At 39.2% G+C, this 144,179-nt stretch overlaps 5 protein-coding genes across 11 annotated transcripts; 2 read left to right on the top strand and 3 right to left on the bottom strand.

Moving 5' to 3' along the window:
- Positions 1-24,552: 24,552 nt before the first annotated feature.
- Positions 24,553-49,566, bottom strand: EFHB (EF-hand domain family member B). 2 transcript variants are annotated; one of them, XM_072854002.1, is made up of 13 exons: positions 49,263-49,566; positions 41,132-41,194; positions 40,082-40,225; positions 38,132-38,312; positions 37,320-37,430; positions 35,179-35,308; positions 34,730-34,813; positions 32,891-32,958; positions 31,298-31,452; positions 30,296-30,503; positions 29,717-29,923; positions 29,003-29,184; positions 24,553-26,014 (listed from the first exon to the last, which is right to left on the bottom strand). In XM_072854002.1, the coding sequence occupies exons 1-13, from the start codon at positions 49,509-49,511 to the stop codon at positions 25,850-25,852; spliced, it is 1,947 nt and encodes a 648-aa protein (XP_072710103.1). In that variant the 5' UTR covers positions 49,512-49,566; the 3' UTR covers positions 24,553-25,849. The 2 variants fall into 2 exon arrangements, with proteins under 2 accessions (XP_072710103.1, XP_072710104.1); XM_072854003.1 differs by lacking the exon at positions 49,263-49,566 and adding an exon at positions 41,514-41,633.
- Positions 49,567-49,681: 115 nt separating this feature from the next.
- Positions 49,682-67,586, top strand: RAB5A (RAB5A, member RAS oncogene family). 5 transcript variants are annotated; one of them, XM_072854007.1, is made up of 8 exons: positions 49,682-49,933; positions 50,740-50,822; positions 51,884-52,033; positions 55,946-56,196; positions 59,869-60,020; positions 61,022-61,144; positions 63,003-63,096; positions 66,100-67,586. In XM_072854007.1, exons 4-8 carry the CDS (start codon positions 56,034-56,036, stop codon positions 66,213-66,215), a joined length of 648 nt encoding a protein of 215 aa, XP_072710108.1. In that variant the 5' UTR covers positions 49,682-49,933; positions 50,740-50,822; positions 51,884-52,033; positions 55,946-56,033; the 3' UTR covers positions 66,216-67,586. The 5 variants fall into 5 exon arrangements, with proteins under 5 accessions (XP_072710108.1, XP_072710107.1, XP_072710105.1 ...); XM_072854006.1 differs by lacking the exon at positions 51,884-52,033; XM_072854004.1 differs by lacking the exons at positions 50,740-50,822; positions 51,884-52,033.
- A 188-nt stretch (positions 67,587-67,774) lies between these two features.
- On the bottom strand, positions 67,775-78,245 carry PP2D1 (protein phosphatase 2C like domain containing 1). The gene is given in 4 exon segments (XM_072851614.1): positions 67,775-69,027; positions 72,482-73,506; positions 73,798-73,994; positions 78,237-78,245. Coding segments are annotated over 4 exon segments (2,484 nt in total).
- A 6,930-nt stretch (positions 78,246-85,175) lies between these two features.
- KAT2B (lysine acetyltransferase 2B) lies at positions 85,176-131,154 on the top strand. Its single transcript, XM_072854001.1, has 18 exons — positions 85,176-85,412; positions 94,072-94,198; positions 98,786-98,931; positions 99,449-99,538; positions 101,296-101,477; positions 103,867-104,058; positions 106,627-106,733; positions 108,475-108,600; positions 110,960-111,096; positions 112,499-112,707; positions 115,787-115,913; positions 119,698-119,808; positions 121,395-121,538; positions 125,031-125,145; positions 125,896-125,932; positions 126,261-126,324; positions 126,422-126,506; positions 129,608-131,154. The coding sequence occupies exons 1-18, from the start codon at positions 85,191-85,193 to the stop codon at positions 129,799-129,801; spliced, it is 2,415 nt and encodes an 804-aa protein (XP_072710102.1). The 5' UTR covers positions 85,176-85,190; the 3' UTR covers positions 129,802-131,154.
- A 1,917-nt stretch (positions 131,155-133,071) lies between these two features.
- On the bottom strand, positions 133,072-138,664 carry SGO1 (shugoshin 1). Of its 2 annotated transcripts, none has more exons than XM_072854000.1 (9): positions 138,529-138,664; positions 137,804-137,946; positions 137,529-137,725; positions 137,068-137,172; positions 136,534-136,598; positions 136,222-136,373; positions 134,786-135,640; positions 134,102-134,273; positions 133,072-133,867 (listed from the first exon to the last, which is right to left on the bottom strand). In XM_072854000.1, exons 2-9 carry the CDS (start codon positions 137,937-137,939, stop codon positions 133,726-133,728), a joined length of 1,824 nt encoding a protein of 607 aa, XP_072710101.1. In that variant the 5' UTR covers positions 137,940-137,946; positions 138,529-138,664; the 3' UTR covers positions 133,072-133,725. The 2 variants fall into 2 exon arrangements, with proteins under 2 accessions (XP_072710101.1, XP_072710100.1); XM_072853999.1 differs by having other exon boundaries at positions 133,073-133,867; positions 138,356-138,652.
- Positions 138,665-144,179: the final 5,515 nt, after the last annotated feature.

Genomic DNA, 144,179 nt, shown 5'->3' with positions numbered 1-144,179 from the left:
TTTATGGCCCTGTATTTAGTATGAGCACATGGAATTTCAACAATCCTTCTTTCCTTTAGAAGTTCCAGAGCCTTTACTCCTCATGACGATATTACTGAGTTAATCTTGGGTAAAAGTGATAGAATTAAAGGTTACCTGTCACAAAAGAAAAAAAAAAACAAGCAGCAAATCTCAGGTTTTTCCTCTCTTTTTACAGACACATGAAACACACACATAATGTCACCCAAATCCTGAGCAGATGAATGTTTAAAGCCATTCTAATGAAAGAAAATAAAAATAAATGTCAGCCAACAGAAAATATCTATTTTGCCTTTTAGGCACACTTGATGCTTTGCTTAATCTTCTGCACAAATTCTGACTAAGCCATCAAATGGCAAGGATTATTGCCTTTAATCACACCAGTTCTTGCCTGTTGGCAGCAGTTCCAATCTACAGGATTTCAGAGAGTTTCTTTTACGCAGGTATGGATTTACTGAGGAAAAAGATAGATCTGCCCCCTTCCCTCACCCCTACTCGGTGGTCCCGCTCGGTGCTGTGCATGGATGCTTCTGTGCCCCAGCCAAACCACAGCCGTCCTCACCTGCCTCATTTCATCTAAAGTCAAAAGCAGCTGTACAGCTTTCACAGAACGACTCACACACCCCACTGGAGGGTAACAGAGCATTACCTCCACATCCTTTACAGCTAAACCTACCCTGGACATCAGAAGCAGTAACTTAACCGATTGCCACAGAGCTCTCACATTTGTCCTTGCAACAGGTTTGGCCTCTGGTATTTGTTTAAGACCTGAGCTGCAAGAACTCCTGTATGTATTTAATCTACCTCAACATCATTTAGGAATGAATCACCTCCTCAATATCTCTTGCTCTTTATGCCCTTTTTATTTTTTTCCTTCTTTCCAAACCTCGCACTGAATATTGTTTGGGGTTTTTTTAAGGAGTGATTTTGGAGAGGCAGCTGACGTTCTGAGGATTTTTCTCAATTAAATAGCTAATACTTGGTTGCATGCAGGAGGGTTTATGGTCCTGTTAACCAATTTCTATGAAGGTTTCCAGTTCAGATTTGCACCACATTTCTGATGTTCACATACAGTAAAACATCATTTAGGTTTGCAGTTAAGTCTAGTTCAGGAAAACGGAGAACAGAGGCCTGATGAAATTGATAATATTTTATCCGTTTCTTGTAAAAAGTGCCCAATCTTGTTATAGCAGTTGAATAAGGCAGAGATTTGCCTTTAATTCAGGGTATGTTTGTTTTGGCCCTTGGTTTGTTGGGGGTTTTTTTGGAAAAGTGACATAGGTCCATTTTCTAGGAAGCTGCATATTAGGGTAGCCCTGTCATCTGCTGCATCCTGCCTGCCAGTTGTCTCTCCTGCCTCACAGAACAGCTGCTCGTGAGTAGCAGCTCCCATTTGGTCCATTGGTTGACTGTCACCCACCACAAACTGTCACCTGTCACTTTGCCATAGCAGTAGCTGGCACTAGTGCCTGGCACCGGTACGTGCTGTATTCTCTCCTACTGCAGGCACAGGTCAGAAGGGGTGCGGCAGGAGAGACAGCGATTGATGCTGCAGCTGCTCTTGCTACCATCTGATGGCCACAGTAGCTTTATAGGTGACAGACCCAGCTAACGAAGCACAGCCTTCCTCACAGCAGTGAAAGGCCTTGGGGTTGTCTTCTTCAGCCAGGTCTTCTCCAGGCAGTACAACCCTTTGCGAGCGTTCAAGTGGTTTCGTGTTGCTCTGACCACTGGTATCAGCAATTTATTTCCACGTAATAGGTTTTATAGCAATACTTCTGGAAATTCTAACTATAGCAGTAATCATAAATAGTTAAACAAAGAAGCATTAAATCAACCACAACCAATAACAGCATTTTCCACATCAGCTGTACTGGGAAAAGATTACAGAAGCAGCTTGTATTTGTTTTCTGTAAAACCAACTATTTAATTTTTGCAGTTTGTCACCTGCACTTTAAATTATAATAAAGCAAGTATTTTCAAGGTAGGTTAAATCATGCCTTGCGATGCTCATATTTTTTTGTAAGCTGTCTATATTTTAAGTTGACTCTTGTGGCTCAGTTGTGTAACCTGGCTCCGTATCTCAGAAATATATAGTTAAACTTCACAGATCTCTGTGAAAGCTTAAAATATCAATGCTCATTTGAAGGTGTTTATGGACATTATATAGTGAATAAATCTGGATATGTATTTATTATCCAAAAGTAACTCATACTTCGCTGAAGTACAAGGTAAAACAATCTTGTTCACCCTTTCTCCTGCAATTTTTGGAAAAGCTTAGCCGTATCGGATCTATTTAAGAGCTGCACAAAAGTTTATTTGTATTGTTTTCAGAAAATAATTCCTACCTCCCTCACACCTCTCTCCAGAGCAAGATGTTTATGTACAGTCATTTCCTTCATGCAGTTGACTCATAAAAAAGAAATACGTACCAGAGCCCAAATTCCTCCATGTTTAGGGAAAGAGACATGCTACAATTTATTTTTCCTTAGTTCCAAGGCTCTTTCCAGACAGCACTTACCCCAAAGGCATTCTCAAATTTTTTTCCGAGGGCCATTTCTACAGCTCTTGTTTGACTGTATACTTTGTTTTCTGCAGCTTCTCTGCATCACTTGTCTTCAAAACAAAACCCGCATGGGTCTGTTTCTGGCCAGGATTTCAGTCCCCTATGTTTGACAATATATTTAGAACAAAGTAACTGAAACCAGTAAAAACAGGTTTAGCAGCTTCTGAAAAGTCACGACACATGCCACCTTTGGTGAGGTTTTACCCAGTCTACAAAGAACCGACAGAGCTGATCCTAAATGCATCAGCTGCCATAGATTTTGAAGAGATTTCTTTCAGGCAGTCCCATTTAGGATACTACCAACCTTTTTCACATGGCTTTTGATGGATTATCTTTATTTGGCAGTCTGCAAGTAATAACCACTCCAAAACCAATTTTGAGACCAGACTGAGAATCTGGAAGAAAATTTTTTTTTAAAAAAAACAAAATCACACTAACAAAAAAACAACCAAACACACAGAGTGGAAGGACTGACAGGTGACCTATAACTGAACTATTTTCCCTCAAACAATGAGTCAACAGTTTCTGTAAGCATGCAGCTTTTCTTTCTCCACAAAGTTATTTTTTGCTCATTCTCTGAAATGGAAAAATGTATCTACTATGGCTTCAATATTTCTGAAAGCTTTTGCACCTCTTTGCATAAATTTAACTATATACATTAAATCTGCAATTTGCCAGCAGCATATATGATTTTTGTTGTTGTTTGACAAAAGTCACAAGAAAATACTGGGTTTTGCTTGTTTCCAAGTATTTCTAAACACTATAACACTTGTTTAGAGAAGTGGTGTTGAATTTTCAGGGGCAGATGAAACACATGGCACAGCTGAAGGTCTTGGAAAGCAAATAACACATGCTTCCTTTCCCATTGCTTCTGCAGGAAGGTAATGCGTGACAATTTCCCAAGCACTGATAAGCTCCAGAGACTGATGGTCCTGTTGAACCTGCAAGGACTGACTGACTCGGGCCATGAGGTTCTGCTCAACCTGTACAAGACCACTAGCACATACTAGCATCAGCAAGGGGCTGTGCATACCAGACCACACAGAGACAAAGCCACAGGGACACCTACACACCTGCTGGAACCAAGGACTCTCCAAGCAGCTGCCTGGAAGGCCCTGGGGCATAAACACACCCCTCCTCATCTGAGTATCCAGCTGGGGTTGGCCCATCAGCTGTGGCTGGACCAAGGGTACTATGAGAGAAAGCATGAGGGAGCTACGTAAGCAAATAAGTACATGCTTTGTTTGAACAGTTACCTGCTAATTACCATCTAATGAATAAAGGCATTCTTAATGATGCTGGTGATCGTGTCTTACACACACTAAGGAAAAGGCAATTCACAACGCATACAGTAATAAAACATTGATGTCTTTATAAGGAGCAAATTTGATCAGATATTTGCCACTGATGCTTTTATAAACACATTTACAGATGTATTTACCTGGAGACCTGTATGCCAGTGTAGCACATGTATTTAGTCTCCAAAAATACTTTATTAAGCAATGATTATTGCTAATACACTGCATCCTAAAACCTCACTGCTTTCAAGTACTCTGCCTCTGCATTTCAGAAGCACACAGTATGAGCTTTTGTCATTTTCTCCCCCCCTTTAAGCCACCAATGATTTTATGCTTACACAACACAACACCCACACACACACAAAAAAAGACCAAGTTCAAATTCAGAGAATTCCATTAGAAAATGTCCACATAACTGGTTACTTCCACATTTACAGTTACTTCTAAGTGCACTGACATCATTCTAATTTGTTTCTTATCTGGTGTCTGCGCGTACATTGTTTTAAGGAAATTCACATTGCATCCAAGCTGCGTGTCATATGTAAATCCAAGTGAAGACAGTCTCATTTCGCACTTCCAATCTAATTCAAAAGAAAATACAACAGACAACCTGCTTTCCATAGCACCATGCTGATTGGCATTAGCTTTGCTAACATTACTGTCTGATTGCATTCCCGTATCAGTCTCAATCACCTTGCCTGGTGTCAGTGTCCAGGCAACCAGCCCAGTTACCTAGGTTATTTTGTCTGTTCTGTTTAAGTGCTGAAGAGACCTTAGCTTTTCTTCCCATTTCCTGGGACTTCCCCAGACTTACAAGATTTTTATTTAAAATAAAATCACAACCAATATTAGGTTTTGTAGTTCTTAGCAGAATTTCTCTGTGAACATTCAGAAAAATTTTAATAATAGTGGTTGAAAAGTTTCCACAGCCCTGTAAAGACCTCTGTTTGATATACATTAACAGGCATCTACCCTTCCCACTGAACAGTAGAAATATGAATATTAGAGATGCAACAAACTGGTAAACATAGTTGTGGTAGTTTATTGTGTTACTATCTGCAGCTGTTCATCCCATACTTCGTTCCTCACAGTTACTGTCCTCACAGCAGGAGTGAAAAACCAGAATAAGCGCTCAGGCCCCAGCTGTCCCAGTTTACAGCATATTGTCTTAGCCAGAGACCCACAGCCAACATCAATTTACACTGAAGTGCAACAGCTGAGTCACAAGTACACAAGTTCCTCATCTTTCACTGGGGAGAGCATGGGCATTGCTAAAGGAATGCACTTTACTATAGCTGCTTACTTTACCAGAAATTTGTAAGAGGTCTAAGTACAGAAAAGGTGCTTTGAAACTACTAGCTGCTAAATATGGTCAAATAGTTTTTTGCCCCCTTTTGCTCCCTGGAAGTTGTCCTATAAGTTGTCATCCGTTCAGAGTTGGATGTTTTGTTCTTTTAGGTTTGTTTTACAGGAAATGTTGCCAGTGAAACACTTTTTTCTATTATGAAATTTAAAGTCTATGTTTTGACTTTAATGATGTATACTTCAAAATATTATGAAAAATTCTGGGATTTTTTTTTTTTTTTTGGTCTTATATTGGCTTAAGGAATTAACACGAGAAAGTCAAAATGCAGAACTCTTATAAGAATCTAGATAACTGTAACACTTAACAAGCTACCTGTGCAAATATAAGTTAGGGTGGAGAAGGGTATACTGAGCTCTTTTGTATCTGCCTCCTCATTAAAAAAAGCAACTACAAACAAAAGTGCCTCCAGTTACTTAAGAAGGGGGCTGTTCGGTAACCGAAGCCTATCACATGAAGAAAAAAAAATATATATTGGCAGCATACTAAAGCAAACAAAGGCAATTGGAATTCTTCAACACCTTACGCAAAGACTTATGGGTGATATCAAAGCGAAAAGGTACTTAAAAGGACAGCAGTTTCATTTCCTATTCTTACTCAAATCATTTAATACAAGTAAAAAATTGGGTAGTTCTATCAGAAACCTCATTTTGCACGAAGACCTCCATACTCAACCTCACCCTGCACAGGTGAACTGTGTATTAAAAAAAACAAACCCAAACACCATTCTTCTGACTTGGAAAAGAGCATCACTAAGCAAATGCTACTGCTTGCACACACTTCAGTTTCAACTGCATTTTTTTGTACAGGCTGCTGAAAGCCCTGGCACAGATTAAATTTTTTTTCCACTTGTAAAAGTTATTTTTCAGTGACAGGTAAGACTGCATGACAGAAAGAGAAAAATGAATATAAACTAGAGATAGACCATCACAGTCTCACTCTAGTATTTTGTGATTTCTAGCACCTGGATTCTCTTGGATGAGCAGTGGACTTGGCATTGTTAAGTTTACGGTTGGACTCAATGATCTTAAAGGTCTTTTCCAACCTAAATGATTCTATGCCTACTTCTCTCCCGAGGCTGCTGAGCAAACCACGAGACTTCTGAAAAATAACTTCTGAATGATATACCTTCTGACCTCCATCCTTACAACACGCTCACAATCCTCAAAGAGCATGCGGGTACCAGTCCACATCACTGACAAGCAGGCACAGCCACCAGAGCATGGCCACCACTTGCTTCTCTCAATATGCTGCAAGCCCTTCAAGGAAGTTCCCTCTTCCAATAGCTGTCTGTAAAGTTCCTAAAGCAATTTGAGGGCCATACAAGTAAACAAAAAAGTACTTTTTGAGCAGACAACCTTTCTAATGTTTGTTTAAAGCATTTAAATTTGTCTTGAGAAATCACTCTAAGTGTTTAAGGCAAAGCAGATATTAGAAGAAATGCAAAATACCACTCTAAATCTCTTTAACATTGCAGCAAATTATTTGTTTCCCCTCCTTTCCTTTCCCCAAGTGCAAAGATTTAAACAGGTTTTGGCTAACATATTCTGGTACTTCAAATCATATACCATGGTGCATGAATCATAAGGATAATTTAGTGGCTTAAGTGTTGATCAAAGTAATATTCTACTGATTTCTGAACTTGTCAGGGGAGGCAAGCTAAGATTATTCAGTTTCTCCTCATTTCCTCAATGGCAGTAGATTATCGCATTGCAGTTGCTCTTTTCTTTGTTAGCAGCTTCAAAGCACAAAACCAATTTGTAACTTGCACCAGATCAGTACATTCTTTTACTGCACCAATCTTTAGACAAAGGGAGGAAAATGGAGAAGAGGAACAATTTCAGTTCCTTGAAGTATTGTTGATCAACCACCTGTTCTGAAAACCCCACACAGAGTTGATAATTTTATTTGAGGTATATAATTTTCAGATAGCAACATGATGCAGTATAGAACGTGGATGTTTCTCAGTATTTTTTTCAGTAGGATTTTAATTACTGCTGCACAGTTCTGGTAAAATTTCCAGGACCGTTTCCACCTTTGAAACATTACGCAGATTTTCTTTCCTGAGTATGAATGTACAAACACTGACCTTTATTTTTAGGACTGTTTCAATACTTATCTTGTCAGTATTCCTCTTTGTCTGCAGAGAGAAGAATAGCTCAGCAACTTGGACTCTGAGCTGTAGTTCAGAAGATCCCAGAATGAACTCCCCGGATTATCACCCACTACTCAATGTCACCTTACACAAGTCACTGGAAGAATGAAGGTCTAGGAAGATTTAGGAGACAGATATCAGCACCTTTGACTCCAGGCTATGAGGACAGGATCAATACCTCAAGGCATGTCAGAAGTTCAGTTAGTATTTTAATAGTGACCATTGAAATATCCAACACATATCTAATTAAAAAAAAAATGCATACCTCGCAATCTTGTTTAAGCAGTGCATTAGTCAGCAACACTGCTTCCCATCTGTACAACCGCCTCCATTTTAGAGGAGCAATGCCTTTCGCTAGCTTTTTATTTAGTAAACTTTGGTTAGTTTTATCAGAGCTAATTTTCTAAGAGACATAAGTATGCATAAGTCCTAGGGAAAAATAAAGTAGTCGCAGTGTTCTCTTCACTGTGTCATTCATGCACGAAATGTTTTTAAAGCATAAGGGTCAGCCCCGAGGCATTGAATTGGGTACAAAGACACAGTCCAGAGGTTTAGGAGCCATCATGCCTAACTAACATCTGTAGAACCTGAAGGGAGGATACAGGGATTATTCCTTGATGGAAAAGGTGCAGCAGCCCCGCCCTTAGAGCAGATTTCTTTGCATGAAACAACTGTCTTTCCTGTGCACCTATGTGCAATGAAAGGGGAATAAGTAATTTCACCCTTCTCTTTTCTGCTTCATGGGACACAAAGGAAGAACTGTCAAATCACAAGTTTTATTTCAGCAGCATGACATCATTTCTCCTCTGAAGCATCAAATAAAAACTAGCAGTAGCCAAAAACTGAGAACAGAATTCAACAAAACAAAATTACAAGACAAGATTTCTAATCTTTTTCTTCTGAGTGGAAAAAAAAAAAAAAGAAAAATAAATCTGAATACAAAATATATAGTTACAGTTGTTCTTTTTAGGAAGCTTATAAGAACAGGTACAACACTTCAGACTGAGTATTTGGGAACCTGTTTCGTTCTTTCCTCCCCCTTTAGGGAGGAGGAAGCATGAAAGAACAAAAAATGACTCTTCTATAATTTTCTTATCTAGAGAAGCCAATAGTAATACTATTTTTTTCCTTTAGACTGAAAGAGGGAAAAATATTCAGTACATGTGGATTTAAAACCTAAGGCAGTTAGTGACACTAGCCAAAACATTTATTCTTGGTGAGAAATGTCTGGTGTTACAAGGACAAAATTAAAATAATTAAGGAACATTCCAGCTGAATTTCTGCAACCTCATCTACAGAATGCCCTGCAATCACCTTTTATTTATGTGTTTACTGTTTCCTCGTCATTACTAGCTAAAAAAAGTCTGAGCACCTTCTGTTCTATATACATTTATTCATAACAAGTTCACTGTTTTCCTGATATGAATGTTTCCAACAGTTTATAAAAGCCAATGTGGCCATTCAGTTCAAGAGTTATAGTCCATTTTCTTAGGATGAATAACCAATACTCAAATCTCCTAAACATATGGGGACTGGACACTAAGCTCATAGGCACTAAATAACAAGCTGTGATGCATCCTCCATCTCTAAGGATAGCACTGAAAATCATAAACAGTCATCGTTCTGTACAGCTGAATTCCTCATCCAGGATACTGAGGACAGCAGTATTGTCTGATTTTGTACCAATCAAGCCATAATCAGCATTTGTACCATGCCTTTCATGCTTTTGTTTTTAGCTAGATTTAAAGATTATCCCTGCTCTCATCTTTCTGACAACTTTCTTAAATCATTTAGCTTAAGATAGTTTACAGCCTGTTTATAACCAGCATCACTGCAAGCAGAACCAAATTCTTGACCGGGACAGCACTGAAGTGCAGAGGATTTGTAACCCAGCAGTTATCACACACCTAAGGTAGATCTCTAATAGCTTACTACCAGCATTACTTTTGCATATCAGAAAGGACAGGGCCAAAAACTTCTAATTTGTTATTAGTTTCTGTCTTCCACCCGCTATATAAGTCTTTCCTAGAGAAGAGATCTGGTGCAGGGGGATGTTGAAGCTACACCACAATGCCTGCACTGCACTTCACTGACAAGTTACTCCTACTGCCCGATACCACCTGGAAAGGTAGCTTGCTTCAATTTCATTTCAACAGAAAGCAGCTACCTTTCAGGTACACACACTAGGAATATCTACATAGGTAATTAAAGCATATTGAAAATCCACATAACCTTAGTGATCTGTAGATAGTAACTGCTTTGGATAAAGAGGGTCCTTCTCTGCGTGGTTCTGAACATCATATAGTAATTCACATCCATGAAAATATAAAGCAGATAAGAAACCCTATGAAATCCAGATGGTAGTGTTTTGTACTGCCACTTGAGGATGTGAGGTTGCAGAGAATGGGTTGCATTGAGAGGAGAGTTTCAGGAACATTGACAGTAAACAAACAAAACTTCTGAGGAGAACAAAGAGAAGCAAGTTTTGATAAAGTCTGTTTTGATGTTTGTTAAGGCAGCTTCTTGGGTCCCAGTGGGAAAGGAGAAACAAAGAAATACACATACTTGAACCTGTAGTTCCAGGCCTTTACCTCACTTGTATATCCCAGTTTCAACAGTTATTTGCCCAATTTGAAAAACTTCATGGAATATTTTCTAAAAATACCACCAATTACTCCTAGGAGTTAGGAAAAATAGCTCCATCCTCTATCTATATAGTAGATTGTAGTAACCCTTTCAAGTATTTCTTTAAAGCCATAAGAATTAGAAAAGCTTTTATTTAAAGAAAAAAATGTCAGAAGTAAAATTTTCATTTATCTCTAGGACTGCAGCTTGAATAAAAGCAAACAAACCACATAGATACCACAGGAATTAACAACACCAAGAAGACCATCACATACCTCTTTTCATTCTGTCTCAACATAAAATCATTGCAGCACTAGCTGGGATCCCACCACAAAATGGCAAAATCAGCAGACCAAGAGAAAGCAGAAGCCTAGTTCTGGCATACCACACAGATTAGGAGTTCTCTACCCTTTTCCCCACAGAAACAGAATACCAGGAGACATTAGTAACAACACCTGAATATTGATCCCAACCTAATTGTGCAGTGGAGAAACAAGGGGGGCATGGGGAGAGAAATTTTTTTTTTTTTTATCTTCTCACCTGGGTGTTATTTTCAGTTAATATGAGCAGCTGTGACTCCTCCCAGGTGAAAGACATTTCACCATATTCCCTTTCAGGCTGAGGGCAGACTATTCAAACTCTGACACAGTGTCCCAGTGCAATTAAAGCACAGGTACCTGGCAGAAAGAACAAACAGACTGGAAGGCAATATGGGGTTTTAGTGAAGAGACAGTAAGATTGGCCTAAAACAGCAGAAATATGCAATAATTTCTATCAGTCAGGCTGGTCGCTTTACAAAAAGACTAAGATATGTTTTGAAAGTTACAAATAACTGCTAAAATACACTAAATAAGCAGTTTTGCTTTCCTTTTAGAGTTCTCATCCACCCAAGCTGGCCTAACACTACCCATTCTTAGTCTTCATTTCCCTAAACATGTACGAGGAAGAGAGATACAGCTAAAATATTTTGTGCTCCTTTCACTGTTGGCTACACTATGGCACAGATAATTTGTGTATGAAAGGGAAGACTGAATCAAGTTTCTCTACTCCTGTATCAATGCTTTCCTTCTTTCCCATTTTACTAATACATTTCATATACAATATAATCTTTCTTTGTATTCCATTACACAGTCACAAGTAACACAATTTTCACTATGGAAAACACTGTTTCATGGGAAAAAAGACAGTGCTCTACCAAATTGTCCTTTGAGTCTAGACAAATTTTATGAGGTTATGTATTTATGAATGTAAAGATATCTTTACCTTGATATAATAAAAACCTAAAAATAAAAATCAGAGTCTTATTACACTGAAAATTACTGATTTCTCTACCTTCTAAATTTCCTATACTTATGAAATTTGAGTAACTAGAACATAAACCCAGTATACCTTAGTATATTTGAAGTACTAAAACTTTTCCATTTACTTTAAAGGTTTTTTTCACCTCTTGGACATGCATCGACCCCAGATATATGGACCAATAAACATATTTTTGTTCAGTCTTTAAAACAATGGGGTAAGTACAGTAAATATAGCTTTGTTTATCATTTAAAATTACATAGATATTTAACATCTGTCTTTAAGAATACAAATAAGCATACTACACCGAAAATATTTCCTGACAATTTCACCTTATCTAGCAATTTTGTGAATGAGTAATTCAAGTACAAAACCATGTTGTATTTTAATTAAAGCATGTAGCTTTGAAGAACAGTGAAAGTAAGTAAGAAGAGTATAGTAAAAATGGAGGTGGCTAGACACAGCATTAAGTATTGTAGCTAGCCCGTAAGTTTATTTAACTATGGATTTCTAAAAGAAACTTAGAAAAAGTTGATTGGGAAGCTGCAGGTAAAGAAGCATCACTGCAGTTACATGTAAAACAAAATGGGGATTAAAGAAATTAAAATACAAATAGCTTCCTAAGGTTGTCTCAGGAACAGCATTTACACCTGTGGATTAATACTAATCTTAGTCCACTGCATCTGTTGACGCTGCTTACTGTGTTTGGGTAGTTAAAACCTAAAGGAAAGGCCGTGCAGAGATCTCAACAGCAGATGTTGCTTAAAAGTATTTTAATGGAGATGAAACAAACAAACAAAAAAATCCAGCAGCTTTCACTGGGTTTCTGGGGTTTCTTTATTTTTTTTCTTTGGGGAAATTAGCCACAAATAATTTTGAAAAATAATCATTTTCTCCCTCATTTTCTTGGGCACAGATGTCTGGCTTATTCACTTTTTATTGTCTGTCAAATTACATACAAAATATACATTAAAGTATTAGACAAAGCAGATACATTCTTCACAAAGCAAGATCAATGAGGGCCTCACATGTCCCATAGTTTAACCACCCTCAAGACAGAGAAGCATCAGTCACTCCAGCAGTCACTACAAAAGCATGAGCTCAATTACTTCATTACTTCATTATTTCGATATCCAGTTCAAGCACACAAATCCAACATATTTTATTCAACTTCATCACTGTGTTTAGTCCAAAAGCCACAGTAAGTAGGGAGAAATGTCAGCTTCAGCACCATCTGCAATTAAGTACCACCTGATTCACATCTAATAACATATACACTTAAAATTATATTTTTTCGGATTTCAGCCCAGTACATTGCCCTTAGTTACACAAATACTTATTTCAGTCTATACATAGGGTCTGTTTCTCCTTGCATTAGTTATCCACTTCTGTATCTATGTGGAGTTTTTTCTGTTTTATACCTACATAAGTGATGTTAGAGTTAGAGGTCAATGCCCAATGGCAGAACTGTCATAGCCCATAGAATCAGTTACTAAAAATGATCCTTAACAAGCTGGCAGAGCTTGATTCAGCATTATCAGAATCAGGATGCCTGGGCAATGAAAGAATCATTTCTGCACTATCCTGCTTCACTTTCAAAGGCTGAAGTAGCTGGAAGCAGCAGGTAACAGAAGTAATGAGAACACATAGCAAAGAGCTTAAATCTTCTTTACCAACCTGCATACACGTGCAAGCACACACAAAAACTCACTGTCCCAAGTAGCAAGGAGAAAATGTTCTGGAATTGTGGAAATTTCAGATCAGTACCCTACTATTATTGTAACTTACAACTGGTATTTATCTTCACTAAATCATATAAAACATCACTCTATTTTGTTCCTTTGTCCTGAAAGTATATACCAGTAGTAATGTCAACACTGGCAAGGAGATAATTATTTCTAATTTTTTTTTTCTTTACAGTAGGATATACACATACATTTCCTAATTTTTGAAGAAATACCTTGCTTCCATGAATGTCCTGTACTTTAAAATTTGTCTAAGGCAAACAGTGCCAGAATTTGCCAACTTTTTCAGGGTTGCAAATCCAATTTAACTTTACTTTTCCAAATTCAACATTAATCATAGAGGTAGATAACAAGAGCTGGAAAATACTGCTTCTTGCAGAAGTGGTTGGCAGCATCTCTCATTTTCCCCTGAATTTGGGCATTTGTGTTTATTGCGAGCTAGGCTTTGGTGTCCCATGTAGCTTACTAGCTGACTGGAAGTCTTTCAGCACTTTCAAAGTAGGCCTCTTGACTCACACTGATTTGGGGTTAAATCCCCAAAAAAGCAGCAAAGTAAACATCTGAGAGGGAGCAACTTCTAGCCTTCTGACCAGCTCTGCTGTATGCAATTCAAAAATCTGCCTGTCCTCATAGTTTTTGCTCCCTGTACTAGTAGTTTTACGTTAAGACAGCGTAGTTCAGATCCCAACCTTTTTCGGAACTGACTTTGTCACTTGACTTTCACCACCATCCGTGTCTATCCACAGAGAAAGGTCCAGTTCCCTCCTCAGGGATCTCACAGGGTACATGACGCACATAGGGCCAGACACAGCCCATGGAGCAGAGGTTTATTTTTAAAGTACTTCAAGTATTTTTAAAACGTTTCACTGCTGAAAAGCAACAGCGTATTTGTATTTTAAGGAAGGAAGGATCTAAGTATAGGGAAGGAATCCATTTGGTACATACTAAGATAGTTTTTGTATCAAAGAGTATGATGGGGAAAGGCATAAAAACAGTAGTGGGAATAGTCACAGCATTAGGCAACAGGCTAACACAAGTAAAGGAAGGAGTAAAGGGAAGCAAGGATCAGAGAGAGGTAAAAAGGGCAAACTACCAGACTGGGTTAGCCTCATTTACAATGAGATACACTCAAACTTCATGGAAAAGATCAAAGCATTTAGAAACATGTCTCTTAGACATGAAAAATAACAATGGGACATTGTTCAGTGTACAATCATTGTACAGTGATTTTATTTGCATCTTTTTAAATGGAACAAAGAGGTGAGGAGATAATATGGTGGAAGATAAAGAAGATTATGTTAAAGCAGTTAGGGAAGAGAGGCTTTAGAATACTTTCAGAGGACAGTATAAAGGAACCTGATGCAAGATGGACTCAAGGAAAGAAGAAAAGTCTTTAATAAGACTAGTGGGTCCAGGAGAGAAAGCAAAGTGAAAGTACAAGAGTAGTTTGAGAGGGAAGGCTTCTAAAGAGAAGCCTTCATCATGAGACCATAGTAGGAACTTTGGGATAGATGTCAGGAATGAGAGTTTGCAGAAAAAAGGAAGAACTAAAATTCAGCATCAATTTGGAGTTCTAAGATTACAGTCAGAGATTAAAGCCTTGGCAGCGAATGCACTCAATAGTAAAAATTAGTGAAAGACATAATTTTGCTAGTTCCAAGAAAATAATTTCCATTTAACCTAATCACTTATACTTAGGAAAGCATCTGAAATAATTTTCAACTACCTTAAGAAAACAGTGGGTAGGTGAATAGCCCTTAATTAAATAATTTCATTTCCCATACAAGCCCACACATTGAACAAAGTACAGAACATGGCTCGAGTGACTTGCACAATGGTCTGACCATGAACCATTTGTCCACAGATTAATATGCCGTGTCAGCCTGTCAGCAACTTCTGTGTCACTATCATCACTTTCTGCAGCACTGCCAGCGGCAAGAGCTCTTGCTAATATGGAGACTTCTTTGCAAGGGCTGCAATGTTTTGCTCTTGGATGGCACTGGAGAGGATCCACTTTTGCAAGCAAAGCACAATTCCCATTCAACCCTAAGGGTAGATTCAAACCAACTCAAAATACTCTTACAGTTGTAGTTGCTCTTTCATCTGAAATTATAGAATTTTCACCAACCTTTAAGAAAATGTTAAGAAAAAAATAAAACATCAGGCAACCTGACAACATCAGGACTAGGACTTAATTTTCCCCTATATCAATCAGAAAAAGTAATATGCAAGTGGAGAATTGAGATGTTGGCTCAATTTCTTTGCCATTAGACAAGAGTGTCATAACCAATTTTGGACTTGCTTCCTATTCACTTCTTTTAAAGCAGAAGTTAAATTCAGGAACCCTGTAACAAAGAGTATGAATCACTGGAGGATTACGGGTAAAGTAATATGAAGACATACTACTTTGCTTGTAATGTCTCCTGCCTGTGAGTACCTACATTTCTAGCTACTCTGTGAGGAACTTTAACTGCCTTTACTTTTAGAAAATGCTGATAGCCTATCCTTTAAAATACCAGAACTCTTAAAAGTAATTCAAGTGGTCCCAGAAAAAAATTGACAACAGGTTAAATCTCCAGTACTTAAAAAGCTAAAAAGATTAGTCCTTTTGAACACAGGAGTTTTTATATTTCCTTCCCCCATCTCTATGACCTTACAGAAAGATGTCTTTTGGCTTAGAGTCTAGGTTTTTATTTGAAAAAGAAATTTGCCAGATGAGGATTTCAGAGAAAAAAAACTATATACTCTCAGGTTTTCCTTAATACAGGAACAATTTCATTGATTTTCAGCTCGATTTGTTTTGATTTCATTTTGCTTTCTACAGAGAAAGACTGATAGGTTTTAATATAGCGCAAACTCAAGAGCTGGAAATGTGACATTCCCCAGCTCTGCTCCCCTGCTCTGCAACAGTTCCTGGGGGCAGATATTTAGAGTGAATCTGTTACTGGGTGAATTGGAGTATATTTTACCATGAAGTAAGTTTAGCATTGAGAGGAAATGAGAATCAAACAGAAAACACATTACCAGTATGTGTTTGAGCAACAGAGTAACTAATTCACTACTGAAAACCCCATACTTAAGCATTACACAGCCAAATGCTTAATTCAAAACATGTTTGTTACCAGGGGTATAAGTAGTAAAATATGAATAGTAATTTAAAATTTTTAAAAGTAATTTTTCCATCCTTTTAGTCCAAGAGTATTTTATATCATCAATGCTTTAAAAAAAAATCAAACAAAAAAACCCAAAAAACTTTTTTGCCTTTTGATTGATGAAAACCTGTATATTAACACCCAGGACATGAATATTTCTCTAATACGTGCACTCACTAATTAATCTTTTCCCATAATTGCTAGGTTATTGTAAATTGTTACTGCAATACTACCATAAAACATCCTGTGGCTTTTGGAGCTCCTTTAAGGTTTTTTCCTTTTTCCCATTTAATTGCCATTCACCATGGCTGCTACATACATCAAATCACAAACTTACCATTAAAGGAATAAGAATTTTTAATATAACTTTCCATTATTGTTTGCATCAATGATAAAATGTGATGTTTCCTGAAGATACCTCAGCTACAAACTAAGGCTACTGTAGATACAAACACGCTAACCCTCACAGACAAAAATATTCCCAGCTTCACCTGCATAAGCATTTGCACGTTGGTTTAATACTTATTGAACTTGACTGAAAATCTGTTACCTGCTTAAATTTGTATGTTGAAATCAAGTCACACAAACACTACAAAAAACATGATTAATAGCACGGATGCGTAGCAGGGGAGAAAGTATGATAAGGTATTTATTAACATGTTACAATAGTCTGGAATTATTGACTTGCGTTTCTCTCAGAGAACAAGGTTATACGGACCAGAATGAACACACAATTAGACATCCCCAAAACTCACGTTCCCCCTTAAAGTGCAATACAGAGAAAGGGGCGTAATCTACCCTATGCTTCAAAGGAAGTGAAACGTATCCCCGGACGTTATCCGCTTTGCAGAGCAGAGCGCTGAGCAACGCCTCGGCCGGCAACAGCCGCTCTGCCCGCGGCGGGGCCACCCTGCGCCCGCGCTGCCCCCCGCCGCGCCCCCCGCCGGGAAATGCTACGGCGCCCCCTGCCGGGCGAGCGGCCGCTCCGCTCAGCCCGCGCTCCGGCTGCCGCGGGGCGCAGCGGGCAAAGCCACCGTTCGACAGGAAAAAACAAACAAACAAACAAACAAAAAACCTCACTTTTTTTTGCCAGACATATTCAATTAAAAAAGCTACAGCAGGGGATAATTAGAGGCTGGATTGGCTGGATTTAAGCTTTTAAATTTTATCTCAGAGACGAGGATTTCTTCCCAGTCTTTCTACTGCCACCTAGTAAAAATAAATAGCTTTAAATCACATGAATCATGAAGAGCAAATGTTGAGCCAACACCGCGCTACAAAGCAAGGCCTTTGGTTAATAAAAACAAACTCACAAGTAAATTAATCTCGAGGAAAACTATTCTATTCCACATGGTAATCTAATGTATGTATACGTGGAAGGCACAAATGAAGGCTAGGGACTGAGGAAGGTAAATTAAGTGCTGGAAACATCCCACCAAGCTCAGGTGCTTAACTGATGCACCAAAGTGGTTCTAAACCTTCCCCTAGTCTTTGAAAAGGGAGAAAAATGTCTGAAAAACGCAACTGCCATACAAGCCCATATCTTTTCTTCTGTTTAATATAAAGGAACCTTTAGGCAAGCTGGTGCTTCAATAAATTGCCTACAGTTAAGTGACAGGCACAGAGATTTTCTGCTTAATACCACCAACTATCCTTTCTCATAAATATATTATCTCAATCACCATATTTATAGTTAAAAGGAAATATATATTCTTGAATGCTGGACGAAAACATTTTGGACAACTCACAATGCCAGAATAACAGTACTGACTTCGGATCCTGGAATTAAGGATGTGAATGACACCTAGAAATTCAAACAAATGGGTTGCTTGTCAGAAATGCGAGGAGCTGTTCCACCTCTCGGTTCTGCCAGGAAAAGAGTTGAAGCAATACAACATATCCTCCCACTTGTATGAAACACCACAGAATATTTAAGGCAAGTATATTTTCCATATCACCCCACCAGCAGTCACTCAGTAAAGTGATAATTACTGACATTTCTACAGTTTCCAGTGAAATTAAAGAGAATAATAAAATACCGTATTTGTATTATATGGCTAACAACTTAGAGAAGAACAATGATTTATGAGCATATTTCTGTAGTCATTCAAAATAAAGAATCAGCAAAATAAATTATTCTAGTTTATAATGAGTGATACATATAAGCACTGTGGGTCTTGTCAGTGTTTCTTCAACATATCAAGAAAAAGAGTACAAATGGAATAAGGAGACAGTCATCATTTTATTGCCTTTACTTGCCTTTTTCTAACTAATTAGGTGACTGACAGAAAGAAATCCCCTCTATGGAAAATTCATATACAATTTAATAAGGGGGGGAAAGAAAAACACATTCTGTAGAAATTTCTTTGCCCCTACTTTTTTTGCTCCTTCCCTCATTTCCTCCACCGTTCTCCACAAAATAATTATTTGCCTAACAGGGAATGTTTCCTCCCACACCTCTTGGGATAATAAAATACTGTCTGAATATCTCATATGCCCTCTGTGTTAGAAATGGGCACTTTCTGTTTGAAAAGGGCTATGCAGAAAATCAGCACTTGCTTTTCAGTTTAAGAGCTGCTGGGTAACTGAAGTTATTTGTTAAAATTATTTCATCATTATATATGCAATAACCCATCCATAACCTCTAGATACATCTAAAATCTGATGTTTGCTTTCTGTTTCACTACAAGAATTTATAAATTGGACTTACTGTCCTAAGAAGTGTAGCTAGATGTGAAACAAATATGATATACGGTATAACCATCCTGTATAAAATTCTTTCCGTAAAAGGTGCTGCAAGGCGCACACATTGTACTGGTTTACCGCTGCTGTACAATCCAATACACAACATTTCTCTCAATGCTTCAAATAATCTTTTAATATTGAAGAATGACTACTACTCTATAGACAGGTGCAATCCATCTTTTCTCACACACCCTCTGCGGTATTTCAAGAAAGGGTCAATGTACTTTCATGCATTTCCCTTTAGAGAATCACAGCTTTCTTCCATGTGGGCTCTTTGGCAGAAATGGATGGAGCTGACTGGAAAGTCGCTTCAGACTTTTGTTCTTCTCATCAAAGAAAAATAAACAAAGTCATTTTGATGCAAGTTTTTCTTCTCTTTGAAAATAAAAAAATGTGTCTTTTCATACGTTACTTATTTCTAATTTCCCCACTTTCTCTTATTTTCTTCTTATTGTGTTTTTTCTACTTTCTTCAGTAAAATAAAAAGAGGAGAGACTGTTCCCCTACCTCCTTTTTTTTTGCACTGAAGAAGGGAATAATCCACAGAAAGTGTGTAACAGCATACAAAACATTAGTTTCTTTTTCTTTCATTCCAAACGGGGTCTTTTTTCCCCACCAATTCTGTTAACTGGTTAACCAGAGGGAGAATTTGACATGACATTTGACATCTTTCAAGCCCCAGGGCTCAAGCTCTTCAATTCATGCAAAGGTCTTTTCAGGATAGCACTCTGCTTGCCTAATTCTCCAACGAAGAAGCAGCAGAAAGGGAAACAATCACCACTCACCTGAACCATGCCTAGTTTTATGAACAAATGCTTGTCATGCAGCATTTTATTCAATAATCTCTCAGTTCTTCTTGTTCTCAAATAATAAGACCAATAATCATGACACTGGAGCATTGTTAGCACATCTCTGACCACCTGCAAACACTATTAGGCTGCTCCTACTATCCTCAATATTATCCCTAAGTAAATAATCTGAACTGAAAAGCTGGAGAACACAATAAATGGTGGGAAATGGCTTGAAGCAAAAAATAAGTCAGTAATGGAGTACTAGCACTTTCTATGACAACATACTCAGGCTACTGCTATTTTTTCCAGCAATTAAAAAACCAAACAACTTTTAAGAAACAATAGCTATTATTCAAGTGAGAAATACTTGTTATGATATCTAAGCTTTTGGTCCCAATCTTATCCCTCTGTTACTGGTATAAGGTTTCATGTCAAAACAATTTTAGAGGTGAACTGTGTACTGTCTTAAGCAAGGATGTATTAAACATTGATGATGGTTTAACAAGGGTTAACTGATAGTTTAACAAGCATTAACTGGTTTACTTAACCACCTGTGTGATTAAATTAGAAAAGAAAACCAGGTCTGTGACAGACAATTATATGCCTGCATGTATGCAGGGACAGTTGCCTGCTGTCTTCAGTAGACAGCCGCACAGCTACAAACGCATTTAACACTTGTCCTAAAAAATGGCAGTATGAGTCTTTGTTTCCCTGCCTGTAGAATAAGGACAAAAGCAGACCAAAAAAAAAAAAAAGGCAAAAAGCCCTATGCATCATGTTACTATTTTAACTGTAATTTAACTCCAGTTCAAATGAGGTAATTAATCATTAGCTTGTTTTTTCCTCAGAAATTCTTCATACTGCTTTCCATTCTAAAGAGGGTGCAAGTCAGGACTTCAAAAGAGATGCTTACTGAGAGATCAGAAGTCTGGAACCCATTCACATGTGGCTTTCAGCAGTACTGTACTTTGAGTGAACCATTCTATGAGTGCTGTTTTGTTACCCATATAAATCCACTGGAATAAGACGACCAGTAAGTACAGAGATAACATTATTCTACACTCCCACTGCAACTGAACAACAAAAAGAACACTGGCAGACAGCATTAGCTTTGGCCCTAGATCAAGAGACCTGGCATTTAAGAAAGCTAACAGACTGAATCTGATCTTTATTTTCACAGGGTTAGTACGAGTTTGTGCACTAATCTAGGCCTATTATAGATGTAAGAGGTAGCTAGATCCCTTTGCTGAATTTATACAGAGAAAGAATTACATCTCAGTATAATAAACATCTCTCACTAGCAGCTTAACAATTTACCTTGCTATATGTACCATGGTGGCATTGAAACAGAGTATTTATCAAAGCAAAACCAGTTTAATCTTAGGCTTCATCTTCCATCCAACACCTGCAAAGCATTTTATAAAAGAAAACAGATAGACTGTCCAGGTGTATAAATGGAACCAAATTCTGTTCTCACAACAACATGCAAACTGGAATCAAGTCCACTTGACACAGTGTATTTACATCAGCAAAGCAGGTCATGGGGAATTATGTTTGCATTAAGCATACAACTATGTATCCCAAGGTTGCTGCACTCAGCAGTGCCTTACTGACTCAGTCTGTGCTAGCTGCCCTATAATTTTACAAAACATCTTTGAAACTACCCCTGCCTCCATGTTTGAAATATAGTAATCATTCCTAATACTGTTATTAGGGGAAATAAACTGACAACACACAGAAAACTCCCATCTGCCACTTTTAAATCCATGTTCACTGTATCTCAGAAAATGTGCTGCAGAATCAGAAAAACTTCAGAGAAAAGTAACATGCCGAAAGAACACTTTGGAATAATTTCTATACAAGCAATAGCTAGGCAAGCAGTCTCTGCCCAGGACTTAGGAGGGATGTGACAAAGGTCTATAAATATCTGTATCACTGACAGTGTCTAGAAATTAATTTGTTTGTTGTGTCTTCAAATAGAGTAATTATCTTACATCATATTAAGCCATCAGAAAGAAGGTTTAAAACAAGCAAAGGAGCTAGTTTTTCTGTTCAGTGTATTGCTAAAGCTATGGAACTCCTTGCCAAAAGATCTTGCAAAGGCTAGAGTATCACAAAATTTCAAGGGCAGACTGGGTAAGTTCATGAAGAGAAATGTGTTTAGGATCACTGAATATAAGGAAAATACATGCTTTTCAGAAAGGTCCTTCTTTCCTTTCAACCACTTCAAGTGGTTGAAGCACTGGGAGACTGCTAGGAAGAAACATCATAATGTTTGCCCTGATCTACTACTTCTCCCTAATCCTGTTTTTGACTACTGTCAGATGGACACTGGGCGAGACAGAACCTTTGGGCTGCCCTGTACAGATACTCTTTACATTCTTATGTTATATTCATTGCTCACTAGCAAAAAATAGCCCTGAACTTTCTTATGCATTCAGCCTTGTCACTCACTGTGGGGACACACTTTTAGTAAAGTATTCCTATGGGATTGCATATGTCTCTATTATCTGTTGAAAACTGCTGAGAAAACAATATCACCCCATGATTAACTGGCACCATTTGGAAACCCTTCTGCTCTTATTTCACTCCTTCGTTCCACCTCAGATTCAAAGAAATACTTGACATTTTCTAGAATCTGCAGAAAATGTCAAGGCTTATAGAAAAGCTATTTCTAAAAGTATGCATTAAGAGGAAGAGATACTTCACAAAAGTCACATGAATAAAATCTGTCAGTGATACTCGGGCCCTTCTCTTTTTTTCAGGTTAGGTCTTGGTTTCGCCATTTTCATTTACATCTAGGCACTGGAATGAAGAGTGAGCTCTGAAAACATGCAGAATACACCAAAGATTTACTATTCAGGTATTATAGAATTTACCACCTGATCTCCTAGAGTATAATTTCAGAACACAGCTGCACATACTTGTGTCCCAAGGAATATACATTTTCCACGGTTATGACATTTGGAAGCCAGGAATGTGTACTCAGGATGCACAAGTTCTCTGTCTACTCCAGCCTGCTCAGAGAGGTCACACACATTTGGCAGAAATCAACAAGCACGTATTTTAGCAAATCAGAACACAGTGAAGACTGTTTTAACTACCTTTCCCTTTGCGGATTAATCCTGATCAAAGATGCCAAAATCTTTTCCACAGGTTTGCATAATATATGTTAGCATTTTCAAAAAATTAATATAGTTTTAAAGAGTAGTAAAGAAATATAGACCCTATCCCAACTACACAACCATGTAGCATTTAGTGGTTCTTTGGCATGCCTAAACTCATACCCATCTGCTAGAAAAGCATTCCGGCCATTCAGCAAGGTGAAACCACACAGGCAGATGGTGCCCAATGATAGACTGTCAAATGCAAGTAACCAGTTTCCAAAAAAATACCTCCCAATGGCAAACACCAACTAATTAGGCTGTATAAGCTATTCCAAAAACATCCTACCTATTTGTATCTGTTGGCAAGATGAAGGCTTAAATCATATTTCTGGGCACTTTGCCCTAATACCTCCTTTTCTGCTTAGACATCCATTTGAAGTATTCTTCTTAGCATAAAGGGTTATTAGCATTCTATTTAGCACCGAAATAATTACATACAGTTGTTTAAAAACCAAAACAACCAACCAAACAAAACTGTCCATTCACTTCCAAGAATGAGTTCCAGGACCAGGAAATTACTTGAGTCAGGTAAATCACTGAAAACCAGCAATTCTTCGTAATTTTTACTGAAAAATTTACTGAAAAAAGAAAATCTAATATTTTTAAGATGTATGTTAAATTTATGTAGTAATAATACCAAGGCAAGGTCTACATTTATTTGTACATACATTTCTATGGAAAACAGTGGGCTGGATCTTCCAGCATCTCAAACACAAGTCAGTGCAGACAAATTTTTCCATTAGACAACAGTAAAAAGAATAACCGAGTCCAACATCTGCTTTTCATAGCACAAGTCACTGTAAAGTAAGTCATATTAGCTGTATGCTTATCTGTGCTAATATTCACATTCTAAAGATTAAGAGCCAGAAATATAGAATGAATAACAAATCATTTTGCACATTCAAATCTTCAGCCTGATCTTTTACAGGTAAGTGTTTTCAGATGTTGAAAGTCAGTATCCCTGGCATGGCTTTTGGGGAGAAAAAAACCCTGGCCTCTACCTCTGTAGAAAGGAAGACTTCCCCATTCTGTCCCTGGAAACCAATATATGTGCTCTAAGATGAGCTTAAGAGGAGTTCAATTCATTTGACAGAACCAATTAAAAATGCATAATTATTAAATACGCTATTCTTTGGAATAATTGTTGTAGTGAAACAGAGATTAATGGATAAATAGTGCACAAATATCTGAACGTGCTGTGTCTTTTATCCAGTGTCTACTTTTATGAAAATTCTATGAAGAAAATTTGGCCCAATATGTCTAGAACTCTCATTTTTACCAAAACATTTACCTTTGTCAGGATTTGCCATTTACTAGTTTTGTCCATAAAGTCTCAGTCAACATATTTACAGTCTCTGTGATTTTGTACTATAACTGTTAACAGAATAAATTCACTCAGGAGCTAAATTTGTATGTTTGCTCTTAGAACATGGCTTTTGAGCTATAGTGAACGTTGTTTTGCTAATCCTTTCTGGAAAACTTTGCCCTGGATACAGCCCACAGGTTAGTGAAAGGTAGTGTGCTGTCCTAGTTAAATCTACTCCATACTTAGATAAAGGCAATCACACTGCAATATAGAAGAAAACAATCTTTTTATTTTCCGTCAATTGGAATATATTAAGGGAAACATAAAAGTTACAAAACACAACTTGCAGCTCTAAAGCCTATCAATATGTCTTTGAATTCATACGTGTTGGGAAGTCAAACAGCACTGACAGGTGACAAAGTGATACCCTTCCTGAAATCCTGTATGTTAAGATTACATTGGGCAAGGATTTTTCTTTTCAATTAATTTGAAAAAGTCTACAAGTAATCATTCTCACTGTCAACACCGAGCAATTTCCATTTGTTTTATACCACACTCAGTACTGTAGGTGAAGAGTGAACATTCCAATTCACAGTTGCAGATTTTAGTATTACTTGCTTTCCACTGTTTATTCTTATTGGACTTCATATATATTCATTGAGATTTCCATAATGATCCTCAAGTGTTTTTCATTTATGAAGATCCCTCTTCCCAAGAAATTGCATTGGTCACAGGTGAACAGTTAGCTCTGAAAGCCCTTCCAAACTTTTCTGACTACCTAGCCTGTATTTTTATGTAATGTGCATATATACCTCTAAATATCCATTCTTTTTTCTTGCTTGTGAAAGCCAAATACTGCTATCTAATAGCCATAAGCTTGCATAAAGAATATGAGCCCTTTGCCACACAACTGGGCATTTATTTTTGCACTTCTTAATCAATTGGTTCTTACGGAGTCTATTTAATGACAACACTTCAGATCACACACACATGACCATGTAGTTTCCTTAGTATCTTACTGTAAAGCACTTTCTCACATGAATTTTTAAACATACCAAATAACTTACCACTACCAGATCTCTGTTAGCTACCATTTTGTTTACAAGAAATTATGGAACATTAGAAGCGAGGCAAGATGCCATTCTATGATAACAATCTTTAAGAGGTCTTGTATATCTGAAACATTTATCTTAAGTACTTTCAAAAGTGTCCTTCTGTTTATGAGAGAAAAAAATAAATTCAGAAGTGCAAAATGTGTCCATGCTCAAAGTATTATTATTTAGACTTAGAAACACTGTGAAAAAGATAAAATAAAGAATATAAGATAAATATTTGAATTCCATTCACAAACATGCTGTATCCTCTTTTATTCCTGTGGATATCAGTTCCTAGTAACTGCAATGATAGCAGAAAGATTCATATATATATATATATATATATATATATATATATATATATATATATATATATATATGGTGAAGCCACTATTCAGAAAGACAATAAACAGTGAATTCCAGTTCTGTAAACACACCTTATTTAAAATGTTTATTGTATTCAGCATCAGACTTATGACTGATGTCAAGTTAAATAAATGTAAATGCAATGCCCAAAGACTAGAATTAGCAACTGTTTTTTGTGTGTGATACATATATTTCATCCAGTACTTTCCTGATGCTTTCTACACAAACCTCTTCTTTCTGATATTTCATACAGGCTTGCTTCCATATCTCTTCAAACCTTTCATCTGAAATGTTCACGCCAATGTTGCGGAGAATTCGTGCAATCTACAAAATAATACAATTCATGTAATTCTGGTCAGCATTTTCTTTAAACTATATAGAGTCTGGCTTTTATATATATTAGCAATCTCTATTTGCCAAAGAATATTTTCCCACTCTTAAATAAAAACTACAGACCACATCCTGCATCCTTAACCAAAGAAGTTCCTATTTAAGTAAATGTGAATCTTATTGGGATGAAAGCGGTGGTGTACAAAATTGTCTTTAGATAATAAAGTAACGATGCAACTTCAACATTGGAAAAAATAAAACACAGAAGATTCAGGGAAAAGTAAAAATTTTTTTAAAGCCCTAAGTCAAGTCCTGTTTATCCATTGTATTTTTACTGTTTGCAGTTATCAACATAAATCAGATTATATTATTGTCTGCATTTCACAGCAATACTACTATATGCAAGATCTTCAATTGGTATAGATAAATGGGTGAAGTGACTAAAATGAAATTGTTCACATCAACTTTGGGTCTTGCTATAGTTTTACACCAAAGTAACTTAGAAGAAATATTTTTTTTCCATATTTTCTCACTTGGATGCTCCCTACTGCACGCCTCATTACACTGACCTGTTGACTCATTAGAGGAAGTGGCTTTAGAAGACTATTGACATGACTCGTGCTTTTTTTAGTATTAGCAAATGTTTGGCTTCTTTCATTGTATCGTGTGTGCGTGTGTGTGTGTTGTATTTATGCTCTGGAGATTTTATGCATGCTTTGATAAAGCAAGACTTTAACACAGTCAAATCAATCTTGTTTGTCATCTTTCTCTAAAACTGTCTTTTGTATAAATATAGGCCTGATCCACAGTACAGCAAATCTGCAGCTTCATCTTAGCCAATAAATCTATGACAGTTTATGCCAGCTGAAATTACAGGAGGAAAACATGGACTAAATTTTTTCTTTAAGCATAGGTGTTGTTTCAGTTAAATCAATAATATTACTCATGAGGAAAACAAACCAGATTTGATCTAATGTATTCAACAAGCTAGTGAAATTTGAAAGTTAAACTATAAGCAATATTCCATTACAGGATGCCACTGCAGGGACCATGAAGGACTACATGCTCTCATAACTCGGTTTCACCATATTAAAATACAACTCTGTCCTGGCTCATCAAAAGCCATAAAATAATCACTGACTAAACCACAGACTAACAAGTGTGCAGACAGGACTAAACTGACCCTTACCTATTATCAACATGATCATGTTGAATATAAATTACACACTATTATTCAGTTACATAATTTCTATTCTTGTCAATAGACTACGATGAATTCCAGGGAAGAAAATAGCAGGCCCTAGATCTATTTTCTTCTTTTGTAACATGAAGTGTCACCTCATGAAACTGCTTTATAGTCAGAATTCACATTCATTTCTACAGGCCTATATAAAAACTGGTAGTATTAAATGACTCTGGGCTTTCATATAATAATTTCATTAGCTATTACATGTTTGAAAATATTAACGCTCCATATCAAAATAAATCAAAGACCATCACTAAAATATTGAAACAGTCCATTTCATGAGTATAGGATGATTTAACACACCCAGAGGTGGTTCTGTACTGAACTCTGTATACACTACAATGAAGTATGACATCTCAGGCCACATTATAACTTCAGAGAAGAGTTCTATCTAGCACTTGACAGGTATAATGGGCTTCTCAATGAAGCATGAATTCTATTTACTGTTAGCTATATTCTGCATGCATGGACTTCCTGCTTCAGAGCTAGATTATAAAATGGTAAATGCTCATGTACACGACATTCTGACAAGCCATTTTATGGGTATGTATAGAACATGACACCACACCTTTTACATCCCCAGCCACTAATTAGCAACATTCTTTTCTGTAAAATACATACTCAAATTCCAGATCCACTTTCAAATGTGACTGAATATTTAATATAATGACTAGTAGAAAGGGAGAGGTTGTCAAGCCTTCTTTTTCATTTTAGATGGGAATTTCACATTTTGTTACAATTGCCTCATAAATTGTATTTCAGGTAATGAAGTTATCTCTTAATATTTTTTCACTAGAAAATGCATACAAATGTAGAAGCAAAAGAGTAAACAATACTGGAGAAGGAGCAAAGTTGTTTTAGTATTTATGTGGGAGGAACTCTGGGCTGCAAGATAGCAGAGTGGTAGCAGCCCCTAGAGATATCAGATGGAAAAAATCATAGAGTTCTCAAGTAAGTCCCTACAGTCTCATGTCTATCTTTCCCTTCAGAAATATGAGACTGGTGTCTGACTCCCTACATCCTCTATCACTGTACAAATCCTTTGTGGATCTGAGCCTACAACCCTGTGCTCAGCAGAGCACTTAAAAGGTATATTCAGGCAGGTTGCTGAATTTGCCATTAGCAAAACCTGTAAGTTTGTTTGAGGAGAGACACCTTGAGTAAAATTTTCTACTGAACGTCCCTCTGCGATATAAACTAGTTTTACACACCTGTAAAAATCTTCTTGTGGGACTTTTAAAGACATCTACTCATAAAATAACTTAGGCTGGAAGAGATCTCTGGAGATCATCCATCTAACCACATAATCAAAGCAGGGCTAAATTTACCACTAAACCATGTTGGCTGGGACCTTGCTCAGAAATCTGAATATGTCCAAGGATGGAAATTTCACAACTGCTCTGCTCTTCTCACATTGCAGAAATGATGAGTCATAGACTCTTAAGCCCTAGATTAATTACCAACCCTCATTCGACAGACCTTTGAGCATGTGAGTAGCAACGTCCTGACGTACTCCCTTATATTGAAGTTGGATCTCAATAAGATTGATATCTACCACCTTTACGAATAATTTTGAATGTGAAGAGTACATATTTTTCAGATAGTTGAATGGATGTAAAGAAAGGTGGCAATGTTGCAACAATGAACTTTACAACCTTTGATAATATGACTTTCCACTCCCACATGGCTAAAGGTACATTTATCTTGCAAGAATATTCTGAAGAAATGCGCTATACCTCTGCCTTTGGCCTTGTTTTAAAAAAGGCACTTTCATACACTCCCTTTTGACTGAAGACAGAAGGGAACAATAATGAATAGGCATTGGCCTCATCACCATAATTAGTTCTGTCACTGATGCGGCGAATTCGAGGAGCAGGAATATCTGAACGAATAGTTGGAACACCACACACTGGATAACCTGTGGAAATCAATCAACAGGTAACATGGAAAAGCCTGTATGTAAAGATAGCGCCAGGGAGGATAAAACATTTTGTGTGAAATGAGAACAAATTTGATACTTTGTCTCACGTAGGTTCAATAAGAATTTATATCATTTTATTCCTCATCACTTTTTTCATATTTTTAGAATTCGTAGCTTCAGCTACATCATGAAGCACGACAACAGAAAATCTTGTAGTAATATTCTAGTACTTATCCAGTAATACCAGCTAAAAACATTTTTAGGTGATTCCAAAAAGATATTGTTCTCCCAAAATTACTAGCATAATTGCTCAAAGACATCTAGATTAACTTTCACGTTTTGAATGAATTAACCATGCCGAACGTCCAAGCCATGCCCACTTCCAAGCCACAATCCTAAACAAATTTAGTTTAGATAAATTAATTCACTATTGTACGTTAGTAGAACCTGTAGCAATACTTTTTAAACTTGCTCCTGATTTTGTCTTAAATAATACTCAGAAGTGAGAAGCTTAGTCCATTGTACTTACAGGTTGTTGGGAGACCACCTACTACAGCATTATACTGAGAAGAAGTTGTTTGATAATTTGCAAATACATGATCTGTTGATCTTGTAAGCATTTTTGGTGTCTTTTCTGAGCTTACTGGTTCTTTTAACGCAAGATCTTCCTGCTTCAGCAGTGGCTCATCATTTGTCTTTGTGTCTTCGGGCAGAAAAGGAGCATCTAGTTTCTTCCCTATAAACAAAAGTTACGGTACAGCCAGGATTTATTATCAGCACATTATAGACTAAGAGGTAAAAAACATTGCTTGAATCCTTGAAAAACTATAAAGCAGTTAACACAAGATAATTAATCTGCATATCTGATGATTCTACGAGATTTTTTACTGTCTCCTGATTTATGGGACATTCTCAACATGTAACACAGAACTCCAGGGTTCGGAAATACATTTGTATCTGAGGCTCTGCTGGTGGCAGGCAAGGACTACATGCACGTTCTAAATCCTACCCTTCTAAAGGAGCACCTAGTCAACACCAGCAATGTCCTTTCAGTAGCTGTTGTAAGAACAAGATCATCTCCACAATTTCCCAGTATTAAGTCATCTACCTTTTGTAATTATTTTTTCTTCAAACTCTTTAACAGCCATTTTGTCCTTCCAGTTCAGAAAGTCTGCAAACTCCACATAATCAATGAGACCATCTTTATCCAAATCACAACAGTCAAACAAGGAATCCAGGAGCTCATCAGCTAAATTCAGATTAAGCTGAAAACAGGACTTTCGCAGGTCATCCTTGTCTATCATTCCATCACCATTCTATTATAAACAAAATAAAACAGTTGTTATAACAGCCATTATAAAAAGGCTCCACCAAAAAGGCATACACATTATGTGTTTATATATACAGATATACGTAGAGATAGATAACAGTAACATTGCTGAGTACAAAAAGAAACCCTGAGTAATTTAGAAATTAAAAATCTGAATATAAAAGTGTCAATAAATAATTTTCAACTTAAGTAATACAGTGATTTGAGATTAAAAGAAAGTCAGTGTGACAGGGTATTGTGACAAGATAACAGTCTAATCATAAACGTTGAGGCAAAGCCAAGATTTCTTTTTGAAAGTAAGGCATCAATCATTCTGTATACATTACAACTAATGTTACATATGAAAAGTCAATTATTGATTTTTTTTTCCAGAGATAAAAAAAGAAAAGATATGAAATTCTGATGCTTGGTGACTCAGTCAAAAAGTACAGCTTGGAAGAAAATATGAACGCAATACCTTCAACTTTATTTCTTTTAAGAAGAAATACCAAATTTTGAAGAGCAAAAATTGCTAAGATTATTCCTGCTCACAAGTCCCTTGCTTGCTGTTAACTTGGATACTCCAAATACTGTTGTGAAAGGCTCCCAATATTGTTGTGTTTAATTCCATAGCATATCACAGTATATTAAACATACAATAAGTATGAAGTTTTCTTGTCTTTATAGTCTTCATCTATATTTGCGTTGCTATGCTTGTGTTTCTTCATGTCTGTATCTCCATAGCACAGGAGCGCTAATGTCACACACTCCTTTACATTTATATTTTTTCAAAGCACTAACCTTATCATAATGCCTGAATGCTTCTAGTAACATGTCAAAATTCTCATAGTTAGCTTTCTTCAAACTTTGCCGAACTGTAGTCAAGACAGCTTGCTCTCTGTCTTTACCATGGAGGAAGTCACATGGAACCCAGCAGTGAAGAAGATCACCAACTCCTATAAAAATAAACACTTCTTCAATTAGTTGCACATATACAGAAAACAGACATTTTAAAAAATGGCTTACAGTCTTAAGGAAAAGGAGAATTTCAGTTTTGAGATGCTGATTTTCAGCACTGCTGAACATTCGATACGGCCAGTTCATTAAAAGATCAAATGGTCCATATGACAACTTCTCTACTCACGTGCAGTTAATATCAAAAATTTTGTAACATCTTAATATAGCTTCACAAATCCATCCACTGCTTCCAAAAGCTTCTGACAGCAGTAAGAGTTACTTGATGTCCAGATAATTGAGAGCAAAAGAACATGTATTACTAATCTATCATTTCCATCCTGTCATATTTCAGGATACTTCCAAGAACCAATGGAAAAGTCAATGTAATATTTCAGATAATTATATACCACTGATTTATAGAAAGACAGCGTACTATTTTTGTGTTACTCTTCCCATTTTTTATGTATCCTAACTTTATTAGTATTTTTAAACACTTTGGCACACTGAGCTACAGTCTTCATCCAAGTCCCCAAGAGACCACGGTCACTTTCTAGAGTACAACTTCATTCAGAGTCCAGTAACAAACAGGAGTCGCTCACCTAATCCCCTTCTAACAGCAATGTACCTGCACTATTTCCTACCTGTTAATAATGAATTTTCTTGTTCAGTTCCTTCTGCTGTTCCTTATAGGACAAGCATACGAACACATTTAAAATATTTAACTTTATCACCCTACATAGTTAAGCATGTATAAAAGCTTATGCAGAATTTGAACAAGCCTTCTCTGGTCTTGACTAACTAAATAACTTTGAGCCACTTACATTTTCTGCTGCCTAACTATTCACTGTATTCCCTAGTCATTAAACATAATATTAAACCATCATCAATCCCACCATCAACATTAAACCACCATCAACATTGACTATTTGAGTTGACTAGTTTACAAAATGTTGTCATAATGAAAATGAATAATTCTTTATTTTAAATCTGTTTTCTGTCTTTCTGCTACCTTCAAAAACTTCTTACTATTCTTATTTATTGCTTGTTATTTTTACTCTTTTTATAGAAGTGCTGGAAAAATCATTGAGAGGAAAGAAACATAAGTGATTTAAATAGCCATTTTCACTTTGTCACTTAGATGTCACTGAGTTTTCTGCCATTTCCCATTTTGTTTACATTCAGATACAGAGGCTTTAAAAAACAAACAAACAACCCACATGAACATCCAAAAACTAAAGTTTCTTTATTTCTGGCATTCTTTTTCCACTAGCAATTTCAATGCTCCTCAAATTTTCCCTCCAAAAATTTAGTGTCACTGTTAAATTTTTGTACCTTGCCTCTAAGACTGTAGGAAAATTATATACTACACAACCAACAGTAATTGCTTCACCGTAGTTTCATCAACAAGGTAAGATTTTATTCTGCCCCTGAACTTACCATATTCATCTGGATGGAGTAACATTCCAAAGGTATGGCCTGGGGGAACGTTCAAAGTTTCTGCTATACTGTCAATAAGCAAATTTCTTTGTTAATTGTCAAATAGTTTATTAATAGCCAAAATAAACCCTATGCTATCATTTAAAAAAAAAATGTGATCATCTGTTATATAATTAGAGATGATACACACAGTTCACTTGAAATTTGTTTATTAGTACTTTGCTTCAAAGTTGCCATTCCAGAAAAGCATCCCTTTATAAACCTGTTTAGAACATTTGCTGTTCATAATATAACACAACCAAATGCAAACATTAACTTTTTGAATATTTATACTCATTAAAAGGAAAAACATTCTATGCTAAAATATTTTTTTTCTAAGACAATGACAGAAATGGGTGAGAAAAGTCCTTATAACATCCGAGTCAAATAATAGGAATATTTAGGACAAACCAAACCGAAATAATGTCTCCACGTAAACTACTTCTGGCTAAAGTGGAAAAATTGAATCAGATCTCACATGCTTTTTCACGTGCAATTTTCTGTCTACCAAAACCAGCAACCAAGCCAATATCCACTTGGAAAACTTGGCCCAGTTTTATTTACCAGAAAAATTAAGATGCTGTTGGTGACATTAAAGAACTGTTTATTTCTTAATTTGAAAAAGATGCAATGTTCATTTTATCTCTATATTTAATAATTAAAACTGTTAAATGAATCAGAAATCTCCATCAAAACTGAAAAGAGAATCAGTGCTTTGTTCTAAAATACAAAACAAACAAACAAAAAACTCCACACAGAGATGGAAGCAGTGTAATCTAAAAACTACTATGTGTATTTTCCTTTTATCATTTTCATATTACATATAGGATGTGGATGGTGTAAAATTCACCAAATAAAATCAGGTTAGATCATATCTGTCTTGTAACATTAGTGCTGGCTTAGAGTTTGCAGTGCAACCCATATTCCCTGACTGATCATACGGCCTCATGTTGCTCACACTCCAGGTCTACTTCACAGTAAGCTAGGACACAGTAAAGGGGAGAGGAGAAACTGACTCACATTTGTGTTCTCTCCCTACAGGTACTATGGGCATAGTTCTCCAGAGTCACTTAAGCTGTGATCTTGAGCTTAAAATTAAATTTTGCTACCAAAGTCAAGAATGTTGTTTGCGAGTCTTCAGATACAATTTTGCAGAAATCTCAAGCATCTGCAAAGACAGTCTTTGTATACATTCAGGAACCCTAGATTTATAGCACAGTTGGATCCAGGCCACACTGTACCTTAGGACTACCACAGCTCTTCATAAGCACTGTTTTGTAAAATTAAAAAGCTATTCCAGATCACCTGAGGTTTATGAAGCATTGTAATGATTCGACTGAGATTGATATATGCTGCTAGCCAATAACACAATTTAGTTCCATGTCCTTTTCCAAGGAAGCAATAAAGTGAGAATACAAGTGATGTAACAAAGATGACCAAAAATAGTGTCAGAGTCAAGTAAAATGGTCAAATCCCCAAACAATAGGTGAGACATTTCAGTTTTTTCAACCCTTCCTAACTGCAAAATGTTACAGTGTGCTTGTGATTTGCTTGGTGCAAATCTGATCAATTCAGATATAGACCATTTAAACAGTAACACTTAACTTCACCACATAGACACAATACAGCCCTCATTGGTAACCTGCGTACTTACCAGCCTAACTAGTCCCTTTCTGTAATTGAGAGCTGCAGTGGAGCACTGAGTGCACAGTTATAATTTTTACCCAAGACAGAAAAGATATCGGAGACTTGGCAAACGTGAGTGAATTTTTTTCTTAGAAAGTATCTTTGCTTACTTACGGATCAAGGACTTTTCCAAGCTGAGGTTGAAATTTTTCCTTGAAATCATCACTTCGTTTTGATACGATTTTTGCTGCTTTCTTTCTACAAATTATGAAAATAGTTCTCACACGTATTTATTTAACAATTTTTCAATAATACTAAAAAAATATTATTTATGTTAGATGGAAACAGCAACTCCTCTTCAAGACAAACACAAATTCAGTAATTGAAAAATCTTGCTATTTAAAATCAAAGATGTCTTTACGTAATGCTAAAGACATACCAAGTGCTCTTATGCTATGGTAGAACTGATTTGGATAAACTGTTCTGAAAACTACTCCTTGCATTTTCTATTCAGTTCAATATAGCTAAGGATGGGATTGTGACATGTAAAATTATCTTCAAATATGAACACTCTTCTTGAAAACTCACACCACTAATTAACTGGTTAAATCATTGCAACTTACAATTGCAGATCATAGAGCCAATTTAAGGATTTGGAAACACTTCGCCCATCTTTAAAGTGAGGGGTTTCTATTCCATAAACAAAAGACTTGCTGAAGTTTGGCGAGTCATACTTCCTATTTATTGCTTCCCCTGTGAAAAAAGTAAGCGTTTCAACCTGTATAAAACACCTCAGGAAGAAAAATGTACTAAGTGTCTTCATTCTTAAGACAAAACAATGAAGCAAAAGCAAATAACTAAATAACAATTCTGTTCAATTAAAGATAACTAATTTGCATTCCCATGTTTATTAAGTAGTTAGGAATAATCTCATTGTCAAAAGTGAAGATAAAAGGCAAAATAAGAAGCAGAAACTGCTTCAGTGATAAAACAGCTGGATGTCCTTTTATGTATGACTAAAGACAAGACCAACAGAATTAATTAAAAAATACCAGGTAGCCTAAGTAGTGAGGGTCATGCAAACAAATCACTTTATAATGTCTGTACCTAAGCAGAGACATGTACCATTTAATTTACTATTTGTTAAAAAAAAAAATGCTAAAACGAAAAGAATGTTTTTGAGGTGCTCCACTTTCAGATATACTCTTGCTATGTTGACTTCAATGGAAATTTTGCCACTGACTTCACTGTAAACAAGACATTACCCTACTTGTTCATGAATCTTGCCTATAATCTTGCCTAATCCAATCTTGCCTATAACATGAAGTTTCACATACAAGAATATCACATAAGTACTCTATGTAAGTGAGCTGCAAACACATGTTTCTTGTCACAGAAAAAAATGCCATTCTGGTTCTTCAAGCTCTTTTCAATCACCTTTTGAAAAGAATGGCAGTTGGAACTTTCAAAAATATTACTCACTGCATGCTTTCTAATAAGTGTGTCCACTGGCTGTATGGCAGCATGGAATTGCTATGTTATTGTTCAAAACTGGGGCACAGAGTTGACTTTTTTTTTTTTTTTCTGTCTGTCTGGCTTTGGCTTGGCCTCCCCATGATCTTGTGGATGGAAGTTACGAAGGAGACAGAAACAGATAATGAATAATTCCACTAAAACACCTAATAAAGGTGGGGAAGAGGTGAAATAAAATTACAAGTTTGGCCAATTTATACCAATAGTACTTGTAGCAGAATTTCTCAATGAGAGAACACAGTACTATAATTTCACTTCTGCATAACTGCCTCATGTAAAATTTACATTATTACAACTGAAATATCTATATTGCAGTTTCTTACATGTTTGGCCTACACCTACAAAACTGTTGGTACTAGTGCAATGGGCAATTTTATTATAATACTAATCTTACAGAGCAGCAATGTAAGTCTCAGCCTGTGGAAATGACGGAACTGGGAAAAATAGAAGTGGCTGCAAAAGTAATACATGTACTGCATTTCAGAGTGCTACTTGTCACTCTGTTCCTGTTCAGACCTACGAGATAAAGGGTAACTATCCCTAAGCAGACGATTTCACACAAGTACAGCCCCCAGAGGCTGAAGCAGTGGAGGCACAGCCCACTGGAAGGGCAGAGACAGAGGCTGTGGGACAGACTCACAGGCAAGATGCTGTAGGCTGAGGAACCTGCATTCCAGAGAGCCAGTCAGCAGCCTGAAACTTCCTGCAACCAGAGCTTGAGTTCCCCATCAGAAAGTCTAGCTGCCCTGAAATTCTGTTTGGATCCTGATAGAAGAGAAGAACCAGAGGTGAAAGTACTGGAATGGGTTGGGCTCACAGTCTGTGGCTTTAAGCCTAAGATTGCTTTCAATGGCATAAACAATGCCAAACTCAATAAGCAACCAGGGCATCTATGAGTTTCTAACTTCCTGGAAATACTTTGCTTTTCAAATAGCACCCAACAGAAATCAGGCTTCCAACTCCTTCATTAAGTTCTTATACTGTCTAATACACCCACCATGAAGTGATCTACGGTTCTAGAAATATGTCATGCTCTCTCAGTTGCATAGAAGTATTTTTTTCACATCATTACTTTTAAAAAGAATTTATATTATATTAAGACAGTAGTAAAAAGTAATAATTTACATCTCAAAAAATACTGTACAATATGTGTTGGAGACACAAAGAGGAACAATTACCTTTATTTATATTAGAACTTTCTATGCGGTTTCTTACCAGCCTTTGAACTTACCCACATAATAATCGTTGTGTGACATGATGTACAGATCATGTCCTTCTCTGGATTCTTTATCCACTTCCTCAAAAGTTTTTGGTGGATTTATAAGCTCTCCAGCTGATACATCTGGAAAGTAAAGAATAAATATATGGTTGGGGGAGGTAAGGGAGATGGGTGTTTTGTTCAGTTGATTCTTAATTTTAAACAATATCTTGTTAGAGAAGTTGCTAATACCGTGGAAGAATGATACTTCTTACCACATTTCTAGTCAATCTATGAGAATCTTAAAGCATAATGACATGGGACTGGGGGGGGGGGGAATCACAGAAACTGAGATGAACATAACCGTTGCAAGAGAGCTACATAGTCAACACATACGTGATTTGCTCCAATCTATGGAGGAAAGATTCACATTCTAATAAAAGATTCACATCTTTTATTAGACCTATTAGAATAGTTGGGAAAAGGAAGGTAAGTTGTCAGCTACCTAAACGGTTCTCCAGGGAAATCTACGAAGACAGATCTGGAACAGAGCCAAAAGCCCTACTAGTTGCCAAATGTTCTCAGTTGCTTGTTTCTTCATCGTAACTAAAAAACACTAGTACATTTTTATGCCTTTCAATAACTGTTATAATAATAAACCAAATGTTCTCAGTTGCTTGTTTCTTCATCGTAACTAAAAAATACTAGTACATTTTTATGCCTTTCCATAACTGTTATAATAACAACTATTCTATTATGCTGGAATTGTTGGAAGCATAGAATATCTGCTAGATACTAAATTGCAGATTGCAGAAGAAATATGTTTTAACACTAAATTTTCCTACCTTGGATGACTTTTGTTCCAAATGTAGTATTAATTATATCCAAGCCCTTAGGTAACATAGAAGAATAATCATGTGATCTGCCCAAGGGTGCTTGACGATTACTAAAGTAGACTGCTTCTTTTTTGTCTTGTATTTTTTGTTGAAAATTAGTTTTAGGAAGTGGATTTATCAATGAAGCTGCCTAAAAACATCGCACACAACACAAGAGGCAGAAAAACCAGCAAATTTTAATCATTCACACACTAATATGGCTACCCCCTGACACACACACGAACAAAAGTTTGATCGTAAGTGTTCTAATGAGATCTTATATGATTACACTGACATAATTTTATCTACCAAGTTGCAAAACAAAACTGTATTTTGAGAGACCACTAATAATCATTGCTATGCTAAATTTCCAGCTAAATAAAATACATATTGTAAGACAGAACTTTTTATTTTTATGCCAGTTTTTCCACTTGTTAATTTATAAAATTTCAGACTGCGGCCTTTCTGGTGTTAGTGTATATTAGAAACTATAGTCAAATTATAACGCGACCAAAACTTAAGTGTGAAAATTAAGTCTCCTGGTGCTTATGATTAAAACCATCTATTGTCTAGCAGTTAAAACTATACATTCTCTAAACAGCTAATCCCAATTCTGCCAACGCAGAATTTAAAGATAATATTTCAAGATATACACTAATATTGCATCCTAAAATGACATACCAACAGAAATTACTTCAGCAGGCTTTTCAAAGCTTAGCACTAGGCTGGACAAAATTTTTTTCTTGGTGTATACACTGGGCTTGGGTCAATAGAAGTTACTTGTAAAATTAGGTCAACTTCAAGGGGGGGAGGAATCTAAAAAAAAAGTTTCAAAAATGTCAAAACAGGGTATTTTGATCTTCCCAAATCATTTGATTTTTCAGGGTACCCATCAAAGTAATGGGGACTGTAGAGAGGGTTTACTATTAGACTCTTGTTGAATGTTATATAAAGAAATATTGAAAAAAGTAGTAGCAAATACAATTGATCCAAACCCAAACTTAAAGAACTCACTAAGATTCCAACTCTTCCTCCAGTTAATATTTAATTAATAATACAAAGTGAAACAGTCTTCAACAGACAGTACAGGCTAAACAAATCAACCCATTCAACGTAAAACTTCTGAGGAGGGAAATGAAGAACCTGATTTTTTTCATTTTGGATATACCTAATAAAAGTCCTACTCAACATCCTCTAATATCAGGACTTACGTGTTTCAACCTGAAGACTTATTTTTGAGACCTGAACTCCTCTTTGCCTCAACTTCTTCATTTGTAAAATTGAAAACTATTAATTTACAAGCCCAGCTGATGAAATGCATCATAAAAGTGTATTTTACCAACACAACTGTTATTTTTAGAAATTTGTACAATAATTATGTGATAAAATCACCAATGATGTCTTCAGTTGATTACAGATTACAAAAATAATTTCTGAAGAATACACACAAAATAGTCTGACATATCCAAAACATCACTTTCTAGCTAACAAAAGCAGTTTCAACCCAAAGGTAAGAAAGAATACATAATAATTACACTGAACTATAAGCACGTTCTCAGATAGCAGTTCTCTTGCTAAGAGCTCAACAGGTTTTACCTCTGTAATCAGTAAAGAAGAAAGCAGCAAAATTTGTGGGTAGAAGACCATTCATTAACTTAAATGTTGAAATGAAACTAATAATTCAGTAGTCATTGCAAAATTTACATCACTGATAAAAGTCACTGAACTTCAAGTGTTTTCCTATTTCAGTCATGCTAATTAAATCCTATGAATTGACCTCAGAATTCAGATAATCCACAACAGTGGTGAAATACTGCAGTGTAAATCACTCAGCTATGTACCTTTATCCCTGACTAGGAAGAAATCAGTTGCTCTTATTAAGGACATTCTTAAGCAAAAGTAAACGAGTCACATTCTTACACTGAGTGAAGAACATGACTCTATGCCATGTGTCAAGTGAGCTGCAATGTCAGGATCATCTGCTCTGCCGTAGAATATTCTTTCAACACCAGGAGCTGGATTTGTTGTATTTCGAAACTTTCGCACAGTAGTTGGAGTAATGGGCTATATATAAGGCAAAGCAAAAACAATTTTACACCAGATATTCATAAAATATTAATGAAAAGAAAATGCAGCCACTTCAGTGTAATTCCACAGAGGTAAGAACAAAACATGAGGACGTTTTAGGGCTGTAACACATGTGTACACTGATATTCTGCACATGCTGATATTCTGAGCATAAGGTCAACATAGCCCAGCCTAAATTTTATCAAACCAGCAACAGAAGTAACCAGACAGTTGCTAAGTTTCAACTATCTGGTTCCAGCTTTAAGGTGGACAACAGCTTCTTCACGTATACTTCATGAAAAGTAGGTGTTACATTTATCAACTTCAGAAACCTTTAACCCGATTCACAAGAATTCCACCACCAATGAAGCAATTTCAGAAATTATTTTAACCAGTTTTGGGCTTTTTAAAATTACCCATTTAAAGGGAGAGCTTCTATTTAAGGCATCCGTTTGTGTCTCAGTACCCTCCGACTCTTCAGGGGTGTGGGGAAGGGCCAGTGAGAAGCACAATTCTGAGGGACATCCTTGATAAAGAAGGACCTCCATCAGAAGTAATAATAACTCCTAATAATAATCACTATAATTGTATTACCAAAGAAAAACTGTCTAAAACAATTCTATGTAGTCTCATCTAAACAGGCATGGTGAAAGTTGTAAAACATGCAGAGTGAAAAAGAACTGCCAGAAGTGTTTTACAATCCTACCAGCTATTCTCTATGATCCCATGTGACAAAAACTAACAGTGAAAAAAACCTCAGTAGTTTCTAATGAGATGGGATATAGAAAAAACAACCAAGGTTTCACTGATTTTCTTTTTTTTTTAGGGCCTGTCTCAAAGCACAATCACTAATGGGAAATGATTACAAAAGTTTCACAAGGAGCATTTGAAAAACCAACTCACCCTGGGTAAAACCTCAGTGAGGCAACTCGCAGCCGCATCGCCAGTGGCAAGCAACTTTCCAGCCTAAACAATACAATCAAAAAATAAGGCATAACCGAACCCGTTGTACTAATGAGCACAACTACTCAAACTGGGACCTGACACCTTACACAAGATGTTGTCTAATTGTCCCCGTTTTAATAAAAGGGGGAAAAAAAGGAGCCGCACGCATTTTTGGGGGGAGAGCGGGGGGACCGCAGCGAGATGCGCCCGCCCGCCCCACACGCTGCCCCTCCTCCAGCCTCTTCCCGCAGCCCACGGCGAAACCCCGGCCCCAGAAAGGCGCAGAGAGCGCGCGGGCGGCTCCGCGGCAAGGGGGAGACCCCTCGGCGAAGGCACTCACGGCCGACAGCTCGGGAAACCTATCGGTGAACTTCCCCTCGTAGACGGGCCGCAGCTGCCCCGCCATGACGGCAGGGGGTCGCGGGGGCCGCTCACCCCGCTCGGTAACGGCGGCGGGCGGCGTCACCGCGCCCCCTGGAGGCAACGACGGGAGCGCTCGTGCGGGGCGGGCAGCGCGGCCGCTCCTCACAGACCCCCCGCCATCTCCTTCGCACCCAGCACCCACCGCACCCCCCCCCCGTCTCCCTCGCACCCAGCACCCACCGCACTCCCCCCGTCTCCCTCGCACCCAGCACCCACCGCACTCCCGCCGTCTCCCTCGCACCCAGCACCCACCGCACCCCCCCCGTCTCCCTCGCACCCAGCACCCACCGCACTCCCCCCGTCTCCCTCGCACCCAGCACCCACCGCACTCCCGCCGTCTCCCTCTCCCTCAGCACCCACCATCCTCCCCCCTCACACCGCCTGGAGAAAGCCAGGAAGCAAATTGCGCTCAGGCCATTTTGTAACCGTCATGATCGAAGAAACTAATTAAGGTGCAACTGCAGAGGTTGTATGTTTCTTAGACCAATTATTAAAGTCCTTGAAAATCCACCAGCTTTCAGACAGGCGGGTTGAGTCTTCTTTGGGTTGAAAGAAGGTCTTGCATGGTCAAAAGTCTGATCAAACTTTACATCTTTATTAATTATTCTAATAAAATATACAGTCCCTTTCACAAATGTTGTCACGTGTATAAACAGATTAGTAAAATATTTTCTACTGAGACTGTTCCTCTAGAGAAAACTGCATCTCCCGTTTATGCAATGGCATGGAGGTGGGTGAGAGAAGCCTGTCAGCACTACCCATATATCAGGACACGTGAATGCTCTTACTGTTTGGCTTAAATAAGTCAACACATCGTATACCTAAACCACTGTATTTGCCTTTTAGAAACAGATGCAGATTATTTCAGAAAAGCAGCGTGGGTAAGACTGCACAAGTTTCACCGCTGTTTAAAAGCCCCTCAGCTCTTACAAAGACTTCTACTCTCAGGTGACATTCAGTAAACTCTCCCCTTCTTCCCAGCAAAACATCTAAATTTAATCACATCCTGCATCATTCTCTGTAGTCCTATGACAGCAAAACCAATTTTAGATAAACATACAGACCTTAACCGTAATTAATTAACAAACATTACCAGCTGTTGCCATTTTATTCTCGGCTCTAACATTTGTTTGATAAGGATTTAAAATGAAGGGAGCTAAATTAAAACTGAATTCTCAGGACTCTTTCCTACAAATGGGAGATGAGAGGCTTGGGCAGTGATTGCTCTCTGACGACCGGGCCACCGGGCAGTAGGAATGCCTGACTACCTGCTCCGGCTGTCAGAGGCATCGACAGTACACGTCAGTACTATGATCAGCAAGCTTCTAGCACACGTGAACGTAGCTTTATCTTCTCCAGGCAACATATGTTATCTTCAGCTATTATCTACCTGTGGCCATTGCTGGTGCCCTTTTTCAAAAGTGGGTGTGTTTTTCTGCTGTAGACATGGCTGTACAACACTGCTAATACAGAACACCCATTACCCCTTGGGAACTAAAGAAGCTCTTGTAAGCTCTTAACATGTTCAGTTCATTTATACTTCCTTCAGTCGTAATTGTTGTTAGTTAAAGTTTACAGTGCTCCTGCCAAATAAAGCAATAATTGTTGGTAGTTTAATAAATGAAATAAAATTATCGGTTACGTCTTGCCTTGTGATCTCTTCTGTCAGGTGCAATTTCTATCTAGTAAAGGATAAATTGTGATTTGAACAAAACTGCAGGTGTTAGAAATCAGGGATGAATTTGACCTGATTGAGAGGAGTAACTGGGTAAGGATAAAGCTGTCAGAAGAGAGAACTATTTATACAGAGGAAGAGCAAAGTATAGCACCACAAAAATTATACAGTAATAGTACGGCACAGGAAACTGAGACTTGAATTTTTATTATGCTTGTTGTATTTCTAGCTGGCTATCTACCTGTACTCAAGGTATTACCATTTTTGTACATTCTGTTATTTCTGATTTATTTTTACATTGTTTTTTTCCCCAGTAGGTGGCCACACTTGCTAATTGAAAGAATCCACTCAGCCCCGATGGAGTCGGTTGTGTTAAAGGCAGAAAAATAGGGCCTGGCAATGTAAAAAGAATGCCTACTGCAGAAACAAGTAGAGCAGAAGTCCTCAGCCTTCTCTGTTTTGCCCCTCTGTTTTTTTTCAGCAGAGATGCAGGTCCCTATGAATCAATTTGAAACCTACTAACTATACATGCTTCTCTTAGCTATCTTTCACACATCTCTTGGAAGCAGACCCTAACCCTCCTCAGACCAAAAACCTGCTCGTAGAAATGCTCTCATTTGCTAGCCTCTTTGTGGAAGAGGGAAATGCCTCACTGGCTGCTTTCCATGAGAGATGCATCCAGGTGCCAGAGAAAGCAGAAAAACATTTTTAACTGCAGGAGCTGCTTCTATTATAAATTACTATAGCACGGTAGATACTGTAGAAAACTGGCTGGTAAAAAGGTAGAGAAGAATATATCTCTTTCACCTACATAAAAAATAGTCTACTATTAAGCTGCAAAAACTGCATCCATATTTTCAGGCCCTATCAGAAAAAAATAATATTCTTAAAAATGTGAATCTTGAAGTCACAGAAATGAAACTAAAATAGTAGTGGATGAATTTGGAAAGATTTTGCCTTCCTATGAATTGCATTAAAAGTAGACAGGATTCAGTGTGGTAAAAGCCAGGCTAAGTTCATTCTCAGGAGATTATGGATAGACACACAATATAAGAAAGGGTAGTAAAAGCTAGAGTTTCTTACCTCTATTTTCTAGGTATTTTCTTAAGTCCACAGTGCAGATACAAAATGTGAACTCAAAGTTCCATGTAGATGTATGCAACAAAAGAGCTGCCCCTTCTCTCTATAATTCTGCTCATTTTAGGAATCAGTGTCATAATCATTCCTTCTTAGATTCAAAGTTAGTTGGTGTGCAGGAAGAATATTTGTAGGGTAAGAAGGATCTGTAAATTTTAAAGATAAGCTGATGAATTAAGAAAAAAAAATTGAACTCTGTTTTAGAAAAAAAGATCAAAACTTTCTTGTTTACAGCATGAATTTGTCATCTCCTATGTTAAAAAAAATCAGATCTTCAGAGAAATCTGTTTTGGAAAAGGTTGAACAAAATACTCCCTTCTACAGCAGTACTTTTTTACTAAACAGTGTTTGTCAATTGAAAGTTACCACCATTTGCTGACATCCAGTTCCAACGATATAGTGCCTTTTTCTGTCTTGTTCAGGCTAAAACAGGAATGGAAACCACCTAAACCCCTGCATTTTACTTTCTTTATGAAGCACAAAGACCCCATGTTCTGCAAAACAGTTCTCATTCTCACTATGGTGCTGGCATAGATGGAAGTCAAAGCACTAAGTTGGTAAATTCCTTAAGGTCTCTGAAGGCCAGAGAACTTGATGTAAAATGCTGCAAATTTTGTGAAACTCTTGAAGAACATTAGCCATGCTGATACACTTTGCTGTTGCTATTGCCTGGTTACTTTCATGTTTTTTATTCAACTCATTTACGGATAGAAAATTACTGCTTTCTATGTGCTGCACACATTCCATATGCTATGATATGACCAAACCAATGGATGTACAGAGACAATGTACACAAGCAGAGATAGAAGAAAGACAGAAAAAAGGGTATTATAGCAGATGGACACATGAAAAAGAAATTTGGGAAGTTCAAACAGAATAAAGAGATTCTGCATGTCCTCTAAAGTCAACTTCCATTTATTATTACACATCTAGAGTCAGATTTAAACACAAAAAGACTGAACAGAGTATATTATTAAACTCTGCAGAGAAATGCTGAAATAGATGGAAATCCATCTGGTGAAATCATGACCCACTAACATACATTTTTTTGTTAACATCATCCAACACAGTTTCATTTTTGGTATTTGACCTATGACCCAAGATGACATAAAATATGAATACATGATCACTGGTAGGGCTATCTGCGTGATTTCAGAGTTTTTCTTAAACGGCTATTTGTCCCGACTACAACAGAAGAAACTCTTCTTCACCACTAACATTCACAGACCAGTCAAGCCCAAAATACAGTAACTGGAACTCACTCATTTGATTACCGCTGCATGCTCTCCTGCCTCTATTTCATACATTCACAGTGAATCTTTGCTGTTTGCTGACCCCATACGTCAGTGTCAACCAGCTATGAACAATTTGGGAGTTTCACAAAGCAAAAGAGACATACTATAGCTCTCTGTTGCTGTCAGGGAGTTAGTTAGCCAGTGGGAACCTCATGCATGTAACGCGCTTTCTAACAGCACACCAGTATCATATCTCCGCTGTTGTAGGATCTGAGTCTCAGAGTGTATCATCACATAATCCAAAACATGGACCACCCATATACTTAACAGACAAAAAAGCATGTGAGATTTGCATTCATGCTCGCAGTTTCAGCAAAATGGCCTACGTATCTTAAGTCTGCTCAAAGGATTTTGAAGAGAAAAATTCTCTCTCATGAGAAAATAATACTTTATCACTTTCACTCCCTTTTTCTTAGTGCAATTATATCACATGGATGTAATTCCTGCCTCAAAAATTCCATTCAGCCTTGAATTTCAGATACATTTGCTAATCTGAAAGATTATTCTAGATTTAGAAAGTATTTATTTATTTATATTAGAAGTATAGACTGTCTGATCCCTTCATATGGAATGTCACAGTTCTTCTTTTCGGAACATTGCTACATTATATATTGGATTTTCTCTCATTATTCTTGTGTAAACTGAGCATGTGGCTTCACATTACACCTAAACAAAGCTTACTGCCAAACAGGTGGTTCTTGGCTCTTTTTCTTCTCTGAACTCATCCTCCTTTACTCTTATCTATACCAGATCTAGTCAGCCTGCAGCCACAGATGAGCTTGTTCAGTCAGCTGAGCCAGTAGAAAACCACGTCTTCTGGCAAGTAATTTTTGCATGACATCAGTGGTTGATCCAACTGACTCTGCAGCTGTAGGGTATCACGACCTGCTCAAGAAGTGCAAGCTTGCAGCTGGAAATGGAAACGGACTAGGATCGTACCTTCCATCAGTGGCTCTTCATTTGAGTGGATTAAGTGAAACATGAAATGCCATGTATGACATAAGCATTTAATCTCTGAATTGAATTTAAGTTCAAGTCATTCTAAAGATTCACAGTGTAATATTTTCATTTTTTTCATCCCAAACTGTTCATGTATGTACTAGGTCTGGCTGGGATTGAGTTAATTTTCTTCACAGCAGCCCATATGGTGCTGTTTTGGATTTGTGACTAAAACAGTGTTGATATCACAGCAATACTTCAGCTACTGCTGAACAGTCCTTGCACAGAGTCAAGGCTTTCTCCTTTTCCCACACTTTGTTGTCATCCCCGCCCAGGGCGTGTGCTGGGGGTGGGCAAGAAACTCAGGAGGGGAACACAGCCACGACAGCTGACCCGGACTGATCACAGGGATATTCCATATCACATACCATCATGCTCAGCAGTAAAAATTGGAGGCAGAGGAAGAAGGAGCTGGTTTCCAAGATGGCTGGTGCTTGGAGGCTGGTTGGACATTGGTCTGTTTGTGGGAGGTGGTGAGTGATTTCCTTCGTATTGCCGTTCCCCCCTCCTCTTTCCTTCATTTATTAAACTGTCCTTATCTTAACCCACAAGTTTTCTTGCTTTTGTTCTTCCTATTCTATTCTCTGTCCTGCTGCAGGAAGGTGATTGAGTAAGCGAGTAGCTGCCAGGTTAGTTGGATGCTGGCTGGTGCCTGGCTGTATGCTCATAATGTATATAGTAAAAAACATCTGTTTATCAGGATTCTGATGTTTTGCTCAGCAAATCCTGCAGTGCAGTTGAACATACTACAACCAGTCAGAGGGTTAGGGCAAATAAGCAGTGCATTAGGGCAGGATTACCTGATTTAAAGGGCAACTCTTACAAATATTCTAAAAGGCAGTCTTTACTGTAAGCTTCAGCAAATTCACAGCTCAGAAAACTTGCATGCTTTCAAACACGTTTCTCTAGATCTAGTCTGGCATTCTACATCACTGGTGAACTCGAAGTCTTTTTCACTTTTTTTAAGTTACATACTGGCCTTACAAAAAGCATTTATCTAAGTGATTAACTTTTATTTAGTAAAGCAGAATGGTGAAATGATTACTCTGAGACCAATCTGCTAATAACAGAAAAGTATGTGGAAAAGAAGAATTGAAGAAGATGAAAAGAAAAGGGACAGTCTGGTTCTATTCCATTTACTTCAGTAATTTTTAAAGTATTGATATGGCCATACTAGGGAAGGGGTAAAAAAGACAAAAAAAAGTAAAACACAAAAGCAGACAGATATGATGATTTGTTGATTTCCCTCTCATTCTACAAGGCCATCAGCTATAATATTTTACAAGTAATGAGATATTTCTAAAGCAGCACTAAAGAGTGGAGATGATTAAAAAAAAGGCTGTGACATGATTGATTATGCCTTTCTGTTCTCAGCATATTTTTAAAGTAGCAGCAACAACAGGAGAAGATAAATCTGCATTGGCAAGAGGATTGACTGGACAACTAACACTAAGGCCATATATTTTATGAATGAATGGCATAATGGAGCCTCAGCTCTAGTATAACACTGGCCATAGGCTTTCCCTAACTTAATTTCTGCTTCGATTAAATACATGTGGTTGAACTAAAGCATATTTGGAGAAGACAGCGACATCAAATCTTGATTCATTATTTCCAGTGATGGAGTACCTAAACAATCTTCATTAAATTGTACAATGATTAAATACCATTATTGATAAACTTATTAAATGTCTTACCGGTTCTGTTTTTTATTTCATTCAAATGCCAACTATTAGACCTTGTTAAATCTGCTAGACTGAAGAAACACTTATTATCACTGTTTTGTTTCCTATACAGCTCACTTATAGTCTGTGACCAAGGGATCCTTAGCCTTCCCTCTTACAAGGTCAGCAGGTCTTCGCATCTTCCACCATGAGGCAAGTTTTCCAGCCTTTTAACCATTCTTAAAGACCATCCCTAAATTATCCTCAAATTTTTCAGCCTTCTTTCTCAGTTATAGACATAAAAAGGCACACAGGATTACAAAGGCTTCACAAAATACACCAGTAATATGGAAAATCAATGAGGTATGTCCAACAACCTCTAGAGCAAGGTGTGTTAATACTTGCATATATTAAGTCAGATTGTTTGTATCCACCTACTCAGCCATCAAGACTTGTTCTGTGTTAGCAACCTGTTCTCTTAAGTTTTAGCAGTCTCCCAATAATGAGCCTATCTCTAAGGCTTTAGCAGTGGTTGTTACATTTTTTAAGTCAGGCAAATTCCCAATTGTAATTCAAATTTTCCCGTGTAGTTCCTTCTTTCAACTAATTTGACTAATAGCTTCGGAAACTGGTCCTTTTAAAGCATTCAACCAGGACTCTTCTGTTTCTGTGACACCCAGCTCCCATCCCTGGCACCTCAGCGGCCCCCTCAGGCTGCACTGCACCGGCAGCCCCTAGAGGACAGGCACGGAAGATGCTTGGTGGCTCCCAGAGACTCTTCTCCTCAGCCTTGCGGGGAAGCAGGAGGTACGGGACACCCTGCGGATCAACCGGACGAAGTTCCCAGCCTGCTGACAGACCGCCTTTGCAGTGACTAGTCGCTCCTCGGCACTTACCCGGCTACAAAACACAGGCAGCGAAGCTGGGCGGGGCAGGGCCACCCCTCCCTCAGGCCCCGCGTCGCGCCTGTGCTCCCTCAGGCGGCGGCGACGACGACGACGACGACGCGGGGCCCGGGTGCCGCGGGCCGGCGGGGGCGCCCGGCCCGCCTCGCGCCTCTCCCAGAGGCCTCCGCGCGAGCTGGCACGTGGCGACCGTTGCGGCGGGGTGGGTACAGAAGGGGTACCAGCCCCCCGCGTTGCCATGGTAACGGCCGGGCAGAGGGAGGGGGGAAGAGGAAACAAAAGGAGGAGGGGGAAAAAGGTGGGAAAGAATGGGGTCATGTGACGGGCGGGCGAACCGGAAGCGCATGCCGCGTGCGGGCAGTGACGTGGCGGCAGCGGCGGAAGTGTGTGTGTGTGCGCGTGTGTGTTTTGGTGGGGGCAGAGGCGGCGGCGGAAGTCGGCGGCGGGCTGGGTGAGGCACGGCTGCGCCCCCGCCCCTCGCCCGCGCCCCGCCGAGGAGCCACCTCCCCTCTTCCCCCTCCTCCACCCGCCCTGCCCCGACTCACCCGCCCCGGCTCACCCGCCAGCCCCGCCGGACGGACAGACGTCGCCGCGCCGCCGCCCGGCTCCCCCGGCTCCCCCTACTCCCCCTCCCCCACGCGCGGCCGCCGCGGCCCGGCCAGGTGAGGAGGCGCTGGCGGGGCGGGCGACCCCGGCGGCGAGGGGGGGGCGCGGGGAGAGGGGCGTCTGTTGTTCGGCCTCCTGCCGGCGGCCGCCTCCCCTGGCGCTGCCGCCGGGCCCTGTGGGAACATTGGGCCCTGGTGCGGGCTGCCGAGGTGGGCAGCCCGGCGTGCGGGGAGGAGAGGCTGGTCTCTCCCTTCCCGTCTCAAAATGGCGCCCCCGATTTTCCCACTTCCCCTTATTCCTGTGCCTGGAAGGGAGCCGCGGGGGAGGGGAGGTGGTGGTGGCGGCGGTGGTGGTGGCGGTGGTGGTGGTGGCGGCGGCGGCGGTTGGAGGGGCTGGGCCCGGGCCCGCGGCGAGAAGAGGAGAGTGGGGATCCTTCCCTGCGTACGGGCTCTCCTGCAACGAGTTATCGCTGTCTGGGTCCAGCTACGAGGGCAGGGTTGTTCCCTTCGAGTTGCTCGTGAGATGTGGAAGGGGAGGTTGGGTGATGGGTCCCTCGCTTTCCCTTTCACTTGCGGCTGGAGGAGGGATGGTGAATAAGGTGGGAAGTAAAATACTCAGACAACACGTCGCCATTCGGGCGATCACGACAGGCCTAGTATACTGGGTATGGTCTACATAAGACTTAATTGGAACTAGACATAAAGCTAGAGTATGGTGGAGGAACAAACCTATGCTCTCATGTGTTTTAGAGGAGAGCTGAATTGTTTAAGAACTATCAAAATGTTCCAAACAATAGGGCCATGAAAGGTTATTCTCTCAGCATTTTCAATGACTTTTTTTTTCTACCTTATGCCTCTTTCAGAGCCCGGGGATGGAAAAGAGAGGCTGAACAGCTAATTAAGCAGCTGAAATTAATCAGCTTCTTCCATGTAACGTCCAGACCAAGTAAAAAGCATGGCATCTTTGTTTTTTCCAATTTGGTAGTGACTTTTCAGAGTTGCAGGCAGGCTAGATTGCTTGTCTGTATTGTTATTCTGTCACAGGTAGATGTTGGCTGAATTGAGTGGCTAGAGACAATGATAGTACAGTCACCATTACTTACATTTCCTGTATGATAAACCAGTTTATCTGAAAGCAATTGGTACTATACATCATTCATATGAGCTTATGAGATGGTTATTATCTTTAATTGGAAGGCTATGATTTTTTTGCAGTGACTGTGTTGATTCACTTGTTTAACTTACTGTCTCATTATATTTCAGTATAAACTGGTTTACATGTGACAAGCATTTTGATAGTTGTATGTATCACTGTCTTGAACACTGCAGTAAGAAGCCACGCTAATTCTGCCAAACCTGGATAGCAAAGAACTTGGTTAGTAGGAGTAACTAATAAACAAGGCTTTTTAGATACTGCTTTTTAAAACATTCAAGATAGTCCAATATAAACAAGTTTAAAGTAGATAATGGTTGCAGCCTCATGACCTGTCTCTGTTCATGAAGTGTGAAAAAGTTTATTAGAAATTATTACAATAGTGTGTTCATGGTAAGAAACAGTGTCATTTGCTCTGAAATATAAAAGTGGTGGAATGTTCCAGTGTTAAATTTATTGTGAATTTTTGTTGTGGCCTTTGTATTTGATAATGCACTTAATCACATTCATTGTAGGAACAGTGTTAGCTGTCTTAATCTCTTCAGTAGGCTGGCTTTTGTCACTAGTATTATTTTGATACTTCTCTATTAGCTTTCTTGTAGTTTAAGTTTGTGGGTATTGGCTAAGACTGTTGGTATTTTGTACACAGACTTAAACATAATATTTGTGTGGTGATCTACTAAATACTTATGAGTCTTCTCTTTCATAAATAAAACTCATTAACAAAGACTATCTAGCAGCTTATAAATTTCTAGAGTGATGAGAATACCCAGCATCTGGTAAATTACTTGGTAGGATTAACTGGACTACTTTCCTAATAATATGCTCCAAACTCTGTTGTTCTGGCATGTCAGCCTGGAGCTGCTGTGCCTTTGCGGGATATTCGTGAGAAGAGTGACAGTTCCTACTTACCAGAAGGACCTATGTATTTGTAGTGCCCAAGACTGCAAAATGAGCCTTGCTTTTTAATATATGATGGAGTTCCCACATTAAACTCCATAAAAGTAAGAAAATCTCCCTCATTTCTATCCATATGAATCCATCTATCTAAGAAACTTCCATAGTATTTTCCTCAGCAGATTTTTATATAAGTAATTCCCTTACATAACTTCCATATGTATCAGTTTAAGAGCTTGGTTCAAGTCAAACAGTTGTGTACTGCCTTTTGTGTAGACAAATGAAAATGTCTTATCAAGGTTTTCTTTCTTCACATATTCCAAACATATTGATTACAAAGTTTGCGTAGCATACAAAAATGTGGGGCGAGGGGGATGTTAGTGGGTCTTTTCCTGGAAATTTTCACCAAAGCTAAGGGTAAAAAATAGGTATGGCTGCTAAGCCCTTGAAGTAAGTGTTCAGAATTGTCTTGAAAGTGATTTGTCAAAAAAGACTTGAATTTGCAGTGTGTCTGTAGGGTACTGAATGTAGTATTCCTCTCTTGTGTGGTGCTTTTTTTATGGTTCTCAAGGCTAGTATTTTACAGATGACTTAAGGAACTGGAGAATGAATGTGACCTGATGCTTGGAGCACACATGGGGTCTGTAGAATTGAAATCTACCTTTAAATCCACTTTTAAATCCTTGTGAGGCACCTATGTTCAGCTCACAAATGTGAAAAGAACAGGCCAAAAACATTCTGTAATGGCTATGTCAAACTTTAGTACTGCTTCTCTTCAGATTAAGAAAATCTTTTCTTCGTTTTTCATGTTTGTATGCTGCCATGTTGTGAACTTGCTGAACAGTTTCAATATCATCTGAAACTTCAAAAGATGATGATTTCCATATACAATTATAGAAGGTATTAGTGACTTTTTTAATATATCAAAATCATCTGGATGTGCTCTATCAGGTTTTCAGTCTTGCATTTTTTTTATCCTGAGCTGTGGGGTGGTATGACTATAGTAGGTTTTATTAGTAATGTATTAGATATATTGATGTGACTATTGAATGAATGATGGTTGCAGTATGTTTCTGAGATTTGATGGCCTTCCTCTCAGGTAGCGGGATCTCTATTAGCTTGACAGTTGGTTATTTTTGTACATGGTATCTGAGTGTCTAGAATGATTTCAGGGGTGGGGGGGTGTTACAAGGCTACAGCTTCTGTAGCTTGGGCATCTGTAAAAATTGAATTAGGTATTTTTCTTGACAACCTGTTTCAGCTTCAGGTTCTGAAGGAGTTTTGCAAGGGGTAGTAATTACTGTTTTGTAAGTGATATAAATCTGAATAACTAAAAACTTTAAATGGCCAGTTGAAACAAATAGATATTATGCGGCTTAAATCAGTCTTGCCTGTTTTTCTATCATACCTCCTTTTGCTCTCAGTATGGGAAACAGCAAGCAAAAAAAGGAGTCATAGCGAGTAACCAGTGTAGTGTGTTGATTTCCTTGCTGCGTGTCATCTAGAAGTCACTTGCTCCAAAGAGTACTAACTCGCATGGTCATTGGATGTAGTCCTTATGTCTTTATTAATGCTGCAGTCTAGAATAACATGGGATGAATTAAGATTAAAGGGTTTTAAATTATTTCATGGTTATCCAAACACACTAGAATGCTACAGCAAACAAATGTATTTCATTTTAAAACAGAAATAACTTAATTGTCTTCATTACTTTTCCAAAGGAAAAGATAAACAAATGGCTAACAGTATTCTGAGCTTGCCTATATTTTGGCTATGCCTTCCTGCTTTCTCGCTTGTATAATTAGGGAGAGATTAACTGTTGTCACTGATGCATTTTTATCCAAATTGCTCCACAACTTCTGAAGTGTATTTCAGCAGCACATGTAGGGGGGAAGAGTCTTGCCTGAGAACCAACACACCAGCTGTGCATGAATTGTTTTATGCTGAAAGGATGAAAGGTCTGGTATTTTTAAAATAACTGGATCCGTTCCTGTATTCTAAACTATTCAACCAAAATTAATTTAATGGGTAAGAACTTTAGTATGTAATTATTATGATGCTTAATAATAATGGTGGTGGGATATGCAGGGGCTTTTTTGCTTCATAGAAACATTCTTTCACTGTGGTACTCTTTCAGATGTTTGTAAGAACATATATCTAAAATTTGATATTTATTAGATCGTGTGCACTAAAATTAAAAAAAAAGTTGATTTAAGGATATCATAATAGTCAAACAGGACACAAACTCAGGACAGACAGGGATGAATACAGGATTGGAATATCCTACCTGGAATATGCTAAATTATTTTGAGAGCTACGGGAAAAGGAGCAACATGTGCAAATAGGAGTGTCTTTAAGATGTTGAAAATACTTTTTTCTGTTTACAGTGAGAAATAAAATACCAGTTTTTCAACTGTTATGTTGGAAATCTTAGCATTATTTGCTTTCTTATTTATTGCATGGAAGTTAGTTTGTAAGGGAATATCTTAGTGGAGGATGGAGTTCTGCTAGAGTGCTAGAAGCACCTTCCAGAAAATAAGATTCTTCAGGACTTGTGTTGAGTTTACTAAAGGGAGAGTTAGGAAGGACAATGAAGGCTTAGTGTCTGAGCTAGGTGTGTAGCAAACTGGAATGCTCAAGTGCCTGATACATGTGCTAAGTGGTTTGAAATGGGAAGATGGCTAAAGACTACTGCTTGGTTTAAAATGTAGTTGCTTTACCATAAGGAAGAGAGAGCAAGAAGTAATTTGAAAGTAGGAGGTTTGCTTACCTTTTTGCAACATAGGTATTAAAGCCATTTTCTGCATTAGGAGAACGTGCTCTAAACTACTTGCTTGCATCCTAGATGCTAGAAAAGCTGTATCCCCACAAAGTGTGTACAATTCAAGTAAATAATCAACTGGAGTAGGGCAAAGTTATAGTCTGGTTTTTGGTTGGTTTGTTTTGGTTTTTTTAGCAGAAATACAGAAGCAGATGTTTCTCTCACTGAGAGCAGAGTGACCATCACTTAGGTATATTTCCTGTGGGCTCACTTGGAATTTTGTTTTGGGAACTGGGAGGAAAGGGAATTCAGAAAATTATTATGCTAGTCTTTCCTACAGCAATGCCTACCTGCAAAAAGAGTTAATCTCCACTCTTTAGTGTGTAAAAGTATAAGTCTAAAGGCTTCCCTGTCCATATGAATAAATATTGTGATTTTTTTTTTAAAGAGTTTGAAAGAAGAGTAGGTAGACTAAGAAATACACAGTTCATACTTGTTCTTAACAAAGATCTCTGTTGTGAATATTAATCTGCTAGGACATGTGCTAGTATTGGAAATAGCAACTTATCATATGATAGTTCTCTGGTGGCATGCACAAAGTGATCTGGAATTCTTACTGGTCAAGACAATCTATTTTTCTACATATGGAAGACTTTGTATCTTTGCTTCTCGAAGTACAATTGTTAACTAGAGAAGGTATTCATGATTTGTATGTCAAGATCTTCTGTACTTTTATTTAAGGAAATTGCATTTGATGTACGTGATAGAAGTGAATTAATGAAGTATACTTGCAAAGAACTTGATGTGGTGATTGAATTTTCCCAATTTGCTCAGTTTTTTAGCGTCCTTTACTGGTGCTGACTTCAGAATATTGCTTAGTAATAGCAAAATTATGGAAAAAAATATTATTTCTTGTCATTTGATATTTCACCAATAATGTGAACGTCTGAATCTGTTGTGTTGTGCTTCAATCTTGGTATGTTAAGAAATAAGAGACTGAAGTCTTGCAAGAAGAAACATTTTAATGACCTGATTTGAAGCTTTAATGGGAAGACTAGGTATTAAAGAAGGTAACTGGTTCATTTGCCATAGATTTTGTCTATAGTTGACATCTTAACAGTGAGGGTAGCTGTACCCTGGACTATTGATTTTGGTAAATATTAGGACAAGTTATATGTAATCCATAGTGCATTAGTGAATTAGATTTTTCTTACTTGGTTTGTAAACCTAATACCACCCACTGTCTTTTCATAAACAGGTTGTTACTGGCAGAAGCACCACTGAGATCTGAATCCTGGAACTTGCTTTCAAGAGCTTGAAACAAAGGACTTCTTTCTAATTTGGGCATGGCTAATCGAGGAGCAACAAGACCCAATGGGCCAAATGCTGGAAATAAAATTTGCCAGTTCAAACTAGTACTTTTAGGAGAGTCTGCAGTTGGCAAATCAAGTTTGGTGCTTCGTTTTGTAAAAGGACAGTTTCATGAGTTTCAAGAAAGTACAATTGGAGGTGAGAAATTTATCCTGTTAATTTGTTTTGCATTGAGTTTATATTGTCCTTGCCCTTGACAACCTTGAATGTAATGGCACTTCTAGAATGGGTCATTTACAGCAAGGATCAAATCTGAGCCCTCTGTCTCTAATTGAGAACTACAACTTTCAAAGCTAAAAGTTGTAGTTGGCACAAGGCTGTAGCAAATATCCATGTCAAGTGGAGAAAGCAAATGTGTGCTTGAACTGCATAGTTGTGAAAACTGGGCTTAATGTTACATCTTGTTTGTGGGTGGATGTGTGGCTATTTTAATTGTGCTGTATACTTAATGCATTAAATAACTGCTTAATAAGAATTAAGAACTTAGTTTCTATGAAAACAAAGTGCTGCATCTTCCAAAAAGGTTGTGTTGTCATTTATGCATCCTGGCTTTGCTTTTGATTTTGGAGAACTTGCTACATTTCTGGATATACCTTTCTTTGTTAGTAATCACAATTTAATGTGCTGCTTTTACATTTTGTGACTTCAAACAAAACAGGTGCTGGCTACTAGAATTTAAAAAAAAAAAATCTGTTTAACTGTGAACAGACTTTATCCCATCCCACCCCACCCCCCCCGGCAGATTTATTCTGTTATATTGTATGTTCAAGTTGTTTGTGCTTTGAGCTGTATTCCTCCTCAGATAAATTTAAACTTAGCCTAAAACTACCTAATGGCATACAGAATTAAAAAAAATACGGATTTCATGGATTGATAAATATTCTCTAGTACTCCCTGTTGCTGCTTGCACGAATGTTTCATTGTAATATTTATGTGAAGCCCTTTCAGTGGCCTGTATGTGTCTTTACACATGAACAGTTGTTGAAATGTAAAATATCTACAAAGCTTACGAAAGTAAATACAAGCTGAATTTCATTGCATCTTTTTTTTTACCCTATTTCTAGCTGTTACATGTACTTATATATCTGTCAGCATAAATGGAGAACCACTTTTTTTTCTCCTTTAGCAGCCTTACTAATGCTCACTTTTGGCTTTGTGTGTTTTATAAGGGCTTTAGGATAAGTGTTAGTGTGAAAGGTTTCTGTATTATCTCATACAGATATGGGGTAATATGGAGAGCATTCTCAAAGATACATAGTGAATTAACTTCTCAATATCAACATGTTTTTTAGTTAAAAAAACACTGTTAAAATTTAGTGAAATTCATTGTTCAATTTCAGTCATCTCCCATTCATCTAACCTCCTTTTTGTTTTTCTTGTTTTAGTGTCTGGGTAGAACTAGGGATAACCCAAACCCTGTTACACTGTTTTAAATCTGTACAAAGGTTAAACAAGAGCTTCAGTTCAAGTTCAGATACATAGAGTTTAGTGTAATCTCTGTATTAACTTGCACCTCTTCATGTAATACAGCTGAGAGATATTAAATATAGCAATGTTGGGATTCAGATAAAGTTTTCTGTAGAGAAAGCTAACTCTGTAGCTTGTAGTTGCCTAAGGCATAATTTCTTTGTGTACAGAAGGGCCTTTTAACAAAGAGAGGCTTATGTGCATTGTCAATCTGAATAAAAACATCTGAAAGAGTGCAGTTAAAGGCAGACGTTGGATGATGGTAGTGTGTTTGGTAACTAGACTTTGCCACTTCAGACAAGTGGAGCAATGCCTGTTAGTTGCTTAAGACAAAAGTATGGCTGTTAAGGATGATAGGCTTTCAGATAATTAACACAGCTGATTAATTGTCAATTCACTATGTCCTTGCAAGGTAGAAGAAAGCTACCTTGTTTGCAGAAATTAACTGGCATTTTATGGTGGTTGAAATGTTCCTTTCAGCAAAAACAAGAGGATGTCATAGAATAAAACCCTTGTTTTAATCCTCTTCCTGAGTACATACCTTCATTTATGGAGTGTAGGTACATTCTGCTGTTGAAGAGAATAATGACTGCAAGAACTTCGAATTCCACTTGTTTAACACCTTGTCTCTGCCTTGGAGAAATATAATATTGGTTCTGAGGAGGAAGCCCTTAGTCCGATGCAGGATGTATGTTGTTTTCTCTTTATTTTGGTTCTGGTGCTTAGGGAGCTACAAGAGGAGCCTGTTTTACCCGTGCTTGGATATTTAGCATTTAGAGAGATTTATGGTGATTTAACATTGGAACATCAAAGCCTTTACCTTCTCCAACCTGCCTGCTCATCTGTGATGGATGCTAATACCCCTGAAGCAGGAACACCTGACCACTTGACTAGTCACCTTCTGTATGGTAGTTACAGTGTCCTTTATAAAGCAAGATTGACTTGCTTTTGGCTTACTATAATAAGTTGAGTTGAAAGTTGCAGCAGTTTTGGAATGATTCATAGGCTATGATGTCTTGGAGTATGTGGGACAGGGTAACATCCCAGCTATGCAAGGGTTATGGGTCAGTGCCTCTTCAGACCTTTGATTTAAATCGGCCACAATCTGTCAGTATGCTTAGTGATGAGAGTCCCCAGTTCAGCCAAGCAGGGGGCTTCCCATAGTATTTCATCAAGCAGAAGGTTTTAAAATTTTGTTGTTGTTGTTTGTTTGTGGAAGGAGCAAGGGCAAGCCAGTCCACAGTATTTCACTAAATGTCTGTCATGACTGGAAAAACAACTCCAAGCATTTATGCTGGATTGCTCAAACTTTCATCTAAATTCTTGGAATTGTTGCATTTTCTGCTGTGTATGTACTATAACTGGGCAAACAATGTGGCTATAAAGAAGGTAATCAAGACAGCTTGTCAGACCACTGTAATAGTTGTGTGCTTATTTTTAAACTTCAAAAGCTAAGGTAGAACAGATGGCTGAGTTAAAACTCAAAGGGTTAGGAGAAGCTAGTAGAAGGAAATGTTGCTTTTCAGTGGTTTTTTTTCCCCAAGGAATTATTGAGATTCTAGCTTAGTTTTGTAATATGGGTTTCTGTATTGTGTGGGTGCTCACCTCTGTATTTCTAATATGTACCTTAATGTGAATGGGAAATCTTTACTAGGAGTAACTGTATGAAGACTTGGAATAAGTTACTTACTGTTTTCTGTAATTAGAAGACCATTATTTATGGTAGTGTATTCAGCTGTAGTGGCAATGGATGCAAGTTTCCCTGAAACTGCGGGCTGTCAAAATTATGCTGAAATTAATTCTTGAGATCACTTACAAAGTAAAAAATATGTCTGCTTTAAGAAGAAGAACTTTTGAGAAGTGATTCTTTCTTCCATACCCATTAGCTAAGGTGGAGTTGTCAGGAGCTGAAATCAAGGCTTTAAGATACTATTCAGGTAATGTATATGTGTAGAACTGTAAATATCTGAACTGTTGGATTATAGCATGATGGGATGCTGTTTCTGGTACTCTATAGTCTGTTGAAGCAGGATGAAATGTATCTAGAAGGCTTAAGAGAAGGCTTGTGATTACTCAGATTCCCTATTATGAAAAAAAGGGGGGAATTCTTTCCAATTACTGCTTTCTTATGTCTAACTTGAGGAAAGACTGGTTGTTTAAATAATTTCTGTGTTGATCAGAGTTACGGTCTATCAGCTAATGCTTGCTTCAAACCTGCTATATTTTAATAGTAGACTTGAATTGTTTAAGGAAATTATATTTGCATTTCTGTGAACATAATTTTCTATGAATATAGAGATACAAGCAGACTTTCAGTTTCAGCACCTCTGTCTTTTTTTGTAGCTGCTTTTCTAACCCAGACTGTATGTCTCGATGATACAACAGTAAAATTTGAAATTTGGGATACAGCTGGGCAAGAGCGGTACCACAGTTTAGCACCCATGTACTACAGAGGAGCGCAAGCAGCTATAGTGGTATATGACATTACAAATGAGGTAAGTACTGTAGTAGGGAGGCACAAGAGGGATTTGGAAGTTAGCAGCCTTGCATCGATGTTTCCTTAATTTTTCTCACTGACTTGTGTGAATCAATTCATCATTTCATAGAATCATAGAATGATTTGGGTTGGAAGGGACCTTTAAAGGTCATCTAGTGCAACCCCCCTGCCATGGGCAGGGACATCATTGCTGTCAGGGGCATACATGAGAGGTTGCTCATTTCATATTGGACTATGTAATGTTAAATTGTGTCTATAAACCTTTCTTGCCAAAAGACTGTTTGTAGGGGGGGGGTTGTTGTATTAAAAAAAAGAGAGACAGAGAAAGCAAATTCCATTGTAGAAGTGTTTCAAACTCACCTTTAAATCAGTTCACCAGAATTGAGCTGTTACTCTCACCACATTGGTGGTGGCAGTTTATTTCTGTTAGTGGAAGACATTATTTTAATATTGTATTATTGTAAGTTATGGGTAAGGATTGGAAAGGTAGCACAAGCCATTGACACCAAAACCTAAGGTTATTTGATTTATTTTTATCTGAACTTAAATCAGATAAGCTTCACTTGGTTTTGGTAAAATGAGACTTAAAAACCAAAACCCTCAAAAAACCCAGAAACTCTGTACCATAACAAACAGTGCTCAGTAATTAGTGTTTTGACACCCTTTCAATATAGCTGCTTAGAAACTTCATTTTTCTAGAGGAGAAATTAAAATTCCCCTTTTCTCTCTTAACCCATTCTGTTTCCTTACTCTGCCTACATAAAGATCTTCCCATCTTTACTTACTTTTTCAGCATTATCCCAACTAAGCACATTTGAGAACTAAGGTAGGAATGTTTCATTTTTAAGAGCTCAGTTGGCAAGTTGGATTGTGGCTTTGGACAAAGGTAGCAGCTTTGCGTTGGCCTTTTGATTGAAGTATAGATAACAGAGATTGGGATAACAGGTGAGTACAAAAGGATGATAAAACTCAGTTGCATCATTTTGCAATCATTAACAGGAGTCCTTTGCCAGAGCGAAAAATTGGGTCAAAGAACTTCAGCGACAAGCAAGTCCTAACATTGTAATAGCTTTAGCAGGAAACAAAGCTGATCTAGCTAACAAGAGAGCTGTGGATTTCCAGGTATGTACATAACTTCTGTTTATAGAAATAGTATCTTGTTGGAATAGAAGTAAGTAAAACTGAGGAGCTTATATGCATAGCCTAGCTAGTTGTTACAGAGGTCATGCTGTTAAATATAAATGTCAACTGAGACTAAATTATACATACTACTGAAAAATCTATTCCTGTACAAGTTATATGTAGCAATTTTGAATAATTAAGTTTGACTTCAAGGAATAACTAATTTATTTGCATATCTTTAAGGCTAATTGAATTTCTGTTCTTTGATGTGACCTCTTCCTGTCTTCCACCCGAAATTACCAGTAACTAGAGTTTCAATGCATGAGACAGCAGTAACTCTCAGTGCAAACCATTCTCTCTGACTTGTGAGCAGGAGAATTTTGATTATCATATGATATGAAGCTGATTGATGTGCTTAACTTGCTTAGGCTATACTGTTGCAGTGTTCAAGTTTTAATTGTGCCTTCCATGGCATTCTTTTTGGTTTAGTGGATATATCTGTGCTCTCACTGCTATATTTTATTTTACAGAAAGTTTAACCAAGTCATCAGAAAATAGCTGCCAAAGCAAGTAAAACTTACTGCAGGTGGTTCTGGTCCATTCATGATTGGCTGAATTTGAATTAAGATCGTATTTATTAGTCATTAGTTCTCTTACAGTTTTAATTTGTATTTGGTGTCACTGTGTGAGATACTGCTGTGTATAGTAATGAATCCTTTTATAACTATAGGAGTTGGACTATGAAGGTTAGCAGAGTTTCAGGTGTTTTTCTGCCAGAATTCAATGACTCAGTTTTCTAATTTTATACTTCCATGTCAATTGTAACGTAAAGCTGTGTGACAGAAGACCTTTGTTTTGTGAAAAATTGTGATATTTAACAAAAACTTCATACATGTGTGCAGTCAAAAACTTAATCAAATTGAATCATCAAGGTAGAACTACCTTTACTATTTTTTGTACAATTACAATCTTAATATTTTTCAAATGTTCAGGTTTTTGTTAATGTGGATTTATGGGCTCCTTGCGGGCTTGACAATCCTTTCTCATTACAAAGCATATTTTAGATTTCTAGGTATTTGTTAATGTGTTATCTCAGATATAGTTACATAGATCTTGGCAGATGTCACTTAAATTATTATAGAATGCTGTAGATTATTTTTTTCATCATAGGTATTCTGTAGTTTGGCTTTTTGCAGATTTCCTATTGAATGCAAAGGCAGTTGCATCATCATAAGAAGCTGGGGATTCTCAGCTGAATTGGCTAACAGGAAGTGGCAAAAATAGAAAACTTCTTATAAAAGTGTATTTCAGATCAAAATTCAGACTGAAAAGGGAGATAACATGGGAAGATATTTAATACTGCTTATTTATTTTATAATTGTGAATTTCTGTCAGGATAATGAAACTGTTCTTATCCATCTGCCTCAGTGGTTGAAAGATTCAAGATAGTTCACAAACTGCCTACTCTCCAGGGTAATAGTAGACTTTCTGACATTTGATGGCACTTTCTGGAGCTTATTCATTCTTGCTTTTGCAGCTAGTGTTATGTATCAGGATTGTCTTTTTAATAAATATTGGTATTTGTTATTTAGTCTTGCCTGAGATTTTTTCCATCTGGATATTTTTAAGATGAGTAAGGATTTTTAAGATTGTATTTCTAAATGTTTAACTGCTTGATGGAATTGTAACTTCTTCATAGCTGATGAATAACACATTGTCACATGAGTTTTTCATCAAACTTTATTTTTCAAGATGGTATAGCAATTGTTCCTTAGTAACAATAAAAGTACAATGTGTAATGATTGTGTGATTTTTTTTTTTTTTTAATGAAGTAATGCATTCTTATTTTAACTTCCAGGAAGCACAGGCTTATGCAGATGATAACAGCTTATTGTTCATGGAGACGTCTGCCAAAACATCTATGAACGTAAATGAGATATTCATGGCAATTGGTGAGTTTATGAACAAACTGAGAATTTAAGGGAACTGTTTTCATGAGATAGTACCATCACAATCTTCCTAACCCAAGATCTTTGTTTTTCACCTAAATTATTTATGGCACTGAAGTTTCCTTAGGCCCTTTCAGATCCTTTTGGATGTTCAGAAGTCAGATAAACTTACTTGAAGCACATTTGCACAGGTCTTCTGTCAAGCACCAAAACACTTGGATTAACTTGCAATAGCTAAGCTAGGTTACTTTTGAATTCTGTCAGCAAGTTCCGTGTACCTGTTTTGATTCCATGATGAAAACTTGTACTGCTTCAAGTTCAAGCAAAATTAAGCTTTAGTTATTATATACAAAAAAACACCTTTCCCATGGTGTCGGTAACCATAAAAAGCTTTACACAGCTTTTCTTAATTGTAAGATGTACTTCACATTTGTTAAATTAGCGTAAGAATGTAAGTGAAAGTGTATAAATGTGTGCCTTTTGATGATATGTTGTTTGCAGCAGATTCCACACTGCCTTGGGCAGGTGCAGAACCTGGAATAATGTACCTTTTTATGAGACAGTGGTAATTGAAGCTGGAAACATTTCAAAATGGGAGAATGATAATGGACTTGCTTAAAAAAAAAGCCAAATATTAATTTTCGTCTAAACAAAATATTTGCTAAATAGGCTTTTGTGTTAAAATTTTGTTTGAATTCCGAATGCAGCTATCTGAAATCCAGAAGTTGTGCCAAAGATGGCAATGTGTGCTTAAATTCATTGACCAAGTATAAGTAAAGGACTTGGTCACTTCATGTGAAAAATAAATTTACTATATATTTTTAGCCCTGACATAATCTTAGGGATTTCTGTAAAGATGCTAACATGTAATAGTAAGTATAAATTACTAAATTTTTGTGAATTCCATTAATAGACACAATTGTATTTCATTGTTAATAAAATTTTGGAAGTGGAGAAAAAGCATGCATTTTTAGCTTGGTCACCAACCTATTTAGTAATCGCCTTAATCACAGTAGTGGCTCTGCTACTGGGGAATAGTAATGTATAGTGTCAAATAACCTTATTAAATCTGTTTCATATTTTGCACTACAGTGACCTCTCTACCCCACTTCTTTTTGTGAAAGACAGCATTGCTATCAAAATTAAATGTTTCTAAAGAGCTCTTATCTTCTGCTTTCCAAGTCAGCAAAGCAGAAGGTAATTCGTGGTGTGGTTCAATCTTCTAGCAGATGAAAATTAAATTATCACTATAGCAACACTTTATAACAAGTACTTGCTTCATGTTAACTATAAATACTTGGTGGGGGGGAAACACATAACTGTATGAGTGGAAAGTGTATTTTTCTCATAAATGCTCAAGATAGGCATGAATTTAATGATACAGAAAAGCTCGATTACACTGTTCTGGTGAAATTTTAAAATTAACTTGTTTAAAGCTGCTGTTTGCATCTTGTTTAAAAAAGAAAGGAAAAAATAATCCCCAAAATATGATTTTTTTTGGTGATTTGTTATATCAACAATAATTATTACCTCTCCATATTTTAATGAAGTATACAAAGTAAATTTGAGGAAACCATGCCCAATTAGTACCTGGGTATTTTGTCTGCGAGGTTGGTTGTTCAAATGAGTATTCTTTCACATTGATGGGTGAAATTTAGCTTTGTCAGTGCATCAGAACAAGATCTTTGCAGCAATGGACCCTGAAAGGAAATCTTGACAAGGATAAAAGTCTTGCATGGAACTTGGAATGGTCTTTTGCACAACATAGATGCAGTTCTCAGAACCATATGTAAATATGATCTTCAGAAATGGGAGAAAATGAAAAGCAAGAACATGGACAGAATTGAGGGATGCAAGCTACAGCTGCTTGTAAATTGACTGCTTTAGAGCTCATTCAGAACTTCCAGTTAAAAAAAATCATGTTAATTTATAGTTCTAGAATGTACCTAGAATCCAGAACGACAGTGCTCTGAAGGCATTTTTCTACTGGTGCTTTGTCCCTTTGTACTGTCTCAGCAGCTTAGTACCACATGAACTCTTGGGTTCTGTCACAGAATCATAGAACAGCCCATGTTGGAAGGGGCCTCAAAAGATCATTTTGTCCAACCTTTTGTGGGAAAGGGAGCGTAGATGAGATTACCTAGCACTCTTAGATTATCTAGCACCACAACACATTTTGTTGATGTGTACTCTGCTGGTTTTCTGGCTGTTATACTTGGCATTTCATTCCTTTTAGGAAAAGTTGTTCTTTAAAAAGCTGGCCAAAGTAATTACTTTGGAGTCAAAGCATGCAGCCAAACTGTAGAACATGGTTGTTGGGTCCTGGTAACAGGGGCAAGACAGCCCCACAGAAGTCCTTTTGTGTAGAACTTGATTTTCTCTCCATCAGAAAATTGCTAGTAGGAGGTACTGCTCAGAAGGGTAACATTTGTCACCCTTATTTTTCATGTTGGGACCCGAGAAGGTACCCTGGAGCTACAAGGACAACAAAAGAAATTATCAGTCAATTGACTCCTAAGAGCAGGAGAGAAGAGACAGCTTGAAAAAAAGGAGAGACTTGATCTAGTGCTGAGGGCCATTTTATATGTTGTATGCAAATACTTATTCTGGCTAGATAGCTGGACAGTAATTTGACCCATTTCTGTCTGTGCTTCCTGCCTTTTCAATCTTTCTCTATCTTTTAGCGCTAATGTCCTGATCTTAAAGCCTGTTCTGTGTAGGTGGATTCCCACAAGAGCCATCATTTACTGGCATAGCATACCTGTGCAGATACATTTTACTGGTCAAGTTACTAATGCATGTCACTCTTGAAACTCATAAGGTAGTTAATCATTAAGAAGTTAAGTGTCTTAACTTCTTTTATGACCAACACACTGAATCAAATCAGATTTTATAGTGATTATATTGATATGCTTAGAGTAAGAAAGTGTTGACTGTTTGTGTACTCAGGTGACTTAATCTTAGTACAGTCTCAGTTTTAACTCTCATTTCTTGTTGATTTTATAGCAAAAAAATTACCCAAGAATGAACCACAGAATGCAGGAGCCAACTCTGCCAGAGGAAGAGGAGTAGACCTTACTGAACCCACGCAACCACCCAAGAGTCAATGTTGTAGTAACTAAAACATCAATTGCTTTAAACTGTTCTGAATAGTCTTCTGCTTCCTAACTGTTAATAACCATGGAATTGGAGTGCTTAACCTGGCCCAGTACAGCTTCCAAACAGCGAAGAGACTTACGATAATAGTCAAGTTCATGATACAGAGGGGTGTTTTGACCTAAAATTTTAACATGCATGTATCCGCCACTGGCTGTAATGTTTCAGCAGTAGAGGAGAGATGGAAGCGGAATAAACTTCCTTCAGTTGAAAGGTTTTAAAAATCACTTACCGTTAGGGGTGTAGAAGAACTACTTTCTGTGGACCTAATTGGCCAGTTCCTGTAGCCTCAATACTGATTACTGTTATAATAAATAGAATTGGGACTTTTCATAATTCTCAATTGTGCTTTAAAACCTTTTTAGAAACAGGGTCTAAAAATTACTTAAACTTATTCACAGTATTGATCCAACCAGTTGTTTCTGCAGGTATCTACTGTTTAGTTATACATTCCATAGTTTAATAATTTAATTACAAATAATACTTGCATTAACAATTTTAAGAACCCTATGCTTGCAGGAAAGTGGAGTTTTAGTTGGTACACTGTATGTAAATTATATCAACCCAGTTAGTTATCTAAAGGAATTAGTGATAAATCAAGTTTAACTTCATTTCTAATCTGTTCAGAGGGTACAGACCTGTAAATTCAACTTTATGACTTAGGATTTTTTTTTTCCTCTACAAACTGTAAGAGCTCTTCAAGTAAAACCACAACAAACTCGGTGTCTGTGACTTCTTTCTTGTTTTTGATCATTGCTGGCCATTACAGTTTATGTTTTTCCCCTAAGGAAGAAAATAGTGCACTAATGATTATGTACATCCAACTTGATTTTAAATTTGGATATTAATGTACTGTAAATAGGTACTCTGCATTGTAGTCTACATTTGTTTAATACTTTCTGTAATATTTAAGAGTTGCTTAAAGGTATACAGAATGTACAGTTACTTAAAGCTAACTTTTTTCCTCTCTAATCAAAGGGGGTTTTAAGTTCTTCCTTTATGGCTAGAACAGTAATAAATGATGCTCCTGTATCTGTAACATAAGTACTGCTGTCTGTCAGTAATGAACTTTGCAACTTTGTTTTCCAAAGTACATTTTATTTTGATCTGTCCAGTATATTGCACTAATTCTTTTAGTTATTTTCATTATATGAAATCTACCAAGTGTGTCAGAAGAGATGAATTAGTCTATTTAAATGTTGAACTGATAGCAGAGACTTACTTGTGCAGATTTTAAATTTGCAGTAATCTGGGTTTAGCAAGGAAAATGACAGTTCACCAGTGTTTAGTTTTATATTGAGGTGCTCAGGTTTGAATAAAGTGGTTTAAAAAAAATACGTTTTTTTTGATTACTGTTTCTTATTGAGAGTTTCAGAAGGTTTTATTGTACTTACACAGTTCCAGGCAATGTCTGACTTCCTATATGGGTCAGCATTTAAGATTATTACAAGTCAATTCATGACACAGCTAAATGTAAGCTTGTACTATATGCACCGTGGCACTCCAGTTATCCTATGATAAATTCTTAAATGCTGAGGTAATTTGCTATCTTGTCACATCCATTTAGAAGCACAATCAAAATAGTAATATTATCTCTTGAACCTGCAGCTAATGCAGTCTTTACCAGTTGCTCACTAATGTAGCTTGCTGCATTGTCATAGAGTCTCTCAGAGGTGAGTCTGCCTCTTCCTGCAGTTTGTGATTCGCAATTGGACAGGTATGTTTTTGTGTCCTCGCCAAACTGTGGTGGTGGTTTAGAACCCACTGGTGATACAGTCTTCAGCAGTTCTTGACCAGTGTAACTTGCAGGTTTGTCACAAAGTATCTTGGAGTCCATTTTTTTTGCCAGTTGCGGACCTGAGTCATAATTAGATAGGCATGCTTTTTTGTCTTCTTGGGGCTGTTTCATGTCTTTAGACCCTATTGCCAGTACATTCTCTTGTAGCTGTTTATGGATGCAACTTGGACCTGTTGCACAGAAAGTGTCAGTGTCTGTTTCTTCTTGCTCTGCGGTCTGTGACTGTGGCTGAAAACTGTTATGTAGATAAACTTTTCTGTCCTCAAACTGTTTCAGTTTTTCAGAGCCACCTTGTGTGCTAGAATTGGACTGTTTAATCTCTCTGTTCTGTGAATTTACTTCATCGTTACTGAAAAGAGACAGTTCTGGATCAGCTTGATTTTTGTGGTCATCAGTTTCCTTAGGAACTCCATCTTCACTTTGCAAATAGTTCCTCCTAGAACATGTTGGCTTATTTTGTTTCAGGTTGCCTTTTGAGTCAGTGAGAAAAATTTCTTTATTGGAATACAGCATCTCTGTTCTATCTTGCAGATCATTAATAGCCTTTGAGTAATTTAAGTTGTCTTCAGTGAGGGGCATCAAATACTGACACTTATATGGAGAAGTCCTGTTTTGTTGAACACACTCATACATTCTCAAATAATGAGTGAATGTTGTTAGAGTTAATGCAAGTACTTCATTGTAATCCAAAACCTCCCAAAGCCCATTAGAAGCTAAAATAAGAAACTGACAAGTATCATCGATAGGGACAGATACAGTATGAGGTACAGGTATAACAGATCTTTTCAGTACTGGATCTCCATGATGTCCAAGACCCCTTGTAGTTCTCAGGTACCCCTCTACTAATCCGTCTGGTTCATTAGTGCTGATGTTTCCACCATTCTGAAGTATGCGTTTTCTCTCCATTACATTAGAAGTGCTGTGCTCTTTTGAGAGACAGTGACTCTTTCCATTTTTGCATAAGACTGCATGTGCATTACCTAAAATTTTAAAAAGATAATATTTTGAATTCTTGCATATTTATTTTTTTTCTTAAGATACTGCTGTTACATTAACAGTTAGCCTTTTGCTAAGGACTAGGAAAAAAATGAAGGTCATAGTTCAATTATCTACTGCCACAGACAACAATATGTCCATCAATGAATCTGGTTCTATTTTACAGCAAAGTTTTCTGTGTTGTTTTTCCCTCCCATTATTCAGAAGACTATTCCAGAACCTTATTCTTCTGACTGCAACTAAACTCTTATGAGGAATCTTAAGTGACATTTCACTCAGTTTAAAGTGCAGTCTGATGGAAATGTTGCACCTTGGCTGGTTTTTAAGCAAGAGTGCATATTTTTCTCAAATACTTTTTTTTTTCCCTAGGAGAGTGTGTGCTTTCAAAATATTATGTCTGAATGAACTCATCAAGTTTCAGGTTCAGACTATTTTTAGCCATGTAAAATTTCTAGTACCTGAAAATAATTTGGACATCGTGTAGAATTTACAGTTTACTAACGTGATGCCTTAAATCTCTTCCTTGGTTAAGGGACCCAAGGGAGCAAGAGTTCTCACAGTCATCATGAGAAGTTGAGGACTAACTTCTTTCCTTTAGTAGGAATAGGTACTTTACCTTTCCCTCAACACTTTTGAAATCTTCAGGGTGAGAATGAAAAGTGTTAGAAATTGCAACACTGCAGGTGACTAGTCTTGTCAGACTTGAATGCAGAGCGTACAGAAAAGCAGCTCTGAAACAAGGTGATGTATTGTTTGAGATCTTCTGTGGCTATGCTGAGAGAAGACCTTTTTTTTTTGTTAGAGGAGGTTATTGGTCTCCTCCCATGTGTTGGCATAAGGGCAAAAGTGATGTCTTGCAGAATCAACTTGAGTGGGATGGTAGCTTTCCAGACACTAAGCTGGCTGCAGTATGTTCATTTATATTGTATTTTTAATATCATCTGGCTAGACTAGGGTACAGATCTCTGAAAAGAGTTCATAAGTAGGCGCTGCTTATACAGTAGTTGTATTTCTTGGACAGTATTGGCATTGTCTAGTGTAGGAGACAGCTAAGTGTAGTCTGTGTGAAGGCAGATTTCTCTAGAAGGTGATTCGGAATATCTAACTGAAAGAGGCACCTTTTTTTATTGATTATAGAATGTAGATGCCTTAAGTTATGCTGTGTGAATGTTTCCTTGTGCTTGCTCCCTCCTTCCGCTGATTTCCATGGAGAGCTAGAAGATTGTCTAAAATTTCCTTTCAACCCTCGGAGTAAGACCACCAGCTGTAACCCTAACAAAGGGCATAGTGTAACCCATGTGGAACAATTTGACTGCAAGAAAGAGTAAAATCTAGTGGCTTTTGGATGCAAGTCTTTTGTCTGCAAACCAGAGACAGGGCAAAAGAATCGACAAAAACTAGTTGACTTATCCATGTGGGACTAAATGAAGAAGACAAGGCTGGCCAATGCCACCATCTCCTGCTCCGCATATGTGACCATCCTCTTCAGTTGCTTACCTCGTGCTGAAGGAACGTGTCTATGCTTCTGTAAGAACACATTCCTGGGGGGAAAATGAAGGTTGATGTTGTGCAAATCTTTCTTTGATGTGATACATTTGGTGGAAAATTCAGTGTATTAGATTAAATAAATGTGTATTTAGCAGTGGTTCAAAAATGTGGACTTTAATCATAAAAGGCTTAAAGTATCTCTGATCAACTTCAAGCTTTAACTCATTAGCAGAGCTTGAGTTTACAGTATCTTTAATTGCAGCCAGCATAAAACCTTATCTGGGAGGGAAGGATGGAGGCAGGTAACTAGAACCAGAAGACTTAGGTTGGGTGAATTCTCTACCAAATTTTCTTACCTTCATTTTACCTCTCGAGCTCATTGTAATAAAAATGGGTTTCTTCCCCAATAAGGTGAAAACAAATGCGTCTGAAAACATTACAACTTTTATGTGTGTAGAATGAATATCTGAGCTAGCGCTAAACTACACTTTTGATACCTGTAACAGTAAAGTTCAGGTAGCTGCAAAAATGCTTGTTTGAGGTAGAGAAAGTATGGCTATAGCAACAAGCGTTGGGAGAAAGGAGGAGAAGAAGGGGGAGGGGGGAACAGACCACAGTTACTTAGTTCAGTGTCGGTGCATGTTCAAGTTGGTTTATAGTGTCCCTCAGACTGCCAGAGGATTGCATATTATTGTTAAGAAAAAAAACAACTTCTTTTTTTTAAATCTGGGATCAGTTTTTCCAAACATGGAATATGATCTTTTTTTGCATCCTGAAAAAAATGAAGCCTCTAAAATAGTTTTCCCTTTCCCTACTGATCTTTGACCCTCTTGATTAGTCTCAGTCAGATTTCATATAAAGGAATATGAAGAAGTCTTAGAATTTTCATTAATACACTCATCTGAGGAGGAAAGAGTGCCCCTGTTGATGGAAAGTTGCAGTGTTAGCACACTCCTTACTAATGCACTAGGGAGAGTGATAAAAAAAGTATTATAGTGCTGGGCATGTGCTTCAAGCAGAGACTGGAAGATACTAGAGAATATAACTGTAGACACAGATCCATTTGAAACTATTCACCCAGCAGCTTTTTTTATATAATTCTGCTTGTGTATGCCTTTATGGGAAAGCAAGCATCTTCCTTGTTACTCTTACAGCTGTCTTACATACACAAGAGAACTTAACTGGTAACAAAAAGCACGAAGTGGGAAGATATAATGAGGTGCAAAGAACTGCGAGAGCTTTGTGTAGTGTTTGCTGCAGTAGGGCTGGGTGGAGAAGCATTAGGAATGTATCAGTGTTTCTGATTGTAATTAATAACTGATTTTCTACACTATAGAAAGGCAAAGCAGGGTTCTACTTCATAAAGAAACGGGTCTGACTAGATCTTCCATAACAACAGTAAATAACAACCAATTCCTATTTCAGAAATTATTAATTTGGATGATCCCCACAGATCATGTTTTCAGTTTGCTGGTAGCAAAATGTGGTGGCACTTAGTCTCAATGAAACAAATTAATAAAAAGAGTATCTTAAGCATGTTTCATTGACACGAGGGGTTTACCAGATCTAAAATCAGATTTGTGATTGCCTGCCCTAAAATGATGACACTTTAAATTTCCTCTTGATTAAAAAAAAAAGTCCTTACTACTCTTACAGAGGTTACTTGTGTATTATGGAATGCTTCCTAACTGTGTCCTTCACGTTAGTAAATTGACTTTACTGCTTTAACTCAAATACCATATTGAAGCTACTTCTCTAACAAGCTTAATACTTATTGTCTAATACCAGTATCACTTGTAAGGGAATTTATCATGTCTCCTTCACGTTGTCAAGTTAAAGCAATTGCTGCTTTTTATCTCTAGATAACTACTGCCAACAAATCTCTAGATTAGCTTATTTTTTCTTTTATTGGGTGGAGAAAAAAAAAATCCTGGTGTGGAATGTACATACCTATATTAGCAATGTGCAGTAACCCAGCACCACCTTTGGCTGTCCTGGCTAATGGACTATGCGTGTTGTTTTCAGAACGCTTGCTTTCTTCATTCTCCGTGCCATCTGTCTCTTTGCTGGGGATTCTTTCCACCAAACAGGTAACCGCTGAACAGCCACTCCAGCGAACTTTGGAAACCTCATTCCTTCCCAGTCGTAAAAGTCTGTCCATTCGCCAAAAGGACTTGGCATATGCTTTGTGAATCCATTTGTAAGTATTGGTCTTGTTGGTCTCGTCATTGCCTGGTTTATCAGAGAAAATCTTCTCTCTTTCCCTGTAATCTGCCTTGATTACTGTGGCAAAAGTGTCTAGAATTTGCTGTTCTTCCTTACTCTTTTTGTAGGAAGAATCTGTTTGAGCAAGCTGGTCAAGAAATAAAAGTGGAAGCTCTGCTGCAACTGTTTCTGCAGCTGTCACACCGTGAGAGCCATCAACTAACCCCAGAAAACATGTATCTGACCTATTTCCATAGTTGTCGAGCACAATAAATCTGTCTTCCATGTCTCCCTGCCATGTGGAATTTTTATCTTGGCAAATTGATAATGCTTTTATTAAAGAATTATTTACTTTGTTAAAAGTACTAGGATTGTTAATATTAGCAAGATCACAATATGATGTAGGAGTGTGATTATCCATAAGGAATTCAAATGAATAATCAATCTTCTGCCTATGTGTCTCAGAATATTTAGGAATCCTCATCAATTTTGAAATTAGTTTCTGTCTCTGAGCCAAAAGTGTTTTGTTGTCAATCTTTGTTTGTGGGCTATCAAAGCCCAGCAAAGTTAGGGCTTTGTGGGTTTTTTTATGATAAAGAAGATGGTATGGATATATTGTTTGTTGACATGCAGAGCAAAAAATTGAAATGTGCTTAGAATCATCATTCTCAGGTGCAATTGTGACCTTCTCCAGGTGGTCTTCCTCATCTCTGGAAAGTTCAAAATGAGGTGGGTTTGTTTTGTCCTGAGATTGTTCCTCCCATGTCATTCTATAAAGGAGTTGAATATGTTAAGTGTTTTCATATTTTCATATTTTCATATTTCAATATTTTAATATTAGGTAACACTACATTTGCCTAAGCTTTGTTCTTACTCTCTTATAAACTCTGAATTGCATCATTGTGTGCTAATGCATACATGGTCAAGAAACTGGGAAACCCATGTGAAATTATATAAAAATTGTACCTAATAACTATGTTAAAATCAGTAATACAACAAAGTCAAGAAGTGAAAAGTTTGGAAATACAGAGTTCTTGACACAATTTAGATTATTCTTGTACCTAGTGAAGTTTCAGTCAGTTGTTTCCTCCTTGTGATTCAATGCATAGCCCTGTGCCTTCACACTGTTAGAACTGGAAATAGGACGTAGTTCCTCATCAGCTTTTCTGTATCTGTTCATCGCTTTCCAGACATGGTAGTGGAGTGTAATTGGGGGGTGGGCATATTCAAGATTAAGATTTAAAAAAAATCTACCAATCTTGCATGGGAAATACGAAACAGAGCCAGAAGCACTGGTATATCTCTAATCAAATTAGTCAAATCTCACTCTCATTGCCACCAGTTTCAGTTGTGAGGACTTTAGGAGTCAATTGGGAAAAAAAAAAATATTTTATACCATTGTATTTAGGCACTCAGAAGATAAATTACATTTATGTGGACAATATTATATTGTTTTTCTTGCTTATCATAGCTAGATTTTGCAATGTTCGTGTTCCTTTAATGTAGGATGGATTTTGAATGTGTCCGTTTCTAAATCAAGAAAGCATAATGAAGAGCAAAAGTATTATCAAATGGGCCAAGCAGTGTTTGAGCTTTGAGGTCTGGGGGAAACACCCCTGCGCCCTCCAGCCATCAGGATAGGAGGAGAGATGCACTTTGCAGCAGAACTTGCAGAAGAGCAACGAGGCTGAAAATGTGGAATCAAGGACAGGTACTGCAAGGACATCAGAGGGCCTAGCCAGCACGAGCCTCTCTGCCTGTTCTCCAGCCAAAGATAATATCTTTCTCCTGTCCTCGTGCACCTCCTTTCTCCCACTTCAGCTCCTTGCTCCAGTCTCCCCTTCCTCGCCAGCTCACTCCCACTCTCCTCAGTCTCCTTCCTCGATGCTGTCTTACTATTCTTAAGTCTGGCACCTGGTGCTACAAACCCAGGAGACAGAGCTGTAGAGTAAGTCCTAGTGAGGCACTCCCTGATAGAGGCCAGCCGGCGCAGAGAGGACTGCCTGAACTCAGCACCTACACACAGGCATGTCTCCACTCAGCACCGGCAAGCTGATGCTGCTTTTTAGATATTGTAACTTGTTCTGATTTGGGTAAATTTACAAGAATGATAAAGGTGCAATGCTGATGCCATCTCACCCAAATTTCCAAGCCCTAGTTTAAAACCTGACAATCTTGGAGATTTCTCTATAAAATACTTATTAGAATTTTGGTTTAATACATGCAAACCAACATATTTTTCAAATCATATTCTCAGAAAGAGCTAAACCATATTACGTGGAACTTTTTCAAATGTTCTGCTTCAGGATTGGAAAATTTCAGTATGAACAGTTAATATCTGGCAGAGTTTTAAGTTATTGAAAACATGAGGCAACGCTATTGGTAGCAGCACTGATAATTCTGCCCATAATTTGAAATTAGTAAGAAACCATGTAAATATCAATATTGCTTAGGCAGTAGATGGAATTAATTGTTTGAATGGCTACTGCGTCCTATAAAGTCATGTGCAGCTAAGCCTTACAGCTGTTTGCATAACATCCTCTCCCCCTAGATCAGCACATAACATACAGGTATGGACACCATAATAACATACAAAATCCTGACACCATGTGAGAAGGTCAGCTTGCCACCCTACACATCATGTCTCTACTAAGTATGAAAATGTAGTGTTTAATTTAATTGTGTTTATTTTATTTAGTGTTTAGTATTTATGTGTGTATGGATGAGAAATCAGACAAAAATGCATTTATTACGGATTTTTATTATATTCTCTCTTCTGAGATTTCTGACTTTTGGTTAACCTTTGTTAGAATCATAGAATGGTTTGGTTGGAAGGGACAGTATCATGGAATCACAGAATCGTATAGGTTGGAAAACACCTTTAAGATCATCGAGTCCAACTGTAAACCTAACACTACCAAGACCACCACTATACCATGTCCCTAAGCACCTCATCCAAACGTCTTTTAAATACCTCACCTCCAGGGATGGCGACTCAACCACTTCCCTGGGCAGCCTGTTCCAATGCTTGGTAACCCTTTCAGTGAAGGAAAATTTCCTAATATCCAGTCTAAACCTCCCCTGGTGCAACTTGAGGCCATTTCCTCTTGTCCTATCACTCGTTACCTGGGAACAGAGACCGACCCCCACCTCTCTACAACCTCCTTTCAGGTAGTTGTAGAGAGCAATGAGGTCTCCCCTCAGCCTCCTTTTCTCCAGGCTAAACAACCCCAGTTCCCTCAGCCACTCCTCATAGGACTTCTGCTCTAGACACTTCACCAAAGACCTTAAAGATCATCTAGTTCCAACCCCCCTGCCATGGGCAGGGACACCTTCCACTAGATAAAGTGTCCATCCAACCGGCCTTGAACACTTCCAGGGAGGGGGCATCCACAACTTCCCTGGACAGCCTGTTCCAGTGTCTCACCACCCTCACAGTAAGGAATTTCTTCCTAATATCTAACCTAAATGTAACCTCTTTCAGTTCAAAATCGTTAATCCACCACCAGGGCAAACAGCGGTGGTTTAGCAGCGGTAATATCCCACAGCCACATTACAAGAGTAGCCTTTGGTAATTTCATCCTGCTGCAACCTCATCTGTTTTCTGGGGCTCTCTCTTTAAACTTGAAACAGCTACACCTTAAAGTAACTATTTTGCAACTGTTGTCTCTTCCAGGATTTCAGCTGCAAAGTACATTTTCTTCTCTCTCACTATTTCTGTTCATCACTTATGGGTTATAAGCATTTCCATTATTTGTTTTTCAAGGCATGCACTTTTCTCCTGTGGTGACAGTTGTTTGACAAAATTCCTTCAACTGTTTGGGAATTACAGGAGCATTATAAGACAAAGCCCCAACCTCCTCCAGCTCCAATTAATCTTAATACATCTTAAAGAATCAAGTGCCTCTGATCAGCTGAGGTAGATCAATTTTTTTTTTTTAATAAAATCTGTTCTGTAGAAAGTGGTAGTCACTAAAGTATTAGCAGAGCCACTTATAAACCCCTTATGGCACTGTAGTATACCTTGTCCTTGCAGAGGCGAGCTTGCAGGTGGCTACAGCTCTCCATCTGCTGTAGGACCAGTTTATGGGAAAGCCCATTTCTCCACAAGAAGTGAGCATCAGTCTCCTTTAGAAATACTGCACCACTTTAGCATAAGGAGGTATGTGATTAAAACAGCAGCAAAAGAAGTGTTTGCGCAGATCCCTTTTCCTTTATTCTGCATAGTTTGAATTCGAGACTGAGAGATTGCACAAGCCTCTTCACTGCTGTCATTGTGATGATGCGTTCAGGCGTGAGAAAAATTAAGATTAATATATACGGAAAATCTGGTAAACTGCTTTTTGTCAGCCTTTTAAATATGAACCCATTTTACATTTAGTATATATAAAATCTCCTTGGATTAGAGACAGGAAATTGAGAACTTTCAAAAAAATGTTAGTTTGACCTCAGTAAACTTAATTCTTAAGAAACATACTTTATAGATGTTTATATCTCAGTAAGTGGGTATAAGTGCTAACAAACCACAATTTCAGAGCACCAAAACAGTCCCACTTAATTACAGTGTGTAAATAACCAGAATAATATACATAATAATTCATGTAGAACAACAAGATATGCTACGACTCTTCAGTTGCAATCATTTTGTTCATAATTATTAAAAAGGCAGCCCTGATGTTAATTTTTTATAGTATGCATACTCTGCTTATATTAATAGCTGAAAACCTTGTAAAAATGAAATAAAAAAGGAAACATTTCCTTTGTTGATCTTTTATGAAGTGACAAGATCTGTTCCTCATCAGGAACAGATACAGACTTGCAAGTTTTTTGCTGTCAGGTTAAAGAATAACGGTGAGATACTGACAACACAAAGCTAAAGCGCTCGCAGCCTCAGAGAGCAAAAGATAAAATTCAGCTTTCTAGCTCACTGCAGTTTCCCTGTGCCTATTTAGGGAGCCAAAACCCAGCACTGTTTAATGTTCTGAGCTGAAAATAGAAGCAGATAAAAAAATTAGAAGATGCAGAATGGGGAGGGAACCACAGTTTGAGATGGTGTTTTCAAGGGCAAAAGTCCTATTTACTGTTTGTGTCACAGCAAAGAGCCTCTTGGTCAGTGCTTAATCTTGCTACTAGGAAAGGGAAGCTGCTTAACCTCTCTGCCGTACGCTGTCCTGTCTGCAAGAGGGGCAGAGCACGAGACTGCAGGCCAGGGGCTTGTATGGCAGAGAATACCATCACCTCCATAAACCTCGTATTTCTGGCAACCCTCTCTAGCTGTGGCACTTGGAGTTGCTTGCTGTTCATATAGCAAGGTGAGATTATTTTCTGTTCCTGCAGTTTGGCATTAAAATCTAATTTTTTTAATTAGTGAAGATGTCATTAATTGAGCTTCAAGATCCCAGGATCTCATTTGTATCCAAACAGAAGAGTCCCATACGCAGTCATCTCCCTCTGACACATGTTCCTGTCTCCACCCAGAGCGTGCTTCTTCCTCACTTACCTCTGTCATAGTCAGCACTTAACTTGCACAATCTCTGGTCCTGAACGCCTTCCTCCATGAGATTTGGTTTTTTATTATTATTATTTGCTACATACTTTCGGTCTTAGAAAATGCTAATGCTGCTCTTGATGCTGAAACTAGCACTGGGAAGATGCCTGCCTGCCTGCCTGCGGGCGACAGGAGGAGGCAGAGAAGGGCTGTGTGATGTAAAATGGAGGTCACAGTCTCCCTGAGCTTCTCCTCACAATATTATCTGCTAATATGTATAAACAGGCCTCACTGCTGCAAATCCCTGATGAACGAGCACCAGCTTCCTTACCTGTCTTTTCTTTCTTCCCTGCTTTACTTCTTGCCATGCCTTTCCTCTGCTCATGCCTCAGCCAGCGCCTCCCTCTCTGTCCCCCCTTTCCCATGTGCCTGTGATGCTGCAATGTGGCTCCCATTGCCTCCATGCATTCAGCCCTGCTCCTCTCCTCCTGACTGATTTCCCTTCCCTCCGCCTGTCACACAGTTTGGCAGCGGTACCTGCCCTGGAAAATTGTTAGCAAATGCATCATGCCCACATAGAGAAACTGCAGTGGGGACTCTCAGCATTGCCAGGACTGGCCCCTGCCAAGGAGCCCCCACGGGTGACCACTGGGGCTGCAGCATTTGCCATGGTGCAGCTTGACAGTGCTGTGCAGTGCATGCCCTGCAGCACAGCCCGAGCCAGGGCACAGGCAAGCACTGTCACCCGTGCAGGGGCTGCCTTACCAGGTCCCAGTTTTACATGGTCACCTTTGGCCAAAGCAGCAAAGGGCTAATATGTGAAAAACCTTATGTAGCCTTTATTAAATGCATATAAGACCCCTGAAAAACTCTTCACCTGAAAAGACAAACTCATTTGATAACCCAGCAGCCATGCCCTACACCTTCCACCAGTTTTAGCAGAGCTGGCCCTCTCATTCTCCAAAACGATCTGCAGAGGGACTGATGCAGAAGGAACAAGACATCTTCTTCCAAGTGAGTCAACTTAGGTGTGTGAAGTAGCCTACTTACTGTATCACCAGAAGCAATGATGCAGTCTGGTTATGAAAGGTGTGGGAAGAGATAAAGATGAACCTGGTGAGTCACAGGAGCATGCCGGTGGCAGAGCCTGCCTTCGGGACTTGGAACACTCCCACCTCTAGACCTGATAATAGGCAAGAAAGAAGTGATTAATAATTAAAATAATTATGGAATAAATTAAGATCATTAGTCTCCTTATTTATCTTCTTAAGTGTTGTCCAAAACTGGAATCTTGGGATTCCAGGCCCACTGGTTCTGTGTCATCCTATAAAGTCTTCTTAGGTGAGAGTTATAATTCGTGACACTGTCCTCAGCTGGGAGGAAGCATCAAACTGGAAAATGGGAGTAGCAAAAAAATGGCAGAAATAGCTCTTCCTACACCCCAGATATTTTGCAGTTGTTCCTGGTAGCTGGGTCTGTCTTGGTGGGGCAGAGGTGGCCGTTCGTAACCTGCCGAGTGCCTGCGTGGGGCAGAGAGGCTGTCAAGCATCGAGTGGGAATGGCAAGCCCACTGGGCTCGGCATGAGAGGGCAGGCACAGCGGATACGTGAGGTTTTGGGGATCCACAAGGAGAAAGCTGTGGCAGAAGTGGAAGGTGGGTGAAGATAACGTAACTGTGCCTCCTGCACTCTCCTCCCAGCAACACCCTGCCTCCCTCACCCCACAAACCCACATCTGGGTTACTGCTGTACTCCTGGGATTCCTCTGCTTTTTCCAGCTGTACACACCACAACTATAGTTGGTCTAAATGGAGGTTTTTAACTTGTTTAGTTTCTGCAGTTTAGCCAAGTGGATAATCATGGTGCTTGCAGTTGTGTCCCTAGCTCTTAGGATTTCCAGGTGCTCTCCCACACAGATATGGGGAAGGCCCAGGAGTGGGCTTGCACAGTCAGATGTGCTTAGGCCAGTGTAACTTCACCTTGCAGAAATAAAAGGGATTTTTTATGCGGAGTTTTATTATCTAAATCAGTATCATATCAAGGGTGCTGGTCAGCGGCTACTCAGGTGCAGCTAGCAGAAAGGAGGCCCCTTCCCTCCTACCTCCTGCCAGCTGAGCCTGTGCCAGTCACCCAGGGGTCTGCAAGGCTGCCAGCACCGATGGACCTGCCTTACGCAGGGATGGGGTTGTTAGCAAAACTGTCAAAGCACAGGCAATCAAAGTACGCTGGGTAGGGTCTCAGAGAATTGCAGGCATCTCTGCCACATATTAAGTAGCAGGAAGAAGAGAAGAATATGTTAGAGAAAGGAATAAACAAAAAAATTGTGGGGAGGCAGAAGAAAGAAAAGGTAAGGGAAAAATAGATAGTACCTCCCATGTTTGCATGAGGCAATCTAGAGCTCTCACTGCCACAAAATAATACAGTGTAAACCTATGTAGTGACTGCAGATGGCTAAATAACTTTAAAAAGCAGCTTCTGAACTTGGCACACATACTTCACCTTGTACTGGCAAAGGCAGTAAGTGTCCTGTGCTGTGAGAGCCCAGCCTTTAGTTCTCTCACTTGTTTTTTGTTAAATCAAAACTCTGACTGCAGCCAAGAAGAGCATCCTCTGGGTAAGAAGTGAATAAAAACTGCTAAGTGCTCCATCACTAAAAAGAAGTTTGTGTTACTAAAACAGCCGTGAGTGTTGCAATGACATTTTCTCCATTTTTTTTCACATTTTTTTCCTTTAAAAACTGGGTAATTGGATTGTGAGGTTCCCTATAACATACAAAGGCCTAGTGGGAAGGTCTGCCATCTGCATTGTTAAAGTCGCATGTAAGCACCATGGGAAGCTGACAAGATGCTAGAGACAGCATAATGAACAAAACTTTTGTACTGTTAATACTTCCAATGATTCATAAAATATTGATAGCAGTCCTGAATGCATGATGGCGAAGAAGGAGGCCACTTCAGCCACAAGGGATGTGCTAATGAAAGGACACAATAGGTTTTTCTACTCGGAGAAATTCCCTGGAGGGGCAAGAGCTCCACTTTTCACATTTGCATTGAATGGCAAGAATAAAAACAGGTGGGAGAGCAGGAAAAAAGTCCCATCTTGAACAAAAGGAGAGGGAGAGAGGGCTGGGTTGGGCACACTCGCTCTGACTAGGCTGGGAGATGGGGATGAGGGGTACGAGTGGGCTCCCATTGCTCAGCAGCGGGCTGGGAAGTCCCTCTCAGAGAGGCAGCATTCAGCATTAGGCTGCTATTAGTTGAGTCATTCTTTAATTTACGTGACCGAGATAGGCCCCAAAAGCTCCAAATGACAACCAGGCATCAGGCACACCCTAAACTGCATTTTAATTTCCTCTTTTGTGAATGCAACTGCCTCCTTTGCTGGAATAATGCACAAGCTCTTGCATTTAAGCCTGTCGGGTGTTCACAGTGAATTCAGGTGAGAGCAACAGACGCGAGAGGCACGTCTCCTGGGAGCACTGGCTCTGAGCAGGCACCTCTCTAGGCTCTCAGCAGCCTGAGAGAGACCTGAGAATCACAGGAGCTGGCACTCGTGGCTCATCCAGCTCCTGGCTTGCTTAATTTGATGCAGATGAGTAGTCTTCCTGAAGTCATGGGGCTACTCACCTGAGTTTTCGAGCTAAGCCGCGCAGGCAGGAGGCAGGCAGCTAGGCTCACTCGGCTCCCACCAGCGCTTGCTAAACGCCAGCTTCAGAGTCAGTTCTTGTGCAAACCCGCTGACATGCCCCGAAGGACAGAAACTGAAAAATGTGGCGAGGGTTTTTCAGACAATGCTTTGAGTTTGAATCTAATTTGGTATCTTTCATATTTAATGACGAAAAATAAGCACCAGAGTGATTCTGTTGTGCTCAAGTGGAGTTATACATGCATTACAATTAGAAAATTAATATGTATTTGCTTGTAAATTCAGGCAACAGAAAAAGCCAGCTTGGATATATGAAACCAAGAATGACATGCATACACTCATATGTCAAAGCATAATTTTTTTTTCTGTTTTCCTAAAGTAGTGCGACCTGTCATGGCCAAATTATATTCACTGAAGCCACCACAAGTCAATGTAGCCCAAGTTATAGTCCCATGTTTCCAGCCAGCAAACGGTCTTTTCATTCCTTATTCTTGCCAAAATTGTGAATGTAATATTTTACCTGTCATTCCAATGACAGGAGTTTAAAGCAAAGTTCAGCTTTTTTTTTTTTAACTAATATATCTGCACAAAGTTAGAATGAGAACAGTTATTTAAATCAGGCTTAAAGTTAAAAAAAAGATAAAGACTTACCTATTTGAGGTTAAAGAGTGATTTCTTTCTAAGCTGCTTCTCTGCAGTAGCAGGCAGTAGTTCTGCATGTGTAGTGAAATTAGTGTTTATAAATGTTACTATAGTAACTGTATCCGTAGCCACAGGCTGGTAGACTCACTGTTCTGGTTATCTAGTGAGCAGCAAGGTAAAAAGGGGAAAAAAAAAAAGAAACATAGTGTTGTAAGACAGTCGTGCTCTTGAGGATTCAAGGGGGAACTGCAGCAAAAGTGTTTTTTGCCTTTATGCTAACCAGTACCTTACTGTATGCAATAAAGCCGTGTTTTTCCCATTAGACCCTCACAGACACACCATGAAATGTAAACAAATATTTGGGCACTTAACCAAACTCTGTATCTGCTTCATAACAACTTTCAGCTTTGATTTTACTGTAATGGAAGGCTTTTAAAGACCTTGGAGAATAAGGGGAAAGAATAAGGTCGTTCGCCTAGGCTGCGATGCCGTGAACACTTGCCTGTGCAGTTTCAGATATAAATGCACACTGAATGGCCTTAATAAACATCAGTGGAGTTACTCACCTGCGTAAAAATAGTAAATGTATTTTCAGAATTGAAACTTGTAATTCATTTCTATGTGGGTGTGCAAACTTGATGCCGGGTTACATATCATTATAATATGGAGAATATAAAAGGAGAAGATGGTGATTTAAAAAAAAAAAAAGAAGAAAAGAAAAAAAAAAGAAAAGAAAAAACATATTGGGGGATGTAAAGGCTACAGCATCTCCCAGAAGAACTAGGAGTCTACGTTCAGGCATGGACATTGAGTGGTCCATAGGAGCCAATATGTTGTTCCAGATGCGCTCCTCGCTTGTAACATTCGCTACCGAAGAAGAGTTGTGGGAAAGCTGAAAGTGAAACTAAGCAATAACAGTTTCATTTTCAAGCCCGGGAGGAAAGTAGAAAGCTAACCGGCATTAAAAAATGCAAGCAAAGAGTTTTTAGGTGGCTGTTACCACACACCGGCTATTTGTTATTTTAAAACATGATTCAGACACTAAAAAAATAATTTAAAATGTCATTCTCTCTTAAATTTAAGAGAAACTGGATTTTTTTTCCCCCCCTCTTGAATTTGCTGCAAAGCTTGGGGCAGCCGCCGCCGAGGGCAGCGGCTCCTCCACCTTAACAGTCCGTCTTAAAGCACCGGGGATGGCAGCAGCCATCTTACGGGTCGCTGTCACAGCTGCTGGGAAGCCCTAAGCCAGCCCCGGCCTCCGCCGCCGGCTCCTCGGGGCCGGGGGACACCGGCCCCGAGGAGCCGGCGGCGGAGGCCGGGGTGCAGGTCCCGACCCCCCGCTCAACGCCCTCATCAACCCCCTGTCGATTTAAAAACCTCAGCCAAAAAAAACCAACCCAAAACAACCCACACCCCCTTTTTCGTGAACATACTCCAGCGCTTTATTCCATTTTTCCCCTATCATTTCACGTAAATGCTAACTCGCCGTATAACCTTATGCTTGAAAATATCACCGGGCGATGAGAAAGTGGGGGCGAGGGAAGAGGGGGACCACAGGGAAAGTGTTTTCTGACTTCCCCCCCCCCCCCCAATACTACTCCTAACTTTGCAGAAGTTTGGAGTCATCTTTGCTTGCCCCATGCAAGGTGGCAAGGCCCTGTGTCTGCGAGAGCTCTTTATACGCTGGGATTCCCTTCCAAACTAATCTTGCTGCTTCAGGTTTACACATCAAAGAGCCGTAGATCCCACGCAAGCGCCCATGCTCAGTCCCAACCTTTTAAACGGTAGTGCCGTACTATAGAATTGCTATTTGTGGTTTCTCACAGCTCAACCACTTTTTTTACATATGTGCAATGGAGCGTAACCGCCTCAAAACCGAAGCACTTGCTTCTCTGCACAGAGTGCAGTTTCTGTGGCGGCACCATTTACTTAATTTTAGATTTCAATTAAAAGGTAATTGCTTTAAGACCTAAGTTGACCTGCTGCCAACACTTGTTCTTGGACAAAAAAAAAAAGAAGCAAGCCCCAAAGCCATGACGCGAGCAACTGAGCAGAGAGTCTTTGAATTCTCCTGTATTTAAAGCTGACTGGTATTTATATATTGGCTGAAATAGAAATATCATCTGGGGAAAAAAATGAATCGTCCACAGGCGGCTGCGAAGCGCACAGTGCGGAAATGCAATGGTTAAGTCAAACAGAGTAGTGCCGCTACGAGGGGGAACTGAGGCCGGGCAGCCCCGCCAGGTTTCAGGAGCGCGGCCGCTCCGCGCTGCCGCCGCCGGCGGCCCGGGCTCCGCGCAGCCAGCGACGTCGCCTCTTTCTGGGGCAACTTTCCCGCAGCCTCCCGGAGGGCGGGGATGGCCCCGTAGCTGCTCCCCGTACGCAGCGGGTGCCGCCGCCACCCTTTCCGCGGGGGCGCAGGGCGCCGCCCGCCCCCGCGCAGGGACGCGGGCGCGCCCCCCGCGGTGCGCAGCGGCGGGAGGCGGGAGCTGGCCCCCCTACCCCCCCCCCCCCGCCCGGCGGGGCAGGAGCCGCCCGCGGAGCGGAGCGGAGCGGCGGGTCCCTCCTCTGGCCCCCCGGGGGAGCAGCCGGCGGCGGCGCGGCGAAGGGGAGGGTCTAGGGCCGGGCGCCCCGCCCCGCGCCGGCCGGCGGGCCGGGCGGCTGCCGCCGCGGCGAGGGCATGGCGGAGCCTGGCGGCGCCGGGGCCGGGGCGGCGGGCGGCGGCGGGCCGCAGCAGGGCTCCCCGGCCGCCGGGGGGGTGGCCGCCGGGGGGCCGGCCCGCAGCGCCGCCGAGAGCCCCGGGGGGCCCGGCTTGGCGCGCACCGCGGGGAAGAAGGCGCAGCTGCGCGCCGCGCCGCGGGCCAAGAAGCTGGAGAAGCTGGGCGTCTACTCCGCTTGCAAGGTACCCGGCCGCCCGGCCGCGGGCGCCCACCCGCCCACGGAGGGTGGGGATTGACGGGAGGGAGGGGAGGGAGGCGGTGGGGAAGGGCCGTGCCGGGCAGGGGAGGCGGCCCGGCTGCAGCCTGGCGCTCCCCGCGGAAGTGGCGGCTCCGGCGGTGCCGGTGGATCCTGCTCCCCCCGGAGCTTTCCGGCCGGCGGTCGCAAAAATAAACCCCAAACGCGATGGAGACGGGACCGCGGGTGCAGCGCCGCCCTCCTCCTGCCCGAGCCGGGCGGCAGCGGAGGTGCGCGTCCCCGGCGTCCGTCTGTCCGTCCTTCCGCGGGAGGCGGCGGCGGCGGGCGGGGCGGCTCCTGGTGCCGGCCGTAAGCGCTGGGTTCACAGCGCTGCCGCAGCTGCCCGCCGCGTAAACATCCCGGCGGGGAGCGGGGACACCCGGCCTGCCCGGGGGGCGCGGCCCGCCCCGGCGGGGGGAGAGCATCCCCGGCCCCGGGCGGGGGGTGCTGGTCGGCCGGGGCGCGGCGGCGGCCTCGCAGCGCAGAGTTGTTGACATCGCAAAAGCCGCTGCCCCGGGCTGGCACCGTCGCCGGCCGCTTTGGCAGAGGAGCGAAGGTGCGCGGCCACCGGGCCTGGGAAAGTTGTGTCCCCGCCGGTCACATATCGCCGTCCCGGTGTCCGGTGCCCGGGCCAGCAGCGGGCACCGCCGCCCGCCTGCACCCTGCCCCAGCGGGGATCTCTTCTCCAGCGCCTGCCCGGTGCTTGCCTCTCATATTCGGGAGAGCTGCCCTGGGTTTCCCTCCACAAGCACTTTCCCTCCACCTGCAATTTTCTTAGTGGTGGGAGAAGCAGGACTTGCCCGTTTGTCGGAGACGGAGGGAGCCTGGTCAGGGCTGTCGCTCCCGCCTTCCGAGGTCTGTGACAACTGGCATTGTCGTCTGTGCGTGTGCACATGCGGCGCGCAGAGGAGGACCAGCGTGCTCGGAGCATGGGCCGCTGGCTGCGCTGCTGCTGTCAGGGCAATTCCTGGATGCACAACGCGTCTGACACGTCCAGATTGGCAGTGCTGATGTCAAATCTACTAGTAATGCTTTCAGCGTTGAAAATAACTGTTTGTGAGAAACGTGCATCTAATTTTCTCTGTTCCCTTACTTTGGAAACCTCAAAAGGGCAAACGTTTAGTGAAAGGCCAAACTAAATGCTAACGTACATGAGGAAGCATCATAGTATGACTTTGTAGTCCTGTCTTGGTGGTGTGAGGAGCTTTAACTGTATGCTGAAGGCATGGTGCAATGCTGTCACGTGAGGGCAAATTAAGGAAGCCACACATTTCAATTTCTTAGCTGTTTCCAAATGTGCAGGCACCTCCACTTCAGCTTTGGTGCATACGTGGGACATTGCAAGATTACGCTGGTGTCAGTAAGTTAAAAGAGCAGCTAGCGTACTTGAAACTTGCGGCCCTCACTGCAGGCTGGGTGGCATGGTTTGAAGCTTTCCCAGTGCTGAGTCCCTTTTGCACCCCCATATTTTAATGTTACTAAGACTTGCTATTAAATGAAGCTGGTTGTGGGGTGGGTAAGATTTTCACAAGCTGTTAGGGGTGCACATGTGTGTGTGTGTGTGAATTGCTTTTTTTCTTCCCCGGTGGGTTCTTTTTTCTTCCCCTGATGTACCTCCAGGTGATCTTTGTGAGGGCAAAAGCCTTCTCCTGAGGTGCTTTGCCCCACAGAGGTGGCTGTGCTGTGAAGAAGTGCAGGTGGCCTTGTCTCCTCCCAAACCCTTTGCTTTTTTGGGGATGCACCAGCCCCACGTGTGCATGGCTGCAGGTCCTTTGTTGGAAGGGAGGGGAGTGCTGTTTGGGAGGGGAGGAGGGCACGCCGCGGCCTGCCGCCAGCCCTTCTTTCCCTCTCAAGGGGCTCTGGGGTTGCGGTACAGTGCAGAGAGAGCTCGTACTGCTGGTCCTCTGCAGGGGTGTCCTTGCTGGCCCTCTTCTCTGAGAAGTCCTGGGTGCATGCCCCATTGGCACTCCAGCGATGGATGGAGCGGGACCCATGGCCGAGGGCACCCCAGGGCCTCTTGCTCCTGCCAGGATCCAGGCACAGCCACAGCACTAAATGCTGCTCTGTGTTCAGATTAAAATGCAAAACCTACCTTTGGTATTTCACTTCTCGTCAGTAATTCAGTGGCAGGCAGCTTTCCTTCAGGTCTCAAAACAGAAGCAAGTAGGCAGACGGGAAGCTCCTTGTAAACTAATCAAGCGGCTTCTCCTGTGGGATAAATGGGGAAGGATGGAGCAGGGTGGAAGAATGTGTTATTTTTCTTCCCGAACACCTGGCAGGTGCTCCAAAATGACACTGTTTGGCTTGTAACATTAGTGGTTTGCAAGAAACTGTAGCAGTCCAGAGTGTAACTTTGAACTTTTTTTTACTTTGGGTTGCAACTTCTCTTCCATTTATTTTGCATTTCTGTGTGTGAGTACGAAAGAGTGAGAGAAGGCAAACACTCACACCATCTCTGAAGGGGATATCTGTGCTCATTCAAGTAGTGGCCACACGTGAATCTTGTGTAAATCTACATAGAGCTGTACAAGTTGGAGTGCAGAAAATACGTAATTGGCATCCTTAGCATCGATCACCTTCTCCCCTGTAAAATTCATCACAAAATTCAGCACGCAGAATTTATTAGGAACTTAACCTCAGAAATGCTGGGAGTAGCAGAGGCAGGGAGCGTGTGTGTGCTAGGGATGAAGAGCAGCAACACAAGAAGATGGAGAGGTCGGTGGCCGTGTAGAGGGTGAGTCTCACTGGCAACAGCAGAAATGCCGAGCAGAAAAGGGTGGAAGGCACCAGTCTGGGGTAGGGTGCTCAGTCCCAAGGGGGACCTCCTGGTCCTTCTTCAGCGATCCCTTTTCTTCATGGGAAACACGGACAAAGACTGCTGGCAGACATCTTCAGTGTGCCCATATTCTGAGCAGAGCGAGAGTGACGTTTAGGGAGCTGCTGCCCAGGCGAGAGAAATATGGGGTTTGTTTCTTTTTCCTGATAAAAAATTGGGTCAGGAGAGTTGTAGCTGTTGAGCTGCTCCGCTTCACTTTTTCCCCTGTCACAAAAGGTCAGGGTAGAAGGGAGTGAACAGGCTCCTGTGTGTAAAAAAAAAACAAAAACAAAACCCAGTCTTCTTAAATGCCCAAGTCTGTGTGTGTGGGGAAGAAAGCATGTTCTGAACAATAAGATATATATTAGGAGTTGGTACAGTTTTCATGACTTTTGGAAGTGCACAGTAGTGCTTTATGCTGTGGGAGGTTTTGTATTTGGCCCTTGCTATATCTGTGCACATATGAATGGCTGCATACATTGTTTTGGTTTTGTCCAGTGTGAAATTGAGCATTAGGCATGCGAGCTTGCAGCACTTTTATATAAAAGCAGCACTGTGTGACTTACACGCATAAATATATTTAATGAAGATGTAGGAGGAAGTCTCCTTGGCTTTTTTTCCCTATTGGTTTGCAGTATGTGAAAACACAACTCTCTGTCTAGTCTCACTGGGAGTTTTTCCTATAAACAAGTTGAAATATGTACTATTTTAGTACACTAAGTTTTCTCTAAAATTGGTTATTTTTCATTATATGTATCTTACAGTAATGCCTGGATGCTTATAAATATAGTTAGAGCCCAGTAGTGTAAGGCATTTGCACAATTAGCAGGGAATAATACCCCCTTGAAGAAAGACCTTGTACTTTAGATAAACAAAATGGACAGAGAGTGAGAAGGGTTATGATGAGATTGCTTGGCCAAGGCCCTGCGGCAGGTGAGCGGGTGGCAGAAGTTGAAGTAAAATCTGGGTCCCGGGCTCCAGACCAGCTGCTGACTCTTGGTAGAGACACTTCTGCCCACTTCTCATCCTAGGGTGACCTCTATGGAGTTTTCCTGCTCCTACACATAAAAAAGAGTTCACAGGGTAAATATGTACCACTGTTTCTGTAATATAAATATTTTTTTTCGTGACTTTTATAAGGCAGATTAAGATGAGGCAGACTTGGCCGTATTGCTGCTGGACTGTATAGTGCGAGTATAGCTCCTTGAAGCTCAACTGGAAATGTATTGCAGTTGTTTTCTGCAGAAGTGTATAGGAGACATACAAGACATCTAAAACTTTCTTATGATCATTTTCATAGTGGGGTGAATCTGTTTTACAATGTCTTACAGGCTGAATTAAAGCATCTTCCTTTAAATTAAATAGGAAGTCTACCATTAACTTTACCAGGTGGGAGTTGGGCCCCTATTATTAATAAAAGCTTTATATGGTAGCCTACATCTATTCTGTAAGTGAAACTGCAAAATACAGGGAATAAAATACTTGGATTGATCAATAAATGAAGAACGTGTCCTTAAAGCTGAGCATTGAACTGATTATTTTGTACTGTTAAAGGCAAATGGGTCAGCTAATTTCCTGATATGTATGAGTAGCTCTCCAAGCAGTGTCTAACTGTCTGGTTGCTGGGTACTGGACATTTGAGTAGGAAAAAAATATGTATATTAAATTCATCAATGTATTTGTTATGGTTTGTGTGATTTTCTTTGTTAAAAGCATCAATTTGATATTATTGCTGGCAGGAAAAAACTTACAGGGTATTTTACATGGCTTTTGTGTTGGGAGGAAGAATATTTTTTCTAGAGTAATTACACTTGCTGGAAATAGAAAGATCTGTAATGTTGTGTATATATAATCTGTTGAGTCTGCTTTGCATCTCAGTTACCAGCCAGGGCAACCTGTATGATTTTGAGTTGGAAAGAGAGCCCAGCACAACAGCTGGTTTGAAACTCAGTTTTAAGACTGTTGGGGTCTTTTACTTTGTAATTAAGTTAGCTTGAAGTTTGCAGGTTGCTATGCTCATTTCACTATCCGAAAAGGGGAGGAGTGTTTTAGTCCTCAAGTTACTGTAACATTCTTCATTTATTCATTATTATTTAGACACCTGAAATCCACTTAAAAGGGGCCAAGATGTGCAATGTTGTAACTTTCAGGTGCTTCCTTTTAAAATAAAAATGCTAACAACGCGTGTTAAAATGTGCTGTATTTTTTCACTGTCCATTTTTGACCCGCTATAAGTATATTCAGTATTTTAAAGGAAATAGTAACTTTAGTTTGTCCAGAGATGCAGTTTTCACTGCCCAGAGCTACCAGGCAGTTTGATTTCCCACATTGTAACGCTTCACCTAGCATGGAAGGGGTAAAAAAAAAATGATTGAAATTACATCGCAAAGTGCAAGATGTACGTAATTTCTGCAAAACCATAATTTCTGGGGTTTTTTTGGGGGGCAGGCAACAGTGTGTAGTTGTTGTGTTTTATTATACTGCACTCATCCAATTTTATTAAAAACCGCCAGTGAAGATGCAGAGTTTGTGATGCCTGGGCCTGCAAAGGTGACAGTCATTACTTTGCAGGCCTCAGTAAGGCAGAAGTCCCCAACTTTCTCCAGTGGCTTTAACAAAGCTCTGCAGACGTCCCAGAAAACAAGGCTCCAAGGACTGGATGCACTAGTTTAAATGCTTCTTTTCCTTCCTCCCCTCAAAACTGTTTGATCTTAAATTAGGTTTTTGCGGAGGTGAAGTCATACTTTATTTTCTAATGGAAAGCAGATGAGTGACATTAAAAAAAAAGGAAGAAAGAAAGGAAAAAGCTGAAGATAGTCAAAGAAAGAACTGAATGAACAAAACGCTGTGGAAGACTTAAAACAACTCAGCAATTTAAGCCACTGAGGAATGCACATTGCATATTCACTGCAAAATACTTGCACTGTCAACATCTACAATGAAAGCTTAGTTTTAAAGAGGACCTTTTCGGGTTGTGTTTCCCCTTGGTTAACAGAACATTTATGCTGATTCTGGTGTTTTATAGAGAGATTAACGAAAAAACACCACCCTAGTAGTTGTTTGAGAAAGGTCTCTGGAATAATTTGAACAATACAAATTAACATCTGCTTCAAAAAGATCTGGCGAGGAAATACTACCGAGGGCAGAAAAAATCTGCTGTTGAACATGCTGTTTTTATTCTTCTGTGGGTGGGTTGATATTTATTTTTGGCAGTTTAACTGAGCTGTTATCAGGATTCGTACATCTGTTTGTTTGCATCTTTGCTGTTAATTATTGTGTGACACTAAAGTTTGTGTAGTTACTCACTGTTTATAGTTTTGAGGCTTGATAGTAAACATTGTGTGGTGAGCTTCTGTGAAATACTGCTTCCACTTGGAGAATAAATTCTCAAAAAGCTTGTGCCGAGTTTGAGGGGGTTTTTTTGGACGTCTTTCATTGTGGTATGATTTAAGGCAATTAATAATAAGCCTGATATTATGTCAGTAATTTACAGTGTTGAACATTTGTCTGGACAGCTGCATGGGAAGGATCAAATCTTACTTCCCTAAAATAATATTCAATCAATTTTTGTTTGAGAACTTCTTTATGATTGTCTCTTGAATTTTCTTTGGCAATAATCTCATTTCCTGACAGTTTTTTCTGTGACAGTTTCTCTAGCCTTGTCGTAACTGCAAAAACTTTCATGGCAACGCTGCCTCTCCCGCAGAGCAAATGTGGATAGCTTATTTGGCATTGGTCTTTGTCTAGCTTGAGACGCTAACTGAAAGTGTGGGTTCACATTGTCTCACAGATGTCTAAAGTCCCCACACCAGGGCAATCCTTGGTTCACAGGTGTCACTCAATCACTGATCTCTCTTTCTAGTCATTAAACTTTAAGAGGTCCTGTAGGTCTGGATAACAAACAAAAGTAAAACTGGCTCATTGCCTGTGAAACAGTAAGAGATGGTTCTGCTGTAAAACAACATCGGGCCTTCTTCACTTCTCTGCCAATCATATTACTCATAGAAAACATGATAGAAAAATAACATAAAATTCACCATAAATCCATCCAGATTGCATTTTATGAGACTTTAAAAAAAATAAATTGTTTTAATCTTCCTCATATTTCATACTGAAACCTCCCCGATACCACATTATAAATACATGGGGCGGCAGGCAGTCTGCACCCACGCAGTGAGCGTGGAGAGCCAGGGGTTTCAGGCGACGCACGTTGTCCCCCTTCCAAGGGATGTACGTGGAAGTGGTTTTGCTGGGCACTTGCAGGTGGATTTCTGAGTCATGCTGGTGGCTCCAGCTGCTGAAAACGCAACTCACACCCCTTCATACCTGCCAGGCCGCCCTGGGCGCAGGCAGAGGCCATGGCACCTGGGGCCAGGAGTGCAGCTGGATAAAGACTTAAGCATTGGAGATGTTGAAAACATCACGTGGTGCTCAGCAAACTGCAGGCAGCAGTTTTCTTGGTGCTCAGGTTGCTGAATATTGAAATGAGTTTGGAAGAACAATTTACCACCAATCTACAAAGCTGTCAGTCTTAGGAGCTGTCAAGCTGTGATCCTTTCTGCTTCTCCTGGGTGCTTCTTCCTTAGGTAAGATGGGATTTGGAAACATAAAAGGAAAACGAAATAGGTTCCTGAAATAGCTTGCATTAAATGTATTCAGACTTGGTTTTGAAAAATGACACATTAGTGCCGGATATAGTAACATCACAATTTTTCCTACTAAGGTTGTTTCAGTCATAAATATTATGCAGCAGTTGGCATACTTTCCTCACTGGGGTCTTGGTGCTGCAAATTCATGAGTGTCTTGTTACAGCCCAGTGCACAGGTATCTCTGAACAGTGGAAAAGCATGCTTTTCTTCCGATTAGATCTTCACCTAGGGATATGATGCTGTTAGAAGAACTTTACCATCAAAATAACTAAGATCTTTTGGATATGCAGAAGAAAATCCCCTCCTATAAAGCTGCTCTTTGGATAACTAGAATCAGGACTTTGAACTTCTGAGTGATTTGAAACATGATTACCCAAGTCACAACCTCTCCCTTCATGGTTACCCCTTTTAGCTGCAGTCTGTCGGTATTGTTTCGCGGCCACTGAGTGTAAATAAACTTTCCAGGGTAAGCAGCAGGTTTCATTGGTAGTGTCACTGTCTTTGGCATCCATTGCTTTTGTGGCCAAGCCTTGCTTTAGACAGCATTCTCCAATAGTGCAGATATTGTTTGCTTATTTCAGTATTTAGTTAACCCTGCTTGGGTTGTCATGGGCTTGGTTTTAGTTGCATGATTCCTTGTTGCCGGTATGGCTGATAAGGCGGTGATAAACGTGTTGCCTGTTAGATAACCTGTTTGTGTTTAAATCATTAAAACTGTCTCGGTGGCAGGATCTGTACATGTTGATATACCAGTAAATGTTTGAATACTTCTTTCACATAGGAGCTAGAGTGAGGACTTTCTGTAAAGGAATTAGCCAGAGTTTGTGTATGTACTTTTCATACATTTTTCACAGTTACATATTTCACAGTTTGCTTACCAGAACCATGTTAATCTCTCTATTTGGGGTACTATTCTATTTCTGATTATTTCTAGAAAATAAAGTCTAGCTGTGTGATAGAAAAAACCGAAAACCAAACAAAGCAACAACAACAAAACACCCTGAAAATCTCCCCAAAACATCAAAACAAAAACCCAACTTGAAATTAATAAAGTTACTTTTTATTGCTTTTGAAATAGCGCAGTTTCAGCAGGTTCCTGGTTTTTTATGCTGTTGATCGATACCCCTTTGCTTTGATTTCAGGCTGAGGAATCCTGTAAATGCAATGGCTGGAAGAACCCCAACCCGCCTCCCACGCCCCCCCGGGCAGAGCTGCAGCAGGCGGTTGTCAGCCTTGCTGAACCCTGCCGCAGCTGCAGCCACGCGCTGGGTAAGCTTTTGCCTTTCTCCTGCAATCCACATGCTGATACCCAGAAGTCTCCACTCTTGCGAGACGAAAGTCAAGATGCCATGCCAAGACCTAGAAATGGGGGTTACGATGGGACATAAATGTCAATTAACTTAGATTAAAATACATCGGAAATATCCTAAAATGAGTTTTGAAGAAATTGAACTAAGGTACAACTTCTAACAACCCAGACATCTTAAACTGTTAAAATGCAAAAGCACTTTTAAGCTGCCCATAACAATTTTAATACTTTGTGTAACATATGCACTAACCTCACATTGTTTTATCTGTCAGCTGCCTTAGTTACAACACAAATGACTCTCTCCTGTAGGCTGTATTATGTTTTCTTACTACAGAATAAACTATAAAATATTCTTGACCATTGCTAAAGCAGGTACTCTTACCTACAAAAAGAACTGGGCCTTTTCCATGTCACAGAAAATAATACTGGGGTTGTACATCTTAGCATTGTCTAAGTTATTGTGCAGACAGCTTGCGTATCTTGGAAGCAACTGCTCAAAATCCACTGTTAAATACCATTGTGGGGCTTTGTTTGTGGGTTTTTTTTTTTCAGACTAATAATAAATAATGATTTGTTACCCACATAGCCTGAAAAAGAGTGGTGAATCACTGTATTATTTTTTTAAGAATTTGTGCTTATCCAGAATAAAAGCTCATGACTTTTTCTGTATACATCAGCAAATATCAGATAAAAATTGAGCTAAAATAAAATTCAGAACTAATTGAAAAGAAGCAGTTGCTATTTAATTTTTGTTGATGTCCAAAAGTTAGGACAGTGAAATAAGAAAGAGGAAATCTAAAACCTTCACAATGGATCATTTATTTTTTTACTTTTGAAAATAATATTGTACTTTGTGTAGAATACTTTTTTTTTTTTTTAAATTGCAATTTATTTCTATTTCTGCTCTCTTTTCTTTTTATGCTCTCATTACATTTGATCTATTTCTGGGCTTTTCAGCAGATTTCTTTCCTTTCCTGATATCCCAAATCTCTGGGTTTGCTTGCAGGAGAAGATTAACAAATGCAGAGTATCACAGAAAGTTCGGTTGCTTTAGCCAAGTTAGTTTCAACCTTTCATCACGCAGCTTCTCAGTGCTGCTTTTGGTTTTGCAGTCAGGGTGGCTTGTGTTACCCGTCCCTTTCATTCCTGGCCTTTGAAGAAAGAGGTTTTTCTTTTTTTTTTTTTTTTTTTTAAATCTTATGAGATGTTGTGTCTGTCAGTTCCCTGTTCTTCAGCATAATTTGTGGATGGCTATGTATTTTGTAGAAAAACTCAGCTCTTCTAAAGGCTGAGACTGGTTTTGGTATATTAAAAAAATCTTATATTGCTCATTAGCTAGGGAACCAAGGAAAACCAGTACCAGTGAAATGTATGTTATGGAACAAACTGTATTTTTATTTATTGCTGTTTTTAGAAAAGGTAAAGTTTCTTATTCTGCCAGCTGCAGCTAATGAGGATGATGTTTCATCTGAAATAACTTAAATGAGTTGCTGTCTGCGTCCTCATACTACTGGCAAAAATATGTCTTTCAGTGGTGTTTTCCAAGATAATTTTTCTATTCATCTCCTCTAAATTAGTGTGTTCCTGATGAATGCCTTTAAAATGAGACTGACCACAAGGTGTGCAGGCCTCAGATTATCATCTGTGCTGCATTTGCTCTTCCTTGGAGAGCTGTTGAAATAACCATGTAGAAATTCCTGTACTGGTTAAAGCCATACCTGATGTAAAATGTAGGATGTTCAGGTTTTTTGCCTTTTTAAAATTTATTATTTTCTTCCAAAGGTAATCCTAGACATTAGTTTTGCTTGAGACATCTCTTTTTGGGGTTCTGGTTTGATCTTCAAGCCAGTGCAGTTTTTGGTGCATAAATCTGTTTGGTGGTGCCTATTAGCTTATCAAGCTTATTTCTGTCTACTTACCTACAACTTGTATTCTTCTATTTGTGGCTTAGCCCCACAGCTTGGCTCTATATTGGGCTTATAATGAATATTTATTTTACTTGGGTGATATATTGGGTCACTACCATAACACTGTGAAGTGGTGACTGAATTGTGTGCGGGGAGAATCCACTCTCCACCAGCCTCAAGACAAGATGTTACAAAGTCAGAGGCTCTTTTCTCTTTTATATTTACTTGGTTTCTCCTGTGTTACAGGGTGCATTTTCCTGTTGGTAAATATTTTTGGTCTTGAGTCTAGTGCACTTTCAAAATTCATTAATTAATGTGTTAGTACACTATGTACACAGGCTCTTTTTTTTTTCCCCAGCACTGTCTTTAGTTCCTGCTGTGCACCTTCATGTAGTGTATTTGGGTATTTCTTGGTTTGCCTGTCCTATATACATTACTAGTGTTTTTATGTACACACTGATTTTGAGATAGACTGTGGCCGCATTCCTTATTAGTCTGTTTTCTAACTGCTCCTGATTCAAACACTCAAGTACTTGCTTATTGAAGTTGCACAACTAAAGTAATTAACTTGCTGTTTTTCAGGTCTTCATATCATTGCATTGGCCTTGCTCTTTCTGCTTGCTTTCTTCTTCCGTATGCTGTAGCAAGCTATACTTGTGATTTATTTTTTTAGATTTATTATTTTGCAAACACAACAGCAGCTGAGGAAGGTTGTATCCGTTGGGCAATGCAGATGAGTGGGACTGTGTAACTCTTGACTAGAGTAACTCAGTATTTGATGTCAGTGTACTAAAGCTTTGATTTTAAGAAAACATTTACTAATGGCCACAAGAATTTGTGAATGGGCTGTGAACATCCGAAGAAAGATAGTTTGTTGGACTGCTCTACAAACATTGATGACTCTATAGTAAATGGTAACTGGTAGTAAATACATGCTGGTAATACGCTTATATTACTTTTAGATTCACTGTATGGGTAATAATTCTCTAGTTTAATAAAATGTTTAAATGTGGCCACAAAGTAGTCAAGGTAACTTTCAGTATTGTTCATGGAACAATGTGGAAACTGTGTGGAAATGGCTTCTTATGCTGATGTTTTTTTAATTTGTTAGTTGAGTGCAAGTTTTCTTTATTATGTTATCAATTTCTAATGCAGTGCTCATCTAGGAGGGAATTTATTACTTTTACAAGATCAGAATAGACAGCTGGGAATATTAAACCTTCATATCTGGCTCAAGGACAGAAATGAAATAGTTTTATTCTGCCCAGAATGCTGAATATTTGTCCTTAAAGGAAGCCCATGATGACCATCCCCCTTTCAGTTCTGAGCATATGCTCAGAACTTAAGACACTATATTATAAATGTTCATTTAAGTGGAAATTATTGCTGGCATCTTTTTAACATTCTGAGCCATGGTGTCCTTTTTGCTTGAAACGGCACAAATTTATTGAATTTAAACATTTTGGCAGACGTCATACCAAACTTTCCAAAACAAACCATCGTTGCTGAGTGGCCAATAAATATGAGCGTTTTCAAGTCAAGTGTTATTTCTCCCCAGTTCCTCTCCCCTTAAGCAATCAGATTTATGCTCAAAATTTCTTACCTAATCACATTGGCATATCTAAGATAATATAATAATTATCTAAGAAGTAAATATTGATAAAAGTTATTAAAAGATATAAAACCTAATATGCCCAACCTTTTAAATAATTTTCCTTTTCCTGTAAAGGATATTTTCTTGTCCTTTCAGAGGAAAGGATATGCATACCATGTACATTGGCCTGGAGTCAGCGAAGATCATTGCTTTTTGTAATGTAAATATCTTCTTTCTGGGGATTGACTTTTTGTTTTAAATTGCCTTCTCTCTTCCTGGGGCCAGTTGTTCAAACCAGCTTGAAATGAATGTCCCACTTCACGTGCACAAACCTCAAGCTTTTGAAAATTACAAATGTGGAACTGTATTTACCTTTGGAGATGATAAAAGGGAGTTTGTCACTTGGAAATTATACGTTGAAGGTTGCTTTTTTGTAAACTTCTGAACAAATGAGCGTGTACAATCTGCAAAAGCTTTGTTAATATAGCATGCAGAAAGCATAGTTTGACTTTACATGATATGAAAGTATGAGACTTAGCTGGTAATGCCCAGTTTAAAACAAAAAACCTATAGCCTATTTACAGAGTGTTTTTTTTTTTTTTTTTAATCTCCATGGAATAAGATGCTCCTTGTATCAACAACTGGATTACTTAATTTATGGGAATTATGGATTTATTTTCTTTAGTCAAGAAACTTTGTCTCAAAACCATAGCTCTTGGACAAAAATATATGTAGTTATTTATGTATTGCATCATATTAATACAGACAGTACTTGTGTGGTCTGTTTTAATTGTTAACAGACACTGTGATTCCAGCCAGCCATCATTCCTCTGCTGTGGGAATTGCTACCCCTGGACTACCTTTACAAATTGCTCTGATGTGACATACATTTCAGTTACCTCTGATAAGATGTTCTGTTTAAATAGTTTATTACAGGATCAGTGCCTTTACCATAAGGGCTTAGTTTGAGATATCCTGGGGAATACTTGTGCTATTGGTTCTTTTCAAGTAGGCTTTTTACAGGTTTGGATTTTTATTTCATTTAGCTACTCATGTTTCTCACCTGGAGAATGTGTCCGAAGAAGAAATGAATAGGCTCCTGGGGATTGTATTGGATGTGGAGTATCTGTTCACCTGTGTCCACAAAGAAGAAGATGCGGACACCAAGCAAGTTTATTTCTACCTGTTCAAAGTAAGCTGAACTTGTGTAATATCTTCTCAGGTTTTTAACTGTCTCGCACATAAGCCAGTTTCACTGCCCCTCATGCATGTGTTGACTTTATCTGGTAAGACTTTTTTTCTCTAGTGTGATGCTCTAGTGGCTAACTGTGGGCTAGATGTTGTGGTACTTGCAACGTACCGTATCTTACTCCAGAAGTTGTTCAGATGATTCAGGAGCTGACCCTGAGTCCCATCTATAAACTGTGCAACCTACAAGCCTTATCTTCTTCACTTACACATCGGGAAAACTCAGTTGACATACACGCTAACTTAGCTGCCTACATTTGCTCAGAGAAGCCTCTTATATGCATTTCAAAGAAGGTGAATTCACAGTGAAGTTTAGTAGCTATAAATTTAGATGACTAAACAAGCAGATCTATAGCCAGGAGATTTTCAACACTGCTTGCCGTGTGTTGTGTGCCTGTGACTTCCATTAACCCTATATATGCAAATATGCTAATTTAAAAAAAAAATTATATTTTTAACAGCTTTTGAGGAAGTGCATTTTACAGATGGGAAAACCTGTAATAGAAGGATCTTTGGAAAGTCCCCCATTTGAGAAACCTAGCATTGAACAGGTAAACAGTCAACACGCAGGTTTGTTTGGTGTGGGATTTTTTTATTTGGTGGGGTTTTTGGGGTTTTGTTTGTTTGTTTTGGGTTTTGGTTTTTTCTTTTTTTTGTAAACGTAGGCACTGATTTTGAACACATGGCATTTTAGGCAGTTTGCAGATGTTTCTGTGTGTTACTTAGGACAAAGTAGGGGACTGTAGGAGAGTTCTGCTCCTGCTTGTCCTTTAGTTTTGGTACAATAGTTGCATTATTTGACTTCTCTCAACATTCATCTTATGCTTTAATGAAACTGACTTTATTTTGTGGTTCTAGAGAAAGAACTTAACATACTACTTTTATGTGTGGCAGTTCTAATCTTTCTTTGTTTCAAGTGATGAAAAATGCTGTTGAAGTTTTGAAATCCAATATTAAAATTACACTTGTCTTCTGTAAATCAATGAAGATGTTTTGATCCAATTCAATGAGATTGTAGCCTTCTCTTTCAAAGGGTACACAACAAAAACCAAAGCCGAAACCAAAGAATAACCGAGGCTTTTGTAACTCTCAGTGGGTAAAGAACATAGGACAAATTCAGATTTTGGTTAAGCAAGCTCCTGAGAATGCACTTTTGGCACACAAGTGGGCCCATTAGCTCCAGTGAGGCTATGCAGAGGCTCACATACCTCGCTGAAACAGGAGCTCAGTGTTTTCCCATGAGTGGATGAATAGATGCTCTATTGTTAAACAGGATATTTTAAATGCAAAGACTATCATGTGTAGTAATTATTTCCTTGAAACTCTCACTTCTTATAATTTAGGAAAATCAAAACACTTTATTGCTGAATTTCTGGGAAGTCTTCACCTTAAGTTCTCCTTTAGTTTAGGTATAAACAAAGAATAAGTGTATGTAATCTCCATACACTTCCAGTCCTTAAAATATACTATTAAAAAGGTTTTGTACAATACAATTTTTTGTCACATTCTTCATACTGTTCAATTTGCTTAAGAAAGTAAAGCAGAGAGATGAAAGGGTAATTCTTCTTACAATTTATTTTGAAATAATTTTCCCTTAAAATAGGCCTATATTTTCAATTCTGTTTTTAGCAGTTCAGCAACTCAATCACACAAAATTATTTGATAAGCAGCAGTATTATAATTGATTTATAATATATATGTATTGCAGCACTTTTAGTCACACATTTTAACTGTCTTCAGTAGTTTTTTTTTAAAGTGGACAGTATACAAAGTGCATTGAGGGGACATACTTGTGAAATACTGGCACTTCTTGAAGAAATAATATGATGTGAAGACACAAACTTAACTAGAAGTCCGCAAGCCCTTGTCTACTATTCAAAAGTAGCTGGAGAGGTTTATAGGTGATACTTGATTTACAGAGGAAATAAATCATGCAGCATGGCTATCAGCAAAATTGTTCATATGTGAGCATGTAGAAGAAAGCCTACTGGATCTTTCTCTGTTCCCTGACAAAGTTTTTTACTTTGAGAAGAAAGGAAAAATAAAGAATTTTCCTTCTCTTCCTTTAAGTCAGCTGCTGGAGGTGGATAGAACAAAAACATCTGCATGTACCTGCTGCTGTGTACAGGGGAACCAACTTGTGGCAGCTACATGAGTAGCTGAGCAAGGAGTTCATGGTCTCCAGTATTTGTTTTCTTTCCCATGTAATGCAAGTTCAGGGCTAATAAACATAAAGTGAGGAATGTTCAAGGACGCTCCTACAAAAATTATGGCTAAATAATTAAACATTGTTTTATTCTGTTTTAAGGGTGTGAATAATTTTGTGCAGTACAAATTTAGCCACTTACCCTCAAAGGAAAGGCAAACAATAGTGGAACTGGCTAAAATGTTTCTGAACCGCATTAACTACTGGCACCTGGAGACACCTTCTCAGCGAAGACTAAGATCACCCAATGATGATATTGCGGGGTATAAAGTGAATTATACCAGGTAATGCTGCTTTTGCTTGTTACAAGTCTTGCTTGCAAATAGGGCACGTACACACTTCAGGAATACATCAGTACCTGTATGCCATAGGTGCACCTCGTGAATTTTTGCAGTCATGGAGTTTATATGAAAACCTGACGATTTCAGTGAGATTATATGAGTTTCACATGCATTCTTGTGTTTTGAGAGGTGTGCTTTATCAGCCAAGAACAGGGAGTAGAGGTCGCGAACATCTGTATCTAAAAATGCTTTTGCACGTCCTGTGTTTGCAAAGTTGCTCTCAGTCTTCTTAAGATATGAGTGTCATATAAGATTCTCATTTCATGTACTAAAAATTCAGGCAGGTTGTTATTCAGCTTAAAAAAAAAAAAAAAGAAAGAAGATAACGTTAAGCATTGCAAAGCAATGGACTCCACAAAGTGGAGTCAAGCAGATCACACAGAGTTTGAAACCAAATTGTGGAAGATTTGAAAAATTAAAATAATTTTGTGAGTGCTTGAATGCTAAACGGTGAATAGATACTATTAGATTCCTTAAAATGATAGTTCTTTTCATGACCTTTTAATACGTCATCAGCATTCAAAGGAATAACTTAGTTACTGGGGGAAGAAGAGCTAGGATAAAAAGCTGGGTCTCTTAATTTTGCTTTTCTCATAACAAGAGTGCAACACCTTTTTCACTTAGCATGGAGACAGCAGTTAAGGTTCCTGCCAGTGCAGGCAGCAGTTAACGTGCCGTCTGCGAGCACAGGCAGCGGTTAGCTAACGTCTCTGTCAGCACACCAGTTCCCAGGAACGGCCAGGGACATTTTTCCTGGCTGAGGATGAGCACCGCCTTCTGCCCGCTTTTCTAGTGGCCTTTCCTCTGAAAAACAGCTCCATGAAAGAGAACAGTGAATCCTGGTGTGAGTTGGGACTGTGGGTGGTGATACAGCAGACTGTGCTGTGTCGGTGTCCGACTGGGATGCTCTCAGATGACCTGTCGCCTCAAATAACTACCTGCTGTAAAGGACAGTTACTGATAATCTGTGGGGCTCCTAAGACCATGTTTGGTGTGTCTTTGCCCTCCGTTTTTTTTTGTGATAAAGATGTCGGATAGCCAGGGGTGGCTGGAGTCAACTTTTATTAGGAATCAATAGCTAGCATTGGCTCTGGTTGGTGACTTTCATTGTTAATCATTTTGTCACTTGCTGTTTCTCAAACCTTCCTGCCTGCAGTCTCTAAGGCTCCCTCTGACCCAAAGTGCTGACTTTTTCTGTCTGATCTAACCTGTCAGCATGAGCTTCTCCCCTCCACAGCGTTTGACGCACTGCTTGAGGTGCTGAGTGCACCTCGTGAGTTCTTGCGGTCACTGACTTCATTTGAAAACCTGATGATGTGAGTGAAACTATATCAGTTTCACATGCGTCCTTGTGTTTTGAGAGGTGTGCTTTATCAGCCAAGAACAGGGAGTAGAGGTCTCTGAACATCTGTATCTGACAACTCTTTTGCAGCTCCTGTGTTTGCAAAGATTAAGACACGAGAGTTTAGGAGAGAGTTTTGAGACAGGCTGTACTTTGGGTCTGGATGAGAAAACCAGTGCAGGATCCAGCACAGTCTGTTTGCATCCAATTCTTAACTTTTTTTTTTTTTTTAATTGTTGGAGCTTTCATAATGGTTGTGGTCTGATTCTGTTAAAGCTACAGATACCATTGACTGTTCACTTACGTGCAGATACTGAAATCTTGTTTATAAAATTAACAGATATCGTGACCTACATAGCCAGTGTACTCCTGATCTTCCTCTTCAGTACCATGATCCCTTTTCCAAGAAGAGTAGCACAACATGCTATATTTTCATATATACTTCTTAATGCAAAATTCATTACAGAGGGAGTTACCGGTAAATGAAAGAGTACTGAGTCAGGGTGTAATGGGAAGAAGCCAGCTGGTGGGAGAGCAGGGTGGGAGTCCAGTGAGATAGTTAGAAGTGTTGCCCCTTTTGCATCTATGTGGGGAAATGCAGGAGTTTAAAGAGGGGAAAATGGGCCGGCTAAGGGTCTTTGGAGTTGCAGGCAGGAGACGTGGGAGGCTGAATGAATGAGCTGTGGAGAGAATCCCTGACATCAACATGAATTTTATGTGACCTGTGATTACTGTCTGGAACAAGAGCACTTTGTGGAAACTAGCCTGCACAGAAAAAGAATATATGGAGACTTAAAAGTACTTGGCTGTCATTTCTTTAAAAAACTGGGCAATATAAATGCTGCTTAACTCTGTCCAGAACTTGATGTGGAACTAATTTATACGGTCATATAGCTCTCATCTGTGTTATAAATGATGTGGGTAGTGGTTTTATTGCATTAATTCATATGTTAGATGGTGATAATTATCTGGCTTTTTTCCCCATTGCAGGTGGCTTTGTTATTGCAATGTCCCTCAGTTCTGTGACAGTCTACCTCGGTATGAAACCACCCAGGTTTTCGGTAGGACATTGCTTCGCTCCGTTTTTACTGTAATGAGACGGCAACTGCTGGAGCAGGCCAGGCAAGAAAAAGACAAGCTTCCTCAAGAGAAACGAACACTAATCCTCACCCATTTTCCAAAGTAAGGGGTGGCAATGTGCCTGCATTCGAGGTTAACCAGTAGTATGCAACTTTGGCCTGGAAATGGAAAAATTACCTGCAGCTTAAAATAATTTCTCCTTTTATTCAGTAACAAGTAGATGCTGCAGCTTGCTTTTCTGCCATAGCTTGAACTAGTGTATTTTATGTACACAACTGCTTGTTTTGCTTTGTCCTAGGCCTTACTTTATAGAAAGGATTATTCATCTTGCTGGGGGATTGTGCTTATTGCCTATTAGCAGTTATTGTTGGTCATTTACTTTATTTTTCTGTAGTCCTTGGAAGCAACATAGGTCCAGATCTCCAAAAACATGCTCGCTTCTGCTTTTGTGATGGAGCAATAATAAAAGGAGTCTTGTACTGGAGTTTATATACACCTAAGAATTTCAGTTTAATTCAACATTGTAATAGGGAACAAAGTAGTCATCCCACCCCCAGAAGAGATGTGTTCATTTGACAAAGAAGCGAGTAGTTAGCATAAAGCTGCATCAGTGAATCCTAAACTCATGAATTTCATACTGACTACCTGTTCCAGTACTGAAATATTGATGACAGTCTCTCACAATTAAACAACAATAATTACATATTGGGGTATGTGGGAAAATGACTTGTCTTGAAACATGCTCAACTTTGACAGTCCTTAATTTCAAATATTTTACTGGTGGTTAAGGGTGGTGGTGGTGACAGGTTAATTCATTGTATGCTTCCTGTTAAAATGGTGTATCACTTGAAAAATATCCTTATTTTGTGAGGGTGACTTGGCTTTGTAGCCCATATTTTAAAAGTCTGTCCCTCCTAACAACAAAGGAACTGAACCTACAGGAGAGCTGGTGGCACTGATGCTGTGCAAGCTGCTCTCTGGGGCTAGAGTGGGTCAGTGCTCAGGGGAATTAAAAAAACCATGAGCTTTTCAAAGCTGGGTAGAGCCAGGATTTATTGCTCCTACTGTTATTAATAGTGCCTTTTACCACTTTGAAAAGCGCAAACTGTCTCTGGGGTAGACTGTTACGGATATAGGAATGTTTGGGTATATCTGGGAATAGGGTTATGATCTGGCCCTGAAATAGGTATGAAAAAGGATTTAACACCGCACTGATACAAGGAGCAGATTTGCGGAGGAAGGAGGTGTGCATACGTCCCTATGTTTCCACTGCCTTTTACAGCCTAGAAAAGTAATTTGAAAAGCATTATTATTCACTGCAGTTCCTCTTAATATTCTGCTGGGAAAAAAAGAAAGACAAGCACCGTTTGCTGATGATCTGTGGGAAATAGGAATAGCGTTTTAAATCTTTTATGGGCTGTACTTGTCTGAAGTATTTGTCTCTCTGCTGGCGTTATGCAGCGTGAACCCTGCAGAGGAGCTGCAACTCAGAGCACAGAGCCGGTGCCTGGTTTCAGTGCAGGGCTCCCGGCTGCCCCGGCCGCTTCTTCCTGGGCAAAGGGAGCACGCGCAGCTTATGTCTGTGTGTACCTGGGAAATAGTCACCAAAGGGTCTGAACACAAAGTCTCTGTCCTGCCTGTAAAGGTAGCCTTTGCTAAAGATTAATTTGTGCTTTTGCTCTGTCGCAGATGGTCAAATAGCTGTGACAAACTTTTTAGCCATTATCAGCTGTATAGATAGCAGGAAACACTGCACATTGCGGTGCTTAGGTATAAATATCCTATATATAAAATACAAGAGTAGGACTTGATCCTGAAAATCCTTATCCTGTTCAAGAAAGTCTTACTCAACAGTCCTGTTGGTTTCAGCTGGACAGTTTCTATACATATAGATGACTCTAGAGAGTAAAAATGTGCTGTGTCAACTTCTGGTCTGAAAACCCCTTTTGTGCAACACAGGATAAGCAGCTATCTTGCTTCTGAGAGGGAACTGATGTGTGAGCCCTGTGAAGGCTGGCGTGCTGGATAGTCTGATCTGTGGAATTTCTCTCACATACAGTAATACTAAGAGAGGTTTAAAATCACGCTGTTTCTGTAAGTGTACCAAAGTAAGATTAAAAATACTGTTATGCAAGCACAAACATGCAATTAATTGTTACAGTAGCACACCTAAAGGAACGAAAATATCTTCCTAGAGCATTGTTAATAACTAACACTGGGATTTTATAAATCTGTAAGAGGCAGAAAGCGAGTGCATCTGCAAAACACCGGTTTGTCAAAATAGACATTTTGTCATCATTGTGTAACATGAGTATCTTGGCATCTGTCAACTCATAGCTTTCTTATTAGTGCACAGTTTTGTTCTGTAAAAGTAGTTTGTAACTGTTTCTTTCTGCTTTTGCAAATTAGATAAATATTGCTTATAACCAAAGATAAATTTTCATAGGTGAAAGCACTCTACTGAGTTAAGATACTTAATGTCTGCTCTGGCTTGTGATTTTGTGTGTGTGGGTTTTTTTTTTTTTTTTAAAATAGGAATTGGCCAACAGCATTTTCTTACTGAATCATTAAATATTTTTAAATTAAAAAATGTTGCAAATACTTATTCTGAAAGAGAACCTGTTTTGAATGATCCTATTAAGTTAATATTTCACCTGGTTTTGTGCCTAGGTTTCTGTCGATGCTGGAAGAAGAAGTGTACAGCCAGAATTCTCCCATTTGGGATCAGGATTTCATGGTGTCTAGTTCCCGAACTGGCCAGCTGGGAATCCAGACAGGTAATTTGCATTTAGTGATGGGTTAGGGAGCACCTGAATGTACAGATAAACCTGTACAAGTGATGAATTCTAAGGAACGAGACTTAGATATGCAGCTTTATAAATAGCAGGCTATACCAAAATCAGACTGCCTCGGGTAAGCACAGCTGTCTGACTCCCTGCTGCTTCCTCATATAAAGATCCCATTTTGACGATGAAATCCAGCTAATTGAAGGTGCCAGTGGAGCAGGCTGGGTGCTGAGGCAAATTGCCTGAGTATTGAAGTGGCACAAGGGCAGTCAGTGTGGGCAAGTGAGAATGGTCAGTGGGTAAATGGCCACAGTGGGTCACCTGCTGGACAGTGGTCCCCTCGCATGAGGACCCACGCCAGTCCTCCGACTCCCTAGCAGCAGGGATGTAGGGACCTAGCAGTAGGGAAGTAGAGGCCTTCCACATCAGATGTCCCATTGCCTTTGCACGCAAGCCTTTGATTTTCTTGTTTTTGTATAGCTTTTCCTTGCTTTGTTTCTTATTTGTGTGCCTCATTGGCTGTTCTGCAGCTTTATTCACTTTTCCTCAGTTAGGGTCCCGAGGTATAAGTCATTCCTAAAATTGCAGGGAGATATTGATGATGGTTTTCTTTCACTTTCCCCTTCTCCTCTTACTTTCTGTTCAAAAGTATTTAAAATCCATTTATGCAGCTCAGGGGTTGACTTCAGTTTTCAGTATTTTAGGAGGCGAAGACTGGAGGTATTTAATTCAATATTTTGTAACAATTCAGTATTTTGAAACAATTGTTGATTATCAGTTGACAAAACCATCATGTCAGCACTTTATCTGACAGTGAATTTCCTAGAGTAGTAGGGAAATTCCACTGTGACAGATACAGGCTTTTTTTGTGAGAAATTCCTGGTCTGCACCATGAACTGGTAAATTATGCCTTAGGCACAAGTTCATTGCAACTCTAAAATCATGTTGCTCTCAGAGTTCATTCTATCATGTACATTTCTGCACTGCTTCATTTTCATGGGCACCTCTTAAGCACTGGATTCTTGGCATGAATATGGCACAAAAGAGCTGTTGCTGGTGATGGCACCAGGTTAAAGGCATGCAAAGAGAAAGACTGCAGGTGTCCAGGCTATGAGCTGTCACCTCAGCCCCCCCACCCCCCCCGCCAAAAATCCTGACACAAATGAAACCTGGATGATTTGGGATGAATGTTTTTTTGAAAAAAAATAGAGAGATGTTAGTCTGTGGCTTTTAAAAGTAACAGTTTCGTCCTCTTAACGGGTACAACAACTTCTCCCTTTATTGAGTTTGATTTGTCCAATTTGAATACTGTTAAAGTGGACAGCTGAAGCTGAATGATGAGATTTTGCTTTTCAATAGACCCCTACAAAAAGCCTTTTCATGATGCTGAACTCCAGCAGGCTTGGCAGGTATGTGAAGGAAGTTTGTGTTCTTAGCTTGTGCTCAGCACTGCAGAATAATAAAGCCTGATATTTGCAATGAAGTAAAGCTAACTCTGTCATCCAGCAGTAATACAGCCCCTTGTTAGGTGGAAATTTAGAAAAATATGTTGAGATAAAGCTCTAATGTCTCTGCTTGCGAACTGGTGGCATTGCTCTGTTGCACAATATTAGCTGTTACTTGGCAGGCGGTGGGTGTGAAGTCGGGTCCCTCATTGTGATAGTCCTTCAGTCAGCACCATAATGGGTTCCATGTCCTGATTTTTTTGTGTTTGTCTTCTATCCCATTGCAGTTATCAGTCCTCCTCCTGTTGCAAGATCTGTTTCATACAGTGCAAGTCCTTCATCTCTGGAGCAACCCAACAGTGGGAATATGAGTCCTGCTTGCAAAGTTTCTTCTGCCCTTGACCCAAACCTAGGTAACGAGGAGGGAGACTTGCTTTTGGGCTTCTGTTGATGTTATCAGTAGTTGCAGTATATGGTGACCATTGCCTTCACTTTGCAATAGCGACCTTGAGGTGTTTTTGCTAAAAGACATGTACACACATATTTTTTCTACGCTATGGTAATGTTTAACTAGCAGAAATGGCAGCTGTATTTGAATAAAAAAATTGGTTTGTTTAAATTCAATTAAGATGGAGAAAGGTCTGCTGGTGTCAGAGGGTGTTGAAAAACACTTTATTTGGCGTACATGTATTATGAGCCAAGAAAAAAGGTTTCGTTTAAATACAGACAGAGTAGAAGGGGCCATTGCATTTTTTTTTTTTTAATTTTTCAAGGTACTGTAATTGCATACATTTGAGCAATAAAGAAAAGCACAAACACAACAACTGCCTTAAATTAAAAACCTGAATGAAGTCAGGTTAAAAAAAAAAGTTTAGGGAAAAGAAGTTGTTGAATGCATAAATTCTCCTGATAAATCCTTTTTCAAACACGTCAGGATTAATGAGCCTGTCAAGAGAGTTTGTAGGTCAGAGAGATGATCACAAGCTTGTATAAAGTAAGTCCTCGAGGAAGTAGAAAAAGCTAAATGAATTCTTAGGCTCGGTGGTTGCTACAGAGGAACTTGAGGCAGCTCCTAAACGGCAGCTTTCTTTGAGGGACAAGTTGGGAAATGGTCTTGAAAGTGGGAATGAGTAGAAGATTTTTTTTAATTATTACAGATCAGCAAAATGAGTAGTAAGTAGTCACTAGGAGAATTATACTTTTTTGAGAGAGTGAAAAGAAATATGGAATTGACAAACGAATTATTAAGTTGTGCAGCTGAGCTGTCATTGGAATTGCTGTCAGCACTACAGAATTGAAACACACAGATGCAAAACTAATTTTTAAAGGTGTTCTAAGAGAATTCAGGAAACTGTCAATTGTAAGTCTCCTATTTCAGACAACGAGAAGAAACAATAATAAACTGATTAAGAACGGAATGAATAAATGTGTGAGTAATGTGATGTGTAGAAATTCAGTATGCCTTTTCTAGAACTAACGAATTGTGTGTATCTGTGAAGGAAGAGGTGAGCATTTGGAAAGGGTTTTGTGTACCTGAATTTCCAGAAAGCTTTTGACAAATTGCTTCAAGAAATTCTGTTTTAAAACAAGAAATTTATCCCTTGGGAAATAAGAAGGAACGTCCATTCACATATGAATAACTGTTTAAAAAGTAATAAATAAAGAATAGGAATAAACTGTTTCCACAATGAAGGGATGTTAAGAATAAAATTCTGTTGTTAAGAAAACAATTGTACTGCATGAAAGTCTGAAAAGGGGAATGAACAGTTTGATCCTCATATATTTAGAGTGCTATAGCTGTGGAAAAGCAATCTGTACAATATATGTAAAATAGTGGGCATAGTGGGCCTTAAACTACCTGGTTGTTTCAGAAAGAAGATCTTAAAGGTATTGTGGATTTTCCTTAGGGGGAAAAAAAAAACCCAAACAAACCCAAACCAATTTATCTCACTGCTAAGTGTTGATCACAAAGGCAAAATTCTGCATCCTGGCTCTGACAATGACCAGTAGCAGATCTTTAGGGAAAGAATACGGGAACAAGGTAACCATGGAGTGATATTCCTGTTTGTATGCTTTCCTAGTATTTGGCAGTTTGCTGCTTGGATAAATCCTGAGCTAGCAGCTGGCTCTATCAGTATTATTGTAGGCACTAGTCCTTGGTGGACTTTTCTTTCATGAATTTTTTTAACTAGTTGCTTTTGCTATATTACATGTTGGTCTGCAGTTAGTAGGGCAGTTAATAATTAACGTGTTATATTTTGATTTGGAATCTTCATACGGATTTTCTAAATCAAATATGTATGATGTGTCAGACTGTATGTGCCGCTTGGTTTACAAAAAGGGTGAAAGAAATCTATAATGGATACTTAATTCCAGTGAATCCCAAAATGGGATTTCGTGTTATCCAAAAGTATGCGCTATAATTTGTGTATTGAGCACTGACCTTCCAAGACAGCAGCACAGAGGTTCACTGCAGAGGATGCTGAAGCAAAAAGTAAAGCAAATAGTTTCACTGTGAATTTACAGAGGTATAGGAGAAGGGGAGGTATATTCATCCTGCTTCATGCTAATATCCCAGTGCAAAGACAAAATTGCAGCAGTGATAAGTATTGTTCGGATTGCATTTCTTTCTTTTTCTCCCGTTCTATAGGGATTAAAAAAAAATCCCCAAACTTGGCATACAGATTAAAGAATATAACAGGAGTGCTAGACTTCACAGTGCTAGTCTGTCACAGTTTGGTTGTTCTAATTTTTCCTGGTTTTGTTTTATAGGAGAAAAGAGAAAAAATAATGAACCTTATTCTTTGGAGGATTCAAAGAGACCAAGGGTTGTAGGAGATATTCCTATTGAGTTAATCAATGAAGTAATGTCAACAATTACAGATCCTGCAGCAATGCTCGGGCCAGAGGTGAGAAATATGTAGACCTGGTCTGTTTGCAAATGGTCTGTTTTCAATAAATGTTCCACATGGATAGAGTATGATAAGCTGAGTCCACAAAACTTACCATGCTGTCAGTAAGAAAAATAGAGACTTTCAAAGAGTATGATTAGGTGAGAAAAAATATTGATGAAATGCATCATTAACATGAAGAACAGTTCTACAATTTTTTTAATGCATTGTGTACTGTTTGCAAAGAGACTTGGAAACTATTGATAGTAAAAAAGTAGATACCAGGTTATTTTGCAAGGTACTTTTGTTACAGAACAGTTCCAGAGTATGCTTTTTATTGTTAATCATAGATGTAGCTCATAAGACAAGGTAAATGGGGTTCAAATATTGCCGCAGAGTGAAAGATTGAAAGTTAAAGGCTCTGTGTAGTGCAGAAGGGCTGATCTAAACAGTTATTTGCTCTGTCTTCCACTGTTGTTCTTTTTTTCTGCTGGAAGAGAAAAACAGAATTGCAGAATTGTGCCATGTACAGAATTGCACAGTTTTGTTTGGTTTTTTTTTTTTTTTTTGGCTGGCTTTTCCTCCTTCTGTTTCCTTTGCCAGGCTATGTTTTGCCAGCAGCTCTTGTTTGCCAAGGTTTAGCTAGAGACTGCTGAAGATTTGGAACCACCTACATTTCTTACTCAAACTATATACTGTGTCTGATGGCTCTACATATTACAAATGCTGTGCCAGTCTGGCTGTTGGGGCTGGCAGTGACTAGAAACCCAGCAGCCAAACTTTGCTCTAAAAAGTAAACAGTATGTGCATGCAGAGATGTTTTGGCATTGTAAAATGATCTTGGAAAAAAAAAGTTAAATAAATTGTCTGTATTAATTTCATCTCCATTCAAATATGTGGATGCAATTGCTAGATACTTAAAATCAGTAGGAATTAAAATATTATTTTTAGGTTCTTATGATAGTGGCATAGATAGTGGAAAGCACTACTAAAATGAAAAAATAAGACTTTGCCCGCACCACCATTAAAATATGTGATTTGCAGTATGCGTAGGCGAATCCACAACTTTTGTCCAAGCTGGCTAGACTAAAGAAAATATGAAGACTTAGTGGCATAGGCTTCAAGTGGATGAGTGCTGTCCCTCGAGATTTTGGAACTTGAGTCATAACCATCACTGTTGTTACTGAATCTTTACCAAAAGAAATTTGAATAAGCCTTTGTACACCGTAGTGTAAACTTATATCCAGCTTATTTGACGGTGTCACTTCTGCTAAAAAAAGGTAATCATTGGCAGCTCTATTTTTGTAAAAAGGTGTCTTGGAAAAAGGAGGGGATTTCATTTGTTTGTTCATTAAGGCTGTTCCATCAGAGGATGTGAAATCTCCAAAATGTGATTTTGTTCCTCTTTTGTGCGGTACAGACCAACTTCCTCTCGGCACACTCGGCCCGGGATGAGGCGGCGAGGCTGGAGGAGCGCAGGGGGGTGATCGAATTCCATGTGGTCGGCAACTCCCTGAACCAGAAGCCCAATAAGAAGATCATGATGTGGCTGGTTGGCTTGCAGAACGTGTTCTCCCATCAGCTGCCTCGAATGCCAAAAGAGTACATTACGCGCTTGGTCTTTGATCCGTGAGTACCGCTGGAGAGCGGTTTGGCGGGTGAGATGGAGAGAGCCTGGTGCTGGTTGCAGGCAGCGGTGTAGGAAGGGGCCAGCTGAGGTGGTGTGGAGGGCAGCTCTGCCTGTGCCACCCTTTTTCCATCTTTTCAAGCCCCCATAACTCTTGGCCAATCTAATTGGATTGTACCCAAATACTATCTTGGTGGCTGTATTAATGACAAGTGGCTTCTTGTTGTGGGACTGTGGTGGGTGGACCCTGGCTGGACACCAGGTGCCCACCAAGCTGCTCTATCACTCCCCTCCTCAGCTGGACAGGGAAGAGAAAATACAACAAAAGGCTCGTGGGTCGAGATATGGACAGGGAGAGATCACTCAGCAATTACTGTCACAGGCAAAACAGACTTGACTTGGGGAAAATTAATTTATTACCAATCAAATCAGAGTAGGATAATGAGAAAATAAAAACTGAATCTTAAAACACCTTCCCCCCACTCCTCCCTTCTCTCTGGGCTTAACTTTACTCCCAAATTCTCTACCTCCTCCTCCCCAGCAGTGCAGGGGGACGGGGAATGGGAGCTGCGGTCAGTTCATCACACGTTGTCTCTGCCGCTCCTTCCTCCTCAGGGGGAGGACTCCTCACACTCTTCCCCTGCTCCAGTGTGGGTCCCCCATGGGGTCACAAGTCCTGCCAGCAAACCTGCTCCAGCATGGGCTCCTCTCTCTCCACGGGCCCACAGGTCCTGCCAGGAGCCTGCTCTGGAGTGGGCTTCCCACGGGGTCACAGCCTCCTTTGGGCGCATCCACCTGCTCTGGCGTGGGGTCCTTCACGGGCTGCAGGTGGATATCTGCTCCACCGTGGACCCCCATGGGTTGCAGGTGGATATCTGCTCCACCGTGGACCTCCATGGGCTGCAGGGGGACAGCCTGCCTCACCATGGTCTTCACCATGGGCTGCAGGGGAATCTCTGCTCTGGCACCTGGACCACCTCCTCCCCTCCTTCTTCACTGACCTTGGTGTCCGCAGGGCTGTTCCTCTCACATATCCTCACTCCTCTCTCTGGCTGCAGTCGCCCAGTTGCGCAGCAACTTTTTCCCCGTCTTAAATGTGTTATCCCAGAGGCGCTACCACCGTCGCTGATGGGCTTGGCCTTGGCCAGCGGCGGGTCTGTCTTGGAGCCAGCTGGCATTGGCTCTATCGGACATGGGGGAAGCTTCTAGCATCTTCTCACAGAAGCGACCCCTGTAGCCCTCCTGCTACTAAAACCTTGCCACGCAAACCCAATACAGGGACATGGGCCTGCAGGGAAGGCTCCTACCTATCTTGTACTTTTGAATGTTAGAACTGAAGTCAGAAAGTAATTACGGTGCTTATTAGTGGTTTCCAGGCCCATACTAACTTGCAGGCTGCTTCATCTTCTGTCTGTGGAGATCGTGAACCAAATAGCAGCAGAGACTGAAGTTTTTCAATTAGAAGAACTTGTAGGATTTATGAAGAACAGCAGCATTTAAGTCAGCATGGGAGAAATCACTCATCACCCAAGCACGTTGCTTTTCTCTTTATCAGTGCAAATTTCCTGTCTCGCTTTGGGTGCAACTCTACACCACAGGCACTTGAAAAGAGACACACTGGCTGTAGCAGCATCCACAGGTAGCACATGGTTCTCCACCTACCCTAGTGTCCTGACTGAATTGTGTCTCAGCTGTTCAAGCATGAAGGGAAGTTCTCCTCAGAAGTGTCCACTTTTCCACCATTGTGTTTCCTGCAGAGGCTGCTTCGTTGTCTGAGTTTAGGAGCCTTAGCAGCACTCTGATCTCAAGCAGAGGCTACTGGTTGAAGAAGCCAGGTTCCCTCATAACCGAACATCAAAGCAAAATTCTGAAGTAGTGGTGTTGAGTCATGGCCTTCTCCCATATTTCTTATTGGAAAAGACTTTTCTAGTAGGCTGAGAGGAACTGCAGGTAGTTTAAGTGCTCTTCAGTATAGATATCTGTCTGGAGAGCAGTCTGTGCTTGAGAAAGAGGTATGGATATTGCTACAGAAAGAAAATGCCCTCCTTTATGTGCCTGAGGCAAACAGTTGACCCAAAGGAAGAGAAGCACATCGCCTGGACAGCTCAGAGTACCCCAGCATCTGCCATGAATCTCCAGGGATACACACTGGAGACCTACCCTGAGTAGTGGATACACACAAACCTACGTCAGGTGTGAGATACTGGAGTCCAACAGTTCTCTTCCCAAATTTCTTTCAGCTATTACCTTATTTATTATTGCCTTTAATGTTCTTATTTCCGAAATGGCCATCCTTACTGTATCTTGTTGCTTAAACAACTCAAACATGAGTAAACAAAATTAAAAGCTCAGGCTACTACATTGCTGCTGTCATTCCACAAATAAAAAGCACCAAAATAAGTACAAGAAAAAGAAGAACGTATAAAATGTATAAAATCTCCTTCAACGGTGGCACATAAAATATAAGTACTCTTCAGACTACCTTTTTTTGGCAGGGGCTCACTTTTGGCACCAACCTTTCCCCCCAGAAAGATATCTTGTGTAAATTTACTGTATTGTTTATACAATTTATATGATACCATGTATATATACCATGGGTGATTAGAAATAAGAAATATAATTTCTCGCTTAATCAGCTGCATTTGAAACTGATAGCTTAGTTATAGATAGTGCATGCAAGGAAACAGGAATCCCTTAGAAAGGACTTGCTGTCCTGTAACTCCATTAATTTCTAATTTAGTCAGGGTAAAATCATCCTGAGGACTGCGCAGTGGCATAACAGTCAGCAATAGATTCAATGAAAGCAATACAACTCTTATTTATTGGGCATTACCCTAGTATCTAGGAGTACTTGGCAAGGCCAGGACCTTGCTGCACGAATGATGAATTTTATGGTAAATTCAAAGCATGATGTTAAAATAGCAACTCTTCTGTAGGTACAAGCAGCTAACTTAACAGAGGCATATACAATTGCATTAGCATCATGGAAAGAAGTGAATCAAGTTTCTGAAAAAAGGAAGGTAATGGCACTTTAGGTACTATGTACATGAATTAAAGTGACTGTTATTTTTGTCTACTCAGGAAACACAAGACCCTTGCATTAATAAAAGATGGTCGTGTTATCGGTGGTATCTGCTTCCGGATGTTCCCCTCACAAGGATTTACGGAGATTGTTTTCTGTGCTGTGACTTCCAATGAGCAAGTCAAGGTAAAAATAATTCTCTACTAGAGTTTATTAAATGTATTTGAGTCCCATTCACTACTGCATATGCTCCTAATGTTATTAGTCACATTGAGTATGTTGCTGAGTTGCCAAATAGAAATAGAATTTGAAGGATACAGTGATTCTGAATATAATACACAAAAACTAAACAAATGTGCAGGTTTAGAATCAGCAGCATAATAGTAGGATTACTTTTAATTAATTAAGTAAATAAATTTTTTCTCAACACAACAATAGTGGCCAGTAGTTGCCCATTCTTGGACTATTCCCTCCTCTGTCTCCAGCAATTGCCTCTCTGTGTAGTGTAACAACTCATGGTTGACTGAAATAAGTATTGCTTGTGTGTGACAGTAATTTGTGTTCAATTGCTTTGTGGCATTACATGACTTCAATCAAAATGAGATATATTAAAAAAATTAGGTATAGTTTTGTATCTCAAAATAAGCACATGTTCTTTTCTATACACTCTTTTTTGAGTTAATTTCACAAAGTGTTCTCCAAGGGTTGAGAATTAGCTGCTGTGTTGAAAGAATATAGAGCACTATGAATACAGGGGATTCCTCCTGCTTTCCCAGGGACTACAGGTAGATCTGTGACCATTTGATTCAGGATTTTGCCTTTAGATGGTGCTGTAGCTTTATGTTTTTCAGTTGAAATTGTTAGAGCTGAGATGTGGGTTAATTCAGAGTTTGTAGCAGTTGAACATGCAAAATTATGTGCCCTGTTTTGAAGGGAAGAACTCTGGGTGTGGAAGGGTAACACAGTGGGATTGAAAGCCTGTGACAACGGTTAGTGCTTGGGTTATATTTGATTTTATTCAACTCTGGTGTTAGAGAGGAACATTCCCCTGCACTTAGCAGTGGCCTGACATAAAAGTGTCCAAAGTGTTTTAGCAAATGCAAACAGTAATGGAATATGCTTAAGTTATGTCTATTCTAAGCTTGACTAATTCATAAAAGGTGTTTTCATGTGCCATGGTTTAACCCCAGCTGGCAACTAAGCTCCACACAGCCGCTTGCTCACTACCCCCTGGTGGGATGGGGGAGAGAATCAGAAAAGTAAAAATGAGAAAACTCATGCATTGAGATAAAGACAGTTTAATAAATAAAGCAAAAGCCGTGCACACAAGCAAAGCAAAACAAGGAATTCATTCGCTACTTCCAATGGGCAGGCAGGTGCTCAGCCATCTCCAGGAAAGCAGGGCTCCATCATGCGTAACGGTTACTTGGGAAGACAAACGCCATCACTCCAAACGTCCCCCCCTTCCTTCTTCTTCCCCCAGCTGTATACGCTGAGCATGATGTCATATGGTATGGGATATCTCTTTGGTCAGCTGGGGTCAGCTGTCCTGCCTGTGTCCCCTCCCAGCCTCTTGTGCACCCCCAGCCTACACGCTGGTGGGGTGGGGTGAGAGGCAGAAAAGGCCTTGACTCTGTGTAAGCACTGCTCAGCAGTAACAAAAACATCCCTGTGTTATCAACACTGTTTCCAGCACAAATACAAAGCATAGCCCCATACTAGCTACTCTGAAGAAAATTAACTCTACCCCAGCCAAAACCAGCACACCATTCTACTAAAACAACCAACTGCACTACACAAGTTAGGCTGCCAAAGGTGTGTTGTGATTCTCTAGGAATAACCATTCAGAATAGAATAGAACAAATAAATCTGACCCATCAGAGTGCCTCCTAGGTTGCATATGCACACATAACGCACAATTTCTTGTTACCCTCTGGGTGCCTTGCTGTATCAGTTGACTATTTCTGAAAATTTGCCTTCCCACATTCCTATCTGAGTAAGGTGACCACTACCAGCAGGTAACTGAGAAAAACTAAATGTTCACACATGGGTAAACTGCCTATTCTCGTGAAAAATAAATTCCTATTTTAATTCAATTTGAGGCTGGAGTAAGAAATATGGGTACCTTTTTCCATTATATGTGATATTTAAAAGTTGGATGGTTTTTGAGATAGTTTTATCCCATGTTACAAAATTATTTTAAATTTTGTACATGGCTTAGTTTCCTGTTAGGATTGTTAGACTTTGGCAAGTGTTTGTGAGAATGAATAAATCCTGTGAAGGTTATAAAAATAATAGGTCAGCAGAAAATGTTTGAAGTAATTCTCATCATAATTGCTGGAATTTCTTTGAGACGCAAAGTTGACATTTGTTGTCAGAGATTAGATGCTTTAGAATTACTGGAATGAATTGCAAAGTTTCAGGTGTAAATAAAATGTCAGTCTCTTATATGCTGTTCCTTTCACCCTGCTGATGAGAAGAGAAGTGAGGAGCTTGGCTAGCTCATGTATGCTTTTTCATTAAAAATTTTGGTTCAGAGTTTTTGTCCTCTTCAAAGAATTTGAGAACTCAAATTTGCAATTAGAAAGTCTCTTCACTGTCTTGAGCACTTCTGAGTTCTAAGAAATGCTGTACCACTTAACATGTCAGTTGTCAAACCACTTCTTTGTATTTGATGCCATGCATGATGCGTGCCATTTTAACAAGTGAACACACATCTTTAATGGCTTCCTCAATTTCAGAAGTACTTATTTTTACACATATGAGGTCTTAATTTTGAATATGAGGTCTGAATACCAGATGCTCCAAACACTAGCTGGAAAGGAAGGACTAATGCACACATTTTGTACCTAGATTAGTAGGATTTTAAACAAAATGTGTCACTACTAAATATTTTGTATTGAGCTTCAGCACTTACTGAACTTGCTTTTATCTGGCTATTTCCATGTTTAGGGCTATTAAATTGTGTGAATTAAATCAGAAGTACATATTTTCTAATTTATTTTTCTGGGTTATATACATAAATAAAAGTTTCCCCAGTTTTCAAGAACAGGGTACCCAAAGCGATTCCATGTATATTTCAGTAAGTGTCCAATTAGTCTCCATGATGTTAAAATTGGAACATATGCAGGAACAACACATTATTATGCGCTTTCCTGTCTATTTTACATTTCTTCATCTCACAGCAGAAGGGAAAAACTATAGCTTACTTGGAAATGTGAATAAATGGAACCTTTTTTTTACTTTGGGGTTGAATGAAAATGGAAATTATTCCTGTGTGCAGTCAAAAGGCATAGCTATTTATTTGATTGTGGACTTAATTTTCTGCTACTTATTACGGTAATAACTGTTTCACTGTTCCCTTTTATGCCCTATGATAAGTTCAGATTATAAATCCTTTGAGGCAGAGGCTGTTTCTGCTACAGGTGCACAAACCACAGTAAAACAGAGATCTTGTCTCAGAACGGGTTCCTCTAGAAGGAGGATATTCCTAGTGCTTTGCAGTTTTGAAGTGATATGGCTAAGAAAGTATGCCCTCTTATTACAATATATGTAGTTTTGTTATTGGTGAAATATGTGACTATTAATAGTTGATATCTAACTTAAAAAGAAAAAAATAATGTGTGGACCTTGAATTACAACTTCCAGGCCAATGTACCTCTTTAGAGCTATGCTTTACCCCTAGAGAAAGTCTAGGGTTTGGTCTCTTTTAGATTAAAAGTGAATCAGACACTAGAAGTTGTGATATTTTGTGTTCCCTGTTGGGTCACAAAGATACCCTTACAAGGCTGAAAACAGTTTGATCTTGAGTATGCCTCACCAAGTTAGCTATGAGAAAATCTTTAAAACAGGATCTAGAGGAAAGACTGCATTTTGAAAAACAGTCTGTAATAACCCTCGGTCCACAGTTTCTAATATGTGCCGTCCCCAAAGGCTTTGTAATGGCTTTTTCCTCATATGTTTCACACAGGGTTATGGGACTCACCTAATGAACCATCTGAAGGAGTACCACATCAAACACAACATTCTCAACTTTCTCACGTATGCAGATGAATATGCTATCGGCTACTTCAAAAAACAAGTAAGTCAATGTAAGAAATAACTTGGAGCAAGAAGTTAACATCTAGCAGTGATGAACTAAACAACTAGAGGTGACAAAGTAGTTGGATAAAATGCATAGTGCAATTTTATATGTATTTTTTTAATCTACAAAATGTGCTCTGTGTTCATCTTGCGTAATGATACTGGCTTATAATGCATTTTACTTTGATGGAATGATCTGAATATAGGTGTATGGTATAGCCTATAATTTGTCAAGTCTAAAAACCAGTTGAATATGGGTTGGCTGCTTCTTCATTCATTCCATTCCTTCACTGATTCTATAAGAAGTGTGAAGAAGAACGAGACATGCCTGTGGCAGACTAGAACTTACCTGTGCTCACAGCTCTTCCTGATTTGAAGCATGAGGTTCAAGTTCAGGAAAGATTGTGATGTCTAATCTGTCAAATAGATTTGATAGATTAAACAGGTGTCCACTATCTGGTCAGATGATAAAGTGAAGATGGAGTCAGAGTATTCTCAGAGATGTACAGCAACAGGACTAGAGGCAATGGACACAAGTTGGATCATGGGAAACTGCAATTAGATAGAAGGAATTTTTTTTTTCTTCCTGTCCTGAGCATGGTGAAATATTGGAAAATGTTGCCCAGAGAGGTTGTAGCATCTCTGTCCTTGGCAGTCTTCAAGACTGGACATGGCCTTGAGCAACCAGATCTGATGAGACCTGCTCTGAGCAGGGATATGGGGCTAGTTGACCTCCTTACATCCCTTCCAACCTCAGCTGTTCTATGATTCTGTATGTAAAACTGATACAGTTTGCTCTTCACACATTCAAAATGAATAAAAGCTGGGCTTGTGATACTGCTATCAGATCTGTGCCGACAGACCCTTTTCACATCTGAAATGTCCTTCCCCCAATTTGAAGGTGCTCAGTCTCCATGTAAGTCTGAAGCCTTTGATGGTAAATTGTGAGGCAGAAGTCCTGGTTGGGTTCCTGATTTTTGCTGAGGTTTCATAGATACCACTGTAACAGAAGAATAAAATGCAGCCAAAGTGAGAGTCCTACACAGCTTTTTATTGCCTTGGTTAATTCTTTTGTGGGTTTGTTTTTCAATTAAGTCTTGAACTGTATGAAGACTGTAGTATAACTTTGGAACTTTTAATAGGATTTGTTACCTTATTTTTTCACTTGAAATACAAAAGTAAAAAAAAAAAAAAAAATTGTTTTTTCTGGCTATAAAATTGCTGTCATCTCATCAACTTCAACAGCAACTTTCCTTGACTAACGACTACAGGACTGGCATCCTTTAATATTAAAATAGCAAATTTTTGGAAAAATCCAGGAAATTTGTCCACAGTAAAAATCTTTTCCTCCATTTCTTTATCTCCCTTCTTTTCCTATACAAATAAACAATTAACTATTCTTGTATCAAGTGACTCCCATGAGAAGGTGTTTGCAACACTATGAACCATGATCTGTAGCTCTATCCATTGTATTGCCTGTATATTAACATTATGATGAATTTGGTTCTAAATCATAGCTTTTCAGTTAAAACAAATGTAAAAGGAAAATGGCATCATGACAACTTGAGTTTTTTTCTTCTTCAGGGTTTCTCCAAAGATATTAAAGTACCAAAAGCAAAATATGTTGGCTACATCAAGGATTATGAGGGTGCCACGTTAATGGGATGTGAATTAAATCCAAGGATCCCCTACACGGAATTTTCTGTCATCATTAAAAAGCAAAAAGAGGTAAAGGCTGAACTGAAACACTGAACATTATAATTATTCAGATGTTTAGAAACAATTCAGTCAGTGCCAGGTTAGCTCTCTTCTTTGCTTTGGTGCTTAAAACATTGGAATGTATACTTTTATTAGTTAGAATAATTCTTTCCTTCAAGACCCAGTGCCATAATTTTGCAGTCAAAGCATTAAATTCTACCTTACTAACTTTATGATAACAGAAGTGTTGAAAAGTACTGATATTTTGAGGATTATTTCATAGCTAAATTTTGTCATAGATGGTAACTAAGCAAAATCTTGTGAAATTGATTTGTTCTGCAGCTTTGTCAATTTTTTCTTCCCCCCCCCCCCCGCCCCAGTGACAGTAGTGTTCCTTAGAGTGACTTTTGAATGGAGTGTTTGTACAGTATGTCTTGTATTTTACTTGAAAGAAAGAGGATTATTTTTTCTGCCACTGTTTTAATATACAAATCAAGGGGGGGCTGTCTTAAATTCCAGGCTGTCCCTCTTTGGAGTTTATGTGGGAAGTTCTTTATTTAGTCCATAATAATATTCCATATAATAAGGCAGTTTATTAGCAAAATAATTATGATCTTTCCAGTTTTTTAAAATACCTTCCTGGGCTTTTAAAGAAACATAAACTACAAGGATAATTTGTTCTTTCAAGGTTGGTTAAATCTCATTACTTTTTATTTTGTTAAAATGCTTCTTTATGGAACAATCATTTTCCTTCCCATAGAACTATTTGGCCCATACTTGCAGAAAGAAGGACAATATCTGAGTGCTATAAATTTAGTTTTCATATGTCCGTACAACATAGATCGTAATTTTTTCCCTTTCATTTCTGCTTGGTTGGGTTACTCTTCAGATCCCAGCCTACTGCTGGACATACCACCTTCCCCTCAGGGAAGGAATGTTGTCAGGGTGGGTGGATAGTGGACGTGTCTCTTGTAGGCTGTTACATCTCAGGCATGCTTAACTACAGCAATACAGTTCTAGGCTGAAACCATCAGCATGTCAGCAGTGTGCCCAGGTGGCCAAGAAAGCCAATGGCATCCTGGCTTGTATCAAAAATAGTGTGGCCAGCAGGACGAGGGAAGTGATCGTGCCCCTGTACTCGGCACTGGTGAGGCCGCATCTCAAATACTGTGTTCAGCTTTGGGCCCCCCACTACAAGAGAGACATTGAGGTGCTGGAGCGTGTCCAGAGAAGGGCAACGAAGCTGGTGAAGGCTCTGGAGCACAAGTCTTATGAGGAGTGGCTGAGGGAACTGGGGTTGTTTAGCCTGGAGAAGTGGAGGCTCAGGGGAGACCTTATTGCTCTCTACAACTACCTGAGAGGAGGTTGTAGAGAGGTGGGGGTTGGTCTCTTCTCCCAGGTAACGAGTGATAGGACGAGAGGAAATGGCCTGAACTTGTGCCAGGGGAGGTTTAGACTGGATATTAGGAAATTTTCCTTCACTGAAAGGGTTACCAAGCATTGGAACAGGCTGCCCAGGGAAGTGGTTGAGTTACCATCCCTGGAGGTATTTAAAAGACGTTTGGATGAGGTGCTTAGGGACATGGTATAGTGGTGGTCTTGGTAGTGTTAGGTTTATGGTTGGACTCGATGATCTTAAAGGTCTTTTCCAACCTATTCGATTCTGTGATTCTGTAATTCTATGTCACTTCCAAAAACTTAAGTTGGTTTTTAAGATCTTGGCTCTGGGACTGCTTTATTAGCATATGTTATTTTGCATTCTTCACTCTCTCATTTGGTGGGATGTCCATATTGTTCCAAAGCACTTGGAGACAGTCCACTTGGAGATAAAGTGCCTTGGTCCTCCAGATATCTCATGTCTACCATTATTAGAAAGAAAGCTGTTATTGTACACTGACCTATGCTGTTGTATCTTCTCTGAAAATAAATATATATACCTTTGGAAGTGCGTCTTAGGATTGCCTGTTTGACACTCAAAACACAGATCAGGCTTTTTATTCTCCCTGTTCCAAGGAAACTTAGAAATAGCCCTCACAGTCTGCAGCTTTATGAAGAATGTTCGCTTGTCTGCTCAAATCAAAAGCAATGAAGATGACACCTGGACATAAGTAGAATTTTGAATGTTGACAGTATGGATTATGGACTGATTTGGTTTGCTGCTGGTATTGGCCAGTACTGGACATCAGACTTTTCTAGTCCTGTTCTTTTAGAAATGAAGCTTTTCATGGGATCTAACCTTTTATTTAAAGAATTAGAGTATATGCCTATGGCTGCTAAGACCATGTCGCCTGACAGTGGGTACCGGTCACAGACCACCATTTCTGAGTTTGCACTGCCTGATTTGTAGCTCATTTACAGTCATTCTGAAAAACATGAAAAATCCCTTTATGCAAATCTTTGTGACCTGCTGACTTGTGAGTAATCAGTGTTACTGATTGAACAGCTTATTTTAATCAGGAAGAGCCACTAGTTCCTAAATTATAAGAAGGTTTTAAGGTGGATTTAACAATTAGTTTGAAAGTATTTGAAAGTATAGTATGCTGGAATCTGGCAATGGTGCTGTGGTATATACTGTATTTCTCTTGACATTTGTAACCTCTACTGAAAGTCTGATTTTTTTCTTTTCATCTTCTTTGAGAGAAAATACTATGTGTGGGGGAGTGAAGGTCCTAAAAAATAAAAATATGTCCATCTTTATTATTTCCAAAGAAAACAGTCTCTCAAACTGTGGTGGTCTGAATGGCTGCGCATTTGTTTACTCCCAGTTATGAAATAGGCCATTTTGAAAGTGACATATTCAGGACACACAAAGCTTAGCTAAGCGTCTAAGTGTGTTTCAAGAGCACCAAAGCAAATTACTTAGAATTGAGGTAATGAGATTGCAAAGCAAAACAGAGTGTACCCCAGAATTGGGAAAGCCTATTCTGGCATTTACAAGCAGAGTAGAATATCGGTTCCAAAGAGTGGCATCATTCTGACTTCCTCGAGAGAAAATCTTCGGTAAGAGTATCTCTGACTGATATCTAAGCAACTCCTACAGTTATGCGGAGACTTCCAAGTGAACAGGTATTTCTAAAATTTTGGAATATGAACATGTAAGTGCATTGAAATATGTGCATTTAATATGTGCCTTGAAATTTCTGACCAGGCTGTGCTGAAGCAGTGCAGAAGCACCAGCTGTTAGAATTAGAGGCAGTTCCCAAACCAGCTTCCAGGAAATTTCCTTCCTTACCTCTGCTGCCACCTTCGCAGGAGCTATGCAGCTTGTGATCAATACAGCAAGCAGTGACTCCTTTTCTTCCCGAATTGTGCCTAAATAGGCAGCTGAGAGACTTGGTAGCCTCATCTGCAGAATCAGTGTTCGGCCAGGTAGCTCACCCCTGTTACCAGCTTCAGGGGATCTATAAGGACCATAAGATTAGGAAGAGAGAGTGTTTCTGTTCATCACAGTTTTACATTAATCCTCTGGGTTACTGTTGAGCAAATCAATTATTTTTTGTTTTCTCTGCTGCTTTATTACAGATCATTAAAAAGCTCATAGAAAGGAAACAAGCTCAGATACGAAAAGTTTATCCTGGCCTTTCTTGCTTCAAAGATGGAGTACGGCAGATTCCTATAGAAAGCATTCCTGGAATTAGTATGTATCAACCCCTTTTAATGTAGAACAAAAACATAACAGGCCAAGAAAGGTCCAAGACTAGAAATACTAATGTAGTCATGTATTTCTTTTGATTAAAATGTAATTGTTTTGGTCTGTTTATTTGATTTCTATGAAGGTTGTTGTGTTTCCAGTACAATTGCTGTCTTCAAGACTTCCCCAAGGCATCCCAGGCTGATGCTCTTTTATGTACTTGTGTGTAATTTTATTATATGTGATCCCTCTTTGATTTGTATCTCAGTGTAGTCAGCAATTTCCCTTTGGCACCACTGTTACGCACTGCACTTCTGTACAAGGATGTCTTCTGTGCTAAAGATGGACTTACAGGACAAAACAGAATTAGAACATTTAGGTATCATCTTTTGGGGGATTTTTTTCAACTGTGCTTTTCTGCAATTTATTCTCTGTCCCTAGGGAATCAAACTGGATAACTGACATCATTACTCTTTACAGAGGTTGTGGTAAAATATGTATTATTGAAAAAAGTGTGTGTTTCTTGTGAGAATATTTTAGAATCTTTTCAGCAGTCTAGAGGAAGAGGCATGTAGGAAATTGAATGGGGCTATAGGCTAGATGGTTGTGTTATTTATTAGGAGTAGCTTTTATTGAAACAAACCCATTTTACTGCAGCATTGCTGAAATGGCTTATCTTTTTAGAGTTGCAATAACTCAGTTAATGTTTTGACCTACTGTAGTTCCCATGTAATCTCTCGTGTTGTTGATGTACAGGAGAGACTGGCTGGAAACCAAGCGGAAAAGAAAGAGGGTAAGTGCTGCACGAAGTGAAATGATGAAGCCGTTTGGAGGTTCCTTTGAGAAAAGTCTTTAAACAATGTCATTTGATATTTCCTTCCATCCATTGGAAAACAGATAAATAATCTGCAAGGGATGAGTTCTTAAGTGGGTTTGTTTTGTTTTTTTTGGTTGGTTGGTTTTTTGGGGGGGGGTTGTGTGGTTTTTTTTGGTTTTGTTTTTATTTTATTTCTTCCATAAAATGCTTGAAACTTTAGAGTTGCTTTTAGGTAATATGCATGTCATAGGAATGAAGATAAGGGATTCAAGCTAATCTTTTTATTTTCATATTTTCTTTCAAGTAAGGAGCCCAAGGATCCAGATCAACTTTACAGCACGTTAAAAACCATCCTGCAGCAGGTGAAGGTGAGTGCTAGTTCTAGTTTACCTTCTGTAAAGATTTTTAAATGATTTCCAATATAGAGTTGCCATATTAGATACCTTACTTTTTTCTTTACCAAAGAGCCATCAAAGCGCTTGGCCCTTCATGGAACCTGTGAAGAGAACAGAAGCTCCTGGATATTATGAAGTTATAAGGTTTCCCATGGGTAATGCCATTAACATTTTTTAAGTATAGAGTTTAAAAATCTTTGTAGCTGGAGACATAGCAGATAAATTGTAATCTGATTGTTAAAAGATATATATTACTTGCAGCTGAATAGCTTGCAGCTCTGAAGTGCCAAGAGTACGATGCTGTCATTTGAAATTCATGACTGCTTTATGACCTTTGTGAAGCATCCATAGTGTATACATGTGAGATCTTAGTATGCCCTAGAGAGCCCTAGCAAACTCTTAGATGGTGCAGTCAGCTAGAAACTTGCGGGACTGAGCTTGTTTATGTGAGTTGTACGAATATGTTCTTGTGTGTGGTAACTGGTCATTGCAGATCCTACTGGTGTGTTAAAAAATCTCAAGGCAAACTTTCAGGAACACCTGAGCATTTGAATTGCTTTTAAAAACAGATTTAAGCTTTCTAAATCACATAGAGAACCCTTTTCAAAAGTACCAGGGTTTTCTAATTAAGTCTTAACAGTTTGCTCCGATTTAAGTTTAGGAAAATGCTTCATGCAACTGATTGTAAGATAACTTCTATCTTTGTATTTTAGATCTGCCAAAGTTGTCCGAGGTGTTTTTATTTATTTATTTATTTTTATTTTTAAATCCTGCAGCTATTGTTTATGCAGGATTACTTACAAGGGGAAGTACACAACTGCTCATAATGTTTTTCTTTGCTTTTCACTGCTGGGTCATACAATTTCAATGATGATTCAGTGCTGTTCTAAACGGATGCTTGCTTTGATTTGTATTGCAGCAGATTTAAAATTGAATCCTGCTCCTCCTTCATTGTTTATGCAATACTCACCTCCATCTTTCTGATTACAGTTTCTGTACCTTTTAATGTTATTAGAGAATGAAATACAAGTTCATTGCAGGGTACTATCAATCAGTTTCTCAGAGAACGAAAGTGTTTGTTCATGTTGCTTTGCATAAGCTCCTAGCCTGTGTATACCAATTTGGCTTAATGATTTTTTATATTCAACTTCTTATTTTCAAATAGCAAATATATGTGTACCTTATAAAACAGCAGCTGGCTTCCTGTATCCCTGACACAAATGTATTTTCTAACAATGAAGAAAAAGAATGTTGACACCCTCCTGTGGCAGTTTTCTCCGTCTGCTTTTCTGAGCAGAGGCTAGATCTAGATGGCTCTCTAATCTGAACAGTGGTTACAAGAACTCACTACCTGGGTTGGCAAACCCAAAGTAGTAATGTTGCCTATCCTTTCCTTATTCAGGTGTATTACATTGGAGGTGGGGGCAGCAGCTCTCATTTTAGGATTAAGCTGAGATCTTTGGTGTAGTTTAGCTTTGTTTTTTCAGCTAAGGAACCCAGCACGACTAACCCGCGTTTTGATTCATGATCAACTTCTGCTTGCTTTCTGCTCTTACTGTCATCATGCTGATACGAAAAATCGCTCAGGCATCATTACAATTAAAAAGAAACAGCATTGTCTTTTCTTATGCTATCACATACAAGATATAACATTTGTCTTTACGTTTGCATACAGACTAAATTGTACTATATTTGGGAGGTATGGCTGTAGGTTTTTTTGGCTGCCTCCTAAGGTCAGTTCTCATGTATAAACACTTTTCCCCCTGTTTTAAATGCTCTTTCAGCTGCTTATTTTCAAGGAATACTGCTTGTTTTTTTTCTTTTTCATCTGCAATAAAAGCTGTATGGCCGAGTGACAGGTGGAGCCAAACTTTCACTGTAGTTAGAGGAGAACAGTTTAACTGACCAGCCAGGCAATGTTTGCTTTAGGGTGAGCTAAACAGCCTTCTCAGCTGGATACTATAATTAGACCATGGATATCTAGTTTCGATGTAGGCACCTAAATTTCAGACTTAATGAGAGCTGAATGGGCCTTTGCTTTTGCAAAATACTGTGCGGCACTAGTGAATGGCAAGTTATATATAATTGGAAGAGGTACTCGAGAGCATCCATCAAATTTTTCTTAAATAATCCCCTCTTGTCAATTTGACAGGGTTTTTCTCTATTTTACCAAAGTCAAATCTCCCTTAAAGCAAAACAAAACAACCCCACAAAACCAAAACAAAAATACCCACAACCATATTTTTAAATCTTAAGTTTTAAGGTTTAATTCCTTTGCATTGGAGGTCTTTGGTCTCTGCTTTCTTTGCAATACTTGTTGGCAATAGGTCTTCTCCTTTTCAGCTGTTTCTGTTATGGTTTCACAAAGGTGCTGCTGAAGCCTGGCTCAAGCATTGTTAAAAAAATAGTTCTTAGAGCACCTGAGGTGAGAAAAGCCAAGGCATCCAGCACACCTGCCACTACTTCTATTCCTGTAGTCACTCCTAGAACACTTGTAATGTAGACAAAATTTTAAAATGCCTGATAAGAATTACTGGGAAACTGACTGTGTGGAGAACATGGAGATGATTTGTGTATTTTATGGATGACTGATTTTAGTATAAAGGAAAACATTTCTTAAAGAACGTTCTGTAAGTAAAGGTTTTGTATGATGCATTGAAAGCAGGAGAGATCTGTTCTCACAAGACTCTTAAAAAGGGATACATAACTATGAACTTTGAAGATGTAATTAAAATATACATAGAGTGTGGAACATTTAATCTTTTTTTCAAAGCTGCAAGTACCACTTGCAGAATAGACGGATGTCTCTTCTCAGCTGTGTTCACATAGAATTGAGGATTTTAGGTTAACATACATGTTGTGTGATGTTTGAATTCTTTCCTTATACACTTCTAAGGTCTCCTCCAGCAGAGCTGACAACAGCTTTGCCTCACAGAGCAGTTAGAGGAGCATTAGGGACACCTAGTACCCACTGAAAGCTCAGAGAAGTATGAGAACACAAAAGAACAATGCTTTAATCTTTTAAAGAAGAAAAAATAAACTCTACACAAAATCATTCTTACAGTGAAATACTGCTTAGTTCAGGGACTCACTTGCTATTGAAGCTAAAAAAGGGATCGCACCTTAGATGAAGGCAATTAGGAATTCCAAATCCTAGCTTTGCCAGTTCATGTTAAATGGCAAATCAGTCTAAAGGGATATTGCGTACAAAAAGTATTTGAATCAAACGCTGTTAATCTATTTTTCTCCTGTACAGATCTCAAAACAATGAGTGAGCGACTCAAGAATAGGTACTACGTGTCTAAGAAATTATTCATGGCAGACTTGCAGCGAGTCTTTACAAATTGCAGAGAGTACAACCCCCCCGAGAGTGAATACTACAAATGTGCCAATATACTGGAGAAATTCTTCTACACAAAAATTAAAGAAGCTGGATTAATTGACAAGTGACACCACTGTCTTTTTTACAACCAATCAGTGTGCCTACTTCATGGGCAGGGGAAGCCGTTATATATCTGAGTTGTGGGACTTTAAGGTTTCAAGAAACTTCTGTTTAATACTTAGCACTTTTAAAAACCCTTTTAGTTTTACAAACATGTATTATACTGAAGTTACAAAAATTATTTTATTAAAATGCTTTATAATGTATTTAATTACAGAATATTTCTTTTGTGTGCCCATTACCGTATGTTCATAATGAGTAAGTTTATCAGCTACAGCCTCAGAAACCCCACAAAAGGTGGGAAGTTGCACATGTTTGGGAACATGAAGAAATTTCCCAGACAACAGATGTTATAGCTTACCTAATGCAGTACCTATTTGATAAAGTTTTAGTATTTTTTTTCCAGTAAAAAAGAAAACAGTAAGGGTAAACAACAGTTGGGGGGGTTGTAAAACACTTGTTTCTTTGTAGAATCTTTTTATATTATTTTTTAAAAGAAACACTCAGCTGGTTGAGAAGCTGTAAGAGAAGAGCAGCCAGTTCTGAAAAAGGACTGCCTGTAACCTTTGATAGATGCAAGTTTTTCTATTCATTTTGGGTTTTGATAAATATTTTACCTGCAAATTGTAATCTCATAACCACTATTTAAAAAAAAATAAATCTGGCTGGATGTGTAATGTCATAGTGACTTGGCTTATGCAGGACATAAGTACCCAAAATAACTTCAGAGAACCTGATTTGCATATATTAGACAATTTCAATTGGCTTAGTAGAGTTAAGGTTTTGATGCACTTCATGATCTACCCTATTTACTACTCCTCACTGATAAATTCTTTAGATTATTTGCAGACTTAAGACTATTGTACACAAAAGAAGTCAACATATGACAGCTTCTAGCTTACATATTTGGCTCTGTGGTAAACTGGATTTTCTACCAAGCTTTATTGTAAATGCTTATTAACTGTGATTATTTAGACCCAGGAACATATTAACATTTTACAACTTATGTTAGTATATCTTCAAATTGAGCACTTATAATATATATATATTTTGCTGCTTACACTACATTTAAGAGGTACACCTAACTTCCTAATGGAGATCAGTACAGGCCAAAAAGTTGTCACTTGACATTTTCTAATTAGAGTTTGTAACTGTAAATTATAATTGCTTTTGTGAAAAACAGATTTAACTTTCATTCTTGGTGTTTTATATTTACAGATGTTACACTGGTAAAATTCAATAGTTATAAGACTGAAAAACCCCCAATCCTGTGCTGTGTCAAAGAATATATTCCTGCAAAATGCCTGTGCAATGTTAAATCCCAAGTCAATTCAGCAAGTAGATGTCAGGAACTACCTGGAAGTAGTAAGTGTGGTACACAAGGTATTCAAAATGTTAACACTAGACTTGCCATAGTGTTTTGTATGAGATTAGTCTGACCTACATTTGAATCTATAACAAAGGTACAGTGAGTATTTTTTTTAATAGCCAGTACTGGATGCTATAATCCTGTTTTGTAGATTGGGCCTACAGATTGCACCTGTTAAGCTTGGTATCCTGTGAAATTGTTATTTTCAGAGTAGATTTTCTTATTGTCTTTCAATCAGATTGTCTCTTCTATATTGAAACATTTGTTTTCTAATTTAAGAATTAATATTTTCATAGATACTGTGCAATAAAGTTATGGTAGGATATGTGGTTTTGCAAATGCTTTAACAGCTGATGAACTTTACATTTGTAAAATTAATATATTGTACTGGTACAGAATAGTTTTAAATTATATATGGACAAAACCCTACTTATTTTGGTCTTTTTTATTAATTAGTTCTTGCACTACAAATACACACAGTGAAGCAATTTCACAACTGAGCACAGTGAATCTACAAGAGTGCAGTCAGTTCATCTTCCAGGTACACTAGAAAATCTGCAAAAAAACCTCAAGTTCAGTGGGAGGATGGTGTGCTAATTCAGTATGGAAAGCTGTGACTATGCCAAGTAGCATTCCCAGCTCCATACTAACTGAGCTGCAGTGCTGTGACTCCTGTCTCCTCAACATCTCAAACAATTCTTTGAGTTAGCAGTCCAAAAGTTTTGATTTTTCACCTCAAAGCATACTCATGCTGTTTTCTCATTTTTGTCTACTAGAGTCCTTTATTCACAAGACACAGTATACATAGGAGCAAGCTACAGTCCATGTTGAGCTTGTACTTACCTACTATCACCATGTTACTCAGATGGTACTTATTTTGCATACCATAAACACTACCTGTCCAATACCTGACAGACAATTAGAGAGTATCAAGAGATTTATAGTTCCCCCCTAAGATTTAGTCCTGTGCCCCATCACATGGAAGTGTACTGTTCAGAGGGTAACAAGTTGTGGTCAAAAGAGGCTTACCCATTTTCCTGGACACTTCTAGGAATATCAATTGGGATTAGGTGAGGTAGGCTCAGACTCCTTCCTGCAGTTGTGATGGAACTGCAGCAATTCTTCAAGCTTACTCAATCAAAAAAAAAACCCCAGACCCATCACACCTGCTATCATGTTGTTCTTTTTGTCCCTGATAAATCTGTAACAGCTGTTTGTTTGCTGAAAGAACAGAACACCTGAAGTTAAATCATTCTGCTTAAGTTCCTGTAGTACTGAAGAGATTCTGAATGAAGATGGTAACACCCAGAGCTAGAATTTTAGCATACAAATGGAAGGTTAAGTTTCAGTTCTAACATCCAAAGGCTGTGTTGTAAACAAATATTTTCAAACACTCAGTAGCTGCAGCTTTTATTATCACTGTTGAGAGTTTACTGTATAGCAGTAAACAAGTAATTAACACTATACATTTTTATTACAGAAAGGGAGAGATCTTACACCTATTGAAGTGGGACAGGTGAGACAGGCACTCTTGCAAGACAAATGAAGAACCTGTATTTTTGTGCTTTCCTATTATTTATTTTGAATGCAGCTTTCCTCTTTGTATTCATGTATCCATTAATACTCTCAAGCAAAGAAAAGCTAGTTTGAGTGCTCTGCAACCTTGAAATCTTGCCAGACAGTTTATAACAGCATCCTTTTAGCATACTGCCTATTATGGTACCAGTTCAGATGTGGTAGATTTTCTTGTGGTAAAGGCACTTGGCAAAGCAGGGCCAAAATTATTATGAAGTCCCATAATAGCAGTTTACTTTACACTCCAAAGCAGAGCACTCTTCAGCAACCTTCACAGATAACCAGATAGGAACAAAGCCAATTTAATTGCATTCATAGCAGTACCAACCAACCCTAAATTGCTACTTTTGAGAGCTCCAGCTACACAAAATCACAACTGGCAATCTTGCTTCTAAACAATGCTTATGCCATATAAGATGGGGAGGGAGTACACTGACTTGCAGTGTGCCTACTGCTGACATTGCTACCCTTACAGCAAATATGCAAACTGTGCTAAAAGAACACCAACCAGTTCTGAGCTGTTTCCGAACACTACAATGTTTATTAGGAGCTTCAATATGAAACTACAACTGTTACATAAACAAGATCTGTACAAACATTGTTATTAAAAGAAAAAGCCACCACACAGCCATTTGATCTTAAGTGCCTGAAGTACACCTTTGCCAACCACTGAGAGATCAAGCAGGGTATAAGTCATAAAGTTACATTCACCATCTTTTCCATCAGGTATTTCCAATATACTCACAGATCCATGATGTAGGGATGTCTCCTCTCAAAAGAGTTTGAATGGAATCACCTTAGTTATTATAAAAGTAGCCTTGTGTCTTCCATATCATTAAAAACAAGTCAGTGGATTAAAACCAAAACCTCTTTAATTTTATAATCCTTAATATTAGACACAAATAATTGCATATTTGTGCAATTTCCTGGAGGAAAGATTTCCTTTTTTCATGGAGCAAGCATGGTTTTGCTATCATGACTGGATATCTCAATGACAACCAACAAATTTCTCATTGTATTTTGACAGAGATTTATTCTTAAGAGAATGGCATTTAGCATCTTTTTTCTGCTTGAAAATTGGAGAATTCAGAAAATTTGTATCTGTAAATGGATCTCCTCTCCTGAGTTTCCTGTTTGGAAAAAAAGGAAAAATTGAGTTTTGTTCCCCACGTCACTTAAAACATTAACTTTCAGCTAGTAAGTTCAATTTCACACAAACTATTTTGTATTACTATTTCATATTACTACCAGACCTCTCTTTGAATGTTTTGTTAAGAACTTATTTCCAATATTTAAATAATCCCCTCAAATCCTCCATTTGATGGAATATCATGAACTTTATATCAAACTAGTAAGACACCTACCCTGCAATACTTGGTTCTTTATAGTTCACAGTAAGAGTACAGCTTCGCTTGCGTTTTGGAGATCGTGGTCTTTCACCTTCTGGGACAATAGCTGTGTTCCCAGTGCTGGGGAGCAATGAAGTGGTATTGGTAACATCACAAAGATGACCACGAGATGGCTCAGAAGGCTGCCCTGAGAAGAAGTCAGGCATGCTTAAGACAATTCAGGCAAGCTAGCTTAAAAGAGAATGTCAATGAACATACTAGATGTGAAGTAACTCAGCTATAACTCTTATCTTCATCTTTCCACTTAAGAATACATAAGAGGATCAACAAATATTCAGGATTTTAATTTGGAAAAATAAATTAACACTAAGCAGTGCCAGGCAAAGTGTGATTTGTTATTCCACTTCTCTCTCAATTTACACTTGTGTTCTCCTCTTTTTCCTCAGCTTTAAATACACCATTAAACACATCCAAAATACAGTATTAATTCATTGTTGACCAATTTCTTAAACAAAACTTATCTTTAATTCCAATTTCTGCTGAGGAAAAGAAAATAAGGCAGACAGAAGAATTAATCTAATTATTTTTATAACATTATTCTGTTTGTATTTATTTAAAAAATAAAAAAGCCTAAATCCCTTAAACAATGTTAATCTCTCAAGGAAACAAAACCAATTACAGAACACTTTCTACACTTACCAATAGACTTGTCACTTGATTTGTTGCTGTCGATCTCTTTTTCATTATGGAGTTTCTGCTCACACTGTGCCAAACGTCTTTTAGACCTTGGCCTTGCATGGACTGGCAATGTATCTTTCTTGTCCACAGAACTTTTCCTTTTTTTTGGTTTACTCTTGTAAGGCTCATAGAGACTATCATCTGAATCTTCTTCAATATCACTCGACTCGATAGTATTAGTTTCAGATAAGTCTTCTTTGTCATCCACACCTGTATCAGTGTCATTCACCTTATTTTGTCGAAAAGGTGTAACATGGACACTCTCTTCAAAATGAAAGTCATAAGCATCACTGGAGCCACCCAAAAAATCCAACTTTTCTTTGGAAGCCTCTTTACCCTGTCTTTTTTTTGGTCTTTGTCCGGAAGTATTTCTCGGCCATTCCAGTTTTCCCTTCCGATGCTTCTCTTTCCTTACTTGAGAGTCTTCTCTGCTTTTACATTCACGTAGTTTAAGATCAGTGTTATTGTTTAAGTTGAACCGTGCAGTTTCAGAATCTATCCTCCTCAACACCAGCTCTGAACCTAGCTTGCTTTCATTCAGCTGAGAAATACCTGAATTTATGTTTTCTACAGTACCCTTCTCTAGACTTTCCTCAAGTCTAATTTCATCCTGTTTAGAAAGCTCTTTTGTTGAATCAGATGGTTCTGAATGGTCCAAGACACCAGTGCAAAGTTCATCCTGATTTCTCATCTTTGAGTAGCGACGCCTGGTGGACACACTTTTTGGTAACACATTACCAAATCCATCCTTTCTACTTGAAGAAAGGTTTTCCAGCTCTGACCCTATGTTGTCCAGATGAAAATCAGGTGTTAACCCTTGCAATTGAAGAGAAAAAGTCATATTAAAGCTAAATAGTAACGACCTGTTAAGGCTTTGTGCAAATTCTGAACCTGTCAAAAATTAAGACTATTCTTAGAATTTTCTCCACAGATTTGTATAAACCAGTATTTTGGCAATCAAGATAAGCTCTGTTTAATACAGCTTCCAGACAGAAAGCAGTTAAGTATACTACATTAGGATTTTCCTCTAAACTGTTCTGTTTAGAAAAGTTACCTACGGGTCATTTATTTTTCTGACTATTTAGCTTTGTTAACAATTGTTGATTTCATAAATGATAATGCATGACTAAAGATGACTTTACTCTGTTGAACTGTTTGGTAGACAATAAAATTAGATTGCAGGTATATAGAAGACAAAGCATTTTCAAATCCCTCCCCCATTTTGCTAGGCATCTTCATTCAAAATTTTACCAGCTGCCAACACTAATATCTAACCTTTATGATAATAAGTGGAAAACTACTTGACTTCAAAAGCAGTAATTACATTTTAAACTTACACTCACACTTTTTTTTCCTGATTCAGAATAGAGCAATGTCTAATATGTTGATTTAGTTACCTTTGTCTGGAACTATTTTGATTAAGGAAATGGCATAGTCAGATTCCTCACAGATCTCTGACACAGAATGAACCGGCTCATTTCTATCACTATCAGCCTCCATCCCATTTGGAAGTACTTGATCATCTCCATCAGCACACCGTTGAGGTCCTCTAGAGAAAATACCAGAAGTAGTATTTACTGAATAGCAATATATTCTATGAAAATGAACTACTTCATTACATTGGATTTCTTCCCTTTTTCCAGTCAGAAAATTAAGCTTACTGTAACAGAATTTTCAACTATAAATAGGTATTAATACAAGATACTTACACTGAATGTATTTGTCCTATGACACTGGAACTATTTTCAAGAGCTGAAGAAAGCACACTCTGATTCTGTCAACAAAATAAATCTTACTGTGACTAAATAGCTGAAACAAGCTTGTACCATATACAAATTTTAGACAACACCCAAGGCCAAAGAAGCCCTTGACTCTTTCTTTTTGGCTGGCTAACACAAAGTGCTGTGGGATCTCAAATACTCAGCTCTTGCAAGTCAGCACATTCATCATCAGCCCAATCATACAGGTAGTGGACAGGGAAAGGAACTGTAAAGATGGTACCCAGAGCAAGGCACAAAACCATAGAAAAGCAGGATGCCCCTACCACCTCATAGCAGAGCTTCAGTCCCACTAACAACCTACTACACACCCCCAGTGTGGACCCCATGTCATACTGGGAACTATGGGACTAGTCATACTTCCAAACAAAGGTTCAAATCTCAAAAAATACATGCATCTATGCTGGAAGGACTAAGGGGAAGAATTAACAGAAATCCTGCCCCTCAAGCAGAAAAGGTACTTACTACACCTATGGAACACAAATTCTTTGCTGGGCTAAGGAGGTCAATTGAGTCCAGTAAATTCTGAGAAACTTTTGAAATGATCTCATTCAAGGCTGACAGTCGATTCTAATGGACAAAAGAAGGAAAATAACACTGTTACTGTCATACTCTAGTATCAACTACCAATGTAATAGCTTCTTATCGGTATTATGAGGTGACTAAATCCTGAAGATACCTGTGTCAGGCACATTCAATGTGATAAAAAAATAAAATTCACAGAAGACAGATTTTAATTAAAGAAGAAAGAGTAGGCAGAAAAAAAAAGTATTTAGTTAATGACCAGATTAGGTGAAAATACAAAAAAATTGTTCTATATATCAAGTTATTTTTTTTATGAAACATTTAAGGTCATAAAGATATCAGTGGATTAGTGCAGATTCTGATGTTCAGCTTCACTAAACCATAGTTATTATTAAAAATACCTCAACAAGTCCTTGTGCTTGCTTGAAATTAAGATTTCTTTGCAAGTCAAACATCTGAACCTTCAGATCTTGATACTCTTTGCTTAAATGAAGAATGGTAGCCTGGGCATCCCTCAGTTTGAGCTTTTCTTCTTGCAAAGCCTGAGCTAGAGCTCTGTTGTTTGCTTGGATGCTCTTCATTTGCATGGAGCTGTTGGCTACAACAGAACAGTGAGTATTTCAACTTGGTTTAAAAAAAAAATTATTAAAACTATTAAGATATTTTAGCATCTTACTTGCTATTTTGCACTTTACAGCAGAGATCTGGCTAATTTTACCCAACCTCATCCATTTCTGATTTCTTTTCTCTTTCATTCGTTCTTTTATATCAGCCAGACTGTCTTTGAAGGGCTTTTTCAAATGGTCAGCCATCTTCTACCTTTAGAAATATAAACAGTGAAGAACTCATTAAGCTGGTGTTGCACAATGCTTCCCAATGCCAAAAGAAAAGGAACAAAGAAACAAGAGTAAAGCTTATGGTATTTTTAAGCTGCACTTATGCACATAGAAGAGACCCACAAATACGAAAAGACACACAGCTATGGCTGTTTTCAAAACAATTTTTGCAGCACGGCTACTGTCACTACTGCCGGTTATCTGAACTGCAAAACGCACGGCGTCCGCGGCGAGGACAAGGCCGAGGCCTCTAAACACCCCGCATCGCGGCGGTACGATGAGCAGTGTGCGTGCGGGTGTGGGGGGATTCCCCGAGGCGTCAGAAGCGGGCCCCCGGCTCCTCTAACACTGAAGGAAGACCCTCATGACACCCACCCACCGACCAGCCGTACCTCCTCAGAAAGACGTATACACCGCCGGGCACGTCCCACGCACGGCGGCGGCTGCCCGAGCCCCAGGCAGAGGCGATACCGCCCCGGCCGCCCCCAGCGGCCGTTAGCCCACCACCAGCAGCAGCCGCCGCCGCCGGCTCTCGCCTGGCGTGCCCCGCAGCTCCCCGGCTTGCCTGACAACGGCAGCAACCGCTGCCCGCGCGCTCGGCCTCGGGGGCGGCAGGACGGCCTCGGGGGCGGCAGGACGTCCCCGCGCACGGCCGAACGGTTAGCACCGCTCCCCGACGTTCAAAAACCGCCGCCTCGCCCTCCCATTGGTGGGAGCGGCGCGTGGCGTCACAGCACGGCCGCCGCGCTCATCCGGGCCTCGAGCCTGGCCCCGCCCCTCGGAGCGGCAGGGGAGGCTCCACCCCCCCAAGCGCGAGCACGGCCCAGGCTCGCCTCAGGCCGCCCGGCGGCAGGCATGGGAGGCGGCTGTACCCGGCGCACCCGGTCTGGCTGCCTGGAGGCCGCTGTGGCCGGTGGCGGTCCCTCGGGCCGCCCCGAGGCTGCCATCCCCCGCCCCGGGACGCTGGCTGGAGACGGGCTCAGGGCTGACGCCCGCTTGGCCTCGCCGCTGCTCCCCCGGCAGCTGCTCCCCCGGCCGGACCCGCGCTCTGGGTCCTGCGTTCACCTGCACCACCTCAGCTGCCATAGTGGAAAGACGTAGAGGCAGAACAACAGCTGTTTAAACACCAAAACTAGGAGATAAAAATCATTAGTGTTAGATATTTTACTTGCAGCGATTGCTTGTCACAGTAATAGCAAGATGAGTCTTTCCCACTCTTTCTGGACCACCCTTCTTGTGGAGTGCTCTTAACCCCGGCTGTTGCAGCTTGAAATGAAAATACTGTAAAAGCTGCAGAGTTAAGCCTATTTTCAAACACGTATTTTATGAAAGAAACTGTTTCAAAATCCCATCGATAAGATGACGGCAGCTGCGTCTGTGAGGTTTATGCACGGCCAGGCTGTGAAGTGTAGGACAGGCGCGTCTGAGGTTGGGCTCACGGCCTGGCTGTGAGGGAAGCCTCCCCGGGGAGTGCCAGGCTTGAGGCCACTGTTCACCTGCCGACCACTCCATGGGCCTTTTCTTTGACTATGTCATTTTTGTAACAACTGTAACTGATTAGTATATGCTAATATCTATGCATATTGAACATGGAGTGCTGAACTTTGATTAAACACTGCTTTATGATGGGAGAAGAAAAAAAAAATCAGCTAAGCGATATTCACAGTAGAATAAATGGTATTCTTGTATCTGAGAAATTAGCATTTCGTAGCTACTACATTTTTTCTTTTCTAACAGCTACTCCTGCCTACTTGATTTTATTCATTACAGCTTGGATGTGGTGTGGCAAGCTGATTTCAAACTTGAAAAATTCTCATAGATCATAACAGAAACCATAGTCCATGACACGCATGCATTTATCTTTTCCCACTCCTTGGAAGATTATATATTTTTTGTTTCTCCGGCTCAGAATAGCTGGCCTCATCTGTGTAGTTTTTACAGTAGTGTAAATAAATATCATTTAACTTAGTCACTTCATCAATAGATACTGATAAAGTTGGGGTTGCATTTCCTGACAGCAAATAAGTTGCCCTGCAAACACAGTTTCTTATGCAGTGTGATGATCCCCTTCTGAGACATGAGATCATGTCAAAAAGAATCACAATTTCTTTAGGATTCGGCATGAAAAGTTACGAGCAAATTAAACACATTAGAGCCTCTCACTCAGTAGTGTAACACAAAACCAGAGCAACACAATTTTAGTTTGTCTTTACATCTTTTTGCTTCTTTCTGTCTGCTTGCTGAGTCTACTGAACACCTACCAACCTACCCTTCCAGTCCCCAAACAACCCTTCCAAAACCGAACAAAAAATCCCACAGGCCGGGGGGGGGGAGAAAAAAAAAGAAGTACTGGATATTAAAAATCACATACCCAGTAGAAATACCGGTTTTCTGATATTGTACAGTTAACCTTGCATCTGCTTCCTACAGGCCTCTCACTGTTTTACAGGCAATAATTGGGCACGCTCCTCCACTCAACAGCAGCTAACAGCCTCATCTGGACCCTTGCAAACAGCTCTCTCTAAATATTGGATGAAATTACCTCATTGAACTGAACTTCTGGGGGCTTGGGGAGTTGTTGGTTTTGGAGTTTTTTTCAGCTAAGCACCAGCTATTCTAACCAAAAGTAATACCTTTCCCTACAAACTTTGTCTCACTTAAAGCTAGCAGGTGTTTTGCAGTTGGCCAAGTAGCAATTGGTAGCTTCCAGCAAGGCTGGTACGGTCTTTTAGCCATTAGTCGTTCATTTGCTTGACACGAATACACTGATAGTGATTAAATGAACCATGCTTTGATTGAAAAAGAATAATTTCCTCATTGCTATCTAAGTGCTACTCTTAATTATTTTTTTTTCCTGAGTATACCTACATCAAGATTAAAAAACCTCTCTTCACCTTTTTTCTTTCTATTGTATTTAATGTTACCCATCAATTTTGTTACACCTCTTTAAGAAACACTTTGGGATCTTTCTGCAGATCATCTTTTGTTTTTTAATGTTGAATTTCTGTATCCTGATAATCACATTTTCACTGTTGCCAAGATGTGCTCATTTCTGCATTATTCTCATCTCAAGACAGTTGTATTTCTATTAGGTTATTTGCAGGTTACACCCTCTGTATTATTTTATTTATTTATAGTGTGGGATTCCTAGCAGTGAATTTTTCTAGTTCGACTGAGTCTTCACTGTAAGCAATTTCACATTTTCCTCTATGAAGATTGATGCTGTGATTGATGCCAGAGGTTCTCTAGATTATTAGTTTATTTCTAGTGAGTGTACTCCTGTGGCAAAACAGCTGCTACTGTGACTGGAGTTGGTGGAGTATTAAAAGATTTGCTCTCATCTTAGATTTACTGACTTATATTACAAGGAAAGAGTTGCTTCGTATAATTACAGCAAATTACAGGAATCGGAGCTGTGATTCTGGGAGCATTCTAGATACTTCTCGTCAGAGTTCAAGTCTGAGTGTGGTGTTACACGCTGATGTCCCACACATTCTGTTAGTGGTCTATGTAAAGGGTTTAAAGGTAGAAAGTTGTTGTTTTTCCCAACTAAGCAAGCAATCAGATCTGAAATATCCTATGGAATGTTAATTAGTTACTTTTATTGCTACCAATATCAAAGTCTTCAAATAAATGGAATTTTAACTTTTTTAGTGGACGCTTATGAGAGGTATTGATAATCCAGTCCTTGCTGGAAAATATTTTTAAAACTACTATTGGTTGCAATAACAGGATAAATTTGTATGACTTTATAAGAACAGATGGTTAGACTCACTGTATGTACTTTTTCACTCATTTTTGGTGATCAGCACTAGGGGACAGAAGAGCAGCCATGATACGGTGACCAATGGCAAGCTTTTGTTGATGGAGGCAGCTGGATAACCTCCAGATACCCAACTTAAATACCCCACCCATCCTTTCAGCTGCTCCATGTCCAGCCCTACATCAGGGAACCACATTGATGATGTTTATACCATCTGATTTTAACTGTCAGAGTAGCTCAATTAGGTTAGGGTAGTAGATATGACTCATATTTCACTACCTCTATCAAAACAAGATACAGAGGTGGAAACTACAATGTATGTAATGCAGTGCATACTGTGAGGACAAAAGAAAAAGTATATACAATACGCTATTATGTGTATTGTATACACCAAATTAATTAATACTGCAAAGGTGTTCTCTGTTCGGGGACATGCTTAGAAGTGGCTCTTATGCACTACTAGTATTTCCTTCCTTTAGCTGGAGAGTGAGATAGTTAGTGGCACACAGGGCTGTAATGCTTTCTTTTCCCTTTGGAGTTGGGGAAGATAATTTACACTCTTATGGCTTGCTGAGTCAGCTTTGTTCTCATTTCTTGTGACTTGCACCCTCATGCTGCCTTGCAGTGCTTTTCTCCTTGACCATCAGATGGCTCATTTGTGAACTGCCTTCAGACTGTTCAGTTCTAATCAGCTTTGAGTAGGATGTGTGTAGCCATCATCAGCTTGGAAGTGTCACATCGGGAGTCTAAGAATATTTGGTACGTGAGAGCTGTGGGGACTGTAAGATGCTGATGCACCCACTGCTTCCCTGAAAACAGAAAAGCAGCAAACGTTTTTTGAAGAAGCTGGCACAGACTTATCTGAGCAAAAAGGTCTTGTACTAACTTGACCAAGTTTCGCTGAAAATCCTTTAGAAATAATGAGCTGAAAAGATTTTGACAACCAGACAATTGATATTTGTCCTTCAGTAAGGTTAAAAAGAATTGTGAGCATCATCTAGGAGTCATTATTTTTTAGGTATGTCTATATGTGCTATTTCTTTCCCATTTCAGAATGATTTATCAAATTAGGCCTATAAGCTGCTAAACTTCAGACCATTTCTATCTTGGAATATGTTATTAGTAGTGTATTTTCTATTCTAAGTTATCCATAACCACTTTCTAATTACAATTTTTTAATTTTTCTTTCTCAAAAATACTTTGTTGTACTTACAACTAAAACCACGTACATAAGAGGAAAACAAGCATGAGTTAATTGAAGCGTGAGACAACATGTGTTTCATTAAGTTAAAATTAATAAGCTATAAATCAGCACACCTACATTAATTGTATCAGTGTCTTTTTGCTGTACATGTATATTCTAAAATGTTTTCAATTATTAATCGGTTTAATATAAGTAAGGAGGTAAAAGATTAATAAGTATCTTGATCTGTTCATGAGAGAGATTCCAGAGAGGAAAACATATGCAATGATTTTTATATGGGTCAGATACAGCTGTCTCTTCCACTACAGAAATAATTTATTACACTCGTCTGAGTTGCCACAAAATCTTTCAGTGCCAGGGAAAATCCCAAATCCCAGAAGGGTTGTCTTAATCCCATGGCGCTATTACAACAATACAAGTACCAGTCTGAAATCTTGAAACTACACGGATATAATGAGCAAAGAAGGAATCATGAGTCCATAAAGTGTATAGCAATGTTTAACATTTTCTCAATGTTTCCATTGAGTATGTATCTTACTTTCATTGTATCATCTGTCCAGTTGTCTAGAACCCTGACTTTCTCCAATATGCAGCCGTTATAGAACATGCAGTCAGAAGCAACCCCCTAACCCTCAAATTTTCTACCCCCAAATCTCATACCAGCCTCTCTCTCACATTACTGAAGTGCGACTTATCACTGGTTCTGGGTTTCCAGGTAATTTTAAGTAAACTTTTTTTTTTAAAGCTTGATAATTTTGTTAACTGTTGAATGGAATATTTACGGACAAAACTGTTTTTTTGTTTGTAGTGTTTGTATAAATATGTGGCTTTCCACTAAATATTACCCATTTTTTCCTGATTAATAAATAGCTCAGAGACACACTAGAATAGTGGCATAAAGAGACAAAGGCAAAAATGTGCTCTCTTATCTGCATAGTGGATCTTGATGATGATGATGATACTATATGACATAATGGAACTCCTTCATGGATACAAAAGCATATCTTAGTGTAGCTTTTTTTAATGCTAAAACACCTGTTACAATCTGAGAGGTCAGTGTTAACCATATAATGATATGTGCAGAAACCCTGGATCGTGATGGAGCAGAGTCCCACCAGCTTCCTGCTCTTACATACTTCCGCTCTGTAGGTACTGTGATGCCAGTGGAGAGGGTCTTGGTTTATATGGACAAACCTAGGGTTATAACTGATCTCTTTTCTTTTACCTTTCTCTTTAAACATCACTACTC

The sequence above is a fragment of the Ciconia boyciana genome, chromosome 2, assembly GCF_034638445.1.
Source record: "Ciconia boyciana chromosome 2, ASM3463844v1, whole genome shotgun sequence".
Lineage (NCBI taxonomy): Eukaryota > Metazoa > Chordata > Aves > Ciconiiformes > Ciconiidae > Ciconia > Ciconia boyciana.
The sequence above is the reverse complement of the archived record's forward strand: the minus strand, read 5'-3'. Positions and strand labels throughout refer to the sequence as shown.

Coding starts and splice junctions, on each gene's coding strand:
- EFHB (XM_072854002.1), bottom strand. CDS start 49,511: ATGGCAACGCGGGGGGCTGGTACCCCTTCTGTACCCACCCCGCCGCAA. Junction 41,195..49,262: donor TGCCTGTGTTTTGTAGCCGG/GTAAGTGCCGAG, acceptor TGTATTGTTTAG/GCTGGAAAGTTGCTTGCCAC. Junction 34,814..35,178: donor TGGCTCTATGATCTGCAATT/GTAAGTTGCAAT, acceptor CATAATTTGTAG/AAAGAAAGCAGCAAAAATCG.
- RAB5A (XM_072854004.1), top strand. CDS start 56,034: ATGGCTAATCGAGGAGCAACAAGACCCAATGGGCCAAATGCTGGAAAT. Junction 56,197..59,868: donor TCAAGAAAGTACAATTGGAG/GTGAGAAATTTA, acceptor CTTTTTTTGTAG/CTGCTTTTCTAACCCAGACT. Junction 61,145..63,002: donor AGAGAGCTGTGGATTTCCAG/GTATGTACATAA, acceptor TTTAACTTCCAG/GAAGCACAGGCTTATGCAGA.
- KAT2B (XM_072854001.1), top strand. CDS start 85,191: ATGGCGGAGCCTGGCGGCGCCGGGGCCGGGGCGGCGGGCGGCGGCGGG. Junction 85,413..94,071: donor GCGTCTACTCCGCTTGCAAG/GTACCCGGCCGC, acceptor CTTTGATTTCAG/GCTGAGGAATCCTGTAAATG. Junction 94,199..98,785: donor CAGCTGCAGCCACGCGCTGG/GTAAGCTTTTGC, acceptor TATTTCATTTAG/CTACTCATGTTTCTCACCTG.
- SGO1 (XM_072854000.1), bottom strand. CDS start 137,939: ATGGCTGACCATTTGAAAAAGCCCTTCAAAGACAGTCTGGCTGATATA. Junction 135,641..136,221: donor CAAAATAGTTCCAGACAAAG/GTAACTAAATCA, acceptor TTCAATTGCAAG/GGTTAACACCTGATTTTCAT. Junction 134,274..134,785: donor ATCAAGTGACAAGTCTATTG/GTAAGTGTAGAA, acceptor ACTTCTTCTCAG/GGCAGCCTTCTGAGCCATCT.